Below are 144,179 nucleotides of genomic sequence, written 5' to 3' on the forward strand. Positions count from 1 at the left end.
TCTATTCCACAGCACTACATAGAGCCATGACTACATGGAACTCTATTCCACAGCACTACATAGAGCCATGACTACATGGAACTCTATTCCACAGTACTACATAGAGCCATGACTACATGGAACTCTATTCCACAGTACTACATAGAGCCATGACTACATGGAACTCTATTCCACATCACTACATAGAGCCATGACTACATGGAACTCTAGTCCACAGTACTACATAGTGTCATGTTTTGTCATTTATTATCTTGTCTTGTCCCTGTGCTTCCCATTCTATTCGTTTCCCTCTGCTGGTCTTATTAGGTTCTTTCCCTCTTTCTATCCCTCTCTCTCCCCCTCCCTCTCTCACTCTCTCGCTCTCTCTTCTCTCTATCGTTCCGTTCCTGCTCCCAGCTGTTCCTATTCCCCTAATCAATCATTTAGTCTTCCCACACCTGTTCCCGATCCTTTCCCCTGATTAGAGTCCCTATTTCTTCCTTTGTGTTCCGTTCCTGTCCTGTCGGTTCCTTGTCTAGAATTCACCGTGCTGTGTTTGTGTATCGCCCTGTCGTGTCGTGTTTTCCTCAGATGCTGCGTGGTGAGCAGGTGTCTGAGTCTGTCTGGTTCAAGTGCCTTCCCGAGGCAACCTGCTGTTCACCTGCTGTTCAAGATCGAGTCTCCAGTTTGTCCTCGTCATTTCGAGTGAAAGTTGTGTTTTTTGTTTGTATTTACTTTACTGGATTAAAGACTCTGTTTTCGCCAAGTCGCTTTTGGGTCCTCTTTCACCTGCATGACACATAGAGCCATGACTACATGGAACTCTATTCCACAGTACTACATAGAGCCATGACTACAAGGAAATCTATTCCACATCACTACATAGAGCCATGACTACATGGAACTCTATTCCACAGTACTACATAGAGCCATGACTACATGGAACTCTATTCCACAGCACTACATAGAGCCATGACTACATGGAACTCTATTCCACAGCACTACATAGAGCCATGACTACATGTAACTCTATTCCACAGCACTACATAGAGCCATGACTACATGGAACTCTATTCCACAGCACTACATAGAGCCACTACATGGAACCATCCACAGACTACATGGAACTCTATTCCACAGCACTACATAGAGCCATGACTACATGGAACTCTATTCCACAGCACTACATAGAGCCATGACTACATGGAACTCTATTCCACATCACTACATAGAGCCATGAGAACCATGACATAGAGCCATGACTAACTCTATTCCACAGCACTACATAGAGCCATGACTACATGGAACTCTATTCCACAGCACTACATAGAGCCATGACTACATGGAACTCTATTCCACAGCACTACATAGAGCCATGACTACATGGAACTCTATTCCACATCACTACATAGAGCCATGACTACATGGAACTCTATTCCACAGCACTACATAGAGCCATGACTACATGGAACTCTATTCCACAGCACTACATAGAGCCATGACTACATGGAACTCTATTCCACAGCACTACATAGAGCCATGACTACATGGAACTCTATTCCACAGCACTACATAGAGCCATGACTACATGGAACTCTATTCCACAGCACTACATAGAGCCATGACTACATGGAACTCAAGTAACTCATGGCAGCACTGAAATGATATGTTAAAACCAGATAGTAAAACACCTTATGGAACAGCGGGGACTGTGAAGAGACACACACACAGGTACAGACACATGCATACACACACAATAACATATGCACTATACACACACGTACATGGATTTTGTGTTATAGATATGTGGTCGTAGAGTAGATGTCTGAGGGCACACACTTAATATGTTGTGAAATCTGTTATGAATGTCTTATGTTTTTCAAATGTATAACTGCCTTCATTTTGCTGGACCTTAGCAAAATGATCTGCGGTCAGATTATCCTGCCTTGGCAAATTGTGCTGTTAAGACACTGATGCCCTTTGCAACCACGAACCTATGTGAGAGTGGATTCTCGGCCCTCACTAGCATGAAAACTACACCGGCACAGACTGTGTGTAGAAAATGATTTAAGACTGAGACTCTCTCCAATACAACCCAATATTGCAGAGTTATGTGCATCCTTTCAAGCACACCCTTCTCATTAACCTGTGGGGAGTTATTCACAATTTTCAATGAACAAATAAGGTTTTATATGTAAGAAAGCTAAATAAAGAGTAAAATGATTGATTAGTATTATTATTTGTGCGCTGGTCCTATAAAAGCTCTTTGTCACTTCCCACGAGCTGGGTTACATTTTTTATTTAACCTTCATTTAACTAGACAGGTCTGTTAAGAACAAATTCTTATTTACAATGACAGCCTACTGGGGAACAGTGAGTTAACTGCATTGTTCAGGGGCAGAATGACAGATTTTTACCTTGTCAGCTCAGGGATTCGATCTAGCAACCTTCCAGTTACTAGTCCAACACTCTAACCACTATGTTTCGTATAGTGTGTGTGTGGCAGGTTTACAATGATGACAAAAAAACAAAATTTAAGAGTGTTCTGACCCTGTTGCTAGAGGGGGTACAGCTGACCCTGTTGCTAGAGGGGGTACAGCTGGAGGTTGAATGTTTGATGGGGTACAGCACTATAAACAGTTTGGGAACCAGTGCTCTAGACCTTAAGGAGAAATACTAAGCCAGTCAGTCATTTGTCTCCATCTTGTGGCTGTTTTAGACACCTGGAGTCTTCACTGGGACTTCTGAATTGGTTTAGGATAAAGCTACACATCTATTGTATTTGTCATGATGATTATTATGTATTGTCTGGATTCCTGTAGAATGGTCTTTACCTTTGATTACTTTTGTGTGGTGTTGATAAATATGGTGTAATGGAAATAATTCCTCATAGGCCTATGACCCTGAATCTGTAGTCTAGGAGTTTACCAGTGGAACATTTTATCAATCACACAGTGCATTTGATTACCAGTCAGATCAAATCAAATTGTAATGGTCACATACATGTTTAGCAGATGTTATTATGGTATATCGAAATGCTTGCATTCCTTGCTCCAACAGTGCAGTAATATCTAACTAAAATGCTTGCGTTCCTAGCTCCAATAGTGCAGTAGTATCTAACTAAATGCTTGTGTTCCTGGCTCCAACAGTGCAGTAGTATCTAACTAAATGCTTGCGTTCCTAGCTCCAACAGTGCAGTAGTATCTAACTAAATGCTTGTGTTCCTAGCTCCAACAGTGCAGTAGTATCTAACTAAATGCTTGTGTTCCTGGCTAAAACAGTGCAGTAGTATCTAACTAAATGCTTGCGTTCCTAGCTCCAACAGTGCAGTAGTATCTAACTAAATGCTTGTGTTCCATGCTCCAACAGTGCAGTAGTATCTAACTAAATGCTTGTGTTCCTGGCTCCAACAGTATAGTAATATCTAACTAAATGCTTGTGTTCCTAGCTCCAACAGTGCAGTAGTATCTAACTAAATGCTTGCGTTCCTAGCTCCAACAGTGTAGTAGTATCTAACTAAATGCTTGTGTTCCAGGTTCCAACAGTGCAGTAGTATCTAACTAAATGCTTGTGTTCCTGGCTCCAACAATACAGTAATATCTAACTAAATGCTTGTGTTTCTAGCTCCAACAGTGCAGTAGTATCTAACTAAATGCTTGTGTTTCTAGCTCCAACAGTGCAGTAATATCTAACTAAATGCTTGCGTTCCTGGCTCCAACAGTGCAGTAGTATCTAACTAAATGCTTGTGTTCCTGGCTCCAACAGTGCAGTAGTATCTAACTAAATGCTTGTGTTCCTGGCTCCAACAGTGCAGTAGTATCTAACTAAATGCTTGTGTTCCTGGCTCCAACAGTGCAGTAGTATCTAACTAAATGCTTGTGTTTCTAGCTCCAACAGTGCAGTAGTATCTAACTAAATGTTTGTGTTCCTAGCTCCAACAGTGCAGTAGTATCTAACTAAATGCTTGTGTTCCTAGCTCATACAGTGCAGTAGTATCTAACTAAATCCTTGTGTTCCTAGCTCCAACAGTACAGTAATATCTAACTAAATACTTACGTTCCTGGCTCCAACAGTATAGTAATATCTAACTAAATGCTTGTGTTCCTGGCTCCAACAGTACAGTAATATCTAACTAAATGCTTGTGTTCCTGGCTCCAACAGTACAGTAATATCTAACTAAATGCTTGCGTTCCTGGCTCCAACAGTACAGTAATATCTAACTAAATGCTTGTGTTCCTGGCTCCAACAGTGCAGTAGTATCTAACTAAATGCTTGTGTTCCTGGCTCCAACAGTGCAGTAGTATCTAACTAAATGCTTGTGTTCCTAGCTCCAACAGTGCAGTAGTATCTAACTAAATGCTTGTGTTCCTAGCTCCAACAGTGCAGTAGTATCTAACTTAATGCTTGTGTTCCTAGCTCCAACAGTGCAGTAGTATCTAACTAAATGCTTGTGTTCCAGGCTCCAACAGTGCAGTAGTATCTAACTAAATGCTTGGGTTCCTAGCTCCAACAGTGCAGTAGTATCTAACTAAATGCTTGTGTTCCTGGCTCCAATAGTGCAGTAGTATCTAACTAAATGCTTGTGTTTCTGGCTCCAACAGTGCAGTAGTATCTAACTAAATGCTTGTGTTCCTAGCTCCAACAGTGCAGTAGTATCTAACTAAATGCTTGTGTTCCTAGCTCCAACAGTGCAGTAGTATCTAACTAAATGCTTGCGTTCCTAGCTCCAACAGTGCAGTAGTATCTAACTAAATGCTTGTGTTCCTAGCTCCAACAGTACAGTAATATCTAACTAAATGCTTGTGTTCCTAGCTCCAACAGTGCAGTAGTATCTAACTAAATGCTTGCGTTCCTGGCTCCAACAGTACAGTAATATCTAACTAAATGCTTGTGTTCCTGGCTCCAACAGTGCAGTAATATCTAACTAAATGCTTGCGTTCCTGGCTCCAACAGTACAGTAATATCTAACTAAATGCTTGCGTTCCTGGCTCCAACAGTACAGTAATATCTAACTAAATGCTTGTGTTCCTGGCTCCAACAGTGCAGTAGTATCTAACTAAATGCTTGCGTTCCTAGCTCCAACAGTGCAGTAGTATCTAACTAAATGCTTGTGTTCCTGGCTCCAACAGTGCAGTAGTATCTAACTAAATGCTTGTGTTCCTGGCTCCAACAGTGCAGTAGTATCTAACTAAATGCTTGTGTTCCTGGCTCCAACAGTGCAGTAGTATCTAACTAAATGCTTGTGTTTCTAGCTCCAACAGTGCAGTAGTATCTAACTAAATGTTTGTGTTCCTAGCTCCAACAGTGCAGTAGTATCTAACTAAATGCTTGTGTTCCTAGCTCATACAGTGCAGTAGTATCTAACTAAATGCTTGTGTTCCTAGCTCCAACAGTGCAGTAGTATCTAACTAAATGCTTACGTTCCTGGCTCCAACAGTATAGTAATATCTAACTAAATGCTTGTGTTCCTGGCTCCAACAGTACAGTAATATCTAACTAAATGCTTGTGTTCCTGGCTCCAACAGTACAGTAATATCTAACTAAATGCTTGCGTTCCTGGCTCCAACAGTACAGTAATATCTAACTAAATGCTTGTGTTCCAGGCTCCAACAGTGCAGTAGTATCTAACTAAATGCTTGTGTTCCTGGCTCCTTGTGTTAGGGTTAGGGTTAGGGTTAGATAAACTATAGCCGTGTTAGATGTAGCCGTGTTAGATATACTATAGCCGTGTTAGATATACTATAGCCGTGTTAGATGTAGCCGTGTTAGATGTAGCCGTGTTAGAAATCAAATCAAAATCAAATCAAATTGTATTTGTCACATACACATGGTTAGCAGATGTTAAATGCGAGTGTAGCGAAATGCTTGTGCTTCTAGTTCCGACAATGCAGTGATAACCAACAAGTAATCTAACTAACAATTCCAAAACTACTGTCTTATACACAGTGTAAGGGGATGAGGAACATGTACATAAGGATATATGAATGAGTGATGGTACAGAGCAGCATACAGTAGATGGTATCGAGTACAGTATATACATATGAGATGAGTGTGTAGACAAAGTAAACAAAGTGGCATAGTTAAAGTGGCTAGTGATACATGTGTTACATAAGGATGCAGTCGATGATGTAGAGTACATTATATACATATGCATATGAGATGAATAATGTAGGGTAAGTAACATTATATAAGGTAGCATTGTTTAAAGTGGCTAGTGATATATTTACATCATTTCCCATCAATTCCCATTATTAAAATGGCTGGAGTTGGGTCAGTGTCAATGACAGTGTGTTGGCAGCAGCCACTCAATGTTAGTGGTGGCTGTTTAACAGTCTGATGGCCTTGAGATAGAAGCTGTTTTTCAGTCTCTCGGACCCAGCTTTGATGCACCTGTACTGACCTCGCCTTCTGGATGATAGCGGGGTGAACAGGCAGTGGTTCGGGTGGTTGATGTCCTTGATGATCTTTATGGCCTTCCTGTAACAACGGGTGGTGTAGGTGTCCTGGAGGGCAGGTAGTTTGCCCCCGGTGATGCGTTGTGCAGTCCTCACTACCCTCTGGAGAGCCTTACGGTTGAGGGCGGAGCAGTTGCCGTACCAGGCGGTGATACAGCCCGCCAGGATGCTCTCGATTGTGCATCTGTAGAAGTTTGTGAGTGCTTTTGGTGACAAGCCGAATTTCTTCGCTGCTGCGCCTTCTTCACAACGCTGTCAGTGTGAGTGGACCAATTCAGTTTGTCTGTGATGTGTATGCCGAGGAACTTAAAACTAGCTACCCTCTCCACTACTGTTCCATCGATGTGGATAGGGGGGTGTTCCCTCTGCTGTTTCCTGAAGTCCACAATCATCTCCTTAGTTTTGTTGACGTTGAGTGTGAGGTTATTTTCCTGACACCACACTCCGAGGACCCTCACCTCCTCCCTGTAGGCCGTCTCGTCGTTGTTGGTAATCAAGCCTACCACTGTTGTATCGTCCGCAAACTTGATGTTTGAGTTGGAGGCGTGCGTGGCCACGCAGTCGTGGGTGAACAGGGAGTACAGGAGAGGGCTCAGAACGCACCCTTGTGGGGCCCCCATGTTGAGGATCAGCGGGGAGGAGATGTTGTTATACTATATACTATAGCCGTGTTAGATGTAGCCATGTTAGACATAGCCGTGTTAGACGTAGCCGTTTTAGACGTAGCCGTGTTAGACATAGCCGTGTTAGATGTAGCCGTGTTAGATGTAGCCGTGTTAGACGTAGCAGTGTTAGACATAGCCGTGTTAGATGCAGCCGTGTTAGACGTAGCCGCGTTAGATGTAGCCGTGTTAGATGTAGCCGTGTTAGATGTAGCCATGTTAGATGTAGCCGTGTTAGATGTAGCCATGTTAGATATACTATAGCCATGTTAGATATACTATAGCCGTGTTAGATGTAGCCGTGTTAGATGTAGCCGTGTTAGATATACTATAGCCGTGTTAGACGTAGCCGTGTTAGACGTAGCCATGTTAGACGTAGCCGTGTTAGACGTAGCCGTGTTAGACGTAGCCGTGTTAGACATAGCCGTGTTAGACGTAGCCGAGGTAGACGTAGCCGTGTTAGACATAGCCGTGTTAGACATAGCTGTGTTAGACATAGCCGTGTTAGACGTAGCCGTGTTAGATGTAGCCGTGTTAGATGTAGCTGTGTTAGATGTAGCCGTGTTAGATATACTATAGCCGTTTTAGATGTAGCCGTGTTAGATGCAGCCGTGGTAGATGTAGCCGTGTTAGATATACTATAGCCGTGTTAGATGTAGCCATGCTAGACGTAGCCGTGTTAGACATAGCCGTGTTAGACGTAGCCGTGTTAGATGTAGCCGTGTTAGATGTAGCCGTGTTAGACGTAGCTGTGTTAGATGTAGCCGTGTTAGACGTAGCCGTGTTAGACGTAGCTGTGTTAGATGTAGCCGTGTTAGATATACTATAGCCATGTTAGATGTAGCCATGTTAGACATAGCCGCGTTAGATGCAGCCGTGTTAGACGTAGCCGTGTTAGACGTAGCCGTGTTAGATGTAGCCGTGTTAGATGTAGCCGTGTTAGATGCAGCCGTGTTAGACGTAGCCGTGTTAGATGCAGCCGTGTTAGACGTAGCCGTGTTAGATGTAGCCGTGTTAGATGTAGCCGTGTTAGATGTAGCCGTGTTAGACATAGCCGTGTTAGATGCAGCCGTGTTAGACGTAGCCGTGTTAGATGTAGCCGTGTTAGATGTAGCCGTGTTAGATGTAGCCATGTTAGATGTAGCCGTGTTAGATGTAGCCATGTTAGATATACTATAGCCATGTTAGATATACTATAGCCGTGTTAGATGTAGCCGTGTTAGATGTAGCCGTGTTAGATATACTATAGCCGTGTTAGATGTAGCCATGTTAGACGTAGCCGTGTTAGACGTAGCCGTGTTAGACGTAGCCGTGTTAGACGTAGCCGTGTTAGACGTAGCCGTGTTAGACATAGCCGTGTTAGATATACTATAGCCATGTTAGATATACTATAGCCGTGTTAGACTTAGCCATGTTAGACGTAGCCGTGTTAGATGTAGCCGTGTTAGACGTAGCCGTGTTAGACGTAGCCGTGTTAGATGTAGCCGTGTTAGATATACTATAGCCGTGTTAGATGTAGCCGTGTTAGATGTAGCCGTGTTAGACATAGCCGTGTTAGACGTAGCCGAGTTAGACGTAGCCGTGTTAGACATAGCCGTGTTAGACATAGCTGTGTTAGACATAGCCGTGTTAGACGTAGCCGTGTTAGATGTAGCCGTGTTAGATGTAGCTGTGTTAGATGTAGCCGTGTTAGATATACTATAGCCGTTTTAGATGTAGCCGTGTTAGATGCAGCCGTGTTAGATATACTATAGCCGTTTTAGATGTAGCCGTGTTAGATGCAGCCGTGTTAGATATACTATAGCCGTGTTAGATGTAGCCATGTTAGACGTAGCCGTGTTAGACATAGCCGTGTTAGACGTAGCCGTGTTAGATGTAGCCGTGTTAGATGTAGCCGTGTTAGACGTAGCTGTGTTAGACGTAGCCGTGTTAGACGTAGCCGTGTTAGACGTAGCTGTGTTAGATGTAGCCGTGTTAGATGTAGCCGTGTTAGATATACTATAGCCGTGTTAGATGTAGCCATGTTAGACATAGCCGCGTTAGATGCAGCCGTGTTAGACGTAGCCGTGTTAGATGTAGCCGTGTTATATGTAGCCGTGTTAGACGTAGCCGCATTAGATGCAGCCGTGTTAGACGTAGCCGTGTTAGACGTAGCCGTGTTAGATGTAGCCGTGTTAGACGTAGCCGTGTTAGACGTAGCCGTGTTAGATGTAGCCGTGTTAGATGTAGACGTGTTAGATGTAGCCGTGTTAGATATACTATAGCCGTATTAGATGTAGCCATGTTAGACATAGCCGCGTTAGATGCAGCCGTGTTAGACGTAGCCGTGTTAGACGTAGCCGTGTTAGATGTAGCCGTGTTAGATGCAGCCGTGTTAGATGCAGCCGTGTTAGACGTAGCCGTGTTAGATGCAGCCGTGTTAGATGTAGCCGTGTTAGATGCAGCCGTGTTAGATGCAGCCGTGTTAGATGTAGCCATGTTAGATATACTATAGCCGTGTTAGATGTAGCCATGTTAGACGTAGCCGTGTTAGACGTAGCCGTGTTAGACGTAGCCGTGTTAGATGTAGCCGTGTTAGACGTAGCCGTGTTAGACGTAGCCGTGTTAGACGTAGCTGTGTTAGATATAGCCATGTTAGATATACTATAGCCGTGTTAGATGTAGCCGTGTTAGATGTAGCCGTGTTATATATACTATAGCCGTGTTAGATGTAGTCATGTTAGACATAGCCGTGTTAGACGTAGCCGTGTTAGACGTAGCCGTGTTAGATGTAGCCGTGTTAGATATACTATAGCCGTGTTAGATGTAGCCGTGTTAGATGTAGCCGTGTTAGATATACTATAGCCGTTTTAGATGTAGCCGTGTTAGATGCAGCCGTGTTAGATGTAGCCGTGTTAGATATACTATAGCCGTGTTAGATGTAGCCATGTTATACGTAGCCGTGTTAGACATAGCCGTGTTAGACGTAGCCGTGTTAGATGTAGCCGTGTTAGACGTAGCCGTGTTAGACGTAGCCGTGTTAGACGTAGCTGTGTTAGATGTAGCCGTGTTAGATGTAGCCGTGTTAGACGTAGCCGTGTTAGACGTAGCTGTGTTAGATATAGCCGTGTTAGATATACTATAGCCGTGTTAGATGTAGCCGTGTTAGATGTAGCCGTGTTAGATATACTATAGCCGTGTTAGATGTAGCCATGTTAGACATTGCCGCGTTAGATGCAGCCGTGTTAGACGTAGCCGTGTTAGACGTAGCCGTGTTAGACGTAGCCGTGTTAGATGTAGCCGTGTTAGATGCAGCCGTGTTAGACGTAGCCGTGTTAGATGCAGCCGTGTTAGACGTAGCCGTGTTAGACGTAGCCGTGTTAGATGTAGCCGTGTTAGACGTAGCCGTGTTAGATGTAGCCGTGTTAGATGTAGCTGTGTTAGATATAGCCGTGTTAGATATACTATAGCCGTGTTAGATGTAGCCGTGTTAGATGCAGCCGTGTTAGATGCAGCCGTGTTAGATGTAGCCGTGTTAGATATACTATAGCCGTGTTAGATGTAGCCATGTTAGACGTAGCCGTGTTAGACGTAGCCGTGTTAGACGTAGCCGTGTTAGATGTAGCCGTGTTAGATGTAGCCGTGTTAGACGTAGCCGTGTTAGACGTAGCTGTGTTAGATATAGCCGTGTTAGATATACTATAGCCGTGTTAGATGTAGCCGTGTTAGATGTAGCCGTGTTAGATATACTATAGCCGTGTTAGGTGTAGCCATGTTAGACATAGCCGTGTTAGACGTAGCCGTGTTAGACGTAGCCGTGTTAGATGTAGCCGTGTTAGATGTAGCCGTGTTAGATGTAGCCGTGTTAGACATAGCCGCATTAGATGCAGCCGTGTTAGACGTAGCCGTGTTAGACGTAGCCGTGTTAGATGTAGCCGTGTTAGACGTAGCCATGTTAGACGTAGCCATGTTAGATGTAGCCGTGTTAGATATAGCCGTGTTAGATGTAGCCGTGTTAGATATACTATAGCCGTGTTAGATATAGCCATGTTAGACATAGCCGCGTTAGATGCAGCCGTGTTAGACGTAGCCGTGTTAGATATACTATAGCCGTGTTAGATATACTATAGCCGTGTTAGATGTAGCCATGTTAGACATAGCCGTGTTAGACGTAGCCGTGTTAGACGTAGCCGTGTTAGATGTAGCCGTGTTAGATGTAGCTGTGTTAGATATAGCAGTATTAGATATACTATAGCCGTGTTAGATGCAGCCGTGTTAGATGTAGCCGTGTTCGATGTAGCTGTGTTAGATATAGCCGTGTTAGATGCAGCCATGTTAGATGCAGCCGTGTTAGATGTAGCCGTGTTAGACGTAGCCGTGTTAGACGTAGCCGTGTTAGATGTAGCCGTGTTAGATGTAGCTGTGTTAGATATAGCCGTGTTAGATATACTATAGCCGTGTTAGATGCAGCCGTGTTAGATGCAGCCGTGTTAGATGTAGCCGTGTTAGACGTAGCCGCGTTAGACGTAGCCGTGTCAGACGTAGCCGTGTTAGATGTAGCCGTGTTAGATATGCTATAGCCGTGAAGCGGTGATACAGCCGGACTGGATGCTCTCAATTGTCATCTGTAAAAGTTTATGAGGGGTCTAGATGCCAAGCCAAATTAATTCAGCCTCCTGAGGGTGAAGAGGCGCTGTTGCACTTTCACCACACTGTCTATGTGGGTGGACCATTTCAGTTTGTCAGCGATGTGTACGCCGAGGAACTTGAAGCTTTCCACCTTCTCCACTTTGGTCCCGTCAATGTGGATATGGGGTGCTTCCTCTGCTGTTTCCTGAAGTACACGATCATCTCCTTTGTTTTGTTGACATTGAGTAAGAGGTTATTTTCCTGGCACCGCACTCCCAGGGCTCTCAGCTGCTCCATGTAGGTTGTCTCGTCATTGTTGGTAATCAAGCCCACCACTGTTGTGTTGTCTGCAAACTTGATGATTGAGATGATGATTGAGGGCCCCAGCGAAGTGGAGGTGTTGTTTCCTACCTTCACCACCTGGGGGCGGCCCAGGACTCATTTTCTACAAATGTATGTTTTTAAGAAATGTAACTACACTGGAATAATGTATGTTTTTAAGAAATGTAACTACACTGGAATAATGTATGTTTTTAAGAAATGTAACTACACTGGAATAATGTATGTTTTTAAGAAATGTAACTACACTGGAATAATGTATGTTTTTAAGAAATGTAACTACACTGGAATAATGTATGTTTTTAAGAAATGTAACTACACTGGAATAATGTATGTTTTTAAGAAATGTAACTACACTGGAATAATGTATGTTTTTAACAAATGTAACTACACTGGAATAATGTATGTTTTTAAGAAATGTAACTACACTGGAATAATGTATGTTTTTACTCTGTCTTGTTCTTCAGATTCCATCCAGAAACAACATCTGGAAAGAAAAGATCACATCACATCTTAACAGCTAAATGGTAAATAACATATGGATTGTTTCTGTTAATGTTTAATAAAGGCATTGAGGAAGATTGTTATGGAGGAGATTAAAAACAGCAGATAAATCAAACATGTGTATTAGTTATTAAAAATGATTAAATGAATGATATTGTTTATGGAAGTACATGGTGTTGGAAGTTTGTTAGCATGTTGCAAATGTTTGAAAGGTTATACAGTGCATTCGGAAAGTATTCAGACACCTTGACTTTTTCCCACATTTTGTTACGTTACAGCCTTATTCTAAAATGTATTAAATTGTTGTTTTTTTCTCATCAATCTACACACAATACCCCATAATGACAAAGCAAAAACAGGAATTTAGAAATCACAGAAATAACAAAAATCCCATTTACACAAGTATTCAGACCATTTACTCAGTACTTTGTTGAAGCACCTTTGGCAGTGATTACAGCCTCAAGTCTTCTTGCTTGACACACCTGTATTTGGGGAGTTCCCCCCATTCCATCTCTGTAGATCCACTGTCAGGTTGGATGGGGAGCGATGCTGCACAGCTATTTTTGGGTCCCTCCAGAGCTGTTCGATCGGGTTCAAGTCTGTGCTCTGGCTGGGCCACTCAAGGACATTCAGAGACGAAGCCACTCCTGCATTGTCTTGGTTGTAGGCTTAGGGTCATTGTCCTGTGGGAAGGTGAACTTTCTCCCAAGTCTGAGGTCATGAGCGCTCTGGAGCAGGTTTTCACCAAGGATCTCTCTGTACTTTGCTCTGTTCATCTTTGCCCTGATCCTGACTAGGCTCCCAGTCTCGCTGCTGAAAAAACTCCCCACAGCTTGATGCTGTCACCACCATGCTTCACCGTAGGGATGGTCCCAGGTTTCCTTAAGGCCTGACACTTGGCATTAAGGCCAAAGAGTTAAATTGTAATGACCGTTGGTGTTAGAAGGTGAGGACCAAGATGCAGCGTGGTAAGTGTTCGTCATAATTATTTAATGAACACAGAAAACAAGTGAATAAAGGAAAACCGAAACAGTCCCGAATGGTGAAAACACTGAAATGGAAAATAACCACCCACAAACAAGAGTGGAAAAACAGGCTAGCTAAGTATGGTCTCAATCAGAGACAACGATTGACAGCTGCCTCTGATTGGGAACCATACCAGGCCAAAAGCAGAAATACAAAACATAGAACAAAACATTGAATGCCCACCCCAACTCACGCCCTGACCAAACTAAAACAGAGACATAAAAAAGGAACTAAGGTCAGGACGTGACAGTACCCCCCCCCCCAAAGGTGCGGACTCCGGCTGCAAAACCTAACCCCATAGGGGAGGGTCTGGGTGGGTATCTGTCCGCGGTGGCGGCTCTGGCGCGGGACGTGGGCCCCACTCCACCATAGTCTTGGCCCACTTAAGTGGTGCCCTTGGAGTGGCGAACCTCGCCGCAGACCTCGGACTGGGGACCCTTGCAGCGGGCCCCGAATAGACAGGTGACTCTGGCCGCGCCGGAGTGAAGGGCGACTCTGGCAGCTCCTGACTGACGGGCGGCTCTGGCAGCTTCTGACTGGAGGGAGGCTTTGGAAGCGCTGGACAGGAGGGAGACGCTGGAAGCGCTGGACAGGAGGGAGACGCTGGAAGCGCTGGACAGGAGGGAGATGCTGGAAGCGCTGGACAGGAGGGAGACCCTGGAAGTGCTGGACAGGAGGGACACTCCGAAAGCGCTGGACAGGCGGGAGCACCTGGAGGGAGGAGACGGAGAGACAGCCTGGTGCGTGGGGCTGCCACAGGAGGCCTGGTGCGTGGAGGAGGCACCGGATGGACCGGACCGTGGAGGCGCATTGGAGGTCTCGAGCGCCAAGCCTGCACAACCTGTCCTGGCTGGATAATCCCCGTAGCCTGGCAAATGCGGTGGGGCGGAACAGACCGCACTGGGCTGTGCTGGCGAACCGTGGACACCGTGCGTAGTGCTGGTGCCATATAACCCGGGCCGAGGAGACTCACTGGAGACCAGATGCTTTGAGCCGACTTCATTGCTCCTGGCTCGATGCCCACTCTAGCCCGGCCGATACAAGGAGCTGGGATGTAGCATTGGGGACACCGTGCGCCTCACGGCATAACACGGTGCCTGCCCGGTCCACCTCTCGCCACGGTAAGAACGGGGAGTTGGCTCAGGCCTCGTACCTGACTTAACCACACTCCCCGTGTGCCATCCCCCAAGAAATGTTTGGGGCTGCCTCTCGGCCTTCCTTGCCAGCCGTGTTCCCTCAAAGCGCTGGCTCCCTTTACCTGCTGCCTCCGCTCTCCTGGCTAACTTCTCATAATAACGCCGCTCAGCTTTGGCTGCCTCCAGCTCTTCAGCGATTTTCCCAGCCTGTGCCCAGGGTCCCTTACCGTCCAAAATCCCCTCCCATGTCCAGGAGTCCAGAACCCTCTGCTCCTGGTTACCACACTGCTTGGTCCGGTTGTGGCGGGTGGTATATTATTTAATGAACACAGAAAACAAGCGAATAAAGGAAAACCGAAACAGTCCCATATGGTGAAAAAAAATTAACGGAAAATAACCACCCACAAACAAGAGTGGGAAAACAGGCTACCTAAGTATGGTTCTCAATCAGAGACAACGATTGACAGCTGCCTCTGATTGGGAACCATACCAGGTCAAAAGCAGAAATACAAAACATAGAACAAAAACATTGAATCCCCACCCCAACTCACGCCCTGACCAAACTAAAACAGAGACATAAAAAAGGAACTAAGGTCAGGACGTGACATCAATCTTGGTTTCATCAGACCAAAGAATCTTGTTTCAAATCAAAAATCAAATCAAAATTTGTAAGTCTGGATAAGAGCGTCTGCTAAATGACTTAAATGTAAATGTAAATGTATTTATGTAGCCCTTCGTACATCAGCTGATATCTCAAAGTGCTGTACAGAAACCCAGCCTAAAACCCCAAACAGCAAGCAATGCAGGTGTAGAAGCACGGTGGCTAGGAAAAACTCCCTAGAAAGGCCAAAACCTAGGAAGAAACCTAGAGAGGAACCAGGCTATGTGGGGTGGCCAGTCCTCTTCTGGCTGTGCCGGGTGGAGATTATAACAGAACATGGCCAAGATGTTCAAATGTTCATAAATGACTAGCATGGTCGAATAATAATAAGGCAGAACAGTTGAAACTGGAGCAGCAGCACGGCCAGGTGGACTGGGGACAGCAAGGAGTCATCATGTCAGGTAGTCCTGAGGCATGGTCCTAGGGCTCAGGTCCTCTGAGAGAGAGAAAGAGAGAAAGAGAGAATTAGAGAGAGCACGCTTAAATTCACACGGGACACCGAATAGGACAGGAGAAATACTCCAGATATAACAAACTGACCCTATCTCCCCCGACACATAAACTACTGCAGCATAAATACTGGAGGCTGAGACAGGAGGGGTCAGGAGACACTGTGGCCCCATCCGAGGACACCCCCGGACAGGGCCAAACAGGAAGGATATAACCCCACCCACTTTGCCAAAGCACAGCCCCCACACCACTAGAGGGATATCTTCGACCACCAACTAACCATCCTGAGACAAGGCTGAGTATAGCCCACAAAGATCTCTGCCACGGCACAACCCAAGGGGGGGGGGGGGGGGGGGCGCCAACCCAGACAGGATGACCACATCAGTGCATCAACCCACTCAGGTGACGCACCCCCTCCAGGGATGGTATGGGAGAGCCCCAGTAAGCCAGTGACTCATCCCCTGTAACAGGGTTAGAGGCAGAGAATCCCAGTGGAAAGAGGGGAACTGGACAGGCAGAGACAGCAAGGGCGGTTCGTTGCTCCAGAGCCTTTCCGTTCACCTTCCCACTCCTGGGCCAGACTACATTCAATCCTATGACCCACCGAAGAGACGAGTCTTCAGTAAGGACTTAAAGGTTGAGACCGAGTTTGCGTCTCTGACATGGGTAGGCAGACCGTTCCATAAAAATGGAGCTCTATAGGAGAAAGCCCTGCCTCCAGCTGTTTGGTTAGAAATTCTAGGGACAGTAAGGAGGCCTGCGTCTTGTGACCGTAGCGTATGTTTAGGTATGTAGGGCAGGACCAAATCAGAGAGATAGGTAGGAGCAAGCCCATGTAATGCTTTGTAGGTTAGCAGTAAAACCTTGAAATCAGCCCTTGCTTTGACAGGAAGCCAGTGTAGGGAGGCTAGCACTGGAGTAATATGATCACATTTTTTGGTTCTAGTCAGGATTCTAGCAGCCATATTTAACACTAACTGAAGTTTATTTAGTGCTTTATCCGGGTTTCTCATGGTCAGAGCCTTTTAGTGCCTTTTGGCAAACTCTAAGCGGGCCTTGTGCCTTTTACTGAGGAGTGGTTTCCGTCTGGCCACTACAATAATGGCCTGATTGGTGGATGGTCGTCCTTGTGGAAGGTTCTCCCACCTCTACAGAGGAACTTTAGAATTCTTGTCAGAGTTACCATCGGGTTCTTGGTCACCTCCCTGTCCAAGGCCCTTTTCCCCTGATTGTTCATGTAGAAACATCTCAAGGATGATCAATGGAAACAGGATGCACCTGAGCTTAATTTCGAGTCTAATAGCAAAGGAACTGAATTCTTATGTAAATAAGGTATTTCGTTCTTAAATGTTTTACAAATTTGAATATATTTATAAAAAACTGTTTTCATTTTGTTACAATTGTGTATAGTGTGTAGATTGATGAGGAAAACAAATTATTTAATCAATTTAGAATAAGGCTGTAACGTAAATTAAAATGTGGAAAAAGCCAAGGAGTCTGAATAGTTTTCGAATTCACTGTATACTACTATACTAAACATGATACACATGGTATAATATGATAGTAATGAGGTCATACTTTCCAGGGAACGTGGAAGACATTCCTGAAAATCTGAAGGAGAAACTAAGGTCCTATGAATAACCTGAAACAGGACTAAAACAGAGAAGTTACCTCGTCCCCCAGCCAATCCATGACCATTAACCTTGGACAGATAACACTGGACAGTCTCTGATATGAAGTATCACAGAGCATTATCATGGAGCATCGATGAAACGGAGACAGACTTTGTCCATCCAGGTCTAAACTGAGACAACAGTGAAATACTACTGTGTTGCATATATTATTGTTCTAAACTAGTCATCCACGGAGATCTAGATTGGTGTTCCAATACAACATAATTGAACTCTTAACTGGTAATGTACATTGAAACTACATGGGTTTGTTTCGCTCTCTCAATCAGACTACATTACTGACTACATTACTGACAACATCACTGACTACATTACTGACTACATTACTGACAACATCACTGACTACATCACTGACTACATTACTGACTACATTACTGACTACATCACTGACTACATTACTGACTACATTACTGACAACATCACTGACTACATCACTGACTACATTACTGACTACATTACTGACTACATTACTGACTACATTACTGACTATGATCCTGATCATGACAACATGTCACATGTCAAAGGAGGAAGACAGATGCATCAACAGAGAACATTAAAAACTCATCCTAATTTGATTTATTTTGATTAACTTGAATTTATTCAGGGTAGCCCAATTGAGACCAGGGTCTCAGTCCCAATGGTACCCTGAGTACAAACATTCTCACAGACAGGAAGAACAATTAACATTACAAATAAATGCCCACTTTCCTTGTTCAGAAGATATAATGGATGAATTGTCATTAACACAAAATCATTTATATTATTATTATTAAACTGTTAATGCAGATGTATTTAAATATATGTTCTTGTAGTTTATCTACTATTTATGTTCATAAATAAAAGTCTATACAATAATTAATACTCTGACTTTTTTCTATTGATTTCATTTTTTTTTCTATAGATTTTTTTCTGTTGATTTCAATACTTTTACTTTGGTGAGAAGATATACTTTTTAGTCTATGACTGTTCCATCAGTAAGAGAAGTCTATGACTGTTCCATCAGTAAGAGAAGTCTATGACTGTTCCATCAGTAAGAGAGGTCTATGACTGTTCCATCAGTAAGAGAGGTCTATGACTGTTCCATCAGTAAGAGAAGTCTATGACTGTTCCATCAGTAAGAGAAGTATATGACTGTTCCATCAGTAAGAGAAGTCTATGACTGTTCCATCAGTAAGAGAGGTCTATGACTGTTCCATCAGTAAGAGAGGTCTATGACTGTTCCATCAGTAAGAGAAGTCTATGACTGTTCCATTAGTAAGAGAGGTCTATGACTGTTCCATCAGTAAGAGAGGTCTATGACTGTTCCATCAGTAAGAGAAGTATATGACTGTTCCATCAGTAAGAGAAGTCTATGACTGTTCCATCAGTAAGAGAAGTCTATGACTGTTCCATCAGTAAGATAAGTCTATGACTGTTCCATCAGTAAGATAAGTCTATGACTGTTCCATCAGTAAGAGAAATCTATGACTGTTCCATCAGTAAGAGAAGTCTATGACTGTTCCATCAGTAAGAGAAGTCTATGACTGTTCCATCAGTAAGAGAAGTCTATGACTGTTCCATCAGTAAGAGAGGTCTATGACTGTTCCATCAGTAAGAGAAGTCTATGACTGTTCCATTAGTAAGAGAGGTCTATGACTGTTCCATCAGTAAGAGAAGTCTATGACTGTTCCATCAGTAAGAGAAGTCTATGACTGTTCCATCAGTAAGAGAAGTATATGACTGTTCCATCAGTAAGAGAAGTATATGACTGTTCCATCAGTAAGAGAAGTCTATGACTGTTCCATCAGTAAGAGAAGTCTATGACTGTTCCATCAGTAAGAAATGAGGATGCATTATATTCAATGAAGCAGTCGGAATCCTTGGTAAAAGTAGAAATTCATTATTTGGTCAATTGTATTAAGTGAAGAAGGAAGGATGGATTTGAAAAAGTATGTATTTAAAAAATTTGGATAGCCAAAGATTGTCTATTATATTAACAAGATCGACATGTGACCGCTCTAACAATGGAAATGCATGTCCTTTAAAGATGAAAGGCAGATGGGCGGGGGCAGATAGTGTGTGAACAACCGGCCATAGAGATAGATAGAGGACCCATCTTTGTATTCTGTGCCTTTATGGTGTCTGTGACAGCATTGCCAGCGCCATTGAGGGCATCTCCATTTTAAAGTAGTCCATTTTTCTTCTTCAGCTGATTGCTCCCAACTCATAGGAATCCCCACCCAGTTGACTACTTTAAAATGGCGGAAGCCCTCAATGGCAATGTCCATGATAAAATGGGTTATATGCCATTGTCTCGTATCTTGTAAAGGGTAATGGGATAGATAAAGGTCTGGCTACAATGGGCTGCCATAACATTCTAAAATATTACCCAGGTGACATCTACTGAACCCCATTTCTGCTTCAAAACTGTCTGAATTAATGTAAAACAATAAATGGTAACAATGTTGTAATTTTGGTGAGGAAGTGTTAGTCATCCCATTTTACATCTAGCTAAGGATTATTGTGCTGAGGTACACTACTGTTCGAACGTTTGGGGTCACTTAGTTGTAGTTGAAAGAAAAGCACATTTTTTGTTCATTAAAATAACATCAAATTGATCAGAAATACAGTGTAGACATTGATAATGTTGTAAATGACTATTGTAGCTGGAAACGGCAGATTTTATTATAGAATATCTACATAGGCTTACAGAGGCCCATTATCAGAAACCATCACTCCTGTGTTCCAATGACACGGTGTGTTAGCTAATCCAAGTTTATCATTTTAAAAGGCTAAGTGATCATTAGAAAGCCCTTTTGCAATTACGTTAGCACAGCTGACAACTGTTGTTCTCATTAAAGAAGCAATACAACTTCTTTAGACTAGTTGAGTATCTGCAGCATCAGCATTTGAGGCATCAATTACAGGCTTAAAATGGACAGAAAGAAAGTACTTTCTTCTGAAACTTGTCAGTCTATTCTTGTTCTGAAAAATGAAGACTATTCCATGTGAGAAATTGCCAAGAAACTGAAGATCACGTACAAAGCTGTGTACTACTTCCTTCACTGAACTGCGCAAACTGTCTCTAACCAGAATAGAAAGAGGAGTGGGAGGCTCCGGTGCACAACTGAGCAAGAGGACAAGTACATTAGTGTGTCGAGTTTGAGAAACAGATGCCTCACAAGTCCTCAACTGGCAGCTTCATTAAATAGTACCCACAAAACACCAGTCGCAACATCAACAGTGAAGAGACAACTCCGGGATGCTGGCCTTCTAGGCAGAGTTGCAAAGAAAAAGCCATATCTTAGACTGGCCAATAAAAAGAAAAGATAAAGATGGGCAAAAGAACACAGACACTGGACAGATGAACTCTGCCTAGAAGGCCAGCATCCCGGAGTCTCCTCTTCACTGTTGACGTTGAGACTGGACAGAGGAACTCTGCCTAGAAGGCCAGCATCCCGGAGTCTCCTCTTCACTGTTGACGTTGAGACTGGACAGAGGAACTCTGCCTAGAAGGCCAGCATCCCGGAGTCTCCTCTTCACTGTTGACGTTGAGACTGGACAGAGGAACTCTGCCTAGAAGGCCAGCATCGCAGAGTCGCCTCTTCACTGTTGACGTTGAGACTGGACAGAGGAATTCTGCCTAGAAGGCCAGCATCGCAGAGTCGCCTCTTCACTGTTGACGTTGAGACTGGACAGAGGAACTCTGCCTAGAAGGCCAGCATCGCAGAGTCGCCTCTTCACTGTTGACGTTGAGACTGGACAGAGGAACTCTGCCTAGAAGGACAGCATCGCAGAGTCGCCTCTTCACTGTTGACGTTGAGACTGGACAGAGGAACTCTGCCTAGAAGGCCAGCATCGCAGAGTCGCCTCTTCACTGTTGACGTTGAGACTGGACAGAGGAACTCTGCCTAGAAGGCCAGCATCGCAGAGTCGCCTCTTCACTGTTGACGTTGAGACTGGACAGAGGAACTCTGCCTAGAAGGCCAGCATCCCGGAGTCTCCTCTTCACGGAGTCTCCTCTTCACTGTTGACGTTGAGACTGGACAGAGGAACTCTGCCTAGAAGGACAGCATCCCGGAGTCTCCTCTTCACTGTTGACGTTGAGACTGGACAGAGGAACTCTGCCTAGAAGGCCAGCATCGCAGAGTCTCCTCTTCACTGTTGACGTTGAGACTGGACAGAGGAACTCTGCCTAGAAGGCCAGCATCGCAGAGTCGCCTCTTCACTGTTGACGTTGAGACTGGACAGAGGAACTCTGCCTAGAAGGCCAGCATCCCGGAGTCTCCTCTTCACTGTTAAAGTTGAGACTGGACAGAGGAACTCTGCCTAGAAGGCCAGCATCGCAGAGTCTCCTCTTCACTGTTGACGTTGAGACTGGACAGAGGAACTCTGCCTAGAAGGCCAGCATCCCAGAGTCTCCTCTTCACTGTTAAAGTTGAGACTGGACAGAGGAACTCTGCCTAGAAGGCCAGCATCGCAGAGTCTCCTCTTCACTGTTGACGTTGAGACTGGACAGAGGAACTCTGCCTAGAAGGCCAGCATCCCGGAGTCTCCTCTTCACTGTTGACGTTGAGACTGGACAGAGGAACTCTGCCTAGAAGGCCAGCATCGCAGAGTCTCCTCTTCACTGTTGACGTTGAGACTGGACAGAGGAACTCTGCCTAGAAGGCCAGCATCGCAGAGTCGCCTCTTCACTGTTGACGTTGAGACTGGACAGAGGAACTCTGCCTAGAAGGCCAGCATCGCAGAGTCGCCTCTTCACTGTTGACGTTGAGACTGGACAGAGGAACTCTGCCTAGAAGGCCAGCATCGCAGAGTCGCCTCTTCACTGTTGACGTTGAGACTGGACAGAGGAACTCTGCCTAGAAGGCCAGCATCGCAGACTCGCCTCTTCACTGTTGACGTTGAGACTGGACAGAGGAACTCTGCCTAGAAGGCCAGCATCGCAGAGTCGCCTCTTCACTGTTGACGTTGAGACTGGACAGAGGAACTCTGCCTAGAAGGTCAGCATCGCAGAGTCGCCTCTTCACTGTTGACCTTGAGACTGGACAGAGGAACTCTGCCTAGAAGGCCAGCATCCCGGAGTCTCCTCTTCGCTGTTGACGTTGAGACTGGACAGAGGAACTCTGCCTAGAAGGCCAGCATCGCAGAGTCGCCTCTTCACTGTTGACGTTGAGACTGGACAGAGGAACTCTGCCTAGAAGGCCAGCATCCCGGAGTCTCCTCTTCACTGTTGACGTTGAGACTGGACAGAGGAACTCTGCCTAGAAGGCCAGCATCGCAGAGTCGCCTCTTCACTGTTGACGTTGAGACTGGACAGAGGAACTCTGCCTAGAAGGCCAGCATCGCAGAGTCGCCTCTTCACTGTTGACGTTGAGACTGGACAGAGGAACTCTGCCTAGAAGGCCAGCATCGCAGAGTCGCCTCTTCACTGTTGACGTTGAGACTGGACAGAGGAACTCTGCCTAGAAGGCCAGCATCGCAGAGTCGCCTCTTCACTGTTGACGTTGAGACTGGACAGAGGAACTCTGCCTAGAAGGCCAGCATCGCAGAGTCGCCTCTTCACTGTTGACGTTGAGACTGGACAGAGGAACTCTGCCTAGAAGGCCAGCATCGCAGAGTCGCCTCTTCACTGTTGACGTTGAGACTGGACAGAGGAACTCTGCCTAGAAGGCCAGCATCGCAGAGTCGCCTCTTCACTGTTGACGTTGAGACTGGACAGAGGAACTCTGCCTAGAAGGCCAGCATCGCAGAGTCGCCTCTTCACTGTTGACGTTGAGACTGGACAGAGGAACTCTGCCTAGAAGGCCAGCATCGCAGAGTCTCCTCTTCACTGTTGACGTTGAGACTGGACAGAGGAACTCTGCCTAGAAGGCCAGCATCGCAGAGTCGCCTCTTCACTGTTGACGTTGAGACTGGACAGAGGAACTCTGCCTAGAAGGCCAGCATCGCAGAGTCGCCTCTTCACTGTTGACGTTGAGACTGGACAGAGGAACTCTGCCTAGAAGGCCAGCATCGCAGAGTCGCCTCTTCACTGTTGACGTTGAGACTGGACAGAGGAACTCTGCCTAGAAGGCCAGCATCGCAGAGTCGCCTCTTCACTGTTGACGTTGAGACTGGACAGAGGAACTCTGCCTAGAAGGCCAGCATCGCAGAGTCGCCTCTTCACTGTTGACGTTGAGACTGGACAGAGGAACTCTGCCTAGAAGGCCAGCATCGCAGAGTCTCCTCTTCACTGTTGACGTTGAGACTGGACAGAGGAACTCTGCCTAGAAGGCCAGCATCGCAGAGTCGCCTCTTCACTGTTGACGTTGAGACTGGACAGAGGAACTCTGCCTAGAAGGCCAGCATCGCAGAGTCTCCTCTTCACTGTTGACGTTGAGACTGGACAGAGGAACTCTGCCTAGAAGGCCAGCATCGCAGAGTCGCCTCTTCACTGTTGACGTTGAGACTGGACAGAGGAACTCTGCCTAGAAGGCCAGCATCGCAGAGTCGCCTCTTCACTGTTGACGTTGAGACTGGACAGAGGAACTCTGCCTAGAAGGCCAGCATCGCAGAGTCGCCTCTTCACTGTTGACGTTGAGACTGGACAGAGGAACTCTGCCTAGAAGGCCAGCATCGCAGAGTCGCCTCTTCACTGTTGACGTTGAGACTGGACAGAGGAACTCTGCCTAGAAGGCCAGCATCGCAGAGTCGCCTCTTCACTGTTGACGTTGAGACTGGACAGAGGAACTCTGCCTAGAAGGCCAGCATCGCAGAGTCGCCTCTTCACTGTTGACGTTGAGACTGGACAGAGGAACTCTGCCTAGAAGGCCAGCATCGCAGAGTCGCCTCTTCACTGTTGACGTTGAGACTGGACAGAGGAACTCTGCCTAGAAGGCCAGCATCGCAGAGTCGCCTCTTCACTGTTGACGTTGAGACTGGACAGAGGAACTCTGCCTAGAAGGCCAGCATCGCAGAGTCGCCTCTTCACTGTTGACGTTGAGACTGGACAGAGGAACTCTGCCTAGAAGGCCAGCATCGCAGAGTCGCCTCTTCACTGTTGACGTTGAGACTGGACAGAGGAACTCTGCCTAGAAGGCCAGCATCGCAGAGTCGCCTCTTCACTGTTGACGTTGAGACTGGACAGAGGAACTCTGCCTAGAAGGCCAGCATCGCAGAGTCGCCTCTTCACTGTTGACGTTGAGACTGGACAGAGGAACTCTGCCTAGAAGGCCAGCATCGCAGAGTCGCCTCTTCACTGTTGACGTTGAGACTGGACAGAGGAACTCTGCCTAGAAGGCCAGCATCGCAGAGTCGCCTCTTCACTGTTGACATTGAGACTGGACAGAGGAACTCTGCCTAGAAGGCCAGCATCGCAGAGTCGCCACTTCACTGTTGACGTTGAGACTGGACAGAGGAACTCTGCCTAGAAGGCCAGCATCGCAGAGTCTCCTCTTCACTGTTGACGTTGAGACTGGACAGAGGAACTCTGCCTAGAAGGCCAGCATCCCGGAGTCTCCTCTTCACTGTTGACGTTGAGACTGGACAGAGGAACTCTGCCTAGAAGGCCAGCATCGCAGAGTCTCCTCTTCACTGTTGACGTTGAGATTGGACAGAGGAACTCTGCCTAGAAGGCCAGCATCGCAGAGTCGCCTCTTCACTGTTGACGTTGAGACTGGACAGAGGAACTCTGCCTAGAAGGCCAGCATCCCGGAGTCTCCTCTTCACTGTTGACGTTGAGACTGGACAGAGGAACTCTGCCTAGAAGGCCAGCATCGCAGAGTCGCCTCTTCACTGTCGGAAAGTCGTCGCTCTAGAAAGATGCTTGAGTTTCCAACTTGGAATTAGGATCACATTCAAAAAAAGTTTTTTTCTCCCAGTTAGGTGTTTATTTCTGTCGGCGCAATGCATGGAGAAATGCATCGGCTGTACCGATTCCAACAACATATCCAGAGAGAGCCATGTTTCAGTGAAACAGAGAATGTTCCAACGTCTGATGTCTCTCTGGAAGGCAACCCTCCGATTTCATCTACTTTGTTGTCAAGAGGCTGGACATTGGCGAGTAGTATACTAGGGAGCGGAGGGCGGTGTGCACGTCTACGGAACCTGACCAGGAGGCTGCTCTATCTGCCCCGCCGTTGTCTTGGGTCGGCTTCTGGGATTAGATCCATTGTCCTGGGTGGTGGTCCAAACAGAGGATCCGCTTCGGGAAAGTAGTATTCCTGGTCGTAATATTGGTAAATTGACGTTGCTCTTATATCCAATAGTTCTTCCCGGCTGTATGTAATAAGACTTCATATTTTCTGGGGTAACAATGTAAGAAATAATACATTAAAAAAACTAAATACTGCACAGTTTCCTGAGGACTTGAAGCGAGACGACCATCTCTGTCAGCGCCATAGTTATATAACAGAAAGGTTGACTTCTTATTTTAAAAGGCCTTGAGTAAAATAACTAGTAAGATAGTTAACTATTTAAGGTTAGGATTTGAAACCATCCAGTCCTATGATTAAACAAGGTGTTATTTGTTTCTGGCAACAACGTTACCTGATATTACAGTTAATTGTATTTATTTTTCTAGATCAAGAATATCTGTTCTTTAATCTGCCAACACATTTGAACATACAGTACAACCCCAATCAAAGTAAGAAAGGATAACTACTTTTTTGGTACATTTACCCAATATATATTTCTCAATATTGTAATATTGTAATAACATGATGTTGTATGGGAAACCTGCCTTTATCTATGTACGTGGGTGAGTGTACCAATGTGTACATCTCCTGCCAATGCGACACCCCCAGGCGCGTTCCCGCTTGGAGAAGGTTCTGGAAGAGGTGACCCGTTACCCCCTTACTACATGGAGGAGATGGACTCTATCTTTGACCAATCACAGGAGTGTCACACCTTGATCTGTTTCACCTGTCTTCCCCATTATCCCCAGTGTATTAGTACCTGTGTTCTCTGTTTGTCTGTCTCCAGTTTGTTTTGTTCGTCAAGCCTACCAGCAGTTTTCCCTTGGAGGAGTATCACCAACAATGAGGTAGGCTGCACCTGCAGTCACTGATAATTTCTGTCATGCCCTGATCTCTCATTCCCCCTCTCTCTCCTTCTCTCCTCCATTTCTCCTTCTCTCTCCCAATGTGAAGGCTGTTTATACTGAGTTCCACAAACCTCTCAAATAAAATGTTATTAGTCATATGCCCCGAATATAACAGGTGAAATGGTTACTTAAATGCTTACCCTAACCAAAAATGCAGTTAAAAAAAATCTATAAATATATATATACACAGTTGAAGTCGGAAGTTTGCATACACCTTAGCCAAATACATTTAAACTAAGTTTTTCACAATTCCTGACATTTAATCCTAGTAAAAAATCCCTGTCTTAGGTCGGTTAGGATCACCACTTTATTTTAAGAATGTGAAATGTCAGAATAATAGTAGAGAATGATTTTCAGCTTTTATTTATTTCATCACATTGAAGTTTACATACACTCAATTAGTATTTGGTAGCATTGCCTTTAAATTGTTTAACTTGGGTCAAACGTTTCAGGTAGGCTTCCACAAGCTTCCCACAATAAATTGGGTGAATTTTGGCCCATTCCTCCTGACAGAGCTGGTGTAACTGAGTTAGGTTTGTAGGCTCCTTGCTCGCAAAGGCTTTTTCAGTTCTACCCACACATTTTCTATAGGATTGAGGTCAGGGCTCTGTGATGGCCACTCCAACACCTTGACTTTGTTGTCCTTAAGCCATTTTGCTACAACTTTGGAAGTATGATTGGGGTCATTGTCCATTTGGAAGACCCATTTGTAACCAAGCTTCAACTTCCTGACTGATATCTTGAGATTTTTCTTCAATATATCCACATCATTTTCCCACTTCATGATGCCATCTATTTTGTGAAGTGCACCAGTCCCTCCTGCAGCAAAGCACCCCCACAACATGATGCTGCCATCCCCGTGCTTCACGGTTGGGATGGTGTTCTTCGGCTTGCAAGCCTCCCCCTTTTGCCTCCAAACATAATGATGGTCATTATGGCCAAACAGTTCTATTTTTGTTTCATCAGACAAGAGGACATTTCTCCAAAAAGTATGATCACATTTGTCCCCATGTGCAGTTGCAAACTGTAGTCTGGCTTCTTTTATGGTGGTTTTGGAGCAGTGGCTTCTTCCTTGCTGAGTGGCCTTTCAGGTTATGTCGATCTAGGACTCGTTTTACTGTGGATATAGATACTTTTGTACCTGTTTCCTCCAGTATCTTCACAAGGTCCTTTGCTGTTGTTCTGGGATTGATTTGCACTTTTTGCACCAAAGTACGTTAATCTCTAGGTGGCAGAACACGTCTCCTTCCTGAGCGGTATGACGGCTGTGCATAGTCCCATGGTGTTTATACTTGCGTACTATTGTTTGTACAGACGAACGTGGTACCTTCAGGCGTTTGGAAATTGCTCCTAAGGATGAACCAGACTTGTGAAGGTCTATTGTTTTTTCTGATGTCTTGGCTGATTTCTTATGATTTTCCCATGATGTCAAGCAAAGAGGCACCGAGTTTGAAGGTTGGCCTTGAAATACATCCACAGGTACACCTCCAATTCAAATCAAATCAATTGTATTTATATAACCCTTCTTACATCCGCTGATTGAAAAACACATTCATCAATGGCAAAAAGGACAGTGAAAAAATTCATCCTAAGAAACAAGGTTTTGAAGGGTCTGTCCTATATCTAAGAGGTATAAAAACTCAGGAAATACTTTGTATTTTTTTTACACATACAAAAAAATCACAGTGTGTGGACACCCTTCAAACTCTATTTCAGCCACACTGTAGCTGACAGGTGTATAACAGGCATTAATATGGAGCATTAACACTTCCCAGAAGAGTGGAGGCTGTTATAGCAGCAAATGCAGGACCAACTCCATATTAATGCCCATGATTTTGGAATGAGATGTTCGACTAGCAGGTGTCCATATACTTTTAGTCACGTAGTGTATTTAAACTGTTGGGTTCTGAGAATATGAAATCTACTTATTAATGTCACCGATAGAGTGCTGAGGTTTAGAGGGTCTACACCAGAAGGTAATAGTTATAGGAGAAAGGTATACAGTGTGGAAGTGATTACATGTGGCAGGCATTGATAAGGGGAGAGAGCCATGGATTAGTGATGGAGGGTGGTTGAGGTCAGGTCATCTTAAGGGAGAAATAAAAGTTTATGGCCCGTATCACTAGTGTCCTGCCTAGCAGTAAAGAACGATGTTTGTACAGATGGGTAGGAGGAGACTCAGTCTATGAGGAACAGTTAAATATCACTGCTTGTGTGAAAATGTTTTTGACTGAATGCAGCTGTATTGAGCCTCTGGGCAGAATAAACTTGGTTAAGCTTTCATAGTGTCCGTGGAGTTTTTTACTCTGAGGATTAGAACCTAACAAGGCATAGCAGATTGGAAACTTTGTCCTCTGTTACATTGCACAGCTCAAAAATGTGTGATACCTTTGCTATGGTAAAAGTTGTTAATGAACAATTGGCCATAGTGTTCAGAGCAGATGGGTTCTTCTTAACCAGAGATGAGGCTACAGTGGTAAAACATGTGATAAATAATTTACAACCTTTGCCTGGTCATAACATGAAACAGCATCAATATCCAGGCCAATACTACAGTATTTTACCTTATGGGGAGTTTGTCAGCCAATGTCCTTTAACATTTCACAGTTTACGAAGCTGATGTAGGTTGTCATTAACAGTGTCTATATAATGTTGGAATTTTGCCTAAATCCATTTGGTATCTTGCCTGGTTTCGCCAGTTAATATAACCGTTATAATCTTGTAGATTTGTCCCTCTGAATCTGGCCAGGTCGCGATCCATTTTCCTTATGAGGTCTACGATCTCGGAAGTGATCCATTTCCCTGACCGCTGTTTGATTTGAATTTGTTTCATCTGAGCCAGATTCAGATCAACATCATCAAAGTTTAGTACATGAGACCAATCCAAAATTCCAAGGACCTCTACAAAACATTATTTTGAGTATTTTGTCATAGACAGTACCTTCATGTATATATTACCTGGCTCTAGAAGCATTTTGGATTTCTTACGGGTACAGTAGGTTACCATATGATCACTAAAACCAATATTTAAGTCTCCTGACTGACATATGTTCGCTTAGTCTGATACAATAATCAAATACAAAGTTGATTTGCTGTCATTACACACCCGGGTTGGCTCAACAATCAGTTGTTTTAGTCCAAATAACTGATTAAAGTCATACAGGGCATTTACTAGTGTACTTCTCTGCGGTGGTAAATGCATATCTTTATTAAAATCGCCAAGCAGAATACATTCTCTATAAACAAATACATTGTGATCACAGCAATTCGATTCAAGTAAATTATGGAAATGCTTATGTTTAGGAGGCCGATAGCCGACACCAACAAGGACGATATTCAGGAAGAGGTGTTTCTACCCATGCGACCTCAAGACCATCCATTTTCAGATCTGAACGAGGGTTAAATTGCACATCATTCCTTGTACAAACACACATGTATTTTATTTTGTATATATATATTTTATTAATAACAAATCAATACATAAAGCACATGAGGGAACACAAGCATACATAGCTTACACACAATAGAAAATCTACTAGGGGGTACAATATCACATTACAATTACACAAGGACCTTAAGGGACATGCATATACTTACAGCTTTTTTGTTAGTAGAGCATTTAACCTTCTTAAAATACAGTTCAATTTCTTTTTGTAGGGTACAAAAATGTGGTTTTCTGTTTGTAAATTTACATTTGTGTATATGAAGTTTGGCCAAAAGAATAATGAAATTAATTACATAAAAATGATTCCGCTTATTTCTATTGTATGTAAAGAATCCAAACAGTACATCTCTCCACAATAGTGTAAAATCTTCATAAATGTGTTCAATTATAAACCTACTGATGTCTTGCCACAGTTTTCTTACATGCATACAATGCCCAAAAAGATGCACAACTGTTTCTGGGTGGTCATTACAAAAGGAGCAATTTGAGTTGATGTTTTCCTTAAACTTCTTCATATAGAGGTTGGCAGGATAATATTTATGAATACTTTTAAAGGAAACTTCCTTAATTTTGTTAACAAGTAGGTATGTGTGTGGCAACATCCAAACTTTTTTCCAACAGATATTATCAATAAATCCATTCCAATAAGGCATGACATAAGGTATAGATACAACATCCTGCTGAAACAAGGATCGTATCGCTCTGTTGTTGAATGGACCAAAAGAGAAACAAATCTTTCCGACTGATGAGTCAACAGGGTCAATAGAAGGTAGACTCTGAGGGTCAGGCCTTTCCTACTGATGAGTCAACAGGGTCAATAGAAGGTAGGCTCTGAGGGTCAGGTCTTTCCTACTGATGAGTCAACAGGGTCAATAGAAGGTAGGCTCTGAGGGTCAGGTCTTTCCTACTGATGGGTCAACAGGGTCAGTAGAAGGTAGGCTCTGAGGGTCAGGTCTTTCCTACTGATGAGTCAACAGGGTCAATAGAAGGTAGGCTCTGAGGGTCAGGTCTTTCCTACTGATGAGTCAACAGGGTCAATAGAAGGTAGGCTCTGAGGGTCAGGTCTTTCCTACTGATGAGTCAACAGGGTCAATAGAAGGTAGGCTCTGAGGGTCAGGTCTTTCCTACTGATGAGTCAACAGGGTCAATAGAAGGTAGGCTCTGAGGGTCAGGTCTTTCCTACTGATGAGTCAACAGGGTCAATAGAAGGTAGGCTCTGAGGGTCAGGTCTTTCCTACTGATGAGTCAACAGAAGGTAGGCTCTGAGGGTCAGGTCTGTCCTACTGATGAGTCAACAGGGTCAATAGAAGGTAGGCTCTGAGGGTCAGGTCTGTCCTACTGATGAGTCAACAGGGTCAATAGAAGGTAGGCTCTGAGGGTCAGGTCTTTCCTACTGATGAGTCAACAGGGTCAACAGAAGGTAGGCTCTGAGGGTCAGGTCTGTCCTACTGATGAGTCAACAGGGTCAATAGAAGGTAGGCTCTGAGGGTCAGGTCTTTCCTACTGATGGGTCAACAGGGTCAATAGAAGGTAGGCTCTGAGGGTCAGGTCTTTCCTACTGATGGGTCAACAGGGTCAGTAGAAGGTAGGCTCTGAGGGTCAGGTCTTTCCTACTGATGAGTCAACAGGGTCAATAGAAGGTAGGCTCTGAGGGTCAGGTCTTTCCTACTGATGAGTCAACAGGGTCAATAGAAGGTAGGCTCTGAGGGTCAGGTCTTTCCTACTGATGAGTCAACAGGGTCAATAGAAGGTAGGCTCTGAGGGTCAGGTCTTTCCTACTGATGAGTCAACAGGGTCAATAGAAGGTAGGCTCTGAGGGTCAGGTCTTTCCTACTGATGAGTCAACAGGGTCAATAGAAGGTAGGCTCTGAGGGTCAGGTCTTTCCTACTGATGAGTCAACAGAAGGTAGGCTCTGAGGGTCAGGTCTGTCCTACTGATGAGTCAACAGGGTCAATAGAAGGTAGGCTCTGAGGGTCAGGTCTGTCCTACTGATGAGTCAACAGGGTCAATAGAAGGTAGGCTCTGAGGGTCAGGTCTTTCCTACTGATGAGTCAACAGGGTCAACAGAAGGTAGGCTCTGAGGGTCAGGTCTGTCCTACTGATGAGTCAACAGGGTCAATAGAAGGTAGGCTCTGAGGGTCAGGTCTTTCCTACTGATGGGTCAACAGGGTCAATAGAAGGTAGGCTCTGAGGGTCAGGTCTGTCCTACTGATGAGTCAACAGGGTCAATAGAAGGTAGGCTCTGAGGGTCAGGTCTTTCCTACGGATGAGTCAACAGGGTCAATAGAAGGTAGGCTCTGAGGGTCAGGTCTTTCCTACTGATGAGTCAACAGGGTCAATAGAAGGTAGGCTCTGAGGGTCAGGTCTTTCCTACTGATGAGTCAACAGAAGGTAGGCTCTGAGGGTCAGGTCTGTCCTACTGATGAGTCAACAGGGTCAATAGAAGGTAGGCTCTGAGGGTCAGGTCTGTCCTACTGATGAGTCAACAGGGTCAATAGAAGGTAGGCTCTGAGGGTCAGGTCTTTCCTACTGATGAGTCAACAGGGTCAACAGAAGGTAGGCTCTGAGGGTCAGGTCTTTCCTACTGATGAGTCAACAGGGTCAATAGAAGGTAGGCTCTGAGGGTCAGGTCTTTCCTACTGATGAGTCAACAGGGTCAATAGAAGGTAGGCTCTGAGGGTCAGGTCTTTCCTACTGATGAGTCAACAGGGTCAATAGAAGGTAGGCTCTGAGGGTCAGGTCTTGACATGTTCCTGAATAACAGAGTAACACCTGAGGGAATGGCATCTAAAACAATTGCAAAATCATTAGGTGTTACAGGGACCTTGTAAAGTGATAAGAATTCTTTATAACTGAGTAAAAGACCCTCTGCATTTACCAGCTGGCTCACCAATAGGATATTATTTTGGAACCAATATTCTAAAAACAGAGAGGTATTTTTATACAATATATCCCAATTATTCCATATATAATATCTGTGTGGAGAAAATTGTGTTTATAAATTAAGGACCATGACAAGAAAACCTGCCGATGAAAAGCAGAAAGTTTCACTGGAACTTTGTCAATATTATAATTGCAAAACAACACGAAGTTAAGGCCACCAGAAGTAGAGAAGATATGATGAGGAATACAATTCCAAATAGAAGTGGGTCTTCTTAGGAATTGTTTTATCCAATTGATCTTAAAAGTATTATTTAAAGTAGTAAAGTCCAGAAAATTCAGTCCACCATTCTCATAAGTGTTCATTACAACAGTTTTCCTAATGTAATGGGTACGGTTTCTCCAAAGAAAGTTGAAAAGCATCTGGTCTATCTCCTTGCTTATTTTACAGTCAAGATATAAAGATGGAGCACCATATGTTAGTCTAGAGATACCTTCAGCCTTGGTTATTAGGACTCTACCTTTTAAAGATAAGTCCCTCTGTAGCCATTGATTTAGTTTCTTCTGGTTTTTTTTAATAAGAGGGTTAAAATTGAGTAAGCCTCTAGACTTTGTACAAACACACACGCCGCCACGGTTTCGGTCAATTCTATGAATGCTATAACCCGGTAGCTAATCTGTTCCATATAACCCTTTAAATTAGTAATGGATAATAGGAGAATAACAAGTGGGCGTGATGGTGATTTATTCATCTTCCCCATTAGAAGATTATTATCATTCGTTTTTTATTTTTATTGTTTTGTTATTATTATACAGAAATAATAAAACACGAATGACAGCCTCTCGTTGACCAAACGTAATTGAAACAGGCAGTTTGACAGGCGGCTAAAATATCCAGTCAACTCGAAGGACCGCAGAATATAGACGTCAGAGTTGACGTTCAGTCAGCGGTGGGCGGAAGCTACGGAACTTCATACCGCACAGCCTGCGGTTTCCAAGTACTGGAGTTTTGGTATTTCTTTACACACTACCTTATGTATCATTCTTAAACATTACATTGATAGAAACTACGGCAACTATCAAACAACACTAGTAGTAGCTAGGTCTTTCCCCAACAGGCTAGTTATGTTTGCTAGTTAGCCTGTATCGTTGGTCTGTTTGCTCACCCTGTTGCAGCTCTGACTTCTCTTCAGCTTTGCTTTAGACACGTTGGCAACCAGAATAAAGCCTACCGTTGATTGAGCTACTATATTCATTTCCTAGTTTTCTTAATTATACAGAGAACCTTTATCCAAATAAGGCCTATGTACGATGATTATACACACCCCCATCATCCCCGTGTTTTCCTAGCTTTACCCTGCCACCACTACGTTAGTTACACAAAGCCCCTTCATGGAGCGCAAACAGCTGTGTCATCCCCTATTATTTAGAGATGTGGATTGTATATTGCTCTGTGTGTGTGTGTGTGTGTGTGTGTGTGTGTGTGTGTGTGTGTGTGTGTGTGTGTGTGTGTGTGTGTGTGTGTGTGTGTGTGTGTGTGTGTGTGTGTGTGTATATATACACAGAGAACCTTTATATATACACACAGTGCTTTGTCCTTGAGCATTCTTTTGCGGCACAGTCGATAGCGCGCCTCGGGCTAGAAGGTCGAGGGTTCGAGACCTGCTCCCTGCTGTTTCATTACATTGGTGTCAGAAGTGGGATCGGACCTCGCATCCACGACAGTGCGTGTGCTTTGCCGGTGAGCGCGTTCCTGTGAGACGTAGAGTCGCAAGCTAGCGCGAGGACGCGCTCTTTGAATTTTAATTTAGCCCCGTTTGGTTTAATCCACTACGGTAGTTTTGAACTTCCGTTCAAAAGTTTGGGGTCACTTAGAAATGTCATTAAAAAAAAAGAAAATCAACATTTTGTCCATTAAAATAATATCAAATTGATCAGAAATTCAGTGTAGACATTGTTAATGTTGTAAATGACTATTGTAGCTGGAAAATGCAGATTTTATTATGGAATATCTACATAGGCGTACAGAAGCCCATTATCAGCAACCATCACTCCTGTCTTCCAATGGCACATCGTGTTAGCTAATCCAAGTTTATCATTTTAAAAGGCTAATTGATCATTAGAAAACCCTTTTGCAATTATGTTAGCACAGCTGAAAACTTGTTATGATTAAAGAAGCAATAAAACGGGCCTTTAGACTAGTTGAGTATCTGGAGCATCAGCATTTGTGGGTTCGATTACTACAAATGCTGATGCTCCAAATACTCAACTAATTTAATAGGATCTCTATGTGCATGGATTTATCTCTATCAATAATGGTGTATGTATACAGTACATAGGTACCTGGTATCATGGCGACCAGACGGGCTCTGAAGGCAGTGCTGATTGATCTGAGTGGAACCCTCCATGTAGAAGACACAGCCGTGCCTGGAGCACAGGACGCCCTCCACAGGTCAGTCTGCCCAGAGCCCTGTTATCCTTGTTATTCAGTACTCACCCAGCCACTTTGTCCTAAGTTGCTCACACACCCCTCTGTTTACATCTGAAAGTAAGAAGTCACAAATACGTCTAAGATTTTCTTTCTGCAGCATGCCTCAGTCCCCATATTCAGTACTCACCCAGTCCTCAATTCTGTGAGTTTCTTCTGAAGTCACACGGTCTCTATGTTTGGGGTTTATACACTAGGTTGCGTCAGTCCTCTGTAGCGGTGAAGTTTGTGACCAACACCACTAAGGAGTGTAAGAGGAACCTTGTGGAGCGTCTCCACAGTCTGAACTTTGACATCCAGGAGCAGGAGATCTTCACATCCCTGACAGCAGCCAGGAGCCTCGTGGAGCAGAGACAACTACGCCCCCTACTGCTGGTGGCGGACAGTGCACTGGAGGACTTCTCAGGTGAGAGCCAGGGCTAGATGAGGCAGAGCAGATTGCAAACTAACTTACATTTAGCATCCCAATGGAGCTGTATGGACCCTGGTCAGAAGTAGTGCACTGTATAGGGCATATGGTGCCATTTGAGATGCGGGTGTAGCTTTAACTCTATAAAGCGTCTTCTATCCATGTTGTGCTGCAGGTATGGAGACATCCGAACCCAACGCTGTGGTGATAGGCTTAGCTCCAGACCATTTCAACTACCAGACGCTAAACAAAGCATTCAGGTAAACCGCTGAGTCAGTCCTCATACTGTAACCCCCCTGTTATTGTAATGGTGAGAGGTCGACCGATTATGATTTTTCAACGCTGATTCTGATTATTGGAGGACAAAAATAGCCGAATACCGAATAATCGGCCGATTTTAAAAATAAATAAATAATAATAATAATACATTTATAAAACATAAGAATAAAAAAGTATTTATATACATACACACACACATTTTTGTAATAATGACAATTGCAACAATACTCAATGAACACTTTTATTTTAACTTAATATAATACAGTTTTTGGATGTTTGTTCTTAAGGTGATTCCACAGGTTGGTGGTATGTTTTGATTTAGCCGTTGCTGACCCCATGCTTACATCTTTATCACAAATAAGACACCTTGCTTTCCCTGGTGCCAATTCCATGTAATAGTCTGGTGCTCTGCTATTCTCTGCCATCTGTAAAACACACAGCTCTGAAGTGACAATGATACTGAAGAGTCTGCTTAGGAGACAAATACTCTCAACTGTTTGAATACAAATAGAGTTTAATTTACCTGTGATGAATGTTGAAAACATAATTTCTATATGCAGGAAATCCTATTTTAATAATGGGCATGGTAAGAATTGACTACCAAAGTGCGAGTCATAATTCCCATGACACCTTCTAGCAACATCTGAAAAGCGGTTCCTTCATTCATTTATTCCATAGGATATTTTTATATTCACTTAAAATAAGGTCTGTGTTTCGTGTAGGCTTACACCACCTTGCCAATTGTATAACTGTGTAGATAGCCATAGGACAAGGTAACTCTCATCAATATTGTCTAAATATAAGCGAAGATTTAAAAAAATTGTAGAGTGGATTTATGAAAATATGTTGACAAACGTTACCTTATCCTAGTGAGATTTACACGGGTATCAAAATGCCGAGGCGGTTTAAACACGAAACACAGACCTTATCTGAAGAGATAAAGACATTCTCTTTGGAAGACATGAACAGAGGCGGTTTAAACCTGCACCCTAACCTGCACGAAACAGACCTTATTGGAAGTAGATCAAGACATTCTCTATGGAAGACATGAACGGTAAAATAATGAAGGAACCCCTTTCAAGTTCAGCCTCAAGTTATTACAGGAATTATAACGCGTCGACTATTTCTCTCTAAACCATATACCTTTGACTATTACAAGCCTGCTGCTGCCTACCACCCCTCAATCAGACTGCTCTATCAAATATCAAATCATAGACTTAACTATAAACACACAGAAATACAAGCCTTAGGTCAAATCCGGAAACTATCACCTCAAACAAAACGTTTATTCCGTTCCGTATTTTATCTAACGGGTGGCATCCATGAGTCTAAATATTCCTGTTACATTGCACAACCTTCAATGTCATAATTACGTAAAATTCTGGCAAATTAGTTCGCAAAGAGCCAGGCGGCCCAAACTGTTGCATATACCCTGACTCTGCGTGCAATGAACGCAAGAGAAGTGACACAATTTCACCTGGTTAATATTGCCTGCTAACCTGGACTTCTTTTAGCTAAATATGCAGGTTTAAAAATATATACTTGTGTATTGATTTTAAGAAAGGCATTGATGTTTATGGTTAAGTACACGTTGGAGCAACGACAGTCTTTGATTGATTGTTTTTTATAAGATAAGTTTAATGCTAGCTAGCAACTTACCTTGGCTTAATGCATTCGTGTAACAGGCCGTCTCCTCGTGGAATGCAATGTAATCAGGTGGTTATAGCGTTGGACTAGTTAATAATAATAATAATATATGGTAGCAGACGCTGCAAGATTGGATCCCCCGAGCTGACAAGGTAAAAATCTGTCGTTCAGAATGCTCCTAGGCCGTCATTGAAAATAATAAAGGTGTAAAAAAAAAAAAAAAAAATTTGCCGCCCAAAATACCGATTTCCGATTGGTATGAAAACTTGAAATCGGCCCCAATTAATCGGCCATTCCGATTAATCGGTCCACCTCTAGTTAGCATGTCTTGGGACTATGATCTTATCTAGATAATGTGTGAAATGAATGAGTCCAACGCTTTGTTGAGACAAATCCCCGTCATCAGCATGAAGAAAAGATGGTGAAAAGGGGGAGGAGGGTGGGGTGCCTTGTAAGAATTTGCCGAGTAGGTAAAACACTGCTACCCTCGGTTTTATTGGCCACCATGCAATCATTGTAAAACCCACTGGACAATCTACAATTAAGACTATCCTACCAACAGGACATTAATCTGAAATATCTTACTTTTCACCGAGACTTGGCTGACCGACGACACGGATAATATAGAGCTGGCTGGCTTCTCTGTGTTTCGGCAGGACAGAGCAGCTACGTCTGGTAAGACGAGGGGCGGGTTGCGTGTCTATTTGTCAATAACTGTTGGCGATATCTAATATTAAAAAGCTTCAAGCTTTGAACACACCAACAGCGTCATTGCATTTTGCTACACTAGAATGACATTCATTTCCAATGAAATGCTGCGTTTGCCTTGCAGCATTGTGTTGCAGAGGCATTTGCGGTGCGTTCGGTGTGGTGCGTTCGGTGTGGTGCGTTCGGTGTGGTGCGTTCGGTGTGGTGCGTACTTTGGATGTTCAAATGTATGCGTCAAACTGTATGTGTAGACGTCTTGACAGAAATGGTAGCAGAAGGTGACTGTTGAACTTTTGTTGCAGACATATCCAGATGATGCTGCATACTATTTTGCGCAATGACACTGTCGGTGTGTTAGAAGCATCAAGTTATTGATTGCCTGAGGTATAATACCTCATGATAAGCTGTAGACCAGACTATCTCCAAGAGAGTTCTCATCTATATTATTTGTAGCCTTCTATTTCCACCACAAACCGATGCTGGCACTAAGACTGCACTCAAGGCCATAAGCAAACAAGAGATGCTCATCCAGAAGCGTCGCTCCTCGTGGGACTTTAGCAGGCAAACACTGGGGAAGCACCGATTTGATTTCTTTTACCGATGTCCAATATTTTCCTTGCCAAAAAACCTGATGCCGATATTTAAAATTTGAGCGACCTTTTAAGTTCTAGTTCAGTTAAACAGTTGAAACACTCATGCTCTGACCAACAGTTATTTTGTTGTCATTTACCTCCCCATTACCAGTAAAACATACCATTTTTTATTTATTTCACTTACTTGCTGTGCTGTTTCGTTGTTCAGTCGTTTCATTCTCAACCAGGATTTCATCATACATGTTAAGCGTTGAAGTTTCAGCTCTGTTTGTGGCCTCTTCTGTCGTGGGTCCTCTTCTTCGGTGTGCACTGTAACTGTCCATTTCCATCCATTTCACGTAAACCTTGTTTCTTGTCTGCATCGAAGTAGTGATCTTTGTACCGAGCATCGAGCATGGTGGCGACACAGTACAGAGGCTCAGAGAGAATGCCTGTTAAAGAAGTAGTGATCTTTGTACCTAGCATCGAGCATGGTGGCGACACAGTACAGAGGCTCAGAGAGAATGCCTGTTAAAGAAGTAGTGATCTTTGTACCTAGCATCGAGCATGGTGGAGACACAGTACAGAGGCTCAGAGAGAATGCCTGTTAAAGAAGTAGCGGTCCTTGTACCTAGCATCGAGCATGGTGGAGACACAGTACAGAGGCTCAGAGAGAATGCCTGTTAAAGAAGTAGCGGTCCTTGTACCTAGCATCGAGCATGGTGGCGACACAGTAAAGAGAGAATGCCTGTTAAAGAAGTAGCGGTCCTTGTACCTAGCATCGAGCATGGTGGAGACACAGTAAAATGGCTCAGAGAGAAGGCCACCGAATCACTAGTTCACAGCCTCTAGAAGAGTACTTTTCCAAGTTAACCCCACGGTCTGTTGGCAGATTAGTTGAGCAGGTGTTTCAATGCCATGACAGAGGGTATCACGTCTGCTGCAGACACAGTTGATGAGCTTATTTCTCCAGTCAGTTGTTCGAATGGACCTAGGAGTGTGTTCATGTTTCCAAGTTTTATACATGTTCTCAAATTACATTTACATTTAAGTCATTTAGCAGACGTTCTTATCCAGAGCGACTTACAAATTGGTGCATTCACCTTATGACATCCAGTGGAACAGTCACTTTACAATAGTGCATCTAAATCTTAAAGGGGGGGGGTGAGAAGGATTACTTATCCTATCCTAGGTATTCCTTAAAGAGGTGGGGTTTCAGGTGTCTCCGGAAGGTGATTGACTCCGCTGTCCTGGCGTCGTGAGGGAGTTTGTTCCACCATTGGGGTGCCAGAGCAGCGAACAGTTTAGACTGGGCTGAGCGGGAACTGTACTTCCTCAGTGGTAGGGAGGCGAGCAGGCCAGAGGTGGATGAACGCAGTGCCCTTGTTTGGTTGTAGGGCCTGATCAGAGCCTGGAGGTACTGAGGTGCCGTTCCCCTCAGGAGACTGGAAGGCCCAAAAAATAGTCAATGACTATTTATTTACCTTAGACTGTAGTCTTTGCTGCAGGAGGGACTGGTGCGCTTCACAAATAGATGGCATAATGAGGAAGTAAAATGATGTGGATATATTGACGCAACATCACAAGACATCAGTCAGGAAGTTAAAGCTTGGTCGCAAATGGATCTTCCAAATGGACAATAACCCCAAACATACTTCCAAAGTTGTGGCAAAATGGCTTCAGGCAAAGTCAAGGTATTGGAGTTGTCATCACAAAGCCCTGACCTCAATCCTATAGAAAATGTGTATAGAATTATTTTTGGCAGAACTGAAAAAGCATGTGCGAGCAAGGAGGCCTACAAACCTGACTCAGTTACACCGGCTCTGTCAAGAGGAAACGGCCAAAATTCACCCAACTTATTGTGGGAAGCTTGTGGAAGGCTACCCGAAACGGTTGCCCCAAGTTAAACAATTTAAAGGAAATCCTAATTGAGTGTATGTAAACTTCTGATCCACTGGGAATGTGATGGAAGAAATTAAAGGTGAAATAAATAATTCTCTCTACTATTATTCTGACATTTCACGTTCTTAAAATAAAGTGGTGATCCTAACTGACGTAAAACAGGGAATATTTACTCGGATTAAATGTCAAGAATTGTGAAAAACTGATTTTAAATGTAGTTGGCTAAGGTGTATGTAAACTTCTGACTTCAACTGTATATATATTTTTTATAATCCCTGTCCCCGCAGGAGGTCTTTTGCCTTTTGGTTAGTTATCCCACTGTTCCTAGGCCGTCATTGTAAATAAGAATTTGTTCTTAACTGACTTCACTGGTTAAATAAAAAAAATAAGTAAATAAAAATAAATTGGTGCTAGTGCGCTGCGGGTTTGCAGCTACGAACCCATAGTCTTGGCTCTCTCATTCCTACCAGGCTTCTGGGAGGGAGGCTTTTTGTTCATTTTAAAAGATCCTTCACGTGTGATAGAGAGACACCACTGTCCTCAACAATACTCCCACTGGCGTTAGTCTTTGTCATGGTAGCAACGTAGGCTACGCTGTTACTCCTCACCGTTGTCATGGTAGCAACGTAGGCTACGCGGTTACTCCTCACCGTTGTCATGGTAGCAACATAGGCTACGCGGTTACTCCTCAACGTTGTCATGGTAGCAACGTAGGCTACGCGGTTACTCCTCACCGTTGTCATGGTAGCAACGTAGGCTACGCGGTTACTCCTCACCGTTGTCATGGTAGCAACGTAGGCTACGCTGTTAATCCTCACCGTTGTCATGGTAGCAACGTAGGCTACGCTGTTAATCCTCACCGTTGTCATGGTAGCAACGTAGGCTACGCTGTTAATCCTCACCGTTGTCATGGTAGCAACGTAGGCTAGGCTGTTACCCCTCACCGTTGTCATGGTAGCAACGTAGGCTACGCTGTTACTCCTCACCGTTGTCATGGTAGCAACGTAGGCTACGCTGTTAATCCTCACCGTTGTCATGGTAGCAACGTAGGCTACGCTGTTACTCCTCACCGTTGTCATGGTAGCAACGTAGGCTACGCTGTTACCCCTCACCGTTGTCATGGTAGCAACGTAGGCTACGCTGTTACTCCTCACTGTTGTCATGGTAGCAACGTAGGCTACGCTGTTACTCCTCACCGTTGTCATGGTAGCAACGTAAGCTACGCTGTTACTCCTCACCGTTGTCATGGTAGCAACGTAGGCTACGCTGTTACTCCTCGCAGTTCCAGACAGGGCAGGTCACAGGGAGGGTTGAACACAACAAACAGCAGGGATCTACCCGGGACAACACCGGGACAAACCACAGTCCTGGGAGTAAAGTCAATGTGTCTATGTATGTGGAAATCTCAACACTATACACGTCAGCTACTACAGCGACTGAAATGACTGCAACACTTAACAAAGAGCTGTACTTAGTTTCAGAGTGGGTGGCAAGGGAGAAGTTAGTCACAATACTTTTAGTTTTTTAAATATTTATAATTGGGACACATCATTGACTAAACCTCAACAAAATAATGTGGAAACTGTAGAAGTTGAAGTGACTAAACTGCTTGGAGTAACCCTGAATTGTAAACTCATGTTCAAATCATATTGATACAACAGAGGGACTTGGGAAAATTGCAATTGTCTCAGAACAAGGCAGACACCCATGCAAACCCCACAACACATGCCACCAGAGATCTGTTTAAACTACTAACACACAGCTCAGACACCCATGCAAACCCCACAACACATGCCACCAGAGGTCTGTTTAAACTACTAACACACAGCTCAGACACCCATGCAAACCCCACAACACATGCCACCAGAGGTCTGTTTAAACTACTAACACACAGCTCAGACACCCATGCAAACCCCACAAGACATGCCACCAGAGGTCTGTTTAAACTACTAACACACAGCTCAGACACTCATGCAAACCCCACAACACATGCCACCAGAGGTCTGTTTAAACTACTAACACACAGCTCAGACACCCATGCAAACCCCACAACACATGCCACCAGAGGTCTGTTTAAACTACTAACACACAGCTCAGACACCCATGCAAACCCCACAAGACATGCCACCAGAGGTCTGTTTAAACTACTAACACACAGCTCAGACACCCATGCAAACCCCACAAGACATACCACCAGAGGTCTCTTCACAGTCCCCAAGTCCAGAACAGACTATGGGAGGCGCACAGTACTACATAGAGCCATGACTACATGGAACTCTATTCAACATCAGGTAACTGATGCAAGCAGATTTAAAAAACAAAACCAGATAGAAAAACACCTTGTGGAACAGCGTGAACTGTGACGAGACACACATAGGCACAGACACATGCATACACACACATGATAACATGTTATGAATGTATTGTAATGTTTTTAAAATTCTATAACTGCCTTCATTTTTCCAGACCCCAAGAAGCGTAGCTGCTGGCTTGACAGCAGCTGATGGGGATCGATAATAAATACTAATCTTTGATCATCTGTACATTTCTCACTCATTCAGGATTATCCGTAGTCATGGTAGCATCCACATGAATGTAGAAATGTTTAGAAATATATTATATTGTTATTTACAGTAAAAGTGACAAATGACAATACAATACATGCTTTTTTCTCTGTTGAATTTCTATTTGGGCACAACAAAACAAACTGCAAATGCATCCAAGGTTGTTCAAGTTGAGTCTCTAGCTTGGTGTAGTCACTGCATGCTATGAATATGGGACCAAAAACTAAACTTTTTACTACTTTATTTATAAGAATCTCTACACGTCGATACATTTACTCCTACCTGTTTGAGGAATATAGCTCAGTATTTGATCTATTTTATACAGTCATTATTGCTCACCTTTATCATGGGTATTAATAATTTCAGACCCCACTGTGTATGTCACATCTCAATGTATTGCTTTACATGTGTTTTCTTGTATGTGAGCCTCAGCTGCCTTAGTACACATCAAATAAAACTATTTTCCTCTATCTACCAGGCTGGTTCTAGACGGGGCCCCCCTCATAGCCATCCATAAGGCCAGGTATTATAAGAGGAAGGATGGTCTGGCGCTGGGCCCCGGAGCCTTTGTGACAGGGTTAGAGTACGCTACAGACTGTCAAGCCACCGTTGTGGGGAAGCCTGAGGGGACATTCTTCCTGGAGGCTCTGAGGGACATTGGCTGTTGTCCTGAAGAGGCCATCATGATTGGAGACGTGAGTCACACTGGAGGACTCCCAAATAGTACCCTGTTCCCTATATAGTTGGGTTAGGGTTATCTACAATTAACAGAAATATAAATGCAACACGCAACAATTTCAAATATTTTACTGAGTTACAGTTTATATGAGGAAATCAGTCATTTGAAATACATTTATTAGGCCCTAATCTATGGATTTCACATGACTGGGAATACAGATGCACAACATGACCAAAAGTATGTGGACACCTGCTCGTCAAACATCTCACTCCAAAATCATGGGCATTAATATGGTGTTGGTCCCCTCTTTGCTGCTATAACAGCCTCTTCTGGGAAGGCATTAATATGGTGTTGGTCCCCTCTTTGCTGCTATAACAGCCTCCACTCTTCTGGGAAGGCCTTCCACTAGATGTTGGAACATTGCTGAGGGGACTTGCTTCCATTCAGCCACAATAGTATTAGTGAGGTCGGGCACTGATGTTGGGCGATTAGGCCTGGCTTAGTCAGCGTTCCAATTCATCGTGTTAGGTTCTGAGCAAACATAGTAAAAACTCAAACGGACGAATAGGAAGTGGTCAAACCAAGTTCATTCACCCATTGGGTCATACATCTACAAAGACAAGGTCTGATTTCACAAGCACATATTTATAACATCCTAATAGTCACCTCCTTACAGATCTAGAAAGCCAATACATCTCTGTTGCTAAGTGGGAACTACATTTTTCATCTCACTGGTGTAGTCATGGTCCTGCCTGATGCTTGAACCTTCATGGGCGTAGAGGTGTATGTGTGAGATAGGACTGTAGTAGGAGGGTTGTTGTGGTGGGCCCCTCTGGACCCCCTCCCCGAGGTTTCTTCTCACTTCAGCTATTGACTTGACCTCCAGCTGAATTTCTTGCTCCTCCATAGTTCCACAGCTGGTCTGCCTTATCAGAGACTAACTTCCCCATGTCTGACTCAGTAACTTTCCATACAGCCAGTTCTCTATCCACCCTTCCCCTTGTCTGACCCAGTAACTTTCCATACAGCCAGTTCTCTATCCACCCTTCCCCTTGTCTGACTCAGTAACTTTCCATACAGCCAGTTCTCTATCCACCCTTCCCCTTGTCTGACTCAGTAACTTTCCATACAGCCAGTTCTCTATCCACCCTTCCCCTTGTCTGACCCAGTAACTTTCCATACAGCCAGTTCTCTATCCACCCTTCCCCTTGTCTGACTCAGTAACTTTCCATACAGCCAGTTCTCTATCCACCCCTTGTCTGACTCAGCCAGTTCTCTATCTACCCTTCCCCTTGTCTGACTTAGCCAGTTCTCTATCTACCCTTCCCCTTGTCTGACTCAGTAACTTTCCATACAGCCAGTTCTCTATCCACCCTTCCCCTTGTCTGACTCAGTAACTTTCCATACAGCCAGTTCTCTATCCACCCCTTGTCTGACTCAGCCAGTTCTCTATCCACCCTTCCCCTTGTCTGACCCAGTAACTTTCCATACAGCCAGTTCTCTATCCACCCTTCCCCTTGTCTGACTCAGTAACTTTCCATACAGCCAGTTCTCTATCTACCCTTCCCCTTGTCTGACTCAGTAACTTTCCATACAGCCAGTTCTCTATCCACCCTTCACCTTGTCTGACCCAGTAACTTTCCATACAGCCAGTTCTCTATCCACCCTTCCCCTTGTCTGACTCAGTAACTTTCCATACAGCCAGTTCTCTATCCACCCCTTGTCTGACTCAGCCAGTTATCTATCTACCCTTCCCCTTGTCTGACTTAGCCAGTTCTCTATCTACCCTTCCCCATGTCTGACTCAGTAACTTTCCATACAGCCAGTTCTCTATCTACCCTTCCCCTTGTCTGACTTAGCCAGTTCTCTATCTACCCTTCCCCATGTCTGACTCAGTAACTTTCCATACAGCCAGTTCTCTATCTACCCTCCTTGTCTGACTCAGCCAGTTCTCTATCCACCCTTCCCCTTGTCTGACTCAGTAACTTTCCAAACAGCCAGTTCTCTATCCACCCTTCCCCTTGTCTGACTCAGTAACTTTCCATACAGCCAGTTCTCTATCCACCCTTCCCCTTGTCTGACTCAGTAACTTTCCATACAGCCAGTTCTCTATCCACCCTTCTCCTTGTCTGACTCAGTAACTTTCCATACAGCCAGTTCTCTATCCACCCCTTGTCTGACTCAGTAACTTTCCATACAGCCAGTTCTCTATCCACCCTTCTCCTTGTCTGACTCAGCCAGTTCTCTATCCACCATTCCCCTTGTCTAACTCAGTAACTTTCCATACAGCCAGTTCTCTATCCACCCTTCCCCTTGTCTGACTCAGTAACTTTCCATACAGCCAGTTCTCTATCCACCCTTCCCCTTGTCTGACTCAGCCAGTTCTCTATCCACCCTTCCCCTTGTCTGACTCAGTAACTTTCCATACAGCCAGTTCTCTATCCACCCCTTGTCTGACTCAGTAACTTTCCATACAGCCAGTTCTCTATCCACCCTTCTCCTTGTCTGACTCAGCCAGTTCTCTATCCACCATTCCCCTTGTCTAACTCAGTAACTTTCCATACAGCCAGTTCTCTATCCACCCTTCCCCTTGTCTGACTCAGTAACTTTCCATACAGCCAGTTCTCTATCCACCTTTCCCCTTGTCTGACCCAGTAACTTTCCATACAGCCAGTTCTCTATCCACCTTTCCCCTTGTCTGACCCAGTAACTTTCCATACAGCCAGTTCTCTATTCACCTTTCCCCTTGTCTGACTCAGTAACTTTCCATACAGCCAGTTCTCTATCCACCCCTTGTCTGACTCAGTAACTTTCCATACAGCCAGTTCTCTATCCACCCCTTGTCTGACTCAGTAACTTTCCATACAGCCAGTTCTCTATCCACCCCTTGTCTGACTCAGTAACTTTCCACACAGCCAGTTCTCTATCCACCTTTCCCCTTGTCTGACCCAGTAACTTTCCATACAGCCAGTTCTCTATCCACCCCTTGTCTGACCCAGTAACTTTCCATACAGCCAGTTCTCTATCCACCTTTCCCCTTGTCTGACTCAGTAACTTTCCATACAGCCAGTTCTCTATCCACCCTTCCCCTTGTCTGACTCAGTAACTTTCCATACAGCCAGTTCTCTATCCACCCCTTGTCTGACCCAGTAACTTTCCATATAGCCAGTTCTCTATCCACCCCTTGTCTGACTCAGTAACTTTCCATACAGCCAGTTCTCTATCCACCCCTTGTCTGACTCAGTAACTTTCCATACAGCCAGTTCTCTATCCACCCCTTGTCTGACTCAGCCAGTTCTCTATCCACCCTTCCCCTTGTCTGACCCTGTAACTTTCTAAACAGCCAGTTCTCTATCCACCCTTCCCCTTGTCTGACTCAGTAACTTTCCACACAGCCAGTTCTCTATCTACCCTTCCCCTTGTCTGACCCAGTAACTTTACATACGGCAAGTTCTCTATCCACCTTTCCCCTTGTCTGACCCAGTAACTTTCCATACAGCCAGTTCTCTATCTACCCTTCCCCTTGTCTGACTCAGTAACTTTCCACACAGCCAGTTCTCTATCTAACCTTCCCTTGTCTGACCCAGTAACTTTACATACGGCAAGTTCTCTATCCACCCTTCCCCTTGTCTGACCCAGTAACTTTCCATACAGCCAGTTCTCTATCCACCTTTCCCCTTGTCTGACTCAGTAACTTTCCATACAGCCAGTTCTCTATCCACCTTTCCCCTTGTCTGACCCAGTAACTTTCCATACAGACAGTTCTCTATCCACCCCTGTCTGACTCAGCCAGTTCTCTATCCACCTTTCCCCTTGTCTGACCCAGTAACTTTCCATACAGACAGTTCTCTATCCACCCCTGTCTGAGTCAGTCAGTTCTCTATCCACCCTTCCCCTTGTCTGACTCAGTAACTTTCCACACAGCCAGTTCTCTATCTACCCTTCCCCTTGTCTGACTCAGTAACTTTCAAAACAGCCAGTTCTCTATCCACCCTTCCCCTTGTCTGACTCAGTAACTTTCCACACAGCCAGTTCTCTATCTACCCTTCCCCTTGTCTGACCCAGTAACTTTACATACAGCCAGTTCTCTATCTACCCTTCCCCTTGTCTGACCCAGTAACTTTACTGGGTCAGTGTCTGACTCAGCCAGTTCTCTATCCACCCTTCCCCTTGTCTGACCCTGTAACTTTCAAAACAGCCAGTTCTCTATCTACCCTTCCCCTTGTCTGACTTAGCCAGTTCTCTATCTACCCTTCCCCTTGTCTGACTCAGTAACTTTCCATACAGCCAGTTCTCTATCCACCCTTCCCCTTGTCTGACTCAGTAACTTTCCATACAGCCAGTTCTCTATCCACCCCTTGTCTGACTCAGCCAGTTCTCTATCCACCCTTCCCCTTGTCTGACTCAGTAACTTTCCATACAGCCAGTTCTCTATCCACCCTTCCCCTTGTCTGACTCAGTAACTTTCCATACAGCCAGTTCTCTATCCACCCTTCCCCTTGTCTGACCCAGTAACTTTCCATACAGCCAGTTCTCTATCCACCCTTCCCCTTGTCTGACTCAGTAACTTTCCATACAGCCAGTTCTCTATCCACCCTTCCCCTTGTCTGACTCAGTAACTTTCCATACAGCCAGTTCTCTATCCACCCTTCCCCTTGTCTGACTCAGCCAGTTCTCTATCTACCCTTCCCCTTGTCTGACTCAGTAACTTTCCATACAGCCAGTTCTCTATCCACCCTTCACCTTGTCTGACCCAGTAACTTTCCATACAGCCAGTTCTCTATCCACCCTTCCCCTTGTCTGACTCAGTAACTTTCCATACAGCCAGTTCTCTATCCACCCCTTGTCTGACTCAGCCAGTTATCTATCTACCCTTCCCCTTGTCTGACTTAGCCAGTTCTCTATCTACCCTTCCCCATGTCTGACTCAGTAACTTTCCATACAGCCAGTTCTCTATCTACCCTTCCCCTTGTCTGACTTAGCCAGTTCTCTATCTACCCTTCCCCATGTCTGACTCAGTAACTTTCCATATAGCCAGTTCTCTATCTACCCTTCCCCTTGTCTGACTCAGCCAGTTCTCTATCCACCCTTCCCCTTGTCTGACTCAGTAACTTTCCAAACAGCCAGTTCTCTATCCACCCTTCCCCTTGTCTGACTCAGTAACTTTCCATACAGCCAGTTCTCTATCCACCCTTCCCCTTGTCTGACTCAGTAACTTTCCATACAGCCAGTTCTCTATCCACCCTTCTCCTTGTCTGACTCAGTAACTTTCCATACAGCCAGTTCTCTATCCACCCCTTGTCTGACTCAGTAACTTTCCATACAGCCAGTTCTCTATCCACCCTTCTCCTTGTCTGACTCAGCCAGTTCTCTATCCACCATTCCCCTTGTCTAACTCAGTAACTTTCCATACAGCCAGTTCTCTATCCACCCTTCCCCTTGTCTGACTCAGTAACTTTCCATACAGCCAGTTCTCTATCCACCCTTCCCCTTGTCTGACTCAGCCAGTTCTCTATCCACCCTTCCCCTTGTCTGACTCAGTAACTTTCCATACAGCCAGTTCTCTATCCACCCCTTGTCTGACTCAGTAACTTTCCATACAGCCAGTTCTCTATCCACCCTTCTCCTTGTCTGACTCAGCCAGTTCTCTATCCACCATTCCCCTTGTCTAACTCAGTAACTTTCCATACAGCCAGTTCTCTATCCACCCTTCCCCTTGTCTGACTCAGTAACTTTCCATACAGCCAGTTCTCTATCCACCTTTCCCCTTGTCTGACCCAGTAACTTTCCATACAGCCAGTTCTCTATCCACCTTTCCCCTTGTCTGACCCAGTAACTTTCCATACAGCCAGTTCTCTATTCACCTTTCCCCTTGTCTGACTCAGTAACTTTCCATACAGCCAGTTCTCTATCCACCCCTTGTCTGACTCAGTAACTTTCCATACAGCCAGTTCTCTATCCACCCCTTGTCTGACTCAGTAACTTTCCATACAGCCAGTTCTCTATCCACCCCTTGTCTGACTCAGTAACTTTCCACACAGCCAGTTCTCTATCCACCTTTCCCCTTGTCTGACCCAGTAACTTTCCATACAGCCAGTTCTCTATCCACCTTTCCCCTTGTCTGACCCAGTAACTTTCCATACAGCCAGTTCTCTATCCACCTTTCCCCTTGTCTGACTCAGTAACTTTCCATACAGCCAGTTCTCTATCCACCCTTCCCCTTGTCTGACTCAGTAACTTTCCATACAGCCAGTTCTCTATCCACCCCTTGTCTGACCCAGTAACTTTCCATATAGCCAGTTCTCTATCCACCCCTTGTCTGACTCAGTAACTTTCCATACAGCCAGTTCTCTATCCACCCCTTGTCTGACTCAGTAACTTTCCATACAGCCAGTTCTCTATCCACCCCTTGTCTGACTCAGCCAGTTCTCTATCCACCCTTCCCCTTGTCTGACCCTGTAACTTTCTAAACAGCCAGTTCTCTATCCACCCTTCCCCTTGTCTGACTCAGTAACTTTCCACACAGCCAGTTCTCTATCTACCCTTCCCCTTGTCTGACCCAGTAACTTTACATACGGCAAGTTCTCTATCCACCTTTCCCCTTGTCTGACCCAGTAACTTTCCATACAGCCAGTTCTCTATCTACCCTTCCCCTTGTCTGACTCAGTAACTTTCCACACAGCCAGTTCTCTATCTAACCTTCCCCTTGTCTGACCCAGTAACTTTACATACGGCAAGTTCTCTATCCACCCTTCCCCTTGTCTGACCCAGTAACTTTCCATACAGCCAGTTCTCTATCCACCTTTCCCCTTGTCTGACCCAGTAACTTTCCATACAGCCAGTTCTCTATCCACCTTTCCCCTTGTCTGACCCAGTAACTTTCCATACAGCCAGTTCTCTATCCACCTTTCCCCTTGTCTGACTCAGTAACTTTCCATACAGCCAGTTCTCTATCCACCCTTCCCCTTGTCTGACTCAGTAACTTTCCATACAGCCAGTTCTCTATCCACCCCTTGTCTGACCCAGTAACTTTCCATATAGCCAGTTCTCTATCCACCCCTTGTCTGACTCAGTAACTTTCCATACAGCCAGTTCTCTATCCACCCCTTGTCTGACTCAGTAACTTTCCATACAGCCAGTTCTCTATCCACCCCTTGTCTGACTCAGCCAGTTCTCTATCCACCCTTCCCCTTGTCTGACCCTGTAACTTTCTAAACAGCCAGTTCTCTATCCACCCTTCCCCTTGTCTGACTCAGTAACTTTCCACACAGCCAGTTCTCTATCTACCCTTCCCCTTGTCTGACCCAGTAACTTTACATACGGCAAGTTCTCTATCCACCTTTCCCCTTGTCTGACCCAGTAACTTTCCATACAGCCAGTTCTCTATCTACCCTTCCCCTTGTCTGACTCAGTAACTTTCCACACAGCCAGTTCTCTATCTAACCTTCCCCTTGTCTGACCCAGTAACTTTACATACGGCAAGTTCTCTATCCACCCTTCCCCTTGTCTGACCCAGTAACTTTCCATACAGCCAGTTCTCTATCCACCTTTCCCCTTGTCTGACTCAGTAACTTTCCATACAGCCAGTTCTCTATCCACCTTTCCCCTTGTCTGACCCAGTAACTTTCCATACAGACAGTTCTCTATCCACCCCTGTCTGACTCAGCCAGTTCTCTATCCACCTTTCCCCTTGTCTGACCCAGTAACTTTCCATACAGACAGTTCTCTATCCACCCCTGTCTGAGTCAGTCAGTTCTCTATCCACCCTTCCCCTTGTCTGACTCAGTAACTTTCCACACAGCCAGTTCTCTATCTACCCTTCCCCTTGTCTGACTCAGTAACTTTCAAAACAGCCAGTTCTCTATCCACCCTTCCCCTTGTCTGACTCAGTAACTTTCCACACAGCCAGTTCTCTATCTACCCTTCCCCTTGTCTGACCCAGTAACTTTACATACAGCCAGTTCTCTATCTACCCTTCCCCTTGTCTGACCCAGTAACTTTACTGGGTCAGTGTCTGACTCAGCCAGTTCTCTATCCACCCTTCCCCTTGTCTGACCCTGTAACTTTCAAAACAGCCAGTTCTCTATCTACCCTTCCCCTTGTCTGACTTAGCCAGTTCTCTATCTACCCTTCCCCTTGTCTGACTCAGTAACTTTCCATACAGCCAGTTCTCTATCCACCCTTCCCCTTGTCTGACTCAGTAACTTTCCATACAGCCAGTTCTCTATCCACCCCTTGTCTGACTCAGCCAGTTCTCTATCCACCCTTCCCCTTGTCTGACTCAGTAACTTTCCATACAGCCAGTTCTCTATCCACCCTTCCCCTTGTCTGACTCAGTAACTTTCCATACAGCCAGTTCTCTATCCACCCTTCCCCTTGTCTGACCCAGTAACTTTCCATACAGCCAGTTCTCTATCCACCCTTCCCCTTGTCTGACTCAGTAACTTTCCATACAGCCAGTTCTCTATCCACCCTTCCCCTTGTCTGACTCAGTAACTTTCCATACAGCCAGTTCTCTATCCACCCTTCCCCTTGTCTGACTCAGCCAGTTCTCTATCTACCCTTCCCCTTGTCTGACTCAGTAACTTTCCATACAGCCAGTTCTCTATCCACCCTTCACCTTGTCTGACCCAGTAACTTTCCATACAGCCAGTTCTCTATCCACCCTTCCCCTTGTCTGACTCAGTAACTTTCCATACAGCCAGTTCTCTATCCACCCCTTGTCTGACTCAGCCAGTTATCTATCTACCCTTCCCCTTGTCTGACTTAGCCAGTTCTCTATCTACCCTTCCCCATGTCTGACTCAGTAACTTTCCATACAGCCAGTTCTCTATCTACCCTTCCCCTTGTCTGACTTAGCCAGTTCTCTATCTACCCTTCCCCATGTCTGACTCAGTAACTTTCCATACAGCCAGTTCTCTATCTACCCTTCCCCTTGTCTGACTCAGCCAGTTCTCTATCCACCCTTCCCCTTGTCTGACTCAGTAACTTTCCAAACAGCCAGTTCTCTATCCACCCTTCCCCTTGTCTGACTCAGTAACTTTCCATACAGCCAGTTCTCTATCCACCCTTCCCCTTGTCTGACTCAGTAACTTTCCATACAGCCAGTTCTCTATCCACCCTTCTCCTTGTCTGACTCAGTAACTTTCCATACAGCCAGTTCTCTATCCACCCCTTGTCTGACTCAGTAACTTTCCATACAGCCAGTTCTCTATCCACCCTTCTCCTTGTCTGACTCAGCCAGTTCTCTATCCACCATTCCCCTTGTCTAACTCAGTAACTTTCCATACAGCCAGTTCTCTATCCACCCTTCCCCTTGTCTGACTCAGTAACTTTCCATACAGCCAGTTCTCTATCCACCCTTCCCCTTGTCTGACTCAGCCAGTTCTCTATCCACCCTTCCCCTTGTCTGACTCAGTAACTTTCCATACAGCCAGTTCTCTATCCACCCCTTGTCTGACTCAGTAACTTTCCATACAGCCAGTTCTCTATCCACCCTTCTCCTTGTCTGACTCAGCCAGTTCTCTATCCACCATTCCCCTTGTCTAACTCAGTAACTTTCCATACAGCCAGTTCTCTATCCACCCTTCCCCTTGTCTGACTCAGTAACTTTCCATACAGCCAGTTCTCTATCCACCTTTCCCCTTGTCTGACCCAGTAACTTTCCATACAGCCAGTTCTCTATCCACCTTTCCCCTTGTCTGACCCAGTAACTTTCCATACAGCCAGTTCTCTATTCACCTTTCCCCTTGTCTGACTCAGTAACTTTCCATACAGCCAGTTCTCTATCCACCCTTGTCTGACTCAGTAACTTTCCATACAGCCAGTTCTCTATCCACCCCTTGTCTGACTCAGTAACTTTCCATACAGCCAGTTCTCTATCCACCCCTTGTCTGACTCAGTAACTTTCCACACAGCCAGTTCTCTATCCACCTTTCCCCTTGTCTGACCCAGTAACTTTCCATACAGCCAGTTCTCTATCCACCTTTCCCCTTGTCTGACCCAGTAACTTTCCATACAGCCAGTTCTCTATCCACCTTTCCCCTTGTCTGACTCAGTAACTTTCCATACAGCCAGTTCTCTATCCACCCTTCCCCTTGTCTGACTCAGTAACTTTCCATACAGCCAGTTCTCTATCCACCCCTTGTCTGACCCAGTAACTTTCCATATAGCCAGTTCTCTATCCACCCCTTGTCTGACTCAGTAACTTTCCATACAGCCAGTTCTCTATCCACCCCTTGTCTGACTCAGTAACTTTCCATACAGCCAGTTCTCTATCCACCCCTTGTCTGACTCAGCCAGTTCTCTATCCACCCTTCCCCTTGTCTGACCCTGTAACTTTCTAAACAGCCAGTTCTCTATCCACCCTTCCCCTTGTCTGACTCAGTAACTTTCCACACAGCCAGTTCTCTATCTACCCTTCCCCTTGTCTGACCCAGTAACTTTACATACGGCAAGTTCTCTATCCACCTTTCCCCTTGTCTGACCCAGTAACTTTCCATACAGCCAGTTCTCTATCTACCCTTCCCCTTGTCTGACTCAGTAACTTTCCACACAGCCAGTTCTCTATCTAACCTTCCCCTTGTCTGACCCAGTAACTTTACATACGGCAAGTTCTCTATCCACCCTTCCCCTTGTCTGACCCAGTAACTTTCCATACAGCCAGTTCTCTATCCACCTTTCCCCTTGTCTGACTCAGTAACTTTCCATACAGCCAGTTCTCTATCCACCTTTCCCCTTGTCTGACCCAGTAACTTTCCATACAGACAGTTCTCTATCCACCCCTGTCTGACTCAGCCAGTTCTCTATCCACCTTTCCCCTTGTCTGACCCAGTAACTTTCCATACAGACAGTTCTCTATCCACCCCTGTCTGAGTCAGTCAGTTCTCTATCCACCCTTCCCCTTGTCTGACTCAGTAACTTTCCACACAGCCAGTTCTCTATCTACCCTTCCCCTTGTCTGACTCAGTAACTTTCAAAACAGCCAGTTCTCTATCCACCCTTCCCCTTGTCTGACTCAGTAACTTTCCACACAGCCAGTTCTCTATCTACCCTTCCCCTTGTCTGACCCAGTAACTTTACATACAGCCAGTTCTCTATCCACCCTTCCCCTTGTCTGACCCAGTAACTTTCCATACAGCCAGTTCTCTATCTACCCTTCCCCTTGTCTGACCCAGTAACTTTACTGGGTCAGTGTCTGACTCAGCCAGTTCTCTATCCACCCTTCCCCTTGTCTGACCCTGTAACTTTCAAAACAGCCAGTTCTCTATCCAGCCTTCCCCTTGTCTGACTCAGTAACTTTCCACACAGCCAGTTCTCTATCTACCCTTCCCCTTGTCTGACCCAGTAACTTTACATACAGCCAGTTCTCTATCCACCCTTCCCCTTGTCTGACCCAGTAACTTTCCATACAGCCAGTTCTCTATCTACCCTTCCCCTTGTCTGACTCAGTAACTTTCCACACAGCCAGTTCTCTATCTACCCTTCCCCTTGTCTGACCCAGTAACTTTACATACGGCAAGTTCTCTATCCACCCTTCCCCTTGTCTGACCCAGTAACTTTCCATACAGCCAGTTCTCTATCCACCTTTCCCCTTGTCTGACTCAGTAACTTTCCATACAGCCAGTTCTCTATCCACCTTTCCCCTTGTCTGACCCAGTAACTTTCCATACAGACAGTTCTCTATCCACCCTTCCCCTTGTCTGACTCAGTAACTTTCCACACAGCCAGTTCTCTATCTACCCTTCCCCTTGTCTGACTCAGCCAGTTCTCTATCTACCCTTCCCCTTGTCTGACTCAGTAACTTTCCATACAGCCAGTTCTCTATCCACCCCTTGTCTGACTCAGCCAGTTCTCTATCTACCCTTCCCCTTGTCTGACTTAGCCAGTTCTCTATCTACCCTTCCCCATGTCTGACTCAGTAACTTTCCATACAGCCAGTTCTCTATCCACCCTTCCCCTTGTCTGACTCAGTAACTTTCCATACAGCCAGTTCTCTATCCACCCCTTGTCTGACTCAGCCAGTTCTCTATCTACCCTTCCCCTTGTCTGACTTAGCCAGTTATCTATCTACCCTTCCCCTTGTCTGACTCAGTAACTTTCCATACAGCCAGTTCTCTATCTACCCTTCCCCTTGTCTGACTTAGCCAGTTCTCTATCTACCCTTCCCCATGTCTGACTCAGTAACTTTCCATACAGCCAGTTCTCTATCTACCCTTCCCCTTGTCTGACTCAGCCAGTTCTCTATCCACCCTTCCCCTTGTCTGACTCAGTAACTTTCCAAACAGCCAGTTCTCTATCCACCCTTCCCCTTGTCTGACTCAGTAACTTTCCATACAGCCAGTTCTCTATCCACCCCTTGTCTGACTCAGTAACTTTCCATACAGCCAGTTCTCTATCCACCCTTCTCCTTGTCTGACTCAGCCAGTTCTCTATCTACCCTTCCCCTTGTCTGACTTAGCCAGTTCTCTATCTACCCTTCCCCTTGTCTGACTCAGTAACTTTCCATACAGCCAGTTCTCTATCTACCCTTCCCCTTGTCTGACTTAGCCAGTTCTCTATCTACCCTTCCCCATGTCTGACTCAGTAACTTTCCATACAGCCAGTTCTCTATCCACCCTTCCCCTTGTCTGACTCAGTAACTTTCCATACAGCCAGTTCTCTATCCACCCCTTGTCTGACTCAGCCAGTTCTCTATCTACCCTTCCCCTTGTCTGACTTAGCCAGTTATCTATCTACCCTTCCCCTTGTCTGACTCAGTAACTTTCCATACAGCCAGTTCTCTATCTACCCTTCCCTTGTCTGACTTAGCCAGTTCTCTATCTACCCTTCCCCATGTCTGACTCAGTAACTTTCCATACAGCCAGTTCTCTATCTACCCTTCCCCTTGTCTGACTCAGCCAGTTCTCTATCCACCCTTCCCCTTGTCTGACTCAGTAACTTTCCAAACAGCCAGTTCTCTATCCACCCTTCCCCTTGTCTGACCCAGTAACTTTCCATACAGACAGTTCTCTATCCACCCCTGTCTGACTCAGCCAGTTCTCTATCCACCCTTCCCCTTGTCTGACTCAGTAACTTTCCACACAGCCAGTTCTCTATCTACCCTTCCCCTTGTCTGACCCAGTAACTTTCCACACGGCCAATTCTCTATCTACCCTTCCCCTTGTCTGACCCAGTAACTTTCCACACGGCCAGTTCTCTATCCACCCTTCCCCTTGTCTGACTCAGTAACTTTCCAAACAGCCAGTTCTCTATCCACCCTTCCCCTTGTCTGACTCAGTAACTTTCCAAACAGCCAGTTCTCTATCCACCCTTTATTTTCCCCATCATGTACATTCCTTTTACATGTAATGTAATCAATAAGTATACAGTACCAGTCAGTATACAGTACCAATAAGTATACAGTACCAATCAGTATACAGTACCAGTCAGTATACAGTACCCGTCAGTATACAGTACCCGTCAGTATACAGTACCCGTCAGTATACAGTACCAGTCAGTATACAGTACCCGTCAGTATACAGTACCCGTCAGTATCAGTACCCGTCAGTATACAGTACCAGTCAGTATACAGTACCAGTCAGTATATACAGTACCAGTCAGTATATATCAGTACCAGTCAGTATATATACAGTACCAGTCAGTATATATACAGTACCAGTCAGTATACAGTACCAGTCAGTATACAGTACCAGTCAGTATACAGTACCAGTCAGTATACGGTACCAGTCAAGTTTGGACACCTTCTCATTAAATTTTTTTTCTTCATTTTTACTATTTTCTACATTGTAGAATAATAGTGAAGACATCAAAACTATGAAATAAAACATGGAATCATGTAGTTACCAAAAAAGCGCAAACCAGATGGGGTGGGGTATCGCTGCAGAATGCTGTGGTAGCCGTGCTGGTTTATGTGACAGTGTCACCAGCAATGCACCCCACACCACCACCTCCATGCTTCACGGTGGGAACCACACATGCAGAGATCATCCGTTCACCTACTCCGCGTCTCACAAAGACACAGCAGTTGGATCCAAAAATCTCAAATTTGGATTCGTCAAACCAAAGGACAAATAACATTTCCACCGTACTAATGTCCATTGCTCAAGTCTCTTTTTCTTATTGTTGTCCTTTAGTGGTTTTAGTAGATGGCCTCATGAGAGCTCCTCAGTAGAGGTAACTCTAATGAACTTATCCTCTGCAGCAGAGGGAACTCTGGGTCTTCCTTTCCTGTGGCGGTCCTCATTAGAGTTTGTTCCATCATAGCGCTTGATGTTTTTTGCGACTGCACTTGAAGAAACTTTCTAAGTTCTTGACATTTTCCATATTGACTGACCTTCATGTCTTCAAGTAATGATGGATTGTTGTCTCTCTTTGCTTATTTGAGATGTTCTTGGCATTATATGGACTTGGTCTTTTACCAAATAGGGCTGTCATCTGTATACCAACCCTACCTTGTCACAACACAACTGAATGGCTCAAACGCATTAAGAAGGAAAGAAATTCCACAAATTAACTTTTGCAAAAGCCACACCTGTTAATTGAAATGCATTCCAGGTGACTACCTCAAGAAGATGGTTGAGAGAATGCCAAGAGTGTGCAAAGCTGTCAAGGCAAACAGTGGCTACTTTGAAGAATCTCAAATATAACATATATTTAGATTTGTTTAACACTTTTTTGGTTACTACAATATTCCATGTGTTATTTCATAAGTGTTGAGGTCTTCACTATTATTCTACAATTGAGAAAATAGTAAAAATAGTAAAAATTAAGAAAAACCCTTGAATGAGAAGGTGTCCAAACGTTTGACTGGTACTGTATTTAAATAAGGTAAACTCAGCAAAAAAGGAAACGTCCTCTCACTGTCAACTGCGTTTATTTTCAGCAAACTTAACATGTGTAAATATTTGTATGAACATAAGATTCAACAACTGAGATATAAACTGAACAAGTTCCACAGACATGTGACTAACAGAAATTAAATAATATGTCCTTGAACAAAGGGGAGGTCAAAATCAAAAGTAACAGTCAGTATCTGGTGTGGCCACCAGCTGCATTAAGTACTGCAGTGCATCTCCTCCTCATGAGCTGCACCAGATTTACCAGTTCTTGCTGTGAGATGTTTCCCCACTCTTCCACCAAGACACCTGCAAGTTCCCGGACATTTCTGGGGGGAATGGCCCTAGCCCTCACCCTCCGATTCAAGAGGTCCCAGACGTGCTCAATGGGATTGAGATCCGGGCTCTTCGCTGGCCATGGAAGAACACTGAAAATCACGCACAGAACGAGCAGTATGGCTGGTGGCATTGTCATGCTGGAGGGTCATGGCAGGATGAGCCTGCAGGAAGGGTACCACATGAGGGAGGAGGATGTCTTCCCTTTTTATTTATTTATTTATTTTGTATTTTTGATTTCACCTTTATTTAACCAGGTAGGCCAGTTGAGAACAAGTTGTCATTTACAACTGCGACCTGGCCAAGATAAAGCCAAGCAGTGCAACACAAACAACAACACAGAGTATCACATAAACGTACAGTCAATAACACAACAGAAAAATCTATGTGTGCAAATGTAGGGGGTTAGGCAACAAATAAACCATAGAGGCGAAATAATTACAATTTAGCATTGACACTGGAGTGATAGATGTGCAAGTAGAGATACTGGGGAGCAAAAGAGCAAGAGTGTGAGTAATAATATGGGGATGAGGTAGTTGGGTGTGCTGTTTACAGATGGGCTGTGTACAGGTACAGTGATCGGTAAGCTGCTCTGACAGCTGATGCTTAAAGTTAGAGAGGGATATATAAGACTCCAGCTTCAGTGATTTTTGCAATTCATTCCAGTCATTGGCAGCAGAGAACTGGAAGGAAAGGCAGTCAAAGGACCTGCTGGAGCGCGTGCTACGGGTGGGTGTTGCTATGGTGACCAGTGAGCTGAGATAAGGCGGGGCTTTACCTAGCAAAGACTTATAGCTGACCTGGAGCCAGTGGGTTTGGCAACACATTTTTAGTGAGGGCCAGCCAACGAGAGCATACAGGTAGCAGTAGTGGGTAGTATATGGGGCTTTGGTGACAAAACGGATGGCACGGTGATAGACTACATCTGGTTTGCTGAGTAGAATGTTGGAGGCTATTTTGTAAATGACATCGCCGAAGTCAAAGATGGGTAGGATAGTCAGTTTTACGAGGGTATGTTTGGCAGCATGAGTGAAGGAGGCTTTGTTGTGAAATAGAAATCCGATTTCTAGATTTCATTTTGTATTGGAGATGCTTAATGTGAGTCTGGAAGGAGAGTCTACAGTCTAACCAGACACCTAGGTATTTGTAGTTGTCCACATATTCTAGGTCAGAACCGTCCCGAGTAGTGATGCTATTCGGGCGGGAGGGTGCGGGCAGCAATCGGTTGAAGAGCATGCACTTAGTTTTACTAGCATTTAAAAGCAGTTGGAGGCCACGGAAGGAGTGTTGTATGGCGATGAAGCTCGTTTGGAGGTTTGTTAGGAGGGCCAGAAGTATACAGAATGGTGTCGTCTGCATAGAGGTGGATCAGCAAGAGCGACATCATTGACATATACAGAGAAAAGCGTCGGCCCGAGAATTGAACCCTGTTGCACCCCCATAGACACTGCCAGAGGTCCGGACAACAGGCCCTCCAATTTGACACACTGAACTCTGTCTGAGAAGTAGTTGGTGAACCAGGCGAGGCAATAATTTGAGAAGCCAAGGCTAATGAGTCTGCCGATAAGAATGTGGTGATTGACAGAGTCGAAGCATTGGCCAGGTCGATGAAGACGGCTGCACAGTACCGTCTTTCATCGATGGCAGGTTATGATATCGTTTAGGACCTTGAGCGTGGCTGAGGTGCACCCATGACCAGCTCGGAACCCAGATTGCTTAGTGGAGAAGGTATGGTGGGATTCGAAATGGTCGGTGATCTGTTTGTTCACTTGGCTTTCGAAGACCTTAGAAAGGCAGTGCAGGATGGATATAGGTCTATAACAGTTTGGGTCTAAAGTTGCATATCGCAGGGGTTATTCGATACTAATGCAGAACGCCACAGGAAGTTTTTGTGCTGTTCAAGGGCAGTCAAGTCTGGGGTGAACCAAAGGCTATATCTGTTCTTAGTTCTACATTTTTTGAATGGGACATGCTTATTTAAGATGGTGAGGAAGGCACTTTTGAAGAGCAACCTGGCATCCTCTACTGACGGGATGAGGTCAAAATCCAGGACGACTAGAAAGGCCTGCTCGCTGAAGTGTTTTATGGAGCATTTAACAGTGATGAGGGGTGGTCGTTTGACCGTGGACCCATTGCGCATGAAGGCAATGAGGCAGTGATTGCTGAGATTCCCTGTAACGCACAGTGTTGAGATTGCCTGCAATGACAACAAGGTCAGTCCGATGATGCTGTGATACATCACCCCAGACCATGACGGACCCTCCACCTCCAAATTGATCCCGCTCCAGAGTACAGGCCTCGGTGTAACGCTTATTCCTTCGACGATAAACGTGAATCTGACCATCACCCCTGGTGAGACAAAACCGCAACTCATCAGTGAAGATCACTTTTTACCAGTCCTGTCTGTTCCAGCGACGATGGGTTTGTGCCCATAGGTGACGTTGTTGCCGGTGATGTCTGGTGAGGACCTGCCTTACAACAGGCCTCAGTCCAGCCTCTCTCAGCCTATTGCGGACAGTCTGAGCACTGATGGAGGGATTGTGCATTCCTGGTGTAACTCGGGCAGTTGTTGTTGCCATCCTGTACCTGTCCCGCAGGTGTGATGTTCGGATGTACCGATCCTGTGCAGGTGTTGTTACACGTGGTCTGCCACTGCGAGGACGATCAGCTGTCTGTCCTGTCTCCCTGTAGCGCTGTCTTAGGCATCTCACAGTATGGACATTACAATTTATTGCCCTGGCCACATCTGCAGTCCTCATGCCTCCTTGCAGCATGTTCACGCAGATGAGCAGGGACCCTGGGCATCTTTCCTTTGGTGTTTTCAGAGTCAGTAGAAAGGCCTCTTTAGTGTCCTAAGTTTTTATAACTGTGACCTTAATTGCCTACCATCTGTAAGCTGTTAGTGTCTTAACGACCGTTCCACAGGTGCATGTTCATTAATTGTTTATGGTTCATTGAACAAGCATGGGAAACAGTGTTTAAACCCTTTACAATGAAGATCCGTGAAGTAATTTGGATGTTTATGAATTATCTTTGAAAGACAGGGTCCTGAAAAGTGGACGTTTCTTTTATTTCTGATACATTTGCAAATATTTCTAAAAACCTGACAGCTCTGTTCGATGAGCATTCAACTCTTAGTGATGGTTGATTGCTTCATTTTTGCAAATCTTGTAATAGATATGTTGTTTGAAAAAATCTGCAGTCTCTCTTATAGAATTGATCTGACACCATGGAGCTCGGAGACAGGATTGCGTCAAGAAACACATCTGGGGAAGGGTACAAACAACATTCTGCAGTATTGAAGCTTCCCAAGAACACATTGGCCTCCATCAGTCTTAAATGGAAGAAATTTGGAAACACCAAGCCTCTTCCTAGAGCTGGCCTCCCAGCCAAACTGCGCAATCGGGGGAGAAGGACCTTGGTCAGGGAGGTGACCAAGAACCCGACAGAGCTCTAGAGTTCCTCTGTGGAGAAGGGAGAACCTTCCAGAAGGACAACCATCTCTGTAGCACTCCACTAATCAGGCCTTTATTGATTGGCCAGACGGAAGCCACTCCTCAGTAAAAGGCACATGACAGCCCACTTGGAGTTTGCCAAAATGCACCTAAAGACTCTCAGACCATGAGAAACAAGCTTCAAATCACATTTTATTGGTCACATACACATGGTTAGCAGATGTTAATGCGAGTGTAACAAAATGCTTGTGCTTCTAGTTTTGACCGTGCCCTCACCACCTCCCTGTAGGCCGTCTCGTCGTTGTTGGTAATCAAGCCTACCACTGTAGTGTCGTCTGCAAACTTGATGATTGAGTTGGAGGCGTGCGTGGCCACGCAGTGTTGTGGAAATTTCCTCTATTTACCAAATCATGGGAGCAAACAACACACACACGTCAGAGTTAGTTATAAAAGTCCATCTTTAATTATACGAGCTCTTATCACAATCCTGTGACTCTCAGATGAATTCAGTGTCTCCCAGTGAATTCTCTGAGAGTCCCCTTACAATGCAACTCAGTTCCTTTTAATAGCAAAGACACACATAGTCAGACAGCATAGACATAACTCATCGTTCAGCTTTGTCTCCTTTCCCAGAACCATAAACCAAATCCTCCATATCACCAGGCATATATCAAATTGTCATTTATATACAACCCACTCTAAATACAAACTCCTGGACAAACTCACGGAGAGGAGGGTGAGGCTATAGGTTAAGATAGAAACAACATAAGAGGGAGCATAGAATGATTCCAGACACTGCAACCCTTCTTTCCCCACTAGAATAGGTAGGGAGTAAAAGATATGTTTACACATGATGACACTTTGACCTCTCCCCTCTCAGCGGCCCATGCAACTTAGTCTTGACATAGAACAGATAACTGCAACCTCACCACAGAATTACACAAAAATACCATTCTGATGAGAAGTAACTTACACACATTTGATGAATATTAAACAGCTTACAAATGTTACCAACATATTCTGATCCTTCCACGACATTCCCCTCTCAAGGGACTAAGTCCCTTTTGAAGAATCAGAATATTAATTACATACTCAATATTTTAAAATTCAAATCCCCTTAATGTCAAATACCTTAGCTTATATGTAAGCTTTCTCCCTTCTGAAACTAAGATTACTACCTTTATTCTACAAGACAACCTTGCACATGTTTAATAACACAGAATAATCCATTTGAGGAAAATAAAAACATAACATATTTATGCTCTTTCAGTTACATGAGAAACAGTGTCTAAACACAGGCCTCCTCACAACATATAGGACAGACATCCCTCTAAATACTCATGCTCAGAAATATACTCAGGAATAGCGAATAGGTCAGGGAAATCATTCATATTCCAAATCATAAGTAACAACCCAACTGTTTATCCAACATTCCTCAGTGATTCAAATGGGTCATTATCACTTAAAAGTAAAAACCTCAATTTAACACACATCAATATTAGCAGATTTACATACAGTATAATTATCCCATAATTCTACTATTAACTTTTTTAATCATGATTTTAATACAGATCAGTATCTCAATGCATTCTTAATCTAAATGACTACAATTTACATGGTGTAGACCTCTTCAATCAATCTGATACCACAAAAGTATAAACCATTTTAATGGAACAGTTTGATTAAACCCCCCCTACACAGGCACGGCATCTTCTGGCATCTTCGTTTTTCTTCAGATAGCTTTACAGTTCAAAGTGGACGGCCCATGATAATGTCCCAATTTCAATGTCTCATCTTTACCACTCATGTCTTGTCCATTCGTCAACCAATATACCAGCATCATAAGAAAATGTTAGAACAGATCTTTCTCCATGATCACTCCAAGTGGACTCATCACATTGACAGAACCATGAAAGAAAAGCAGTTGATAGCTTAGATCTGATACTGTACACCAATTTCTGGCTTGGTTCTTTTCTCTCGGTAGAAGTGGTTAGGAAAGCCTCCTCAGCCAGGTAGAGGGGGTTTTGAGGTACACACACCATTCGGTCCAAATTATCTCTTCCATGCATTAAGATACCGTCTGATGTCACTTTTATTATTACTTTTCATGATAACCTTGAAAGAACAGATCAGGGCTAAGAACGCATCCTTGTGTGGCCCCAGTGTTGAGGATCAGCGGGGTGGAGATGTTGTTTCCTACCCTCACCACCTGGGGGCGGCCCGTCAAAGTCCAGGACCCAGTTGCAAAGGGCAGGTTTGAGACCCAGGGTCTCGAGCTTAATGACAAGTTTGGAGGGTACTATGGTGTTAAATGCTGAGCTTTAATCGATTAACAGCATTCTTACATAGGTATTCCTCTTGTCCAGATGGAGTGGGAGTGGGTCTAGAGTGTTTTAATTTTACCTTTATTTAACCAGGCAAGTCAGTTAAGAACATATTCTTATTTTCAATGACAGCCTGGGAACAGTGGGTTGACTGCCTGTTCAGGGGCAGAACGACAGATTTGTACCTTGTCAGCTCGGGGGTTTGAACTCTCAACCTTCCGGTTACTAATCCAACGCTCTAACCACTAGGCTACGCTGCCCCCTCAGTGTCAGGTAGGGTGGAGGTGATATGGTCCTTGACTAGCCTCTCAAAGCACTTCATGATGACGGAAGTGAGTGCTACTGGGTGGTAGTAATTTAGCTCAGTTACCTTCGCTTTCTTGGGAACAGGAACAATGGTGGCCCTCAAGCATGTGGGAACAGCAGACTGGGATAGGGATTGATTGAATATGTCCGTAAACACACCAGCCAGCTGGTCTGCGCATGCTCTGAAGACTTGGCTAGGAATGCCGTCTGGGCCAGCAGCCTTGCGAGAATTAACACGTGTAAATGTTTTACTCACGTTGGCTGCGGTGAAGGAGAGCCCGCAGGTTTTGGTAGCAGGCCGTGTCAGTGGCACTGTATTGTCCTCAAAGAGAGCAAAGAAGTTGTTTAGTTTGTTTGAGCGCAAGACGTCGGTGTCTGCAACGGGCTGGTTTTCTTTTTGTAGTCTGTGATTGACTGTAGACCCTGCCACATACGTCTCCTGTTTGAGCCATTGAATTGCGACTCTACTTTGTCTCTATACTGACGCTTAGGTTGTTTGATTGCCTTGCGGAGGGAATAGCTACAATGTTTGTATCCAGTCATGTTTACGGTCGCCTTGCCATGATTTAAAGCAGTGGTTCGCGCTTTCAGTTTTGCTCGAATGCTGCCATCAATCCACGGTTTCTGGTTGGGGAAGATTTTAATAGTCACCGTGGGTACATCATCACCGATGCACTTGCTAATAAACTCGCTCACCGAGTCAACGTTCGGATCAATGTTGTTGTCTGAGGCTATCCGGATGAACTAGATTGAACTCCTTGGCCTAAATGCCAAGTGTCACGTCTGGAGGAAACCTGGCACCATCCCTACGGTGAAGCACGGTGATGGCAGAATCATGCTGTGGGGTTGTTTTTCAGTGGAAGGGACTGGGGGACTAATGTCGTGGGAAATTGCAAGATTATGTTATAATGCTTGTAAGATTGTTATAATGCTTGTATTACATTATAATAGTTGTTACATTCGACAGAATAGAGTATTGTGTGTGTGTTCCACTGAGGATGGACCTCTATGAGATAACACGGACAGAGGAGATTTACGATGTCTTTGGGGTGATAAAGCCTAAAGAGCATTCCAGATAACATGAGCTAATGGTTCTGTTCTATGCCGTACCAGGGAGAGACAGGTTCCCTATTGCAGTGAGGGGGCCAGACACTGGTCTTTACAATGAAAACTGTTGACACAGCAGTAACTGTCTGCTATGTTTTATAGATATCTGTCATACAAATCTTAACACACATGACTGTAAGTCGCTTTGGATAAAAGCGTCTGCTAAATGGCATATATTATTATATATTATTAACCTTTGTGCACTGTTCCTAAGATCTGTGGTTCGTCAGTGTAAGTTGAGAGGGGTGTATCTTGGCTATAAAAGATCTTTGTACTTTTCTGTAGTCACTTCTCAATGGTTCATTAGAAATAGTGAATTGCTGAAAGTCAAATGCTATTGCAAAGCTTATCATTATTATTAAAGATGTAGTTTAAGTATAACTCTGGTGTGTAGTTTGTAACTCTCCTTATTTGATAAAGCAGAAATATGCCACCACACTAGTAAGGATCGAGTACTGAGCAAAGTACAGAGAGATCCTTGATGATGAAAACCTGCTCCAGAGCGCTCAGGACCTCAGACTGGGGTGAAGGTTCACCTTCCAACAGAACAACTACCCTAAGCACACAGCCAAGACAACGCAGGGGTGGCTTCAGTACAAGTCTCTGAATGTCCTTGAGTGGCCAAGCCAGAGCCCGGACTTGAAACCAATCAAACATTCTGGAGAGACCTGAAAATAGCTGTGCAGCGACGCTCCCCATCCATCCTGACAGACCTTGAGAGGATCTGTAGAGAAGAATGGGAGAAACTCCCCAAATACAGATGTGCCAAGCTTGTAGCATCATACCCAACAAGACTCGAGGCTGTAATCCCTGCCAAAGGTGCTTCAACAAAGTACTGAGTAAAGGGTGTGAATATTATTTTTTTGTAATACATTTGTAAAAATAATATCTAATAAACTGTTTTTGCTTTGTCATTATGGGGTATTGTGTGTAGATTGATGAGGGGTAAAAAACAATTTAATACAATTTAGAAGAATGCTGTAACCTATCAAAATGTGGAAAAATTCAAGGGGTCTGAATACTTCCCAAAGACACTGTAGGTTCAGAACTTTTGTGAAACAGCACAGGTGAAAAATATTTAGCAAATAGAACTCGAACCTGGATGGTGTTCAGAGATAGATGGGAGGGGTTGAGGGGAGCTGAAGAATGGGACTAAACTAAAAATATATAATTATTGTAAAATGTACAAGCATGAACTGTTGTTGTCCATTAGTTTACTCCAATTAGGTGAGGGATGGTAGGGTTAGCGGAAAATATATAAAAACGAAATATTTAAAATAATATATATTTATACATACACACACAGTGGCAAGAAAAAGATACGTTTAATGCTAGCTAGCAACTTACCTTGGCTCCTTGCTGCACTCGCGTAACAAGTGGTCAGCCTGCCACGCAGTCTCCTCGTGGAGTAACAGGTAGTCAGCCTGCCACGCAGTCTCCTCGTGGAGTAACAGGTAGTCAGCCTGCCACGCAGTCTCCTCGTGGAGTAACAGGTAGTCAGCCTGCCACGCAGTCTCCTCGTGGAGTAACAGGTAGTCAGCCTGCCACGCAGTCTCCTTGTGGAGTGCAATTTAATCGGCTTCCAAAAATGCAGATTACCGATTTGTTACGAAAACTTGAAATTGTCCCTAATTAAACGGCCATGCCTCTATTCTGGAGGTCAGAGTCCTGACCTCAACCCGATTGAGATGCTGTGGCATGACCTCAAGAGACCAGTTCACACCAGACATCCCAAGAATATTGCTGAACTGAAACAGTTTTGTAAAGAGGAATGGTCCAACATTCCTCCTGACCATTTTGCAGGTCTGATTCACAACTACAGAAAACATTTGGTTGAGGTTATTGTTGCCACTGTATGGGGGATTGGAAAAGATGCAGACATTACATTGATAGAATCCACAATCTAACTGCAATATTACATCCAACGTCAATCTGTTTAACAGTATTGTTCAATATCTACCCCCCCTTTACAGGACGCCAGAGACGACGTGGGCGGGGCTCAAAACATTGGCATGCTGGGAATTGTAGTCAGAACCGGTAAGAGACATGACATCGCTTCATAACTCATAGAAAACCTCTTTAAAAGCATTCTAAAAGCAACTAATGCCAAGCATTTCTATTGATTCATAGCATGTTGTCTTCTATAGGTAAATACAGAGTGGGAGATGAGGGTAAAATTAATCCTCCACCATACCTGACCTGTGACAGCTTCCCTCAAGCTGTGGACCACATCCTCCAACACATCCTTTAACTATGACTCTCTCACTATTAGATCATTTAGACATGGGTATATCTCATCATGTTGCAGTCCCACACCTCCTCTAGTCCCACACCAGACTAACACCTCCTCTAGTCCCACACCAGACTAACACCTCTAGTCCCACACCAGACTGTAACACCTCCTCTAGTCCCACACCAGACTGTAACACCTCCTCTAGTCCCACACCAGACTGTAACACCTCCTCTAGTCCCACACCAGACTGTAACACCTCCTCTAGTCCCACACCAGACTAACACCTCCTCTAGTCCCACACCAGACTAACACCTCCTCTAGTCCCACACCAGACTAACACCTCCTCTAGTCCCACACCAGACTAACACCTCCTCTAGTCCCACACCAGACTAACACCTCCTCTAGTCCCACACCAGACTAACACCTCCTCTAGTCCCACACCAGACTAACACCTCCTAGTCCCACACCAGACTGTAACACCTCCTCTAGTCCCACACCAGACTGTAACACCTCCTCTAGTCCCACACCAGACTGTAACACCTCCTCTAGTCCCACACCAGACTAACACCTCCTCTAGTCCCACACCAGACTAAATGAATAGGTAGTGTTAGGTTTCTGTGTTGATGAATAGGTAGTGTTAGGTTTCTGTGTTGATGAATAGGTAGTGTTAGGTTTATGTGTTGATGAATAGGTAGTGTTAGGTTTATGTGTTGATGAATAGATACTGGGATAACAAGACTGCATCAAACCTTTGCACTTGTGAAGAGTGTTTAAAATGGCATTTTCTGAAAAATGTCTTGTGTGTAATCATGTTTATAAAAAGTGATCATGACTAGTACTACCAATGAATCATATGGTCTTTAATTGAACATAGAGAATCCATTCAGCTGTATAAAACATAGGTCAGCAACCTTCCATTTCTTCAGTGAAGTTACAGAAACCGTTTTTACCAAAGGTTCTATCTCAGACAAGCCCTATGTACAGACACACTGGGTTCTGTCTCAGACAAGCCCTATGTACAGACACACTGGGTTCTATCTCAAACAAGCCCTATGTACAGACACACTGGGTTCTGTCTCAGACTATGTAAGACACACCTATGTACAGACACACTGGGTTCTGTCTCAGACAAGCCCTATGTACAGACACACTGGGTTCTGTCTCAGACAAGCCCTATGTACAGACACACTGGGTTCTGTCTCAGACAAGCCCTATGTACAGACACACTGGGTTCTGTCTCAGACAAGCCCTATGTACAGACACACTGGGTTCTGTCTCAGACAAGCCCTATGTACAGACACACTGACCTAGGTTCTGTCTCAGACAAGCCCTATGTACAGACACACTGACCTAGGTTCTGTCTCAGACAAGCCCTATGTACAGACACACTGACCTAGGTTCTGTCTCAGACAAGCCCTATGTACAGACACACTGACCTAGGTTCTGTCTCAGACAAGCCCTATGTACAGACACACTGAGGTTCTGTCTCAGACAAGGTTCTGTCTCAGACAAGCCCTATGTACAGACACACTGACAGACAAGCCCTATGTACAGACACACTGACCTAGGTTCTGTCTCAGACAAGCCCTATGTACAGACACACTGACCTAGGTTCTGTCTCAGACAAGCCCTATGTACAGACACACTGACCTAGGTTCTGTCTCAGACAAGCCCTATGTACAGACACACTGACCTAGGTTCTGTCTCAGACAAGCCCTATGTACAGACACACTGACCTAGGTTCTGTCTCAGACAAGCCCTATGTACAGACACACTGGGTTCTGTCTCAGACAAGCCCTATGTACAGACACACTGGGTTCTGTCTCAGACAAGCCCTATGTACAGACACACTGACCTAGGTTCTGTCTCAGACAAGCCCTATGTACAGACACACTGACCTATTACATTGTATTGCTAATCTAAGATGCTCATTGCTACAGATATGTACAGTGCATTCGGAAAGTATTCAGACCCCTTGATCTTTTCCACATTTTGTCACGTTACTGCCTTATTCTCATTTTAAAAAATACCATATCAATCTACACACAATACCCAATAATGACATCACAATACCCAATAATGACAAAGCAAAAACTGTTTTTTTACATGAAAGAAATTCTGACCCTTTACTCAGTACTTTGTTGAAACACCTTTGGCAGGGATTACAGCCTTGAGTCTTCTTGGGTTTGACGGCACAAGCTTGGCACACCTGTATTTGGGGAGTTCCTTCCATTCTTCTCTGCAGATCCTCTCAAGCTCTGTCAGATTGGATGGGGAGTGTCGCTGCACAGCTATTTTCAAGTTTCTCCAGAGATGTTAGAGTATGGGCTGGACCACTCAAGGACATTCAGAGACTTGTCCTGAAGCTACTCCTGATTGTCTTGGCTGTGTGATTAGGGTCGTAGTCCTATTGGAAGGTGAACCTCCACCCCAGAGGTCCTGAGTGCTCTGGACCAGGTTTTCGTCAATGATCTTTCTGTACTTTGACCGTTCATCTTTCTCTCAATCCTGACTAGTCTCCCAGTCACTGCCACTGAAAAACATACCCTCATGCTACCACCATGCTTCACCGTAGAGATGGTGTCAGGTTTCCTCCAGACTTGACACTTGGCATTCAGGCTAAAGAGTTCAATCTTGGTTTCATAAGACCAGAGAATCTTGTTTCTCATGGTCTGAGAGTCTAGGTGCCTTTTGGCAAATTCCAAGTGGGCTGTCATGTGCCTTTTACTGAGGAGTGGCAACTCTACCATAAAGGCCTACTTGGTGGGATGCTGCAGAGATGGTTGTCCTTCTGGAAGGTTGTCCCATCTCAACAGAAGAACTAGGGATGTCTGTCAGAGTGACCATTGGGATCTTGGTCACCTCCCTGACCAAGGCCCTTCTCCCCTGATTGATCAGTTTGGCTGGGAGGCCAAATTTCTTCCATTTCAGAATGATGGAGGGCGCTGTGTTCTTGGGGATCTTCAATGCTGCAGACATTTTTTGGTACACTTCCCAAATCTGTTTCTTGACACAATCCTGTCTCAGAGCTCTACGGACAATTCCTTAGACGTCATAGCTTGGTTTTTGCTCTGACATGCACTGTCAACTGTGGGACCTCATATAGACAGGTGTGTGTCTTTCCAAATCATGTCCAATCAATTGAATTTATCACAGATGGACTCTAATCAAGTTGTAGAAACATCTCAAGGATGATCAACGAAAACAGGATGTCCCTGAGCACAATTTCGAGCCTCATAGCAAAGGGTCGGAATACTTACGTAATTAAGATATTTCTGTTTATTTATTTTTTTAACTGTTTTCGCTTTGTCATTAAGGGTTATTGTGTGTAGATTAGATTTGCAGCGCCAGCTGTGCCACCAGAGACTCTGGGTTCGTGTCCAGGCTCTGTCGCAACCGGCCGCACCCGGTAGGTCCATGGGGTCGACGCACAATTGGCCCAGCATCGTCCGGGTTAGGGAGTGCTTAGCCGGTAGGGATATCCTTGTCTCATCGCGCACCAGCGATTCCTGTAGCGGGCCGGGCGCAGTGCACGCTAACCAAGGTTACCAGGTGCATGAAGTTTCCTCCGACACATTGGTGCGGCTGGCTTCTGGGTTGGATGCGCCCGCTGTGTTAAGAAGGGTTAGTGCGGCTTGGTTGGGTTGTGTATCGGAGGACACATGACTTTCAACCGTCGTCTCTCCGAGCCCGTATGGGAGTTGTACCAGAGAAAAGATAGTAGCTACTAAACAATTGGATACCACGAAATTGGGGAGAAAAAGGGGTAAAATTTTAAAAATAAAAAGTAAAAAAATAAATATTTTTAATACATTTTAAATTAAGGTTGTAAAATAACAAAATGTGGAAAAAGTCAAGGGGTCTGAATACTTTCTGAAGGCACTGTATATACATGTGTATATTGCTATGTTGAGTGTGTCACACAGACTCGTACTCAGTCTCCCAGGCAGTGTATTTGTCTATAAGGTTCCTGGCCGAGGGTTTGGTGTGAGCGATCACCTCCAGGAAGTCGTCTGTTGTCACAGTTTCCAGGTGAATGACAGGCATGTTGCAGCTCCCTGTAAGGGGAGGAGTGGTATTATTAATAACGGATAGCCGTCCTATCACCACCGCCGTCATTTTCTACTAATTTCCAGATGATTCTACATGCTAAATCTACTGCACACAGCCAAGTGCTACTGAAAAACGAGATCCTCCATTTTTTGTCAATACCGGAGTTTTCAGCTGAGTAAATATTACAATGTAACCCTGCTGGTGGCTCTCTAGAGCATCAAATATCTTCCTGACTGGTCTCACGGCTGTTTCCTTACCCTGCTGTTGGCTCTCTAGAGCATCAAATATCTTCCTGACTGGTCTCACGGCTGTTTCCTTACCCTGCTGTTGGCTCTCTAGAGCATCAAATATCTTCCTGACTGGTCTCACGGCTGTTTCCTTACCCTGCTGTTGGCTCTCTAGAGCATTAAATATCTTCCTGACTGGTCTCATGGCTGTTTCCTTACCCTGCTGGTGGCTCTCTAGAGCATTAAATATCTTCCTGACTGGTCTCATGGCTGTTTCCTTACCCTGCTGTTGGCTCTCTAGAGCATCAAATATCTTCCTGACTGGTCTCACGGCTGTTTCCTTACCCTGCTGGTGGCTCTCTAGAGCATTAAATATCTTCCTGACTGGTCTCATGGCTGTTTCCTTACCCTGCTGGTGGCTCTCTAGAGCATCAAATATCTTCCTGACTGGTCTCATGGCTGCTTCTTTACACACCAGCCTGATATCAGACCCAGAGTAGCCTTCCGTCGCCTAGAATATATAGATATTAGTATTAATATATCAAAACAACACCATCTATTACTACTACAACTAGCTAACTTACTATGATACAAGAAAACATCTATTACTAAACTACTATAACATTTCAATTAACAGGTGTGCCTTGTTAGAAGTTCTTAATGCGTTTGAGCCAATCAGTTGTGTTGTGACAAGGTAGGGGTGGTGTACAGAAGATGGTCTTTTACCAAACAAGCTAAGTCCATATTATGGCAAGAACAGCTTTTTAGTAGTCAATCTTTTGTTCAACAGAGATGTGCGATCCCACTGTTCCTCCCCCCTACCTGTGCAATCATCTCATAGGCCAGCTCGGTGCGTAGCTCCACCCCTCCAGTGCAGCTGAGTGGAGGCAGCCAATGAGCGACCATGGCCTGTCGGGCATTGCCAGAGGGAAGGCCAACCAGAATCCTTTTCTCCAGACGTCTCAGCATGGCATGATCCAGCTCCCTGAGAAGACGAAGAGGGAGAAACCCCTTCTGTTACCGAGACCACCGGTCATACCTGTAACCCTCCTGCCCCTGTAGGTGTTGAACCCTGACTATATCTCTACCTGCTCCTAGATCAACACCCTGAGCAGCTTGATGAATACGATTCCAGTTCTTCTGAGCTTACCAGGGCAGGTTAGAGGCTGCCAGGACATACGCCACGTCTTACCAGGGTAGGTTAGAGGCTGCCAGGACATACGCCAGGACTTACCAGGGCAGGTTAGAGGCTGCCAGGACATACGCCAGGACTTACCAGGGCAGGTTAGGGTTAGACCTACCAGGGAAGGTTATGGTTAGACCAGGGAAGGTTATGGTTAGACCTACCAGGGAAGGTTATGGTTAGACCTACCAGGGAAGGTTAGGGCTGGACCTACCAGGGAAGGTTATGGTTAGACCTACCAGGGAAGGTTATGGTTAGACCTACCAGGGAAGGTTATGGTTAGACCTACCAGGGAAGGTTAGGGTTGGACCTACCAGGGAAGGTTAGGGTTGGACCTACCAGGGAAGGTTAGGGTTGGACCTACCAGGGAAGGTTAGGGTTGGACCTACCAGGGAAGGTTAGGGTTGGACCTACCAGGGAAGGTTAGGGTTGGACCTACCAGGGAAGGTTAGGGTTGGACCTACCAGGGAAGGTTAGGGTTGGACCTACCAGGGAAGGTTAGGGTTAGACCTACCAGGTAAGGTTAGGGTTAGACCTACCAGGGAAGGTTATGGTTAGACCTACCAGGGAAGGTTAGAGGCTGCCAGGACATACGCCAGGACTTACCAGGGCAGGTTAGAGGCTACCAGGACATACGCCAGGTCTTACCAGGGCAGGTTAGAGGCTACCAGGACATACGCCAGGTCTAACCAGGGCAGGTTAGAGGCTGCCAGGACTTACCAGGGCAGGTTAGAGGATGCCAGGACTTACCAGGGCAGGTTAGAGGCTGCCAGGACATACGCCAGGTCTTACCAGGACAGGTTAGAGGCTGCCAGGACATACGCCAGGTCTAACCAGGGCAGGTTAGAGGCTGCCAGGACTTACCAGGGCAGGTTAGAGGCTGCCAGGACTTACCAGGGCAGGTTAGAGGATGCCAGGACTTACCAGGGCAGGTTAGAGGCTGCCAGGACTTACCAGGGCAGGTTAGAGGATGCCAGGACTTACCAGGGCAGGTTAGAGGATGCCAGGACTTACCAGGGCAGGTTAGAGGCTGCCAGGACTTACCAGGGCAGGTTAGAGGATGCCAGGACTTACCAGGGCAGGTTAGAGGCTGCCAGGTCTCACCAGGGTAGGTTAGAGGCTGCCAGGACAAACGCCAGGTCTCATCAGGGTAGGTTAGGGTCTGCCAGGTCTCACCAGGGTAGAGTAGAGGCTGCCAGGACTTACCATGGTAGGTTAGACTGCCAGGACATACCATGGTAGGTTAGAGACTGCCAGGACTTACCATGGTAGGTTAGAGACTGCCAGGACAAACGGCAGGTCTTACCAGGTTAGGTTAGTGTTAGAGAGGTTAGGGTTAGTCCTACCAGGGAAGGTTATGGTTAGACCTACCAGGGAATGTTAGGGTTAGACCTACAAGGGAAGGTTAGGGTTAGACCTACCAGGGAAGGTTAGCGTTAGACCTACCAGGGAAGGTTATGGTTAGACCTACCAGGGAAGGTTATGGTTAGACCTACCAGGGAAGGTTAGGGTTAGACCTACCAGGGAAGGTTATGGTTAGACCAACCAGGGAAGGTTATGGTTAGACCAACCAGGGAAGGTTATGGTTAGACCTACCAGGGAAGGTTATGGTTAGACCTACCAGGGAAGGTTATGGTTAGACCTACCAGGGAAGGTTAGGGTTAGACCTACCAGGGAAGGTTAGGGTTAGACCTACCAGGGAAGGTTGTGGTTAGACCTACCAGGGAAGGTAGTGGTTAGACCTACCAGGGAAGGTAGTGGTTAGACCTACCAGGGAAGGTTATGGTTAGACCTACCAGGGAAGGTTAGGGTTAGACCTACCAGGGAAGGTTAGGGTTAGACCTACCAGGGAAGGTTAGGGTTAGACCTACCAGGGAAGGTTAGGGTTAGACCTACCAGGGAAGGTTAGGGTTAGACCTACCAGGGAAGGTTAGGGTTAGACCTACCAGGGAAGGTTAGGGTTAGACCTACCAGGGAAGGTTAGGGTTAGACCTACCAGGGAAGGTTATGGTTAGACCTACCAGGGAAGGTAGTGGTTAGACCTACCAGGGAAGGTTAGGGTTAGACCTACCAGGGAAGGTTAGATGCTGCCAGGACAAAAACCAGATCATCAGATCGGGCCAGTCCATCCATCTGGACCAAAAGCTCTGTCTTCATCCTTCTGCTGCCCTCGTGCTCTCCTCTGGACCAGGACAGCAACACAGAGGACAAAGAGCAGCATTAATAACACATAAATGCATTAGTAAACACAGAGAGCAGCATTAAAAAGACAAAGAGCCGCATTAAAAACACAGAGAGCAGCATTAATAACACATAAATGCATTAGTAAACACAGAGAGCAGCATTAAAAACACAGAGAGCAGCATTAATAACACATAAATGCATTAGTAAACACAGAGAGCAGCATTAATAACACATAAATGCATTAAAAACACAGAGAGCAGCATTAAAAACACAGAGAGCAGCATTAAAAACACAGAGAGCAGCATTTACTGCCCCATTATAACTCCCATTTACATTTACGTCATTTAGCAGACGCTCTTATCCAGAGCGACTTACACTCCCCACCTCTTCTATAACTCCCCCTCCCCCACTATAACACCCCCAGTATAACTCACCCCCACTATAACTCCCCCTCCCCCACTCCTTCTCCAACTCCCCCTCCCCCACTCCTTCTCCAACTCCCCCTCCCCCACTCCTTCTCTATAACTCCCCTCCCCTTCTCCAACTCCCCTCCCCCACTCCTTTTCTAACTCCCCTCCCCCACTCCTTCTATAACTCACCCTCCCCTCCCTCTATAACTCCCCTCCCCTTCTCCAACTCCCCCTCCCCCACTCCTTTTCTAACTCCCCTCCCCCACTCCTTCTATAACTCACCCTCCCCTCCCTCTGTAACTCCCCCTCCCCTCTCTACGTAACTCACCCTCCCCTCTCTACGTAACTCACCCTCCCCTCTCTACGTAACTCACCCTCCCCTCTCTACGTAACTCACCCTCCCCTCTCTACGTAACTCACCCTCCCCTCTCTACGTAACTCACCCTCCCTCTCTACGTAACTCACCCTCCGTAACTCACCCTCCCCTCTCTCTGTAACTCACCCTCCCCTCTCTCTGTAACTCACCCTCCCCTCTCTCTGTAACTCACCCTCCCCTCTCTCTGTAACTCACCCTCCCCTCTCTCCGTAACTCACCCTCCCTCTCTCTCCCCTCTCTCTGTAACTCACCCTCCCCTCTCTCCGTAACTCACCCTCCCTCTCTCCGTAACTCACCCTCCCTCTCTCCGTAACTCACCTTCCCCTCTCTCCGTAACTCCCCTCACCTTCCCCTCTCTCCGTAACTCACCTTCCCCTCTCTCCGTAACTCACCTTCCCCTCTCTCCGTAACTCACCCTCACCTCTCTCCGTAACTCCCCCTCCCCTCTCTCCGTAACTCACTCTACGTAACTCACCCTCCCCTCTCCCCGTAACTCACCCTCCCCTCTCTCCGTAACTCACCCTCCGTAACTCACCCTCGCCTCTCTCCGTAACTCACCCTCCCCTCTCTCCGTAACTCACCCTCCCCTCTCTCCGTAACTCACCCTCCCCTCTCTCCGTAACTCACCCTCCCCTCTCTCCGTAACTCACCCTCCCCTCTCTCCGTAACTCACCCTCCCCTCTCTCCGTAACTCACCCTCCCTCTCTCCGTAACTCACCCTCCCCTCTCTCCGTAACTCACCCTCCCCTCTCTCCGTAACTCACCCTCCCCTCTCTCCGTAACTCACCCCTCCCCTCTCTCCGTAACTCACCCTCCCCTCTCTCCGTAACTCACCCTCCCCTCTCTCCGTAACTCACCCTCCCCTCTCTCCGTAACTCACCCTCCCCTCTCTCCGTAACTCACCCTCCCCTCTCTCCGTAACTCACCCTCCCCTCTCTCCGTAACTCACCCTCCCCTCTCTCCGTAACTCACCCTCCCCTCTCTCCGTAACTCCCCTCCCCTCTCTCTGTAACTGCCCCTCCCCTCTCTCTGTAACTGCCCCTCCCCTCCGTAACTGCCCCTCCCCTCTCTCCGTAACTGCCCCTCCCCTTTCTCCGTAACTCCTTCTCTCCGTAACTCCTTCTCTCCGTAACTCACCCTCCTCCAGTCCCTCTCTGGCTCATAACTGACTCCAGTTCATCCAGGAAAATGGTGGAAGGGGCGTGGTAGCGAGCCAGCTCAAACAACACCTGGAGAGAGGAGTGCATTATGTCAACTAATAAACATCAGTCTTTAACATTCATACAGGGACATCAGACAGCCACGTACCCTGACCAGCTTCTCAGAGTCTCCTCTCCACTTGCTGACGATGCTGGAGGCTGAGATGTTGAAGAAGGTGGTGTTACACTCTGTGGCTACAGCCTTGGCCAGCAGTGTCTTACCTGTACCTGAGAGGAGAGGTCAGGAGTGTGTGTGGATGTGTCTGTAGGTGTGTGCGTGTGTAGGTGAGTAGGTGTGTGTGTGTGTGTGTGTAGGTGAGCGTGCGTGTGGAGGTGTGTGTGAAGGTGTTACCTGAAGGTGTGTGTGAAGGTGTTACCTGGAGGTCCGTATAACAGCAGACCTTTCCATGGAGACAGGATGCCAGTGAATAGCTGTGGATACTAAGGACAGAATGAAGGAATGTTAGTTCTATAGAGTCAGATCAAATTACAATTTCGAGCAGCAACCCTACTGTAAGATGGACCCTACTGTAAGATGGGCCATACTGTAAGATGGACCCTACTGTAAGATGGACCCTACTGTAAGATGGACCCTACTGTACGATGGACCCTACTGTAAGATGGACCGTACTGTAAGATGGACCCTACTGTAAGATGGACCCTACTGTAAGATGGACCCTACTGTAAGATGGGCCGTACTGTAAGATGGACCCTACTGTAAGATGGGCCATACTGTAAGATGGGCCATACTGTAAGATGGACCCTACTGTAAGATGGACCCTACTGTAAGATGGACCCTACTGTACGATGGACCCTACTGTACGATGGACCCTACTGTAAGATGGACCCTACTGTAAGATGGGCCATACTGTAAGATGGACCCTACTGTAAGATGGACCCTACTGTAAGATGGGCCGTACTGTAAGATGGGCCGTACTGTAAGATGGACCCTACTGTAAGATGGGCCGTACTGTAAGATGGGCCGTACTGTAAGATGGACCCTACTGTAAGATGGGCCGTACTGTAAGATGGGCCGTACTGTAAGATGGGCCGTACTGTAAGATGGGCCGTACTGTAAGATGGGCCGTACTGTAAGATGGGCCGTACTGTAAGATGGACCGTACTGTAAGATGGGCCGTACTGTAAGATGGACCATACTGTAAGATGGGCCATACTCTAAGATGGGCCGTACTCTAAGATGGGCCGTACTCTAAGATGGGCCATACTGTAAGATGGCCTGTACTCTAAGATGGGCCGTACTCTAAGATGGGCCGTACTCTAAGATGGACCGTACCTTCACGAATAACAGCACCTTGTTTCCTACTGCTTTTAGTGTAGACATATTCAGAAGTAGAATGGAAGTGGTACTGCAGCAGAGAAGGAGCATGGTGCTTACGGCCTGTACCTTAATAGGGTAGACGACAGCCTCTTTGACTAATCGCTTGGCAGCCTGCAGGCCTATAATGTCATCCCAGCGCACAGCGGGGTTCTGTAAATAGATGTCCTTTAGAGAGAGGAGAGGGGTGGAGCTCAGACCTTCATTAATAAACACACACATTCCATACAATGGTAGCACTTCAGTCCTCTAGTGTTTCACCTGAGTATTACAGATGAAAAGAACGTCTTCAACGACTTCCCAAAATAACTAAAAAGGATCCTGCTCATAACAGCTCTTACCCTGCTCATAACAGCTCTTACCCTGCTCATAACAGCTCTTACCCTGCTCATAACAGCTCTTACCCTGCTCATAACAGCTCTTACCCTGCTCATAACAGCTCTTACCCTGCTAACAACAGCTCTTACCCTGCTAACAACAGCTCTTACCCTGCTAACAACAGCTCTTATCCTGCTAACAACAGCTCTTACCCTGCTCATAACAGCTCTTACCCTGCTCATAACAGCTCTTACCCTGCTCATAACAGCTCTTACCCTGCTCATAACAGCTCTTACCCTGCTCATAACAGCTCAGCTCTTACCCTGCTCATAACAGCTCTTACCCTGCTCATAACAGCTCTTACCCTGCTCATAACAGCTCTTACCCTGCTCATAACAGCTCTTACCCTGCTCATAACAGCTCTTACCCTGCTCATAACAGCTCTTACCCTGCTCATAACAGCTCTTACCCTGCTCATAACAGCTCTTACCCTGCTCATAACAGCTCTTACCCTGCTCATAACAGCTCTTACCCTGCTCATAACAGCTCTTACCCTGCTCATAACAGCTCTTACCCTGCTCATAACAGCTCTTACCCTGCTCATAACAGCTCTTACCCTGCTCATAACAGCTCTTACCCTGCTCATAACAGCTCTTACCCTGCTCATAACAGCTCTTACCCTGCTAACAACAGCTCTTACCCTGCTAACAACAGCTCTTACCCTGCTCATTACAGCTCTTACCCTGCTAACAGCTCTTACCCTGCTAATAACAGCAGCCAGATCTCTCATCTCACTGTTCATCCCAATGAAGGCGCTGAGGGGTTTCAGAAGAGGCTCCTGGAGAGAAGAGAACACCATTTTGTGGTTTGAGGTTTGAAATGAGCTCTACACACACAGACCATAGCTCTTCCATGGTCTGTGTGCATATGTTCAGACTGTATACGTTACCATGGGTTAACTGGGGTACCGTGCCATGGGGTCTGGACGTTAGGGGTCAGAGTACAGTACCATGGGGTCTGGACGGTAGGGTTATGGGTCAGAGTACAGTATCATGGGGTCTGGACATTAGGGTTAGGGGTCAGAGTACAGTACCATAGGGTCTGGACGGTAGGGTTAGAGGTCAGAGTACAGTACTATGGGATCTGGACATTAGGGTTAGGGGTTAGAGTACAGTATCATGGGGTCTGGACGGTAGGGTTAGGGGTCAGAGTACAGTATCATGGGGTCTGGATGGTGGGGTTAGGGGTCAGAGTACAGTACTATGGGGTCTGGACGGTAGGATTAGAGGTCAGAGTACAGTATCATGGGGTCTGGACGGTAGGGTTAGGGGTCAGAGTACAGTATCATGGGGTCTGGAAATTAAGGTTAGGGGTCAGAGTACAGTACCATATGGTCTGGACGGTAGGGTTAGAGGTCAGAGTACAGTACTATGGGATCTGGACATTAGGGTTAGGGGTCAGAGTACAGTATCATGGGGTCTGTACGGTAGGGTTATTGGTCAGAGTACAGTACCATGGGGTCTGGACGGTAGGGTTAGGGGTCAGAGTACAGTATCATGGGGTCTGTACGGTAGGGTTATTGGTCAGAGTACAGTACCATGGGGTCTGTATGGTAGGGTTATGGGTCAGAGTACAGTATCATGGGGTCTGGACATTAGGGTTAGGGGTCAGAGTACAGTACCATAGGGTCTGGACGGTAGGGTTAGGGGTCAGAGTACAGTACTATGGGATCTGGACATTAGGGTTAGGGGTCAGAGTACAGTATCATGGGGTCTGGAGGGTAGGGTTAGGGGTCAGAGTACAGTATCATGGGGTCTGGATGGTAGGGTTAGGGGTCAGAGTACAGTATCATGGGGTCTGGATGGTAGGGTTAGAGGTCAGAGTACAGTACCATGGGGTCTGGACATTAGGGTTAGGGGTCAGAGTACAGTACCATGGGGTCTGTACGGTAGGGTTAGGGGTCAGAGTACAATACCATGGGTTCTGACAGACTGTTGGATGCATCCTGGATAAGGCCTCTGCAGTCAATCAGCTGACCCTAATAGAGAAAAGCAACACAACCACAGTGTGTTAACCCTAACCCAACCACAGTGTGTTAACCCTAACCCAACCACAGGACTATCAACATAGAAAAATACCAGGAGCTAAAATGAAACACTTTGACACTGTGTGTCTGTGGACGTGTTTAACTATACCTGTGAGGACCAGAAGTTCCCACTAGAATAGTGAACAAACAAAAAGTGGACCAACTGGGGACATTTGGTTTGTCCCCACAAGATGAAATGTTATTTCTAGGGGGGTTAGGATTAGGTTTAGGAGCTAGGGTTACGGTTAGGATTAGGCGTTAGGATTAGGAGCTAGGGTTAAGGTTAGGATTAGGTTTAGGTTTAGGAGCTAGGGTTAGGGTTATGATTAGGTTTAGGAGCTAGGGTTACGGTTAGGATCTAGGGTTACGGTTAGGATTAGTTTTAGGGGTTAGGGTTACGGTTAGGATTATGGTTAGGTTTAGGAGCTAGGGTTACGGTTAGGATTATGATTAGGTTTAGGAGCTAGGGTTACGGTTAGGATCTAGGGTTACGGTTAGGATTAGTTTTAGGAGCTAGGGTTACGGTTAGGTTTAGGGGTTAGGGTTAGGATTAGGAACTAGGGTTAGGATTAGGAGCTAGGGTTACGGTTAGGATTAGGAGCTAGGGTTACGGTTAGGATTAGGTTTAGGAGCTAGGGTTACGGTTAGGGTTAGGATTAGGAGCTAGGGTTACGGTTAGGGTTAGGATTAGGAGCTAGGGTTACGGTTAGGATTAGGAGCTAGGGTTACGGTTAGGGTTAGGATTAGGAGCTAGGGTTACGGTTAGGATTATGATTAGGTTTAGGAGCTAGGGTTACGGTTAGGATCTAGGGTTACGGTTAGGATTAGTTTTAGGAGCTAGGGTTACGGTTAGGATTAGGTTTAGGGGTTAGGGTTAGGATTAGGTTTAGGAGCTAGGGTTAGGATTAGGAGCTAGGGTTACGGTTAGGATTAGGTTTAGGAGCTAGGGTTACGGTTAGGATCTAGGGTTACGGTTAGGATTAGTTTTAGGAGCTAGGGTTAGGATTAGGTTTAGGGGTTAGGGTTAGGATTAGGTTTAGGAGCTAGGGTTAGGATTAGGAGCTAGGGTTACGGTTAGGATTAGGTTTAGGAGCTAGGGTTACGGTTAGGAGCTAGGGTTAGGATTAGGTTTAGGAGCTAGGGTTAGGATTAGGTTTAGGAGCTAGGTTAGAATTAGGTTTAGAATTAGGTTAGAATTAGGAGCTAGGGTTACGGTTAGGATTAGGAAAAATAGGATTTAGAATGGGACTGAATTGTGTGTCCCCTCTCGAGGTTAGTTGTAGGGTTAGGGTTAGGATTAGGAGCTAGGGTTACGGTTAGGATTAGGAGCTAGGGTTAGGATTAGGAGCTAGGGTTACGGTTAGGATTAGTTTTAGGAGCTAGGGTTGCGGTTAGGTTTAGGGGTTAGGATTAGGTTTAGGAGCTAGGGTTAGGATTAGGAGCTAGGGTTACGGTTAGGATTAGGTTTAGGAGCTAGGGTTACGGTTAGGATCTAGGGTTACGGTTAGGATTAGTTTTAGGAGCTAGGGTTAGGATTAGGTTTAGGGGTTAGGGTTAGGATTAGGTTTAGGAGCTAGGGTTAGGATTAGGAGCTAGGGTTACGGTTAGGATTAGGTTTAGGAGCTAGGGTTACGGTTAGGAGCTAGGGTTAGGATTAGGTTTAGGAGCTAGGGTTAGGATTAGGTTTAGGAGCTAGGGTTAGAATTAGGTTTAGGAGCTAGGGTTACGGTTAGGATTAGGAAAAATAGGATTTAGAATGGGACTGAATTGTGTGTCCCCTCTCGAGGTTAGTTGTAGGGTTAGGGTTAGGATTAGGAGCTAGGGTTACGGTTAGGATTAGGAGCTAGGGTTAGGATTAGGAGCTAGGGTTACGGTTAGGATTAGTTTTAGGAGCTAGGGTTACGGTTAGGTTTAGGGGTTAGGATTAGGTTTAGGAGCTAGGGTTAGGATTAGGAGCTAGGGTTACGGTTAGGATTAGGTTTAGGAGCTAGGGTTACGGTTAGGATCTAGGGTTACGGTTAGGATTAGTTTTAGGAGCTAGGGTTAGGATTAGGTTTAGGGGTTAGGGTTAGGATTAGGTTTAGGAGCTAGGGTTAGGATTAGGAGCTAGGGTTACGGTTAGGATTAGGTTTAGGAGCTAGGGTTACGGTTAGGAGCTAAGGTTAGGATTAGGTTTAGGAGCTAGGGTTAGGATTAGGTTTAGGAGCTAGGGTTAGAATTAGGTTTAGGAGCTAGGGTTACGGTTAGGATTAGGAAAAATAGGATTTAGAATGGGACTGAATTGTGTGTCCCCTCTCGAGGTTAGTTGTAGGGTTAGGGTTAGGATTAGGAGCTAGGGTTACGGTTAGGATTAGGAAAAATAGGATTTAGAATGGGACTGAATTGTGTGTCCCCTCTCGAGGTTAGTTGTAGGGTTAGGGTTAGGATTAGGAGCTAGGGTTACGGTTAGGATTAGGAAAAATAGGATTTAGAATGGGACTGAATTGTGTCCCCTCTCGAGGTTAGTTGGGTTAGGGTTAGGACTGAATGGGACTGAATTGTGTGTCCCCTCTCGAGGTTAGTTGGGTTAGGGTTAGGACTGAATTGTGTGTCCCCTCTCGAGGTTAGTTGGGTTAGGGTTAGGACTGAATGGGACTGAATTGTGTGTCCCCTCTCGAGGTTAGTTGGGTTAGGGTTAGGACTGAATGGGACTGAATTGTGTGTCCCCTCTCGAGGTTAGTTGGGTTAGGGTTAGGGTTAGGACTGAATGGGACTGAATTGTGTGTCCCCTCTCGAGGTTAGTTGGGTTAGGGTTACGACTGAATGGGACTGAATTGTGTGTCCCCTCTCGAGGTTTAGTTAGGGTTAGGGTTAGGGTTAGGGGTTAGGGTTAGGGGGTTAGGGTTAGGGGTTAGGGTTAGGGTTAGGGGTTAGGGTTAGGGGTTAGGGTTAGGGGGTTAGGGTTAGGGGTTAGGGTTAGGGTTAGGGGGTTAGGGTTAGGGTTAGGGGGTTAGGGTTAGGGTTAGGATTAGGAGCTAGGGTTACGGTTAGGATTAGGAGCTAGGGTTACGGTTAGGGTTAGGATTAGGAGCTAGGGTTACGGTTAGGATTATGATTAGGTTTAGGAGCTAGGGTTACGGTTAGGATCTAGGGTTACGGTTAGGATTAGTTTTAGGAGCTAGGGTTACGGTTAGGATTAGGTTTAGGGGTTAGGGTTAGGATTAGGTTTAGGAGCTAGGGTTAGGATTAGGAGCTAGGGTTACGGTTAGGATTAGGTTTAGGAGCTAGGGTTACGGTTAGGATCTAGGGTTACGGTTAGGATTAGTTTTAGGAGCTAGGGTTAGGATTAGGTTTAGGGGTTAGGGTTAGGATTAGGTTTAGGAGCTAGGGTTAGGATTAGGAGCTAGGGTTACGGTTAGGATTAGGTTTAGGAGCTAGGGTTACGGTTAGGAGCTAGGGTTAGGATTAGGTTTAGGAGCTAGGGTTAGGATTAGGTTTAGGAGCTAGGGTTAGAATTAGGAGCTAGGGTTACGGTTAGGATTAGTTTTAGGAGCTAGGGTTACGGTTAGGTTTAGGGGTTAGGATTAGGTTTAGGAGCTAGGGTTAGGATTAGGAGCTAGGGTTACGGTTAGGATTAGGTTTAGGAGCTAGGGTTACGGTTAGGATCTAGGGTTACGGTTAGGATTAGTTTTAGGAGCTAGGGTTAGGATTAGGTTTAGGGGTTAGGGTTAGGATTAGGTTTAGGAGCTAGGGTTAGGATTAGGAGCTAGGGTTACGGTTAGGATTAGGTTTAGGAGCTAGGGTTACGGTTAGGAGCTAGGGTTAGGATTAGGTTTAGGAGCTAGGGTTAGGATTAGGTTTAGGAGCTAGGGTTAGAATTAGGTTTAGGAGCTAGGGTTACGGTTAGGATTAGGAAAAATAGGATTTAGAATGGGACTGAATTGTGTGTCCCCTCTCGAGGTTAGTTGTAGGGTTAGGGTTAGGATTAGGAGCTAGGGTTACGGTTAGGATTAGGAGCTAGGGTTAGGATTAGGAGCTAGGGTTACGGTTAGGATTAGTTTTAGGAGCTAGGGTTACGGTTAGGTTTAGGGGTTAGGATTAGGTTTAGGAGCTAGGGTTAGGATTAGGAGCTAGGGTTACGGTTAGGATTAGGTTTAGGAGCTAGGGTTACGGTTAGGATCTAGGGTTACGGTTAGGATTAGTTTTAGGAGCTAGGGTTAGGATTAGGTTTAGGGGTTAGGGTTAGGATTAGGATTAGGTTTAGGAGCTAGGGTTAGGATTAGGAGCTAGGGTTACGGTTAGGATTAGGTTTAGGAGCTAGGGTTACGGTTAGGAGCTAGGGTTAGGATTAGGTTTAGGAGCTAGGGTTAGGATTAGGTTTAGGAGCTAGGGTTAGAATTAGGTTTAGGAGCTAGGGTTACGGTTAGGATTAGGAAAAATAGGATTTAGAATGGGACTGAATTGTGTGTCCCCTCTCGAGGTTAGTTGTAGGGTTAGGGTTAGGATTAGGAGCTAGGGTTACGGTTAGGATTAGGAAAAATAGGATTTAGAATGGGACTGAATTGTGTGTCCCCTCTCGAGGTTAGTTGTAGGGTTAGGGTTAGGATTAGGAGCTAGGGTTACGGTTAGGATTAGGAAAAATAGGATTTAGAATGGGACTGAATTGTGTGTCCCCTCTCGAGGTTAGTTGGGTTAGGGTTAGGACTGAATGGGACTGAATTGTGTGTCCCCTCTCGAGGTTAGTTGGGTTAGGGTTAGGACTGAATTGTGTGTCCCCTCTCGAGGTTAGTTGGGTTAGGGTTAGGACTGAATGGGACTGAATTGTGTGTCCCCTCTCGAGGTTAGTTGGGTTAGGGTTAGGACTGAATGGGACTGAATTGTGTGTCCCCTCTCGAGGTTAGTTGGGTTAGGGTTAGGGTTAGGACTGAATGGGACTGAATTGTGTGTCCCCTCTCGAGGTTAGTTGGGTTAGGGTTAGGGTTAGGACTGAATGGGACTGAATTGTGTGTCCCCTCTCGAGGTTTAGTTAGGGTTAGGGTTAGGGGGGTTAGGGGGTTAGGGTTAGGGGTTAGGGTTAGGGGTTAGGGTTAGGGGTTAGGGTTAGGGGGGTTAGGGGGTTAGGGGTTAGGGTTAGGGGTTAGGGTTAGGGTTAGGGTGTTAGGGTTAGGGGGGGGTTAGGGTTAGGGGGTTAGGGTTAGGGTTAGGGGGTTAGGGTTAGGGTTAGGGGGTTAGGGTTAGTGTGTGTTTCCTGTGTGTGTTTCCGTTCCCTACCTTCTTCATCTGTCCTTCTCCTGCTCCGTTCCTGATGATGGGGGAAACATTCAGGCCGAACTCTGTCGGCTCTGGAGGAGAGGAGCGCCCACCGTTCTCCTGCAACCATCAACAATATCTGCCAATCATAGTGATCAGCAGGAACAAATGGCATCCTATTCCCCGTATTAGAGGTCGAGGTTTCATTGCCAATACCGATACCGATTATTGGAGGACCAAAAAAAGCCGATACTCAAATCAAATAAAATTTTATTTGTCACATACACATGGTTAGCAGATGTTAATGCGAGTGTAGCGAAATGCTTGTGCTTCTAGTTCCGACAATGCAGTAATAACCAACAAGTAATCTAACTAACAATTCCAAAACTACTGTCTAATACACAGTGTAAGGGGATAAAGAATATATACATAAGGATATATGAATGAGTGATGGTACAGAGCAGCATAGGCAAGTTACAGTAGATGGTATCGAGTACAGTATATACATATGAGATGAGTATGTAAACAAAGTGGCATAGTTAAAGTGGCTAGTGATAATTGTATTACATAAGGATGCAGTCGATGATATAGAGTACAATATATACGTATGCATATGAGATGAATAATGTAGGGTAAGTAACATTATATAAGGTAGCATTGTTTAAAGTGGCTAGTGATATATTTACATCATTTCCCATCAATTCCCATTATTAAAGTGGCTGGAGTTGAGTCAGTGTCAGTGTGTTGGCAGCAGCCACTCAATGTTAGTGGTGGCTGTTTAACAGCCTGATGGCCTTGAGATAGAAGTTGTTTTTCAGTCTCTTGGTCCCAGCTTTGATGCACCTGTACTGTGTTTCCTGAAGTCCACAATCATCTCCTTAGTTTTGTTGACGTTGAGTGTGAGGTTATTTTCCTGACACCACACTCCGAGGGCCCTCACCTCCTCCCTGTAGGCCGTCTCGTCGTTGTTGGTAATCAAGCCTACCACTGTTGTGTCGTCCGCAAACTTGATGATTGAGTTGGAGGCGTGCGTGGCCACACAGTCGTGGGTGAACAGGGAGTACAGGAGAGGGCTCAGAACGCACCCTTGTGGGGCCCCCGTGTTGAGGATCAGCGGGGAGGAGATGTTGCCTACCCTCACCACCTGGGGGCGGCCCGTCAGGAAGTCCAGTACCCAGTTGCACAGGGCGGGGTCGAGACCCAGGGTCTCGAGCTTGATGACGAGCTTGGAGGGTACTATGGTGTTGAATGCCGAGCTGTAGTCGATGACCAGCATTCTCACATAGTTATTTATCTTGTCCAGATGGGTTAGGGCAGTGTGCAGTGTGGTTGAGATTGCATCGTCTGTGGACCTATTTGGGCGGTAAGCAAATTGGAGTGGGTCTAGGGTGTCAGGTAGGGTGGAGGTGATATGGTCCTTGTCTAGTCTCTCAAAGCACTTCATGATGACGGAAGTGAGTGCTACGGGGCGGTAGTCGTTTAGCTCAGTTACCTTAGCTTTCTTGGGAACAGGAACAATGGTGGCCCTCTTGAAGCATGTGGGAACAGCAGACTGGTATAGGGATTGATTGAATATGTCCGTAAACACACCGGCCAGCTGGTCTGCGCATGCTCTGAGGGCGCGGCTGGGGATGCTGTCGAGGCCTGCAGCCTTGTGAGGGTTAACACGTTTAAATGTCTTACTCACCTCGGCTGCAGTGAAGGAGAGTCCGCACGTTTCCATTGCAGGCCGTGTCAGTGGCACTGTATTGTCCTCAAAGCGGGCAAAAAAGTTATTTAGTCTGCCTGGGAGCAAGACATCCTGGTCCGTGACTGGGCTGGATTTCTTCTTGTAGTCCATCATTGACTGTAGACCCTGCCACATGCCTCTTGTGTCTGAGCCGTTGAATTGAGATTCTACTTTGTCTCTGTACTGACGCTTAGCTTGTTTGATAGCCTTGCGGAGGGAATAGCTGCACTGTTTGTATTCGGTCATGTTACCAGACACCTTGCCCTGATTAAAAGCAGTGGTTCGCGCTTTCAGTTTCACGCGAATGCTGCCATCAATCCACGGTTTCTGTTTTTATCGTTGCTATGGGAACGACATCTTCGACGCACGTTCTAATGAACTCGCACACCGAATCAGCGTATTCGTCAATATTTCCATCTGACGCAATTCGAAACATGTCCCAGTCCACGTGATGGAAGCGGTCTTGGAGTGTAGAGTCAGCTTGGTCTGACCAGCGTTGGACAGACCTCAGCGTGGGAGCATCTTGTTTTAGTTTCTGTCTGTAGGCAGGGATCAACAAAATGGAGTCGTGGTCAGCTTTTCCGAAAGGGGGGCGGGGCAGGGCCTTATATGCGTTGCGGAAGTTAGAGTAACAATGATCCAAGGTTTTTCCACCCCTGGTTGCGCAATCGATATGCTGATAAAATTTAGGGAGTCTTGTTTTCAGATTAGCCTTGTTAAAATCCCCAGCTACAATGAATGCAGCCTCAGGATAAATGGATTCCAGTTTGCAAAGAGTTAAATAAAGTTAGTTCAGAGCCATCGATGTGTCTGCTTGGGGGGGGGGGATATATACGGCTGTGATTATAATCAAAGAGAATTCTCTTGGTAGATAATGCGGTCTACATTTGATTGTGAGGAATTCTAAATCAGGTGAACAGAAGGATTTGAGTTCCTGTATGTTAATACTGATTAATCTGACAATTTGTTGTTGTTGTTGTTATATTAATGACAATTACAACAATACTGAATGGCTACTTTTCTTTTCCCTTAATATAATACATCAATAAAATCAATTTAGCCTCAAATAAATAATTAAACATGTTCAATTTGGTTTAAATAATGCAAAAACAAAGTGTTGGAGAAGAAAGTGAAAGTGCAATATGTGCAATTTCAGTCCCTTGCTCAGAACATGAGAACATATGAAAGCTGGTGGTTCCTTTTAACATGAGTCTTCAATATTCCCAGTTAAGTTTTAGGTTGTAATTATTATAGGAATTATAGGACTATTTCTCTTTATACCATTTGTATTTCATATACCTTTGACTATTGGATGTTCTTATAGGCACTTTAGTATTGCCAGTGTAACAGTATAGCTTCCGTCCCCCTCCTCGCCCCTACCTGGGCTCGAACCAGCAACACATCGACAACAGTCACCCTCGAAGCATCGTTACCCATCGCTCCACAAAAGCCGCGGCCCTTGCAGAGCCAAGTCTCAGAGCGAGTGACCGATTGAAAAGCTATTAGCGCGCACCACACTAACTAGCTAGCCATTTCACATCGGTTTTACCAGCATAAACTCTGGAGTTGATAGGCTTGAAATCATAAACAGCTCAATGCTTGAAGCACAGCGAAGAGCTGCTGTCAAACGTACGGAAGTGCTGTTTGAATGAATGCTTACGAGTCTGCTGCCTACCAGTCAGACTGCTCTATCAAATATCAAATCATAGACTTAATTATAACATAATAACACACAGAAATACGAGCCTTTGGTCATTAATATAGTCAAATCCGGAAACTAATTTAGAAAACAAAAGGTTTATTCTTTCAGTGAAATACGAAACCGTTCCGTATTTTATCTAACGGGTGGCATCCCGAAGTCTAAATATTTCTGTTACATTGCACAACCTTCAATGTTATGTCATAATTATGTGCAATTCTGGCAAATGAATTAAGGTCTTTGTTAGGAATAAATGGACTTCACACAGTTCACAACGAGCCAGGCGGCCCAAACGGCTGCATATACCCTGACTGCTTGCACGGAACGCAAGAGACGTGACACAATTTCCCATGTTATAAGAAATTCATGTTAGCAGGCAATATTAACTAAATATGCAGGTTTAAAAATATATACTTGTGTATTGATTTTAAAGAAAGGCATTGATGTTTATGGTTAGGTTTGGGGCAACGACAGTGTAAATCATCACCCGTTTGGCGAAGTAGGCTGTGATTCGATAAGAAATTAACGGGCACCGCATCGATTATATGCAATGCAGGACACTAGATAAACTAGTATTATCATCAACCATGTGTAGTTAACTAGTGATTATGTTAAGATTGATTGTTTTTTATAAGATAAGTTTAATGCTAGCTAGTAACATACCTTGGCTTCTTGCTTCCCTCACGTAACAGGTTAGGGTTAGCTTGCCATGCAGGCTCCTCGTGGAGTGCAGTGTAAGGCAGGTGGTTAGAGCGTTGGACTAGTAACCGGAAGGTTGCAAAAACGAATCCCTGAGCTGACAAGGTAAACATCTGTCGTTCTGCCCCTGAACAGGCAGATAACCCACCGTTCCCAGGCCGTCATTGAAAATAAGAATGTGTTCTTAACTGACTTGCCTTGATAAATAAAGGTGTAATAGTGTCCAAAAATACCGATTTCCAATTGTTATGAAAACTTGAAATCGGCCCTAATTAACCAGCCATTCCGATTAATCGGTCGACCTCTACCCCATATAGTGCACTATATTTGACCAGGTCCCATAGGGTTCTAACTAGGGAATAGAGTGCCATTTGGGATGTCACATGGTACAAACAGCCTGTTCCATCTGGTGTGTCTATAGTGAAATGTAAGCACATTCAGTAAACTCATTTGATTGTTTGAAACAGAGTGGTGTGAAAACGTACACCAACAGCTTTACTGGCGTCCTTGACCACCATCTTGGGTTCTGTCTTCTTGACTCCACCCCTGGAGGGGGGTCTGTGGGAGGAGTTTATTCTGGGCAGGGGCTGACCTCCAGTGCAGGGGATCCTGAAGGACACAGACAGGTAGACGGACAGACAGACAGACAGAACACAGCTAAGAGCTACACAGAACACTGATATTGAGCCATTCCAGAAATCCAACACCATACTCTGAAGCTTGTTTTAACAGAGAAAAAAGGCTCACCTCTTTTTTCCACAACTTCTTGCATGTCGACTTTCAACTAGATTGAAAAGAGATGAACAGGAGAAAACACATAGCAATTAATTATATGATATATTACCACAACATAACCTATATCTCTGAAACGGCAGGTTCTTTTTCAATAGGTTGTCATTGAAATTGTGTATTTGTGTACATTATTATTTTGTGAAAATGCAGTGTGTTATGAGCCCACGTGGGCTGGGCATCTTTGAAGATGCATGGCACTATAATAATACAAACATCTAAATGATTCAAGTGAGATTCTGTCGCCACGCCAACCTGGTTCTGGCAGTTTCTTGGTTAGTTTGGGATATCTCTGGAACTTGATGAAGTAGTAACTCTCATACTCCATCAACACAGTGTCCAGGTCTATATTGTCACACACTTCAAACCGCCGGAAGCAGACATTGGTATCCTGTTCCAGAGCACTGGCAGCATCCATGTACCTGTCAACAACATAGTCATGTTCAAGTCGAGCCCTCTGTAGACCTAGGCTACTTTACAGGAATCAGACTAGATATGCAGTATATCACACGGACTTACCCTGCCTCCATTAAATGATGAAAGATTAATATGAGTAGATTTCTTCTTCTGGACTCTGTTCTCATTTCATCCTAATGTAAGAAACGAGTTAATCCGTGTAATATAATGACAAGCCAGGTAACAACCAGACATCTGCAACATGATCAGCTTTCTGTTCCAGCACCATATTCACGACACAGCACCAAGACAGACTGCCTAGGCAACAGTGGACGCTGAATGACTCATGCACCTAGCTAACTAACTGGTAAGCTTGTGAAAGTTAACTTACTTAATACAAACACGATGCGAAAAATATAGTGATTCCTTTGTATATTAAGCCATATTGATCTAAACAATACTCACCGCCTCTCTTGCTTGATTCGCGGTTCTGATAGATTGATAAGAAAGTTCCATTGTGGATGTTGCGATCTGTCGGCGTGACACTTTGTGGTTTCTGGTTTGGGCAAAATGCCGTGTTCAAGACAACTGGGAACTCGGAACATACGAAACCAAATCATGACGTCAGTGATCTTCAGGTCGGCATGTCGGAGCTCTAGAAAGACATCCGGGTTGAAATTCCGTTAAAATGGATTTTTCCCCGTCGGAGCTCGTTTTTTCCCCGAGTGCCCATTTGTTTTGAACGCACTGAAGTCTGAGATTTCCGAGTTCCCAGGTGTTGTGAACGCGGCATTACTGACCATAGCGACGAACAAACAAAACGTTTTGGAAGCTGATTCGGGTCTCTCCCATAACTCCGCCCCATAGGTACTGTTGCTACTTGCTGCCACCTAACCGAACCAGACGACCAAGTCTCATATCAACTATGGGTGCGTTCGTAAATTCACTCCGGGGTGCCGGAGTGTGCTCTGGGCCTTCGTAAATTCACGCTGGAGTGTGCTCTGGGCGTTCGTAAATATACGCCGGAGTGTGCTCTGGGCTTTTGTAAATTCACGCCGGAGTGTGCTCTGGGCGTTCGTAAATTCACACCGGAGTGTACTCTGGGCGTTTGTAAATTTACGCCGGAGTGTGCTCTGGGCGTTCGTAAATTCACGCCGGAGTGTGCTCTGGGCGTTCGTAAATTCACGCCGGAGTGTGCTCTGGGCGTTCGTAAATTCACGCCGGAGTGTGCTCTGGGCGTTTGTAAATTTACGCCGGAGTGTGCTCTGGGCGTTTGTAAATTTACGCCGGAGTGTGCTCTGGGCGTTCGTCTGGGCGTTCGTAAATTCGTAAAGTGTGCTCTGTCAGATTGTCAGCTGCTAAATCCCGAGCGTTTCGGCTGTTGGAGCGTCCAGATCGCACACTGCTAGCTACTTCCAGACACAAATGAGAGAACGTAAACTTTTATTTTGATCAAAATGTGTTTTTAGGCAGAAATGCCTTCTGGAACATGTGAACTTTCATGTGCCTTAATAACAAACGTGCATGCCATCTGTAAATACGAATACAATTCTTAAATTACAAGCCTAGTTGTTTTAGCCACAGAAAAAGATGATTGGCTGAGATAATGAGTGGGCTGGACATGCCGAGAGACATCGGTTCAAATCGGTCTGCCATGTAGCACGCTTCTGTCTATTTGAACTGGTCAGTATGTATAGGTAATCCTGTCTAACACGGATTAAAAAAATATATAAAAATATATATATATATATATATATATATATCACGTAATAGAACTGCATAAGTGTTGCTCTCCACTTTCTGGAGGACTGAGTTTTGAAATCAGTGGAATTGGTGTATGATAGCTAAGGAGTTTGAGAAAACACCTGTCTCCGGATCACATCTTCAAACTAAGGGCAACCATGGCATCTTCAGGGAGACGCATCCATTCCATGTATACGGGTAAGATAGTGTGGCTAGCTACATTTTCAGATATTACTCGATTCTAATTTTGACAGAAAGTATTTTCATTTCAAGATAAACTCTACTGTTAGCTTGCCAGCTAACGTTAGCTGGCTGGCTCGCTAGCTAACAGTACGTGTATGATCTTTGTAGTAATATCATTCATATCTCAGAGCCGTTGTATTGATCAGATGGAGGACGTGTTGCACTATCAACTCTGTAGGAGTTGTATATAGGAAGTCGATTACCCTCACTTTCAGTGCGATAATTGCCTGCTTGCGAAGGGCTACAGAGAAGAAGTGGCTACGCTGGGCATACAAATAGCTCATTTGCACAGGCTTCTAGGAAAGCCAAGACCTGTGATTTTCTCGTTTTTCTCCACTCTGAGGGCCGTGCATTGCTCTGGACTGATGGGAGTCTCACCTTTGGGCAGGCTATCTTTGGTGGACTGGCCGCTGCTACGAAGTGATCGCTCACTAACAGAGAATGGAGTCGGCGGGACCTTTGTTGCTGAATTGCGGGATGATCCTTTCCTGGACCTGGCTGGCTGGACAGGCAGACACATCACCGTTTATTGCGGAAGTGGAGGGCGGCATCCTCCACTTTCTGAGCCCTCTGCGGTGACGGGATTCATGAATGGGCTGCCAACATCGAATAGCTTCGCTCTGGGGCATGATGTTCTGGCACCATCTTGTCATGCAGCGTAGGATGTTCCTTCCGTGTCGGCCAACATTGTGATGGCATCGCCGGGGTCTAAGGTGGGTTCTGCTTCACCGGGGTCTAGTGTGGGCCCTGCTATTCCTGTCATTTGTGGGGGGCGAGTTAGAGGAGCCCCTGATGGGGTTAGGGTTGGGCTGAGGGCACCGGCTCGAAATGGACAACAGCCATCAACCATTATTATGGGAAGCTCCGTTGTTAGATTGGTGGAAGTCAGAAATACACGTACAATTTGTTTTTCTGGAGCTAAGGTATTGGATTTATCAGAGGTCATGCCCACCATCAAGGAAACAGATTCCTGCTCTGAAAACAGTTGTGTTGCATATTGGGTCTGATAATATGATGTGGAAACTCTAAAGCTAAGAGACAATTTCTTACAACTCTGAGAATGCTCAGAAATGAGAAGAATAAATAATTGTCTCGGGCCCAAATACATGTCCTCGCCTTGTGGGACTGAGTGTTTTAGCCATCTTTGGTCTCTTCACCAGTGGTTAATCAGTCTGACCAAGGACTTGGGAAAGTCCTTCGTCAACAATTTTGACTCCTTCTGGAATATGCCTGGCTACTTTGTGGAAGACGGAATTCACCTGGGTGAAAATGGCTCCCGGCTGTATCATCAAACATTGGAAAGGTTGTTGGTCAACTGAATTGATATGAGGACAATATTATCATTACATGTAAGTCAGTTTTTACCATCTCCTTTTTGGTCTCTGAGAGTTCCACATGTTGTATCTGAAAGTGGTGACATACGAAACGCTTCAGTCTGGTTTTAGATCCCATCGTAGCACTGAGACTGCACTCGTGAAGGTGGTAAATTACCTTAATGGATTCAGACCGAGGCTCTGCATCTGTCCTCGTGCTCCTAGACCTCGTAGTGCTGTTTTTGATACCATCGATCACGACATTCTTTTGGCGAGATTGGAAACCCAAATTGGTCTACACGGACAAGTTCTGGCCTGGTTTAGATCTTATCTGTCGGAAAGATATCAGTTTGTCTCTGTGGATGGCTTGTCTTCTGAAAAATCAACTGTACACTTCGGTGTTCCTCAAGTTTACGTTTTAGGACCACTACTGTTTTCACTATATATTGGTGATGTCATCCGGAAAAATAATGCTAACTTTCACTGCTATGCGGATGACACACAGCTGTACATTTCGATGAAACATGGTGAAGCCCCAAAATTGCCCTCCCTGGAAGCCTGTTTCAGACATAAGGAAGTGGATGGCGGCAAATGTTTTACTTTTAAACTCGGACAAAACAGAGATGCTTGTTCTAGGTCCCAAGAAACAAAGAGATCTTCTGTTGAATCTGACAATTAATCTTAATGGTTGTACAGTCGTCTCAAATAAAACTGTGAAGGACCTCGGCGTTACTCTGGACCCTGATCTCTCTTTTGAAGAACATATCAAGACCATTTCAAGGACAGCTTTTTTCCATCTACGTAACATTGCAAAAATCAGAAACTTTCTGTCCAAAAATGATGCAATCCATGCTTTTGTCACTTCTAGGTTAGACTACTGCAATGCTCTACTTTCCGGCTACCCGGATAAAGCACTAAAGCACTTCCTGTCAAAGCAAGGGCTGATTTCAAGGTTTTACTGCTAACCTACAAAGCATTACATGGGCTTGCTCCTACCTATAATAATAATAATAATAATATGCCATTTAGCAGATGCTTTTATCCAAAGCGACTTACAGTCATGTGTGCATACATTCTACGTATGGGTGGTCCCGGGAATCGAACCCACTACCCTGGCATTACAAGCGCCATGCTCTACCAACTGAGCTACAAAAGGACCTATCTCTCTGATTTGTTCCTGCCGTACATACCTACACGTACACTACGGTCACAAGACGCAGGCCTCCTAATTGTCCCTAGAATTTCTAAGCAAACAGGCAAACAGCTGGAGGCAGGGCTTTCTCCTATAGAGCTCCATTTTTATGGAACGGTCTGCCTACCCATGTCAGAGACGCAAACTCGGTCTCAACCTTTAAGTCTTTACTGAAGACTCATCTCTTCAGTGGGTCATATGATTGAGTGTAGTCTGGCCCAGGAGTGGGAAGGTGAACGGAAAGGCTCTGGAGCAACGAACCGCCCTTGCTGTCTCTGCCTGGCCGGTTCCCCTCTTTCCACTGGGATTCTCTGCCTCTAACCCTGTTACGGGAGTCACTGGCTTACTGGGGCTCTCTCATGCCGTCCCTGGAAGGGGTGCGTCAACTGAGTGGGTTGATTCACTGATGTGGTCATCCTGTCTGGGTTGGCGCCCCCCTTGGGTTGTGCCATGGCGGAGATCTTTGTGGGCTATACTCAGCCTTGTCTCAGGATGGTATGTTGGTGGTTGAAAATATCCCTCTAGTGGTGTGGGGGCTGTGCTTTGGCAAAGTGGGTGGGGTTATATCCTTATTTGGCCCTGTCCGGGGGTGTCCTCGGATGGGGCCACAGTGTCTCCTGACCCCTCCTGTCTCAGCCTCCATTATTTATGCTGCAGTAGTTTATGTTTCGGGGGGCTAGGGTCAGTTTGTTATATCTGGAGTACTTCTCCTGTCCTATTCGGTGTCCTGTGTGAATCTAAGTGTGCGTTCTCTAATTCTCTCCTTCTCTCTTTCTTTCTCTCTCTTGGAGGACCTGAGCCCTAGGACCATGCTCCAGGACTACCTGACATGAATACTCCTTGCTGTCCCCAGTCCACCTGGCCGTGCTGCTGCTCCAGTTTCAACTGTTCTGCCTTATTATTATTCGACCATTATTCGATCATGCTGTAAACAGACTATACTGTCTCTAACTGTAAACAGACCTGTAAACAGACTATAATGTATCTAACTGTAAACAGACTATAATGTATCTAACTGTAAACAGACTATAATGTATCTAACTGTAAACAGACTATACTGTATCTAACTGTAAACAGACTATACTGTATCTAGACCTGTAAACAGACTATACTGTATCTAACTGTAAACAGACTATACTGTATCTAACTGTATCTAGACCTGTAAACAGACTATAATGTATCTAACTGTAAACAGACTATACTGTATCTAACTGTAAACAGACTATACTGTATCTAACTGTAAACAGACTATACTGTATCTAACTGTAAACAGACTATACTGTATCTAACTGTAAACAGACTATACTGTATCTAACTGTAAACAGACTATACTGTATCTAACTGTAAACAGACTATACTGTATCTAACTGTAAACAGACTATACTGTATCTAACTGTAAACAGACTATACTGTATCTAACTGTAAACAGACTGTATCTAACTGTATCTAGACCTGTCAACAGACTATACTGTATCTAGACCTGTAAACAGACTATACTGTATCTAGACCTGTAAATGGACTATAATGTATCTAACTGTAAACAGACTATACTGTATCTAGACCTGTAAACAGACTATACTGTATCTAGACCTGTCAACAGACTATACTGTATCTAGACCTGTAAACAGACTATACTGTATCTAGACCTGTAAACAGACTATACTGTATCTAGACCTGTAAACAGACTATAATGTATCTAGACCTGTAAACAGACTATACTGTATCTAACTGTATCTAGACCTGTAAACAGACTATACTGTATCTAGACCTGTAAACAGACTATACTGTATCTAGACCTGTCAACAGACTATACTGTATCTAGACCTGTAAACAGACTATACTGTATCTAGACCTGTAAACAGACTATACTGTATCTAGACCTGTAAACAGACTATACTGTATCTAACTGTATCTAGACCTGTCAACAGACTATAACTGTATCTAGACCTGTAAACAGACTATACTGTATCTAGACCTGTAAAAACAGACTATACTATGTATCTAGATCTAGACCTGTAAACAGACTATACTGTATCTAACTGTAAACAGACTATACTGTATCTAGACCTGTAGAACTGTATCTAGACTGTCTAGAAACAGACTATACTGTATCTAGACCTGTAAACAGACTATACTGTATCTAGACCTGTAAACAGACTATACTGTATCTAGACCTGTAAACAGACTATACTGTATCTAGACCTGTAAACAGACTATACTGTATCTAGACCTGTAAACAGACTATACTGTATCTAGACCTGTAAACAGACTATACTGTATCTAGACCTGTAAACAGACTATACTGTATCTAGACCTGTAAACAGACTATACTGTATCTAGACCTGTAAACAGACTATACTGTATCTAGACCTGTAAAATCTAGACCTGTCAACAGACTATACTGTATCTAGACCTGTAAACAGACTATACTGTATCTAGACCTGTAAACAGACTATACTGTATCTAACTGTATCTAGACCTGTAAACAGACTATACTGTATCTAGACCTGTCAACAGACTATACTGTATCTAGACCTGTAAACAGACTATACTGTATCTAGACCTGTCAACAGACTATACTGTATCTAGACCTGTCAACAGACTATACTGTATCTAGACCTGTAAACAGACTATACTGTATCTAGACCTGTAAACAGACTATACTGTATCTAGACCTGTAAACAGACTATACTGTATCTAGACCTGTAAACAGACTATACTGTATCTAGACCTGTAAACAGACTATACTGTATCTAGACCTGTAAACAGACTATACTGTATCTAGACCTGTCAACAGACTATACTGTATCTAGAAACAGACTATACTGTATCTAGACCTGTCAACAGACTATACTGTATCTAACCTGTAAACAGACTGTATGTAAACAGACTATAATGTATCTAGACCTGTAAACAGACTATACTGTATCTAGACCTGTCAACAGACTATACTGTATCTAGACCTGTAAACAGACTATACTGTATCTAGACCTGTAAATGGACTATAATGTATCTAGACCTGTAAACAGACTATACTGTATCTAGACCTGTAAACAGACTATACTGTATCTAGACCTGTAAACAGACTATACTGTATCTAGACCTGTCAGACTAGACTGTATCTACTGTAAACAGACTACCTGTCTCTAGACCTGTAAACAGACTATACTGTATCTAGATCCTGTAAACAACAGACTGTATCTAACTGTATCTAGACCTGTAAACAGACTATACTGTATCTAGACCTGTAAACAGACTATACTGTATCTAGACCTGTAAACAGACTGTATACTGTATCCTGTAAACAGACTATAACTGTATCTAGACCTGTAAACAGACTATACTGTATCTAGACCTGTAAACAGACTATACTGTATCTAGACCTGTAAACAGACTATACTGTATCTAGACCTGTAAACAGACTATACTGTATCTCTAGACTGTATCTAGACCTGTAAACAGACTATACTGTAGACTATACTGTAACTAGACCTGTAAACAGACTATACTGTATCTAGACCTGTCAACAGACTATCTGTATCTAGACCTGTAAACAGACTATACTGTATCTAGACCTGTATAATCTAGACTAAACAGACTACTGTATCTAGACCTGTAAACAGACTATACTGTATCTAGACCTGTAAACAGACTATACTGTATCTAGACCTGTAAACAGACTATACTACCTGTAAACAGACTATACTGTATCTAGACCTGTCAACAGACTATACTGTATCTAGACCTGTAAACAGACTATACTGTATCTAGACCTGTAAACAGACTATACTGTATCTAGACTGGAAACAGACTATACTGTATCTAACTGTAACAGACTATAATGTATCTAGACCTGTAAACAGACTATAATGTATCTAGACCTGTCAACAGACTATAATGTATCTAACTGGAAACAGACTATACTGTATCTAGACCTGTAAATGGACTATAATGTATCTAGACCTGTAAACGGACTATAATGTATCTAACTGTAAACAGACTATACTGTATCTAGACCTGTCAGACTATAATGTATCTAGACCTGTCAGACTATACTGTATCTAACTGTATCTAGACCTGTAAACAGACTATAATGTATCTAACTGTATCTGTAAACAGACTATACTGTATCTAGACCTGTAAACAGACTATACTGTATCTAGACCTGTAAACAGACTATACTGTATCTAGACCTGTAAACAGACTATACTGTATCTAGACCTGTAAACAGACTATACTGTATCTAGACCTGTAAACAGACTATACTGTATCTAACTGTAAACAGACTATACTGTATCTAGACCTGTAAACAGACTATACTGTATCTAGACCTGTAAACAGACTATACTGTATCTAGACCTGTAAACAGACTATACTGTATCTAGACCTGTAAAACAGACTATAAACAGACTATACTGTATCTAGACCTGTAAACAGACTAACAGACTAAACAGACTATACTGTATCTAGACCTGTAAACAGACTATACTGTATCTAGACCTGTCAACAGACTATACTGTATCTAGACCTGTCAACAGACTATACTGTATCTAGACCTGTAAACAGACTATACTGTATCTAGACCTGTAAACAGACTATACTGTATCTAGACCTGTAAACAGACTATACTGTATCTAGACCTGTAAACAGACTATACTGTATCTAGACCTGTAAACAGACTATACTGTATCTAGACCTGTAAACAGACTATACTGTATCTAACTGTAAACAGACTATACTGTATCTAGACCTGTAAACAGACTATACTGTATCTAGACCTGTAAACAGACTATACTGTATCTAGACCTGTAAACAGACTATACTGTATCTAGACCTGTAAACAGACTATACTGTATCTAGACCTGTAAACAGACTATACTGTATCTAACTGTAAACAGACTATACTGTATCTAGACCTGTAAACAGACTATAATGTATCTAACTGTAAACAGACTATACTGTATCTAGACCTGTAAACAGACTATACTGTATCTAGACCTGTCAACAGACTATACTGTATCTAGACCTGTCAACAGACTATACTGTATCTAGACCTGTAAACAGACTATAATGTATCTAACTGTAAACAGACTATACTGTATCTAACTGTATCTAGACCTGTAAATGGACTATAATGTATCTAGACCTGTAAACAGACTATAATGTATCTAGACCTGTAAACAGACTATAATGTATCTAACTGTCTAACAGACTATAATGTATCTAGACCTGTAAAACAGACTATACTGTATCTAGACCTGTAAAGACCTGTATCTAACTGTAAACAGACTATACTGTATCTAGACCTGTAAACAGACTATACTGTATCTAGACCTGTCAACAGACTATAATGTATCTAGACCAGTAAACAGACTATACTGTATCTAGATCTGTCAACAGACTATTCTGTATCTAGACCTGTAAACAGACTATACTGTATCTAGACCTGTCAACAGACTATACTGTATCTAGACCTGTAAACAGACTATAACTGACTATAATGTATCTACTGTAAACAGACTATATGTATCTAGACCTGTAAACAGACTATACTGTATCTAGACCTGTAAACAGACTATAATGTATCTAGACTATACTGTATCTAGACCTGTAAACAGACTATAATGTATCTAGACCTGTAAACAGACTATAATGTAAACAGATAACTGTAAACAGACTATACTGTATCTAGACCTGTAAACAGACTATACTGTATCTAGACCTGTAAACAGACTATACTGTATCTAGACCTGTAAACAGATCTAGACCTGTAAACAGACTATACTGTATCTAACTGTATCTAGACCTGTAAACAGACTATACTGTATCTAGACCTGTAAACAGACTATACTGTATCTAGACCTGTAAACAGACTATACTGTATCTAGACCTGTAAACAGACTATACTGTATCTAACTGTAAACAGACTATACTGTATCTAGACCTGTAAACAGACTATACTGTATCTAGACCTGTAAACAGACTATACTGTATCTAGACCTGTAAACAGACTATACTGTATCTAGACCTGTAAACAGACTATACTGTATCTAGACCTGTCAACAGACTATACTGTATCTAGACCTGTAAACAGACTATACTGTATCTAGACCTGTAAACAGACTATACTGTATCTAGATCAACAGACTATACTGTATCTAACCTGTCAACAGACTATACTGTATCTAGACTCAACAGACTATACTGTATCTAGACCTGTAAATGGACTATAACAGACTGTAAACAGACTATACTGTATCTAGACCTGTAAACAGACTATACTGTATCTAGACCTGTAAACAGACTATAATGTATCTAGACCTGTAAACAGACTATAATGTATCTAGACCTGTAAACAGACTATAATGTATCTAGACCTGTAAACAGACTATAATGTATCTAGACCTGTAAACAGACTATACTGTATCTAGACCTGTAAATGGACTATAATGTATCTAGACCTGTAAACAGACTATACTGTATCTAGACCTGTAAACAGACTATACTGTATCTAGACCTGTAAACAGACTATACTGTATCTAGACCTGTAAACAGACTATAATGTATCTAGACCTGTAAACAGACTATACTGTATCTAACTGTAAACAGACTATACTGTATCTAGACCTGTAAACAGACTATACTGTATCTAGACCTGTCAACAGACTATACTGTATCTAGACCTGTAAACAGACTATACTGTATCTAGACCTGTCAACAGACTATACTGTATCTAACTGTATCTAGACCTGTAAACAGACTATACTGTATCTAGACCTGTAAACAGACTATAATGTATCTAACTGTAAACAGACTATACTGTATCTAGACCTGTAAACAGACTATACTGTATCTAGACCTGTAAACGGACTATAATGTATCTAACTGTAAACAGACTATACTGTATCTAGACCTGTCAGACTATAATGTATCTAGACCTGTCAGACTATACTGTATCTAACTGTATCTAGAGCTGTAAACAGACTATAATGTATCTAGACCTGTAAATGGACTATAATGTATCTAGACCTGTAAACAGACTATACTGTATCTAGAGCTGTAAACAGACTATACTGTATCTAGACCTGTAAACAGACTATACTGTATCTAGACCTGTAAACAGACTATAATGTATCTAGACCTGTAAACAGACTATACTGTAAATCTAGATCTAACTGTAAACAACATGACTAAACAGACTATACTGTATCTAGACCTGTAAACAGACTATACTGTATCTAGACCTGTAAACAGACAACAGACTATACTGTATCTAGACCTGTAAACAGACTATACTGTATCTAGACTGTAAACAGACTATATCTAGTATCTAGACCTGTAAACAGACTATACTGTATCTAGACCTGTAAACAGACTATACTGTATCTAGACCTGTAAACAGACTATACTGTATCTAGACCTGTAAACAGACTATACTGTATCTAGACCTGTAAACGGACTATAATGTATCTAGACCTGTAAACAGACTATACTGTATCTAGACCTGTCAACAGACTATACTGTATCTAGACCTGTAAACAGACTATACTGTATCTAGACCTGTAAACAGACTATACTGTATCTAGACCTGTAAACAGACTATACTGTATCTAGACCTGTCAACAGACTATACTGTATCTAGACCTGTCAACAGACTATACTGTATCTAGACCTGTAAAAGGACTATAATGTATCTAACTGTAAACAGACTATACTGTATCTAGACCTGTAAACAGACTATACTGTATCTAGACCTGTCAACAGACTATAATGTATCTAGACCTGTAAACAGACTATAATGTATCTAGACCTGTAAACAGACTATACTGTATCTAGACCTGTAAATGGACTATAATGTATCTAACTGTAAACAGACTATAATGTATCTAACTGTAAACAGACTATAGTGTATCTAGACCTGTAAACAGACTATACTGTATCTAGACCTGTAAACAGACTATACTGTATCTAGACCTGTCAACAGACTATACTGTATCTAGACCTGTCAACAGACTATAATGTATCTAACTGGAAACAGACTATACTGTATCTAGACCTGTAAATGGACTATAATGTATCTAGAGCTGTAAACAGACTATAATGTATCTAGACCTGTCAACAGACTATAATGTATCTAACTGGAAACAGACTATACTGTATCTAGACCTGTAAATGGACTATAATGTATCTAGACCTGTAAACGGACTATAATGTATCTAACTGTAAACAGACTATACTGTATCTAGACCTGTCAGACTATAATGTATCTAGACCTGACAGACTATACTGTATCTAGACCTGTAAACAGACTATAATGTATCTAACTGTAAACAGACTATAATGTATCTAGACCTGTAAACAGACTGTATCTAACTGTATCTAGACCTGTAAACAGACTATACTGTATCTAGACCTGTAAACAGACTATACTGTATCTAGTAAACAGACTATACTGTATCTAGACCTGTAAACAGACTATACTGTATCTAGACCTGTAAACAGACTATACTGTATCTAGACCTGTAAACAGACTATAATGTATCTAGACCTGTAAACAGACTATACTGTATCTAGACCTGTAAACAGACTATACTGTATCTAGACCTAAACAGACTATACTGTATCTAGACTATACTGTATCTAGACCTGTAAACAGACTATACTGTATCTAGACCTGTAAACAGACTATACTGTATCTAGACCTGTAAACAGACTATACTGTATCTAGACCTGTAAACAGACTATACTGTATCTAGACCTGTAAACAGACTATACTGTATCTAGACCTGTAAACAGACTATACTGTATCTAGACCTGTAAACAGACTATACTGTATCTAGACCTAAACAGACTATACTGTATCTAACAGACTATACTGTATCTCTGTAAACAGACTATACTGTATCTAGACCTGTAAACAGACTATACTGTATCTAGACCTGTCAACAGACTATACTGTATCTAGACCTGTAAACAGACTATACTGTATCTAGACCTGTAAACAGACTATACTGTATCTAGACCTGTAAACAGACTATACTGTATCTAGACCTGTAAACAGACTATACTGTATCTAGACCTGTAAACAGACTATACTGTATCTAGACCTGTAAACAGACTATACTGTATCTAGACCTGTAAACAGACTATACTGTATCTAGACCTGTCAACAGACATGTATCTACTGGAAACAGACTATACTGTATCTAACTGTATCTAGACCTGTAAATGGACTATAATGTATCTAGAGCTGTAAACAGACTATAATGTATCTAGACCTGTAAACAGACTATAATGTATCTAGACCTGTAAACAGACTATACTGTATCTAGACCTGTAAATGGACTATAATGTATCTAGACCTGTAAACAGACTATACTGTATCTAGACCTGTAAACAGACTATACTGTATCTAGACCTGTCAACTATAGACTATACTGTATCTAGACTGTAAACAGACTATACTGTATCTAGACTGTAAACAGACTATACTGTATCTATACTGTATCTAGACCTGTAAACAGACTATACTGTATCTAGACCTGTCAACAGACTATACTGTATCTAGACCTGTAAACAGACTATACTGTATCTAACTGTAAACAGACTATACTGTATCTAGACCTGTAAACAGACTATACTGTATCTAGACCTGTAAACAGACTATACTGTATCTAGACCTGTAAACAGACTATACTGTATCTAGACCTGTAAACAGACTATACTGTATCTAGACCTGTAAACAGACTATACTGTATCTAGACCTGTAAACAGACTATAATGTATCTAGACCTGTAAACAGACTATACTGTATGTATCTAGACCTGTAAACAGACTATACTGTATCTAGACCTGTAAACAGACTATACTGTATCTAGACCTGTAAACAGACTATACTGTATCTAGACCTGTAAACAGACTATAATGTATCTAACTGTAAACAGATCTAGACCTGTATCTAACTGTAAACAGACTATACTGTATCTAGACCTGTAAACAGACTATACTGTATCTAGACCTGTAAACAGACTATACTGTATCTAGACCTAAACAGACTATCTAGACCTGTAAACAGACTATACTGTATCTAGACCTGTAAACAGACTATACTGTATCTAGACCTGTAAACAGACTATACTGTATCTAGACCTGTAAACAGACTATACTGTATCTAGACCTGTAAACAGACTATACTGTATCTAGACCTGTAAACAGACTATACTGTATCTAGACCTGTAAACAGACTATACTGTATCTAGACCTGTCAACAGACTATACTGTATCTAACTGTATCTAGACCTGTAAACAGACTATACTGTATCTAGACCTGTAAACAGACTATACTGTATCTAGACCTGTAAACAGACTATACTGTATCTAGACCTGTAAACAGACTATACTGTATCTAGATACTGTATCTAGAAACAGACTATACTGTATCTAGACCTGTAAACAGACTATACTGTATCTAGACCTGTAAACAGACTATACTGTATCTAACTGTAAACAGACTATACTGTATCTAACTGTAAACAGACTATACTGTATCTAGACCTGTAAACAGACTATACTGTATCTAGACCTGTAAACAGACTATAATGTATCTAGACCTGTAAACAGACTATACTGTATCTAGACCTGTAAACAGACTATAATGTATCTAACTGTAAACAGACTATACTGTATCTAGACCTGTAAACAGACTATACTGTATCTAGACCTGTAAACAGACTATACTGTATCTAGACCTGTAAATGGACTATAATGTATCTAGACCTGTAAACAGACTATACTGTATCTAGACCTGTCAACAGACTATACTGTATCTAGACCTAAACAGACTATACTGTATCTCTAGACCTGTCTAAACAGACTATACTGTATCTAGACCTGTAAACAGACTATACTGTATCTAGACCTGTAAACAGACTATAATGTATCTAGACCTGTAAACAGACTATACTGTATCTAACTCTGTAAACAGACTATACTGTATCTAACTGTATCTAACAGACTATAATGTATCTAACTGTAAACAGACTATAATGTATCTAGACCTGTAAACAGACTATACTGTATCTAGACCTGTAAAACTATAAGTATCTATACTGTATCTAGACCTGTAAACAGACTATAATGTATCTAGACCTGTAAACAGACTATACTGTATCTAGACCTGTAAACAGACTATAATGTATCTAACTGTAAACAGACTATACTGTATCTACCTGTAAACAGACTATACTGTATCTAGACCTGTAAACAGACTATACTGTATCTAGACCTGTCAACAGACTATACTGTATCTAGACCTGTCAACAGACTATACTGTATCTAGACCTGTAAACAGACTATACTGTATCTAGACCTGTAAACAGACTATACTGACCTGTAAACAGACTATACTGTATCTAGACCTGTAAACAGACTATACTGTATCTAGACCTGTAAACAGACTATACTGTATCTAGACCTGTAAACAGACTATACTGTATCTAGACCTGTAAACAGACTATACTGTATCTAGACCTGTAAACAGACTATACTGTATCTAGACCTGTAAACAGACTATACTGTATCTAGACCTGTAAACAGACTATACTGTATCTAGACCTGTAAACAGACTATAATGTATCTAGACCTGTAAACAGACTATACTGTATCTAGACCTGTCAACAGACTATACTGTATCTAGACCTGTAAACAGACTATACTGTATCTAGACCTGTAAACAGACTATACTGTATCTAGACCTGTCAACAGACTATACTGTATCTAGACCTGTAAATGGACATGACTGTAAACAGACTATACTGTATCTAGACCTGTAAACAGACTATACTGTATCTAGACCTGTAAACAGACTATACTGTATCTAGACCTGTAAACAGACTATACTGTATCTAACAGACTATACCTGTAAACAGACTATAATGTATCTAGACCTGTAAACAGACTATAATGTATCTAGACCTGTAAACAGACTATACTGTATCTAGACCTGTCAACAGACTATACTGTATCTAGACCTGTAAACAGACTATAATGTATCTAACTGTAAACAGACTATACTGTATCTAGACCTGTAAACAGACTATACTGTATCTAGACCTGTAAACAGACTATACTGTATCTAGACCTGTCAACAGACTATACTGTATCTAGACCTGTAAACAGACTATAATGTATCTAACTGTAAACAGACTATAACTGTATCTAGACCTGTAAACAGACTATAATGTATCTAGACCTGTAAATGGACTATAATGTATCTAACTGTATCTAGAGCTGTAAATGGACTATAATGTATCTAACTGGAAACAGACTATACTATATCTAGACCTGTAAATGGACTATAAGGTATCTACTGTAAACAGACTATACTGTATCTAGACCTGTAAACAGACTATACTGTATCTAGACCTGTCAACAGACTATAATGTATCTAGACCAGTAAACAGACTATACTGTATCTAGACCTGTCAACAGACTATACTGTATCTAGACCTGTAAACAGACTATACTGTATCTAGACCTGTAAACAGACTATAATGTATCTAGACCTGTAAACAGACTATAATGTATCTAGACCTGTAAACAGACTATAATGTATCTAGACCTGTAAACAGACTATACTAGACCTGTAAAATGTATCTAGACCTGTAAACAGACTATACTGTATCTAGAGCTGTAAACAGACTATAATGTATCTAGACCTGTAAATGGACTATAATGTATCTAGACCTGTAAACAGACTATACTGTATCTAGAGCTGTAAACAGACTATACTGTATCTAGACCTGTAAACAGACTACTGTATCTAGACTGTATCTAGACCTGTAAACAGAGACTAGACCTGTAAACAGACTATACTGTATCTAGACCTGTAAACAGACTATACTGTATCTAGACCTGTAAACAGACTATACTGTATCTAGACCTGTAAACAGACTATACTGTATCTAGACCTGTAAACAGACTATACTGTATCTAACTGTAAACAGACTATACTGTATCTAGACCTGTAAACAGACTATACTGTATCTAACTGTAAACAGACTATACTGTATCTAGACCTGTAAACAGACTATACTGTATCTAGACCTGTCAACAGACTATACTGTATCTAGACCTGTCAACAGACTATACTGTATCTAGACCTGTAAACAGACTATACTGTATCTAGACCTGTAAACAGACTATACTGTATCTAGACCTGTAAACAGACTATAATGTATCTAACTGTAAACAGACTATACTGTATCTATCTACCTGTAAACAGACTGTATCTAGACCTGTCAACAGACTATACTGTATCTAGACTCAACAGACTATACTGTATCTAGACCTGTAAACAGACTATAATGTATCTGGAAACAGATACTGTATCTAACTGACTAGATAAATGGACTATAATGTATCTAGAGCTGTAAACAGACTATAAATCTAGACCTGTACTAATGTATCTAGACTGTAAACAGACTATATGTATCTACTGACCTGTAAAATGTATCTAACTGGAAACAGACTATACTGTATCTAGACCTGTAAATGGACTATAATGTATCTAACTGTAAACAGACTATACTGTATCTAGACCTGTAAACAGACTATACTGTATCTAGACCTGTCAACAGACTATAATGTATCTAGACCTGTAAACAGACTATACTGTATCTAGATCTGTCAACAGACTATACTGTATCTAGACCTGTAAACAGACTATACTGTACTATCTAGACTATACTGTATCTAATGGACTAATCTAACTGTAAACAGACTATAATGTATCTAGACCTGTAAACAGACTATAATGTATCTAGACCTGTAAACAGACTATAATGTAACTAGACCTGTAAACAGACTATACTGTATCTAGAGCTGTAAACAGACTATAATGTATCTAGACCTGTAAATGGACTATAATGTATCTAGACCTGTAAACAGACTATACTGTATCTAGACCTGTAAACAGACTATACTGTATCTAGAGACAGACTGTATCTAACTGTAAACAGACTATACTGTATCTAACTGTATCTAGACCTGTAAACAGACTATACTGTATCTAACTGTATCTAGACCTGTAAACAGACTATACTGTATCTAGACCTGTAAACAGACTATACTGTATCTAGACCTGTAAACAGACTATACTGTATCTAGACCTGTAAACAGACTATAATGTATCTAACTGTAAACAGACTATACTGTAAACAGACTATCTGTATCTAGACCTGTAAACAGACTATACTGTATCTAGACCTGTAAACAGAAACTGTATCTAGACCAGTCAACAGACTATACTGTATCTAGACCTGTAAACAGACTATACTGTATCTAGACCTGTAAACAGACTATACTGTATCTAGACCTGTAAACAGACTATACTGTATCTAGACCTGTAAACAGACTATACTGTATCTAGACCTGTCAACAGACTATCTAGACTGTCAACAGACTATACTGTATCTAGACCTGTAAACAAACTGTATCTATAATGTATCTAGACTATATGTATCTAGACTGTATCTAGACCTGTAAACAGACTATACTGTATCTAGACCTGTAAACAGACTATACTGTATCTAGACCTGTAAACAGACTATACTGTATCTAGACCTGTAAACAGACTATACTGTATCTAGACCTGTAAACAGACTATACTGTATCTAGACCTGTCAACAGACTATACTGTATCTAACTGTAAACAGACTATACTGTATCTAGACCTGTAAATGGACTATAATGTATCTAGACCTGTAAACGGACTATAATGTATCTAACTGTAAACAGACTATACTGTATCTAGACCTGTCAGACTATACTGTATCTAGACCTGTAAACAGACTATACTGTATCTAACTGTAAACAGACTATACTGTATCTAACTGTATCTAGACCTGTAAACAGACTATAACTGTATCTAGACCTGTAAACAGACTATACTGTATCTAGACCTGTAAACAGACTATACTGTATCTAGACCTGTAAACAGACTATACTGTATCTAGACCTGTAAACAGACTATACTGTATCTAGACCTGTAAACAGACTATACTGTATCTAGACCTGTAAACAGACTATACTGTATCTAGACCTGTCAACAGACTATACTGTATCTAGACCTGTAAACAGACTATAATGTATCTAGACCTGTAAACAGACTATACTGTATCTAGACCTGTAAACAGACTATAATGTATCTAACTGTAAACAGACTATACTGTATCTAGACCTGTAAACAGACTATACTGATCTAGACCTGTAAACAGATCTACTGTATCTGTAAACAGACTATACTGTATCTAGACCTGTAAACAGACTATACTGTATCTAGACCTGTAAACAGACTATACTGTATCTAGACCTGTAAACAGACTATACTGTATCTAGACCTGTAAACAGACTATACTGTATCTAGACCTGTAAACAGACTATACTGTATCTAGACCTGTAAACAGACTATACTGTATCTAGACCTGTAAACAGACTATACTGTATCTAGACCTGTCAACAGACTATACTGTATCTAGACCTGTCAACAGACTATACTGTATCTAGACCTGTAAACAGACTATACTGTATCTAGACCTGTAAACAGAAACTATAAACAGACTGTATCTAGACCTGTAAACAGACTATACTGTATCTAGACCTGTAAACAGACTATACTGTATCTAGACCTGTAAACAGACTATACTGTATCTAGACCTGTCAACAGACTATACTGTATCTAGACCTGTAAACAGACTATACTGTATCTAGACTGTCAACAGACTATACTGTATCTAGACCTGTAAACAGACTATATCTAACTGTAAACAGATCTAGAACTGTAAACAGACTATACTGTATCTAGACCTGTAAACAGACTATACTGTATCTAGACCTAACAGACTATAATGTATCTAACTGTAAACAGACTATACTGTATCTAGACCTGTAAACAGACTATAATGTATCTAGACCTGTAAACAGACTATACTGTATCTAGACCTGTAAACAGACTATACTGTATCTAGAGCTGTAAACAGACTATACTGTATCTAGACCTGTAAATGGACTATAATGTATCTAGACCTGTAAACAGACTATACTGTATCTAGACCTGTCAACAGACTATACTGTATCTAGACCTGTCAACAGACTATACTGTATCTAGACCTGTCAACAGACTATACTGTATCTAGACCTGTCAACAGACTATACTGTATCTAGACCTGTAAACAGACTATAATGTATCTAACTGTAAACAGACTACCTGTCAACAGACTAACTGTATCTAGACCTGTAAACAGACTATAATGTATCTAGACTGTAAACAGACTAAACAGACTATACTGTATCTAGACCTGTAAATGGACTATAATGTATCTAGACCTGTAAATGGACTATAATGTATCTAGACCTGTAAACAGACTATAATGTATCTAGACCTGTAAACAGACTATACTGTATCTAGACCTGTAAACAGACTATAATGTATCTAACTGTAAACAGACTATACTGTATCTAGACCTGTAAACAGACTATACTGTATCTAGACCTGTAAACAGACTATACTGTAAATCTAGATCCTGTAAACAGACTATACTGTATCTAGACCTGTCAACAGACTATACTGTATCTAGACCTGTAAACAGACTATACTGTATCTAGACTGTAAACAGACTATACTGTATCTACCTGTAAACAGACTATACTGTAAACAGACTATACTGTATCTAGACCTGTAAACAGACTATACTGTATCTAGACCTGTAAACAGACTATACTGTATCTAGACCTGTAAACAGACTATAATGTATCTAGACTAGTAAATGGACTATAATGTATCTAGACTGTAAACAGACTATACTGTATCTAGACCTGTAAACAGACTATACTGTATCTAGACCTGTAAACAGACTATAGACTGTATCTAGACCTGTAAACAGACTATACTGTATCTAGACTGTCAACAGATGTATCTAGACCTGTAAACAGACTATACTGTATCTAGACCTGTAAACAGACTATACTGTATCTAGACCTGTAAACAGACTATACTGTATCTGTAAACAGACTATAATGTATCTAACTGTAAACAGACTATACTGTATCTAGACCTGTCAACAGACTATACTGTATCTAGACCTGTAAATGGACTATAATGTATCTAACTGTAAACAGACTATAATGTATCTAGACCTGTAAACAGACTATACTGTATCTAGACCTGTAAATGGACTATAATGTATCTAGACCTGTAAATGGACTATAATGTATCTAGACCTGTAAACAGACTACAATGTATCTAGACCTGTAAACAGACTATACTGTATGTAGACCTGTAAACAGACTATAATGTATCTAACTGTAAACAGACTATACTGTATCTAGACCTGTAACAGGCTATACTGTATCTAGACCTGTCAACAGACTATACTGTATCTAGACCTGTCAACAGACTATACTGTATCTAGACCTTTAAACAGACTATAATGTATCTAACTGGAAACAGACTATACTGTATCTAACTGTATCTAGACCTGTAAATGGACTATAATGTATCTAGAGCTGTAAACAGACTATAATGTATCTAGACCTGTAAACAGACTATAATGTATCTAGACCTGTAAATGGACTATAATGTATCTAACTGGAAACAGACTATACTGTATCTAGACCTGTAAATGGACTATAATGTATCTAACTGTAAACAGACTATACTGTATCTAGACCTGTAAACAGACTATACTGTATCTAGACCTGTAAACAGACTATAATGTATCTAGACCTGTAAACAGACTATACTGTATCTAGACCTGTCAACAGACTATTCTGTATCTAGACCTGTAAACAGACTATACTGTATCTAGACCTGTAAATGGACTATAATGTATCTAACTGTAAACAGACTATAATGTATCTAGACCTGTAAACAGACTATAATGTATCTAGACCTGTAAACAGACTATAATGTAACTAGACCTGTAAACAGACTATACTGTATCTAGAGCTGTAAACAGACTATAATGTATCTAGACCTGTAAACAGACTATAATGTATCTAGACCTGTAAACAGACTATACTGTATCTAGATCTGTAAACAGACTATACTGTATCTAGACCTGTAAACAGACTATAATGTATCTAGACCTGTCAGACTATACTGTATCTAACTGTATCTAGACCTGTAAACAGACTATACTGTATCTAACTGTATCTAGACCTGTAAACAGACTATACTGTATCTAGACCTGTAAACAGACTATACTGTATCTAGACCTGTAAACAGACTATACTGTATCTAGACCCTGTATCTAACCTGTAAACAGACTATACTGTATCTAGACCTGTAAACAGACTATAATGTATCTACTGTAAACAGACTATACTGTATCTAGACCTGTAAACAGACTATACTGTATCTAGACCTGTAAACAGACTATACTGTATCTAGACCTGTAAACAGACTATAATGTATCTAACTGTTAGATCTAACTGTAAACAGAGCTGTAAAATGGACTATAATGTATCTAACTGTAAACAGACTATACTGTATCTAGACCTGTAAATGGACTATAACTGTATCTAGACTGTAAACAGACTATACTGTATCTAGACCTGTAAACAGACTATACTGTATCTAGACCTGTAAACAGACTATCTGTATCTAGACCTGTAAACAGACTATACTGTATCTAGACCTGTAAACAGACTATAATGTATCTAACTGTAAACAGACTATACTGTATCTAGACCTGTAAACAGACTATAATGTATCTAGACCTGTAAACAGACTATAATGTATCTAGACCTGTAAACAGACTATACTGTATCTAGACCTGTAAACAGACTATAATGTATCTACTGTAAATGGACTATAATGTATCTAGACCTGTAAACAGACTATACTGTATCTAGACCTGTCAGACTATACTGTATCTAACTGTATCTAGACCTGTAAACAGACTATACTGTATCTAGACCTGTAAACAGACTATACTGTATCTAACTGTATCTAGACCTGTAAACAGACTATACTGTATCTAGACCTGTAAACAGACTATACTGTATCTAGACCTGTAAACAGACTATACTGTATCTAGACCTGTAAACAGACTATACTGTATCTAGACCTGTCAACAGACTATACTGTATCTAGACCTGTAAACAGACTGTATCTAATGATCTAACTGTAAACAGACTATACTGTATCTAGACCTGTAAACAGACTATAATGTATCTAGACCTGTAAACAGACTATACTGTATCTAACCTGTAAACAGACTATACTGTATCTAGACCTGTCAACAGACTATACTGTATCTAGACCTGTCAACAGACTATACTGTATCTAGACCTGTAAACAGACTATACTGTATCTAGACCTGTAAACAGACTATACTGTATCTAGACCTGTCAACAGACTATACTGTATCTAGACCTGTCAACAGACTATACTGTATCTAGACCTGTCAACAGACTATACTGTATCTAGACCTGTAAAAGGACTATAATGTATCTAACTGTAAACAGACTATACTGTATCTAGACCTGTAAACAGACTATACTGTATCTAGACCTGTAAACAGACTATACTGTATCTAGACCTGTAGACCTGTATCTAGACCTGTAAACAGACTATAATGTATCTAGACCTGTAAACAGACTATAATGTATCTAGACCTGTAAACAGACTATAATGTATCTAGACCTGTAAACAGACTATAATGTATCTAGACCTATAATGTATCTACCTGTAAACAGACTATACTGTATCTAGACCTGTAACAGACTATACTGTATCTAGACCTGTAAACAGACTATACTGTATCTAGACCTGTAAACAGACTATAATGTATCTAGACCTGTAAACAGACTATAATGTATCTAGACTGTAAACAGACTATACTGTATCTAGACCTGTAAACAGACTATACTGTATCTAGACCTGTAAACAGACTATACTGTATCTAGACCTGTCAACAGACTATACTGTATCTAGACCTGTCAACAGACTATAATGTATCTAACTGGAAACAGACTATACTGTATCTAACTGTATCTAGACCTGTAAATGGACTATAATGTATCTAGAGCTGTAAACAGACTATAATGTATCTAGACCTGTCAACAGACTATAATGTATCTAACTGGAAACAGACTATACTGTATCTAGACCTGTAACTGTAAACAGACTATAATGTATCTAGACCTGTAAACAGACTATAATGTATCTAGACTGTAAACAGACTATACTGTATCTAGACTGTATCTAGACAGACTATACTGTATCTAACTGTATCTAGACCTGTAAACAGACTATCTAGACCTGTATCTATAATGTATCTAGACCTGTAAACAGACTATACTGTATCTAGACCTGTAAACAGACTATACTGTATCTAGACCTGTAAACAGACTATACTGTATCTAGACCTGTAAACAGACTATAATGTATCTAGACCTGTAAACAGACTATACTGTATCTAGACCTGTAAATGGACTATAATGTATCTAACTGTAAACAGACTATAATGTATCTAACTGTAAACAGACTATACTGTATCTAGACCTGTAAACAGACTATACTGTATCTAGACCTGTCAACAGACTATACTGTATCTAGACCTGTAAACAGACTATACTGTATCTAACTGTAAACAGACTATACTGTATCTAACTGTAAACAGACTATACTGTATCTAACTGTAAACAGACTATACTGTATCTAGACCTGTAAACAGACTATACTGTATCTAGACCTGTAAACAGACTATACTGTATCTAGACCTGTAAAACAGACTATACTGTATCTAGACCTAGACCTGTATCTAACTGTATAACAGACTATACTGTATCTAGACCTGTAAACAGACTATAATGTATCTAGACCTGTAAACAGACTATACTGTATCTAGACCTGTAAATGGACTATAATGTATCTAACTGTAAACAGACTATAGTGTATCTAGACATGTAAACAGACTATACTGTATCTAGACCTGTAAACAGACTATACTGTATCTAGACCTGTCAACAGACTATACTGTATCTAGACCTGTCAACAGACTATAATGTATCTAACTGGAAACAGACTATACTGTATCTAACTGTATCTAGACCTGTAAATGGACTATAATGTATCTAGAGCTGTAAACAGACTATACTGTATCTAGACCTGTAAACAGACTATACTGTATCTAGAGCTGTAAACAGACTATACTGTATCTAGACCTGTAAATGGACTATAATGTATCTAGACCTGTAAACAGACTATACTGTATCTGTCAACAGACTATACTGTATCTAGACAGACTATAATGTATCTAACTGTAAACAGACTATACTGTATCTAGACCTGTCAACAGACTATACTGTATCTAGACCTGTAAATGGACTATAATGTATCTAACTGTAAACAGACTATAATGTATCTAGACCTGTAAACAGACTATACTGTATCTAGACCTGTAAATGGACTATAATGTATCTAGACCTGTAAACAGACTATAATGTATCTAGACCTGTAAACAGACATGTATCTAGACCTGTAAACAGACTATAATGTATGTAGACCTGTAAACAGACTATAATGTATCTAACTGTAAACAGACTATACTGTATCTAGACCTGTAACAGGCTATACTGTATCTAGACCTGTCAACAGACTATACTGTATCTAGACCTGTCAACAGACTATACTGTATCTAGACCTGTAAACAGACTATAATGTATCTAACTGGAAACAGACTATACTGTATCTAACTGTATCTAGACCTGTAAATGGACTATAATGTATCTAGACCTGTAAACAGACTATAATGTATCTAGACCTGTAAATGGACTATAATGTATCTAACTATATCTAGACCTGTAAATGGACTATAATGTATCTACTGTAAACAGACTATACTGTATCTAGACCTGTAAACAGACTATACTGTATCTAGACCTGTCAACAGACTATAATGTATCTAGACCAGTAAACAGACTATACTGTATCTAGATCTGTCAACAGACTATTCTGTATCTAGACCTGTAAACAGACTATACTGTATCTAGACCTGTCAACAGACTATACTGTATCTAGACCTGTAAACAGACTATAATGTATCTAGACCTGTAAACAGACTATAATGTATCTAGACCTGTAAACAGACTATAATGTATCTAGACCTGTAAACAGACTATAATGTAACTAGACCTGTAAACAGACTATACTGTATCTAGAGCTGTAAACAGACTATAATGTATCTAGACCTGTAAATGGACTATAATGTATCTAGACCTGTAAACAGACTATACTGTATCTAGATCTGTAAACAGACTATACTGTATCTAGACCTGTCAGACTATAATGTATCTAGACCTGTCAGACTATACTGTATCTAACTGTATCTAGACCTGTAAACAGACTATACTGTATCTAACTGTATCTAGACCTGTAAACAGACTATACTGTATCTAGACCTGTAAACAGACTATACTGTATCTAGACCTGTCAACAGACTATACTGTATCTAGACCTGTAAACAGACTATACTGTATCTAACTGTAAACAGACTATACTGTATCTAGACCTGTAAACAGACTATACTGTATCTAACTGTAAACAGACTATACTGTATCTAGACCTGTAAACAGACTATACTGTATCTAGACCTGTCAACAGACTATACTGTATCTAGACCTGTAAACAGACTATACTGTATCTAGACCTGTAAACAGACTGTAAACAGACTATACTGTATCTAGACCTGTAAACAGACTATACTGTATCTAGACCTGTCAACAGACTATACTGTATCTAGACCTGTCAACAGACTATACTGTATCTAGACCTGTAAACAGACTATACTGTATCTAACTGTAAACAGACTATACTGTATCTAGACCTGTAAACAGACTATACTGTATCTAGACCTGTAAACAGACTATAATGTATCTAGACCTGTAAACAGACTATAATGTATCTAGACCTGTAAACAGACTATAATGTATCTAGACTGTAAAACTATAGACTATACTGTATCTAGACCTGTAAACAGACTATAATGTATCTAACTGTAAACAGACTATACTGTATCTAGACCTGTAAACAGACTATACTGTATCTAGACCTGTAAACAGACTATACTGTATCTAGACCTGTCAACAGACTATACTGTATCTAGACCTGTCAACAGACTATACTGTATCTAGACTTGTCAACAGACAGAGGGAAAAGGGTGCTGTTGACACACACTACCGTTTAAAAGTTTGGGGTCACATAGAAATGTCCTTGTTTTTGAAAGAAAAGCACATATTTTGTCCATTAAAAAAACATCAAATTGATCAGAAATACAGTGTAGACATTGTTAATGTTGTAAATGACTATTGTAGCTGGAAAAGTCAGATTTTATTATGGAATATCTACATAGGTGTACAGAGGACCATTATCAGCAACCATCACTCTTGTGTTCCAATGGCACATTGTGTTAGCTAATCCAAGTTTATCATTTTAAAAGGCTAAGTGATCATTAGAAAACCCTTTTGCAATTATGTTAGCACAGCTGACAACTGTTGTTCTCATTAAAGAAGCAATACAACTTCTTTAAACTAGTTGAGTATCTGGAGCGTCAGCATTTGAGGGTTTGATTACAGGCTCAAAATGGACAGAAACAAAGACCTTTGTTTGTGAATAAGGAGTGGGTGTCATCAACCTTCTTTTCAAAGTGGTTGACAAGGTCGTCTGCGGAGGAGGAGGCAGGTGTGGAGGATTAAAGAGGGAGGAGGTGCAAAAGTGTTTCCTAGGGTTAGTGGTAGAGAGTGGCTTTAGTAGCGGATACAGAGGAAGAGAGGGTAGAGAGGAGGGAATGGAAGGATGATAGGTTCTCCAGAAGTGTAGTTTTCCTTCATTTATGCTCAGCTGCCCAGAGGCCTGTTCTGTAAGCTCTCAATGAGTCACTCAGCCAAGGAGCAGGAGGCCAGGGCCGAGCTGGCCGGGAGGAAAGGGGACAGTCCCGATTCTCTTCCCTCCTCCCAAGGTGTGCACTTATATAATATATCCCATGGATTTAGCAATGAAAACTCCCTCCTTCCAATGCTACACCACAGGTGTCAAACTCATTCCACGAAGGGCCGAGTGTCTGCGGGTTTTCGCTTGTCCCTTGATTTATGAGTTAAGCTCACTAATTAGCAAGGAACTCCCCTCACCTGGTTGTGGGTGGGCTTTCTATCTCCTGAAATGACAACCAGCAGTATTTGTAAAGAATCTCACCAAGAACAAACTAAAAAGCTGTAAAGGTCACACACACTACCCAAAATAGTATTTTAATGTGACCAGAATGATTACAGTAGGTTATGTCCATCTACTCATTCCTTAAAATGTTGACAAATACATACAATTTGCTACAGTACTTGCCATACATGTGTAGCCATTGATGTGTTTAGAGAAGGTTGGACATTGCTTTTGTTGCACTGTAGCCATCTAGCTAAATGACCACACAACTTACTAGCTACCTTATTAGCCTGATAGCTAACAGAGCAAGGAACTGTAGACATTAGTTGATAGGAAGCAATCACCATGTACAGTACCAGTCAAAAGTTTGAACACACCTCTTCTTCAAAGGTTTTTCTTTATTTTTACTATTTTCTACATTGTAGAATACTAGTGAAGACATCAACAACTATGAAATAACATATGGAATCATGTAGTAACCCCCAAAAATATTGGAGATTCTTCAAAGTAGCCACCATTTGCCTTGATGACAGCTTTGCACACTCTTGACATTCTCTCAACCAGCTTCTTGAGGTAGTCGCCTGGAATGCATTTCTATTAACAGGTGTGCCTTGTTAATAGTTCATGTGTGGAATTTCTTTCCTTCTTAATGCATTTGAGCCAATCAGTTGTGTTGTGACAAGGTCGGGGTGGTGTACAGAAGATAGCCATATTTGGTAAAAGACCAAGTCCATATTATGACAAGAACTCAAATAAGCAAAGAGAAACCACAGTCCATCATTACTCTATTAAGAAAAGGTAGGTCAGTCAATCCAGAAAATGTCAAAAACTTTGAAGGTTTCTTCAAGTGCAGTCGCAAAAACCATCCAGCGCTCCATATGCTCAGCATATGTGGGAACTCATTCAAGACAGTTGGAAAAGCACTCCAGGTGAAGCTGGTTGAGAGAAAGAGAATGCCAAGAGTGTGCAAAGCTGTCATTAAGGCAAAGGGTGGCTACTTTGAAGAATCTAAAATAAAAAATAGATTTTGATTTGTTTAAAACTTTTTGGTTACTACATTATTTCATAGTTTCTCTTCACTATTGTTCTCTAATGTAGAAAGTAGTAAAAATAAAGAAAAATCCTTGAATGAGTAAGTCTCCAAACTTTTGATTGCTACTGTATATCTAACTCAATACGTTTCAGGGTTTAGAGGTCAGGTTCCTCAGAAGACTCCAGTCTCCGAGAGGGTTAGGGGTCAGGTTCCTCAGAAGACGCCAGCCCCAGAGAGGGTTAGGGGTCAGGTTCCTCAGAAGACACCAGCCGCAGAGAGGGTTAGGGGTCAGGTTCCTCAGAAGACACCAGCCGCAGAAGGGTTAGGGGTCAGGTTCCTCAGAAGACGTCAGCCGCAGAGAGGGTTAGGGGTCAGGTTCCTCAGAAGACACCAGCCTCAGTGAGTAGTGTATTGGCCTCCAGCAGCATTCCCTTGGCGTAGACCCGTATGGTGTAGAACATAGTGAGGAAGTCCTGTGTGCTGAACAGAGTGTCTGCCAGGGCGAAGCCCAGTGTGGAGGGGATGAATCCTCTGCCGTACTCCACCATCCACGTCCCAGCACTCCACTGGACCGACGTCGCCTCGCCTACCGTGTGGACTATCGTGTCACCTGTCAACACACACACACCTGTCAACACACACCTGATACAGTAGATGCTACAATGTAGGCCCACTCCACCTAACTAGTAGGTAGGCTAGTTTACTTTGACATGTTAGTAATTTAGAGCCACTTACAGTAGTGAGTAATTTAGCAGACTCGCTGATCCAGAGCCACTACAGTAGGGAGTCATTTAACAGACTCTCTGATCCAGAGACACTTACACTAGTGAGTCATTTAACAGACTCGTCTCCAGAGCCACTTACAAGAGCAATTAGGATTAAGTGCCTTGCTCAAGGGAACATCGACAGATTTTTCACCTAGTCGGCTCAGAGACTTTTAGTTACTGACCATACATTGCCAGCAGCATACCACCCTGCATACCACTGCTGGCTTGCTTCTGAAGATAAGCAGGGTTGGTCCTGGTCAGTCCCTGGATGGGAGACCAGATGCTGCTGGAAGTGGTGTTGGAGGGCCAGTAGGAGGCACTCTTTCTCTGGTCTAAATAATATCCCAATGCCCCAGGGCAGTGAGGGTTCATTGCTCTGTGTGGGGTGCTGTCTTTCAGATGGGATGTTAAACAGGTGTCCTGACACTGGTCATTAAAGATCCCATGGCACTGATCATAAGAGTAGGCGTGTTAACCCCGGTGTCCTGGCTAAATTCCCAAATCTGGCCCTCAAACCATCACAGTCACCTAATAATCCCCAGTTTACAATTGGCTCATTCATCCTGTAACTATTCCCCAGGTCGTTGATGCAAATGAGAACGTGTTCTCAGTCAACTTACCTGGTAAAATAACAGATAAATAAATACGCTCTTAACCGCGAGGCTACCCACCTCATTGACCTGGGTAGAACAGCTGTAGTGTCTAAATGTATACATTTAAATATAGAATTTAATAGGATCTCTGTGGTCTTACCTGGATAGTACATTTCACTCTTAGTTGATCCCTCCTTCCACTGCCTGAAGGTCCCAGAGATGATGGTGTCTGATATTTCAGCCCAGTAACGACCTTAAGAGAATTTCAACAAGTTAAAAACAAAACAGGAGGCACAGAGTGATACGATGGAGGATAGAAGACGTTAAGAATGAGGAAAGACTGATGATGTGACTCAAATGGCACCCTATTCCCCTCATAGGGCACTACTTATACGGTGACAGGTAGACTAGTGGTTAGAGAGTTGGGTAGGTAACCAGCAGGTAGCCTAGTGGTTAGAGTTGGGTCAGTAACCAGCAGGTAGCCTAGTGGTTAGAGAGTTGGGCCAGTAACCAGCAGGTAGACTAGTGGATAGAGTTGGGCCAGTAACCAGCAGGTAGACTAGTGGTTAGAGAGTTGGGCCAGTAACCAGCAGGTAGACTAGTGGATAGAGTTGGGCCAGTAACCAGCAGGTAGACTAGTGGTTAGAGAGTTGGGCCAGTAACCAGCAGGTAGACTAGTGGATAGAGTTGGGCCAGTAACCAGCAGGTAGACTAGTGGATAGAGTTGGGCCAGTAACCAGCAGGTAGACTAGTGGTTAGAGTTGGGCCAGTAACCAGCAGGTAGACTAGTGGTTAGAGAGTTGGGCCAGTAACCAGCAGGTAGACTAGTGGTTAGAGAGTTGGGCCAGTAACCAGCAGGTAGACTAGTGGTTAGAGTTGGGTCAGTAACCAGCAGGTAGACTAGTGGTTAGAGTTGGGTAGGTAACCAGCAGGTAGACTAGTGGTTAGAGCGTTGGGTAGGTAACCAGCAGGTAGACTAGTGGTTAGAGCGTTGGTTAGGTAACCAGCAGGTAGCCTAGTGGTTAGAGAGTTGGGCAGGTAACCAGCAGGTAGACTAGTGGTTAGAGAGTTGGGCAGGTAACCAGCAGGTAGACTAGTGGTTAGAGAGTTGGGCCAGTAACCAGCAGGTAGACTAGTGGTTAGAGAGTTGGGCCAGTAACCAGCAGGTAGCCTAGTGGTTAGAGAGTTGGGCCAGTAACCAGCAGGTAGACTAGTGGTTAGAGAGTTGGGCCAGTAACCAGCAGGTAGACTAGTGGTTAGAGAGTTGGGCCAGTAACCAGCAGGTAGACTAGTGGTTAGAGAGTTGGGCCAGTAACCAGCAGGTAGACTAGTGGTTAGAGAGTTGGGCCAGTAACCAGCAGGTAGACTAGTGGTTAGAGAGTTGGGCCAGTAACCAGCAGGTAGACTAGTGGTTACAGAGTTGGGTAGGTAACCAGCAGGTAGCCTAGTGGTTACAGAGTTGGGTAGGTAACCAGCAGGTAGCCTAGTGGTTAGAGAGTTGGGCCAGTAACCAGCAGGTAGACTAGTGGTTAGAGAGTTGGGTAGGTAACCAGCAGGTAGCCTAGTGGTTAGAGTTGGGTCAGTAACCAACAGGTAGACTAGTGGTTAGAGAGTTGGGTAGGTAACCAGCAGGTAGCCTAGTGGTTAGTGTTGGGTCAGTAACCAGCAGGTAGACTAGTGGATAGAGTTGGGCCAGTAACCAGCAGGTAGACTAGTGGATAGAGTTGGGCCAGTAACCAGCAGGTAGACTAGTGGATAGAGTTGGGCCAGTAACCAGCAGGTATACTAGTGGTTAGAGAGTTGGGCCAGTAACCAGCAGGTAGACTAGTGGATAGAGTTGGGCCAGTAACCAGCAGGTAGACTAGTGGATAGAGTTGGGCCAGTAACCAGCAGGTAGACTAGTGGATAGAGTTGGGCCAGTAACCAGCAGGTAGACTAGTGGATAGAGTTGGGCCAGTAACCAGCAGGTAGACTAGTGGTTAGAGTTGGGCCAGTAACCAGCAGGTAGACTAGTGGATAGAGTTGGGCCAGTAACCAGCAGGTATACTAGTGGTTAGAGAGTTGGGCCAGTAACCAGCAGGTAGACTAGTGGATAGAGTTGGGCCAGTAACCAGCAGGTAGACTAGTGGTTAGAGAGTTGGGCCAGTAACCAGCAGGTAGACTAGTGGTTAGAGAGTTGGGCCAGTAACCAGCAGGTAGACTAGTGGTTAGAGAGTTGGGCCAGTAACCAGCAGGTAGACTAGTGGTTAGAGTTGGGTCAGTAACCAGCAGGTAGACTAGTGGTTAGAGTTGGGTAGGTAACCAGCAGGTAGACTAGTGGTTAGAGCGTTGGGTAGGTAACCAGCAGGTAGACTAGTGGTTAGAGCGTTGGTTAGGTAACCAGCAGGTAGCCTAGTGGTTAGAGCGTTGGGTAGGTAACCAGCAGGTAGACTAGTGGTTAGAGAGTTGGGTAGGTAACCAGCAGGTAGACTAGTGGTTAGAGAGTTGGGCCAGTAACCAGCAGGTAGACTAGTGGTTAGAGAGTTGGGCCAGTAACCAGCAGGTAGCCTAGTGGTTAGAGAGTTGGGCCAGTAACCAGCAGGTAGACTAGTGGTTAGAGAGTTGGGCCAGTAACCAGCAGGTAGACTAGTGGTTAGAGAGTTGGGCCAGTAACCAGCAGGTAGACTAGTGGTTAGAGAGTTGGGCCAGTAACCAGCAGGTAGACTAGTGGTTAGAGAGTTGGGCCAGTAACCAGCAGGTAGACTAGTGGTTAGAGAGTTGGGCCAGTAACCAGCAGGTAGACTAGTGGTTACAGAGTTGGGTAGGTAACCAGCAGGTAGCCTAGTGGTTAGAGTTGGGTCAGTAACCAGCAGGTAGCCTAGTGGTTAGAGAGTTGGGCCAGTAACCAGCAGGTAGACTAGTGGTTAGAGAGTTGGGTAGGTAACCAGCAGGTAGCCTAGTGGTTAGAGTTGGGTCAGTAACCAACAGGTAGACTAGTGGTTAGAGAGTTGGGTAGGTAACCAGCAGGTAGCCTAGTGGTTAGAGTTGGGTCAGTAACCAGCAGGTAGCCTAGTGGTTAGAGAGTTGGGCCAGTAACCAGCAGGTAGACTAGTGGTTAGAGAGTTGGGTAGGTAACCAGCAGGTAGCCTAGTGGTTAGAGTTGGGTCAGTAACCAGCAGGTAGCCTAGTGGTTAGAGAGTTGGGCCAGTAACCAGCAGGTAGCCTAGTGGTTAGAGAGTTGGGCCAGTCTAGACTAATTTCTCTGTATACATCAACAATATTGCTCTTGCTGCGTGTGATTCTCTGATCCACCTCTACGCAGATGACACCATTCTGCATACTTCCGGCCCTTCTTTAGACACTTTGTTAACAAACCTCCAAACAAGCTTCAATGCAATACAACTCTCCTTCTGTGGCATCCAACTGCTCTTAAATTCTAGTAAAACTGAATGCATGCTTTTCAACCGTTTGCTGCCTAAACCTGCCCGCCCGAATAGCATTTAGCATCCGTTTTGTCACCAAAGCCCCATATACTACCCACCACTGCGACCTGTATGCTCTCGTTGGCTGGCCCTCGCTACATATTCATCGCCAGACCCACTGGCTGCAGGTCATCTATAAGTCTATGCTAGGTAAAGCCCCGCCTTATCTCAGCTCACTGGTCACCATAGCAGCACCCACCCATAGCACATGCTCCAGCAGGTATATTTCACTGGTCCTCCCCAAAGCCAACACCTCCTTTGGCCACCTTTCCTTCCAGTTCTCTGCTGCCAGTGACTGGAACGAATTGCAAAAACAAATTGTCGAAGCTGGAGATTTATATTTCCCTCACTAACTTTAAACATCAACTATCTGAGCAGCTAACCAATCACTGCAGCTGTACATAGTCCATCTGTAAATAGCCCATCCAATCTATCTACCTCATCCCCATATTGTTTTATTTACTTTTCTGCTCTTTTGCACACCAGTACCTCTACTTGCACATCATCATCTGATCATCTGTCACTCCAGTGTTAATCTGCTAAATTGTAATTATTCCCTACTATGGCCTATTTATTGCCTACCTCCTCATGTATTTTGCACACACTCTATATAGACTTTATTTTATTCTACTGTGTCATTGACTTGTTTATTGTGTTATTGGCTTGTTTATTGTTTATTCCATGTTATTCTATGTGTAACTCTGTGTTGTCTGTTCACACTGCTTTGCTTTATCTTGGCCAGGTTGCAGATGTAAATGAGAACTTGTTCTCAACTAGCCTACCTGGTTAAATAAAGGTGTTCTCAACTAGCCTACCTGGTTAAATAAAGGTGACATAAAAATAACAAAAGAATAACTGAAAGGTTGCAAAATCAAACCCCCGAGCTGACAAGGTACAAATCTGTCGTTCTGCCCCTGAACAGGCAGTTAACTCACAGTTCCCAGGCCGTCATTGAAAATAAGAATTTGTTCTTAACCGACTTGCCTGGTTGAACAAAGGTTGCATAAACATGACAATACATGTTTTACTTATGACCAGGGCCCATAGAGGCCGTGTGTGAACCCAGAGTGATCCTGACCTGAGTGTCCTCCGGTGTCCACGGCGGTGCCGAACAGCAGGACGTACTCGGTGAGGGAGGCGTGGAGCAGACACATGGACCCCATCCAGCCGCCTGCGTTGACAAACACCCACTGCAGGTCCTCATCCGGCAGGATGTGACCCGGGTACTTCCTCCGCAGCTCCACCACCACCTTGGAGAACGCCTGGTCGTGGTCCTGGCCTGGAGGAGACAACATCAATCAACACAGTTGTTTTGTCCTGGCCTCAAAACCACATGTAGAGCAGTGATAAATCAGTATTACCAGACATTAGAAAAAAAACAACTATGGAATGGGTAGAGGTTTCTTGTCAACAGCAATAAACTATACCTCATGTCTAGCATGTCCCTGACCTCACTCTTATCATCGATGAACCCTCCCATTTTAAAAAGATAGCATGCTGATGTTAGCTTGCACGAGCTCTCACTCACCTCTCTCAACTGCTAATCCACCTCCTAGTCAAAACCATTTGGCTAGCAGGGTCATGTGGCTAACTACATCTAGAAGGCCAGCATAATACAATTACAGCTAGCTACATGCTTGGGTCTAATCCTACAGCCAGTTGCTGACCTGGCATAGCCAAGCAACTAAGCTAGCTAGTTAACTTCTGTGTTATTGAAGCAATAAGACATCAGGGGGGTGTGGTAAATGGCCAATATACCACGGCTAAGGGCTATTCTTACGCACAAGGAGTGCCTGGACACAGCCCTTACCTGTGGTATATTGGCCATATACCACAAACCCGAGGTGCCTTATTGCTATTTTAAACTGGTTACCAACATAATTAGAACAGTAAAAATACATGTTTTGTCATACCTGTGGTATATGGTCTGATATACCACAGGCTTTCAGCCATTCAGCATGCAGGGCTCAAACCACCCTGTTTATAATATTTAAATTGCTACGGGCTCTATACAGGCACTCTGTATTGCATCGTGGAAAGAACAGCCATTACATTTACATTTACATTTAAGTCATTTAGCAGACGCTCTTATCCAGAGCGACTTACAAATTGGTGCATTCACCTTATGACATCCAGTGGGACAGTCACTTAACAATAGTGCATCTAAAACTTAGGGGGGGGGTGGGGTGAGAGGGATTACTTAACCTATCCTAGGTATTCCTTAAAGAGGTGGGGTTTCAGGTGTCTCCGGAAGGTGGTGATTGACTCCGCTGTCCTGGCGTCGTGAGGGAGTTTGTTCCACCATTGGGGGGCCAGGGCAGCGAACAGTTTTGACTGGGCTGAGCGGGAGCTGTACTTCCTCAGTGGTAGGGAGGCGAGCAGGCCAGAGGTGGATGAACGCAGTGCCCTTGTTTGGGTGTAGGGCCTGATCAGAGCCTGGAGGTACTGAGGTGCCGTTCCCCTCACAGCTCCGTAGGCAAGCACCATGGTCTTGTAGCGGATGCGAGCTTCAACTGGAAGCCAGTGGAGAGAACGGAGGAGCGGGGTGACGTGAGAGAACTTGGGAAGGCTGAACACCAGACGGGCTGCGGCGTTCTGGATGAGTTGAAGGGGTTTAATGGCACAGGCAGGGAGCCCAGCCAACAGCGAGTTGCAGTAGTCATGGTATATTGGCCATATACCACACCTCCTCATGCCTTAATGTTTAATTACACAAGGGTTGGGTCTAATCCTGAATGCTGATTGGTTAAAACCACATTACAGGCAGAGTCTATTCCACAAGTTACCACCGGCTAAATCTATGACGTTAAAATGCCTATTTACTCTGTTCCATACGACTGCACAATCCACTGTCTCATCAGCCCAGCCAGGCAATGTATAAACTTGATCTCCACTATAAAAAGCATCTAGACATTATCTCACATTAAGCTTTCAACCACAGATGTGTATAAACCTGTCTGTCTCTCCGATATTTGCAACTTTGTTTCAATATTCAAATTTAATCTCCAGCTCCAAATTTGATCTCCCATTAATGAATGTGGCTGTGGTGGACGAAACAGAGGCAGCCGGAATCATGAATCAGCTGGCATCATTTGTATGGATGTGGATGCATACAAATGAATTTGTATTGAAAAAAGGTTAAACGAAACAAAATGCAGTTAGTTTGCAGTCTTTCCAGCTTCAGTTTAAAGTGATTGTGTTGACGGTGTTGACGGCTAGCTCCTCTGAACAACAGTGTCCTGAGGAGTGAGCACATTTTCTATCCCAGGTCGAAATAGCGCCTCATTGGCTCATTGTTATGGATGTATCCAAATACATGTAACTTGAAAACAGCTTAAACAAATGCAGCTACTTCACTGTTATTCTGGCTTGTTGACGTGACTAAGTTAGCCGTAGTTGGCTAGCTAGCGATAAGAACGTTGCCAGCCAGTATGGCAATGGAATATTTAGAACGAATGACTGGGTCGTGTCCATAGATACAGAACCAATAGACTGAACGACTGGGTCGTGTCCATAGATACAGAACCAATAGACTGAACGACTGGGACACGTCCATAGATACAGAACCAATAGACTGAACGACTGGGACACGTCCATAGATACAGAACCAATAGACTGAACGACTGGGACACGTCCATAGATACAGAACCAATAGACTGAACGACAGGGACACGTCCATAGATACAGAACCAATAGACTGAACGACTGGGACACGTCCATAGATACAGAACCAATAGACTGAACGACTGGATCGTGTCCATAGATACAGAACCAATAGACTGAACGACTGGGTCGTGTCCATAGATACAGAACCAATAGACTGAACGACTGGGTCGTGTCCATAGGTACAGCACCAATAGACTGAACGACTGGGTCGGGTCCATAGGTACAGCACCAATAGACTGAACGACTGGGACATGTCCATAGATACAGAACCAATAGACTGAACGACAGGGACACGTCCATAGATACAGAACCAATAGACTGAACGACAGGGACACGTCCATAGATACAGAACCAATAGACTGAACGACTGGGACACGTCCATAGATACAGAACCAATAGACTGAACGACTGGATCGTGTCCATAGATACAGAACCAATAGACTGAACGACTGGGTCGTGTCCATAGATACAGAACCAATAGACTGAACGACTGGGTCGTGTCCATAGATACAGAAGGTCGTGTCCATAGATACAGAACCAATAGACTGAACGACTGGGACATGTCCATAGATACAGAACCAATAGACTGAATGACTGGGACATGTCCATAGATACAGAACCAATAGACTGAACGACTGGGACATGTCCATAGATACAGAACCAATAGACTGAACGACTGGGTCGGGTCCATAGATACAGAACCAATAGACTGAATGACTGGGACATGTCCATAGATACAGAACCAATAGACTGAACGACTGGGACATGTCCATAAGAACCAATAGACTGAACGACTGGGTCGGGTCCATAGATACAGAACCAATAGACTGAACGACTGGGTCGGGTCCATAGATACAGAACCAATAGACTGAACGACTGGGACATGTCCATAAGAACCAATAGACTGAACGACTGGGTCGGGTCCATAGATACAGAACCAATAGACTGAACGACTGGGTCGGGTCCATAGATACAGAACCAATAGACTGAACGACTGGGTCGTCTTTTTCACCCGAACCGATTGAACTTTCGACCAGCCGGGTTTGGTAACAACCTTAGCATTGTGTCGGGATTATATCTTGTGGAAGGATGAAATAGTATGAATGAATTCATCAAGCTAAAGTTGAATGAAAATATGTATTTGAATATGTTGGTAACCCGGTTTAGATGGCATCATCACTTAATTGCACTAGTATTTTGTCGTGATGTTAAGCTAACCATCACACATATCCATTTAATGATTATCTGGAGCGTATTCATTACGCAGATTATGTTGTAAAACGTTTCTTAAACGGAGAGAACTATCTGAATTTGTCCAATAGAAACTATCGTGTGCTGTTTGCTTCCGTGTAGTTCTTCCGTAATGAATGCTCCCCTGACTAGCCAACTATCCATTTACCTGCGTATCGCTTGGCCAGTACAGCAACATCTTCCTTCGTGAAGACATAGTGTTTGTTGGCCATCCACTGCCGCAGGTACATCACTATCAACACAGACACTCCAGCCAGCACGATTAACTTTAACACTTTAGTTGTCCAAGACATGACTGAGATTGAGTGGTAAAACACCACGACCAGAGAAACAGACAAGAGTTGCAGCGAAGACAGACGGAAGTTATGCGAAGGCGCCCATAGAGATATAGATACATGACTCGTCTGTGTCATTATCGCGTCTGAGACAGCATGGGCAGTTTGAAGTCGTCCATTTTCTCCCAAATAATTGGCTGATCCCTCATGATGACCCTATTGGACATGACTTCAACCGGGTCACCAGGAGGGATCAGCCAATGAAGTTGGAAGTCCCACCCAGTTGCCGACATGAAACCGGTGAAAGCCCTGAATGGCGCTGCCCATGATATATCAGGCTTTTGTCCACTAGAGACCTCTATCATTCTCAATGGGGGAGGCGCCTTAACTTTCACCTCTGTACTCCCCCCAACCAGGAACGGGTTTTATCAACGAGCAGAACAGAAGAGGAATATATGTACATTGTTACAACACTGTGTGTGTGTATATATATATGACATTTGTAATGTCTTTATTGTTTTGAAACTTCTGTATGTGTAATGTTTACTGTTCATTTTTATTGTTTATTTCACTTTTGTATATTATCTACCTCACTTGCTTTGGCAATGTTAACACATGTTTCCCATGCCAATAAAGCCCTTTGAATTGAATTGGAATAGTCACATGCAAACCAGCATACATACAAACTATTTACATTGCCAGGAATCAGAAACAAACAAATCATAATCATTATTAATACAAGTTTTAATTGCCTTTTTGTTTTTCACTTCAGTTAAAGTGGTACCAAACTACATTTACATTACATTTAAGTCATTTAGCAGACGCTCTTATCCAGAGCGACTTACAAATTGGTGCATTCACCTTATGACATCCAGTGGAACAGTCACTTTACAATAGTGCATCTAAATCTTAAGAGGGGGGGGGGGGGGGGGGAGGGATTACTTATCCTATCCTAGGTATTCCTTAAAGAGGTGGGGTTTCAGGTGTCTCCGGAAGGTGGTGATTGACTCCGCTGTCCTGGCGTCGTGAGGGAGTTTGTTCCACCATTGGGGGGGCCAGAGCAGCGAACAGTTTTGACTGGGCTGAGCGGGAGATGTACTTCCTCAGTGGTAGGGAGGCGAGCAGGCCAGAGGTGGATGAACGCAGTGCCCTTGTTTGGGTGTAGGGCCTGATCAGAGCCTGGAGGTACTGAGGTGCCGTTCCCCTCACAGCTCCGTAGGCAAGCACCATGGTCTTGTAGCGGATGCGAGCTTCAACTGGAAGCCAGTGGAGAGAACGGAGGAGCGGGGTGACGTGAGAGAACTTGGGAAGGTTGAACACCAGACGGGCTGCGGCGTTCTGGATAAGTTGAAGGGGTTTAATGGCACAGGCAGGGAGCCCAGCCAACAGCGAGTTGCAGTAATCCAGACGGGAGATGACAAGTACCATATTGTTTAAATTCATTTATAAAGTGAAAAAAGTTAGGTTTTGAATTAGTCCATTTGCATTTTTGAATATGAAATGTACCTAATATTATTAGCAGTTGAATTAAATATACTACATCTTTATCAATGTTAGAATTTCTGAAATAAATCATTATATAAAAACCATTGAATTGTACAACCGGCCCTATTTTTTTGTAGTGAAATTCTGTATGTCAATCCAAAACATTCTGCTATAAAAACAGGCAAAATGGTCTCCTACATTCCACAGAAATCACATTTATCGTCAATTTCAGCTTGAAACTTTCCAAAACATGTTTCACAGGATACATTCTATGTAACATTTTAAATGAAACGTCCTTTACCCTGTTACTGATATAATATTTGTTAGCAATTTTCCATGCTTTCCCCCATTGTTTATCACCATAGATTTCTGTCCAAAAGAATCTTGCTGAGGGAATTGTAGTATCACAAAACAATCCTAATCTGTTTATTACTACATTTATCTTCAATGTTAATTTGGCCAATTAATACATTTTCATGTAAATCTATGTTACTTACATAAACCCCAGAGGAATTTAAAAATATACAACCCCCCCATCATAAACAATTGCATATTATTTCAGGGTTATTGGAATTTTAAATGGATCAAGAAATTCCCCATATGAAAGAATGTATCCATCCTCATTCAGTAACTGACCAACCTAGAACGAATGACGAGTTGAAATGATATCCAATCAGAATGGTGAAAAAATGTCACGCAGGCAAGGTGGCGGTGTCAATATTTTTGTCGTTGAGCTTGCTTTTGTTGCCATGAAGTCACTGGTGTTGTTCTAGTTATCAGAAAGTCACTATATGTAAGATTGTCTCCCACCAAGACAAACATTTAACAACACATATCTATCTGAATGTTCCGCATGATTCTGAACGCGTCCACTAGTATACCAATTTGTAAGTCGCTCTGGATAAGAGCGTCTGCTAAATGACTTAAATGTAAATGTAAATGTATACCGTTACGTCTGGAATCCTGCGTTCATCTGCGCAGCTTTCATTCTCTCCACTGGTTCTATTCCGACAGTAGTTAGCGGCAGAGCACTTTCCAAACAGCACTAACTCAAAACAGGGTTAGGGTTGATCTTATAGATGTCAGACTGAAGACAGTCCGAGCCACCACTGGTACTGACACAGAGATAGGTTTAGTAAAGTAGGGCTGGACACAGGTGGACTTTCACGTCGTCGGCGTTGTGACAACAACATAGACCAACGCAATGAGCAGCAATAATGAACTCCGCTTTGATCCAAAGGGTAATATATATTTCCTGGAACATGATTTGCAAGAACACACTACTAAAACACGATTACAGACTATTAGTGCATCTGGTATTTTAGGAGTTATTGATTAAAGGAGCATAATGTTACTCTTTATAGTCCAATGACTTTACATGTTCAGTCAGCAAGACTTTTGTTACCACAGAACCCGTGATTCAGTTCCTGTTTTGGTATATAAAGTACATGGATGCATCTCTGGTGCCACCTGCAGGCCATGTTATAGAGCGCAGTCCAGATATACTTTAATTGGTATAACTTTCACCTGTGACTGAACCTCTACCGATTATAAAAAATGAGGCTGCACTACAACAGAATCCGTGGTTAGTTCTTGAGATGACCTAATTAGCTAACTGTGTGTATGTGCATCTCTCTCTCTGTGTCTGTCTGTCTGTCTGTCTGTCTGTCTGTCTGTCTGTCTGTCTGTCTGTCTGTCTCTCTGTCTCTCTGTCTCTCTGTCTCTCTGTCTCTTTCTCTCTCTCTCACTCTCTCTTTCAAATCAATTCAACGGGCTTTATTGGCATGGGAAACATGTGTTAACATTGCCAAAGCAAGTGAGGTAGATAATATACAAAAGTGAGATAAAAACATCTCTCTCTCTCTGTGTCTGTCTCAGAGCACCAGCACCTGCGCTACAACCCTCTCCGGGACACATGGGTTCTGGTGTCGGCCCACAGGATGAAGAGACCTTGGAGTGGCCAGGTGGAGAAGGAAGAGGAGGACCAAGTACCTCAACACGACCCAAACAATCCCCTCTGTCCTGGGAACACCAGGGCCAACGGAGAGGTGAGAACCTTGACCTCTAACCCTGACACAACCCAAACAACCCCCTCTGTCCTGGGAACACCAGGGCCAACGGAGAGGTGAGAACCTTGACCTCTAACCCTGACACAGCCCAAACAATCCCCTCTGTCCTGGGAACACCAGGGCCAACGGAGAGGTGAGAACCTTGACCTCTAACCCTGACACAACCCAAACAACCCCCTCTGTCCTGGGAACACCAGGGCCAATGGAGAGGTGAGAACCTTGACCTCTAACCCTATAACCCTGACACAACCCAAACAACCCCCTCTGTCCTGGGAACACCAACAGAAAGGACACACACCATAATTGAGAATTTCAATAAGCATTTTTCTACGGCTGGCCATGCTTTCCACCTGGCTACTCCTACCCCGGTCAACAGCACTGCACCCCCAACAGCAACTCGCCCATGCCTTCTCCATTTCTCCTTCTCCCAAATCCGTTCAGCTGATGGTCTGAAAGAGCTGCAAAATCTGGACCCCTACAAATCAGCCGTGCTAGACAATCTGGACCCTTTCTTTCTAAAATTATCTGCTGAAATTGTTGCCACCCCTATTACTAGCCTGTTCAACCTCTCTTTCGTGTCGTCTGAGATTCCCAAAGATTGGAAAGCAGCTGCGGTCATCCCCCTCTTCAAATGGGGGGGGACACTCTTGACCCAAACTGCTACAGACCTATATCTATCCTACCATGCCTTTCTAAGGTCTTCGAAAGCCAAGTCAACAAACAGATTACCGACCATTTCGAATCTCACCATACCTTCTCTGCTATGCAATCTGGTTTCAGAGCTGGTCATGGGTGCACCTCAGCCACGCTCAAGGTCCTAAACGATATCTTAACCGCCATCGATAAGAAACATTACTGTGCAGCCGTATTCATTGATCTGGCCAAGGCTTTCGACTCTGTCAATCACCACATCCTCTTCGGCAGACTCGACAGCCTTGGTTTCTCAAATGATTGCCTCGCCTGGTTCACCAATGGTCCTTCTGTAGCTCAGTTGGTAGAGCATGGCGCTTGTAACGCCAGGGTAGTGGGTTCGATCCCCGGGATCACCCATATGTAGAATGTATGCACACATGACTGTAAGTCGTTTTGGATAAAAGCGTCTGCTAAATGGCATATATTATTGTTATTATTATATTATATTATAACTACTTCTCTGATAGAGTTCAGTGTGTCAAATCGGAGGGTCTGCTGTCCGGACCTCTGGCAGTCTCTATGGGGGTGCCACAGGGTTCAATTCTTGGACCGACTCTCTTCTCTGTATAAATCAATGAGGTCACTCTTGCTGCTGGTGAGTCTCTGATCCACCTCTACGCAGACGACACCATTCTGTATACTTCTGGCCCTTATTTGGACACTGTGTTAACAACCCTCCAGGCAAGCTTCAATGCCATACAACTCTCCTTCCGTGGCCTCCAATTGCTCTTAAATACAAGTAAAACTAAATGCATGTTCTTCAACCGATCGCTACCTGCACCTACCCGCCTGTCCAACATCACTACTCTGGACGGCTCTGACTTAGAATACGTGGACAACTACAAATACTTAGATGTCTGGTTAGACCGTAAACTCTCGTTCCAGACCCATATCAAACATCTCCAATCCAAAGTTAAATCTAGAATTGGCTTCCTATTTCGCAACAAAGCATCCTTCACTCATGCTGCCAAACATACCCTTGTAAAACTGACCATCCTACCAATCCTCGACTTTGGCGATGTAATTTACAAAATAGCCTCCAATACCCTACTCAACAAATTGGATGCAGTCTATCACAGTGCAATCCGTTTTGTCACCAAAGCCCCATATACTACCCACCATTGTGACCTGTACGCTCTCGTTGGCTGGCCCTCGCTTCATACTCGTCGCCAAACCCACTGGCTCCATGTCATCTACAAGACCCTGCTAGGTAAAGTCCCCCCTTATCTCAGCTCGCTGGTCACCATAGCATCTCCCACCTGTAGCACACACTCCAGCAGGTATATCTCTCTGGTCACCCCCAAAACCAATTCTTTCTTTGGCCGCCTCTCCTTCCAGTTCTCTGCTGCCAATGACTGGAACGAACTACAAAAATCTCTGAAACTGGAAACACTTATCTCTCTCACTAGCATTAAGCACCAACTGTCAGAGCAGCTCACAGATTACTGCACCTGTACATAGCCCACCTATAATTTAGCCCAAACAACTCCCTCTTTCCCAACTGTATTTAATTTATTTATTTATTTTGCTCCTTTGCACCCCATTATTTTTATTTCTACTTTGCACATTCTTCCATTTCAAAACTACCATTCCAGTGTTTTACTTGCTATATTGTATTTACTTTGCCACCATGGCCTTTTTTGCCTTTTCCTCCCTTATCTCACCTCATTTGCTCACATCGTATATAGACTTGTTTATACTGTATTATTGACTGTATGTTTGTTTTACTCCATGTGTAACTCTGTGTCGTTGTATCTGTCGAACTGCTTTGCTTTATCTTGGCCAGGTCGCAATTGTAAATGAGAACTTGTTCTCAACTTGCCTATCTGGTTAAATAAAGGTGTTCTCAACTAGCCTACCTGGTTAAATAAAGGTGTTCTCAACTAGCCTACCAGGTTAAATAAAGGTGTTCTCAACTAGCCTACCTGGTTAAATAAAGGTGTTCTCAACTAGCCTACCTGGTTAAATAAAGGTGTTCTCAACTAGCCTACCTGGTTAAATAAAGGTGTTCTCAACTTGCCTACCTGGTTAAATAAAGGTGAAATACATTTTTTGTTTTAACACACAGAGATAGATTTTATTAAGTATTTTTTTATTAACCTTTATTTAACAAGGCACGATGGTTAAGAACACATTTTTATTTACAATGACAGCCTAGGAACAGTGGGTTAACTGCCTGTTCAGGGGCAAAACGACACATTTTTACCTTGTCAGCTCAGGGATTCAATCAAATCAAATCAAATCAGCTGATATCTCAAAGTGCTGTACAGAAACCCAGCCTAAAACCCCAAACAGCAAGCGATGCAGGTGTAGAAGCACGGTGGCTAGGAAAAACCTAGGAAGAAACCTAGAGAGGAACCAGGCTATGTGGGGTGGCCAGTCCTCTTCTGGCTGTGCCGGGTGGAGATTATAACAGAACATGGCCAAGATGTTCAAATGTTCATAAATGACCAGCATGGTCGAATAATAATAAGGCAGAACAGTTGAAACTGGAGCAGCAGCACGGCCAAGTGGACTGGGGACAGCAAGGAGTCATCATGTCACGTAGTCCTGGGGCACGGTCCTAGGGCTCAGGTCCTCCGAGAGTGAGAAAGAAAGAGAGAATTAGAGAGAGCATATGTGGGGTGGCCAGTCCTCTTCTGGCTGTGCCAGGTGGAGATTATAGCAGAACATGGCCAAGATGTTCAAATGTTCATAAATGACCAGCATGGTCGAATAATAATAAGGCAGAACAGTTGAAACTGGCGACCTTTCTGTTACTGGCCTAATTCTCTAACCACTAGACTACCTACTGCCCCAAAGATAAAATAGGTAGATACAGTGTAGATAGGTAGATGCCATAGATAGAGTAGAGATAGATAGATACAGTAGATAGGTAGAGATAAAGTAGGTAGATGCAGTAGATAGATATAGTAGATAGATACTGTAGATAGGTAGAGATAAAGTAGGTAGATGCCATAGATACAGTAGATAGATACTGTAGATAGGTAGAGATAAAGTAGGTAGATGCAGTAGATAGATACTGTAGATAGAGATAAAGTAGGTAGGTAGAGATAAGTAGAGTAGGTAGATAGATACTGTAGATAGGTAGAGAATACCTAGGATAGGATGCCATTTAGATACAGTAGATAGATACTGTAGATAGGTAGAGATAAATTAGGTAGATGCCATAGATACATTAGATAGGTAGAGATAAAGTAGGTAGATGCCATAGATACAGTAGATAGATACTGTAGATAGGTAGAGATAAAGTAGGTAGATGCAGTAGATAGATACAGTAGATAGGTAGAGATAAAGTAGGTAGATGCAGTAGATAGATACAGTAGATAGATACTGTAGATAGGTAGATATAAAGTAGGTAGATGCCATAGATACAGTAGATAGGTAGAGATAAAGTAGGTAGATGCAGTAGATAGATACTGTAGATAGGTAGAGAATACCTAGGATAGGATAAGTAATCCTTCTCACCCCCCCCCCTTTAAGATTTAGATGCACTATTGTAAAGTGACTGTTCTACTGGATGTCATAAGGTGAATGCACCAATTTGTAAGTCGCTCTGGATAAGAGCGTCTGCTAAATGACTTAAATGTAATGTAAAATAAAGTAGGTAGATGCCATAGATACAGTAGATAGATACAGTAGATGCCATAGATACAGTAGATAGATACAGTAGATAGGTAGAGATAAAGTAGGTAGATGCAGTAGATAGATACTGTAGATAGGGAGAGATAAAGTAGGTAGATGCCATAGATACAGTAGACAGATACTGTAGATAGGTAGAGATAAAGTAGGTAGATGCAGTAGATAGATACAGTAGATAGATACTGTAGATAGGTAGAGATAAATTAGGTAGATGCCATAGATACAGTAGATAGGTAGAGATAAAGTAGGTAGATGCCATAGATACAGTAGATAGATACAGTAGATAGGTAGAGATAAAGTAGTTAGATGCCATAGATACAGTAGATAGATACAGTAGATAGGTAGAGATAAAGTAGGTAGATGCCATAGATACAGTAGATAGATACAGTAGATGCCATAGATACAGTAGATAGATACAGTAGATAGGTAGAGATAAAGTAGGTAGATGCCATAGATACAGTAGATAGGTAGAGATAAAGTAGGTAGATGCCATAGATACAGTAGATAGATAGGTAGAGATAAAGTAGGTAGATGCAGTAGATAGATACTGTAGATAGGTAGAGATAAAGTAGGTAGATGCAGTAGATAGATACTGTAGATAGGTAGAGATAAAGTAGGTAGATGCCATAGATACAGTAGATAGATACAGTAGATGCCATAGATACAGTAGATAGATACAGTAGATAGGTAGAGATAAAGTAGGTAGATGCAGTAGATAGATACTGTAGATAGGTAGAGATAAAGTAGGTAGATGCCATAGATACAGTAGATAGATACTGTAGATAGGTAGAGATAAAGTAGGTAGATGCCATAGATACAGTAGATAGGTAGAGATAAAGTAGGTAGATGCCATAGATACAGTAGATAGATACAGTAGATATGTAGAGATAAAGTAGGTAGATGCAGTAGATAGATACAGTAGATAGGTAGAGATAAAGTAGGTAGATGCAGTAGATAGATACAGTAGATAGATACTGTAGATAGGTAGAGATAAAGTAGGTAGATGCCATAGATACAGTAGATATATACTGTAGATAGGTAGAGATAAAGTAGGTAGATGCAGTAGATAGATACAGTAGAGATAGATAGGTAGATAGGTAGAGATAAAGTAGGTAGATGCAGTAGATAGATACAGTAGATAGATACTGTAGATAGGTAGAGATAAAGTAGGTAGATGCAGTAGATAGATACAGTAGAGATAGATAGGTAGATAGGTAGAGATAAAGTAGGTAGATGCAGTAGATAGATACAGTAGATAGATACTGTAGATAGGTAGAGATAAAGTAGGTAGATGCAGTAGATAGATACTGTAGATAGGTAGAGATGAAGTAGGTAGATGCCATAGATACAGTAGATGCCATAGATACAGTAGATAGGTAGAGATAAAGTAGGTAGATGCAGTAGATAGATACAGTAGATAGATACTGTAGATAGGTAGAGATAAAGTAGGTAGATGCAGTAGATAGATACAGTAGAGATAGATAGGTAGATAGGTAGAGATAAAGTAGGTAGATGCAGTAGATAGATACAGTAGATAGATACTGTAGATAGGTAGAGATAAAGTAGGTAGATGCCATAGATACAGTAGATAGATACAGTAGATAGGTAGAGATAAAGTAGGTAGATGCAGTAGATAGATACTGTAGATAGGTAGAGATAAAGTAGGTCGATGCAGTAGATAGATACTGTAGATAGGTAGAGATAAAGTAGGTAGATGCAGTAGATACAGTAGATGCCATAGATACAGTAGATAGGTAGAGATAAAGTAGGTAGATGCAGTAGATATATACAGTAGATAGATACTGTAGATAGGTAGAGATAAAGTAGGTAGATGCAGTAGATAGATACTGTAGATAGGTAGAGATGAAGTAGGTAGATGCCATAGATACAGTAGATGCCATAGATACAGTAGATAGGTAGAGATAAAGTAGGTAGATGCAGTAGATAGATACAGTAGATAGATACTGTAGATAGGTAGAGATAAAGTAGGTAGATGCAGTAGATAGATACTGTAGATAGGTAGAGATGAAGTAGGTAGATGCCATAGATACAGTAGATAGATACTGTATATAGGTAGAGATAAATTAGGTAGATGCCATTTATACAGTAGATAGGTAGAGATAAAGTAGGTAGATGCCATATATACAGTAGATAGGTACAGTAGATAGGTAGAGATAAAGTAGGTAGATGCCATAGATACAGTAGATAGATACTGTAGATAGGTAGAGATAAAGTAGGTAGATGCCATAGATACAGTTGATAGATACAGTAGATAGGTAGAGATAAAGTAGGTAGATGCCATAGATACAGTAGATAGATACAGTAGATAGGTAGAGATAAAGTAGGTAGATGCCATAGATACAGTAGATAGATACTGTAGATAGGTAGAGATAAAGTAGGTAGATGCCATAGATAAAGTAGATAGATACAGTAGATAGGTAGAGATAAAGTAGGTAGATGCAGTAGATAGATACAGTAGATAGATACTGTAGATAGGTAGAGATAAAGTAGGTAGATGCCATAGATACAGTAGATAGATACTGTAGATAGGTAGAGATAAAGTAGGTAGATGCAGTAGATAGATACAGTAGATAGGTAGAGATAAAGTAGGTAGATGCAGTAGATAGATACAGTAGATAGATACTGTAGATAGGTAGAGATAAAGTAGGTAGATGCAGTAGATAGATACAGTAGATAGATACTGTAGATAGGTAGAGATAAAGTAGGTAGATGCCATAGATACAGTAGATAGATACTGTAGATAGGTAGAGATAAAGTAGGTAGATGCAGTAGATAGATACAGTAGATAGGTAGAGATAAAGTAGGTAGATGCAGTAGATAGATACAGTAGATAGATACTGTAGATAGGTAGAGATAAAGTAGGTAGATGCAGTAGATAGATACAGTAGATAGATACTGTAGATAGGTAGAGATAAAGTAGGTAGATGCCATAGATACAGTAGATAGATACTGTAGATAGGTAGAGATAAAGTAGGTAGATGCCATAGATACAGTTGATAGATACAGTAGATAGGTAGAGATAAAGTAGGTAGATGCCATAGATACAGTAGATAGGTAGAGATAAAGTAGGTAGATGCCATAGATACAGTAGATAGATACTGTAGATAGGTAGAGATAAAGTAGGTAGATGCCATAGATAAAGTAGATAGATACAGTAGATAGGTAGAGATAAAGTAGGTAGATGCAGTAGATAGATACAGTAGATAGATACTGTAGATAGGTAGAGATAAAGTAGGTAGATGCCATAGATACAGTAGATAGATACTGTAGATAGGTAGAGATAAAGTAGGTAGATGCAGTAGATAGATACAGTAGATAGGTAGAGATAAAGTAGGTAGATGCAGTAGATAGATACAGTAGATAGATACTGTAGATAGGTAGAGATAAAGTAGGTAGATGCAGTAGATAGATACAGTAGATATATACTGTAGATAGGTAGAGATAAAGTAGGTAGATGCCATAGATACAGTAGATAGATACTGTAGATAGGTAGAGATAAAGTAGGTAGATGCAGTAGATAGATACAGTAGATAGGTAGAGATAAAGTAGGTAGATGCAGTAGATAGATACAGTAGATAGATACTGTAGATAGGTAGAGATAAAGTAGGTAGATGCAGTAGATAGATACAGTAGATAGATACTGTAGATAGGTAGAGATAAAGTAGGTAGATGCCATAGATACAGTAGATAGATACTGTAGATAGGTAGAGATAAATTAGGTAGATGCCATAGATACAGTAGATAGGTAGAGATGCAGTAGATATATACAGTAGAGATATATAGATACTGTAGATAGGTAGAGATAAAGTAGGTAGATGCATTAGATAGATACAGTAGAGATAGATAGGTAGATAG

General features: G+C 43.3%; 4 protein-coding genes and 1 long non-coding RNA gene across 6 annotated transcripts in view; 2 read left to right on the plus strand and 3 right to left on the minus strand.

Moving 5' to 3' along the window:
* The first annotated feature begins 33,766 nt into the window (after nt 1-33,766).
* hdhd2 (haloacid dehalogenase-like hydrolase domain containing 2) lies at nt 33,767-69,591 on the plus strand. Of its 2 annotated transcripts, none has more exons than XM_046306053.1 (7): nt 33,767-33,902; nt 35,237-35,356; nt 35,590-35,798; nt 35,977-36,061; nt 43,952-44,168; nt 68,491-68,554; nt 68,665-69,591. In XM_046306053.1, exons 2-7 carry the CDS (start codon nt 35,256-35,258, stop codon nt 68,766-68,768), a joined length of 780 nt encoding a protein of 259 aa, XP_046162009.1. In that variant the 5' UTR covers nt 33,767-33,902; nt 35,237-35,255; the 3' UTR covers nt 68,769-69,591. The 2 variants fall into 2 exon arrangements, with proteins under 2 accessions (XP_046162009.1, XP_046162007.1); XM_046306051.1 differs by having other exon boundaries at nt 33,779-33,916.
* A 4-nt stretch (nt 69,592-69,595) lies between these two features.
* LOC123999988 lies at nt 69,596-70,773 on the minus strand. The gene is made up of 2 exons (XR_006832528.1): nt 70,315-70,773; nt 69,596-70,186 (listed from the first exon to the last, which is right to left on the minus strand). It is a non-coding gene; the product is annotated as an uncharacterized LOC123999988 (long non-coding RNA).
* A 1,756-nt stretch (nt 70,774-72,529) lies between these two features.
* On the minus strand, nt 72,530-93,246 carry katnal2 (katanin p60 subunit A-like 2). Its single transcript, XM_046306421.1, has 16 exons — nt 93,129-93,246; nt 92,787-92,857; nt 92,523-92,689; nt 92,226-92,262; nt 91,964-92,087; nt 87,373-87,471; nt 82,012-82,074; nt 80,797-80,874; nt 79,788-79,886; nt 78,760-78,823; nt 78,492-78,610; nt 78,321-78,412; nt 76,285-76,395; nt 73,853-74,015; nt 73,439-73,541; nt 72,530-72,808 (listed from the first exon to the last, which is right to left on the minus strand). Exons 1-16 carry the CDS (start codon nt 93,177-93,179, stop codon nt 72,669-72,671), a joined length of 1,581 nt encoding a protein of 526 aa, XP_046162377.1. The 5' UTR covers nt 93,180-93,246; the 3' UTR covers nt 72,530-72,668.
* Nucleotides 93,247-122,394: 29,148 nt separating this feature from the next.
* On the minus strand, nt 122,395-132,579 carry sigmar1 (sigma non-opioid intracellular receptor 1). Its single transcript, XM_046305642.1, has 4 exons — nt 132,288-132,579; nt 128,301-128,501; nt 123,922-124,014; nt 122,395-123,011 (listed from the first exon to the last, which is right to left on the minus strand). Exons 1-4 carry the CDS (start codon nt 132,550-132,552, stop codon nt 122,782-122,784), a joined length of 789 nt encoding a protein of 262 aa, XP_046161598.1. The 5' UTR covers nt 132,553-132,579; the 3' UTR covers nt 122,395-122,781.
* A 2,269-nt stretch (nt 132,580-134,848) lies between these two features.
* Nucleotides 134,849-144,179, plus strand: part of galt (galactose-1-phosphate uridylyltransferase) — a 200,408-nt gene continuing 191,077 nt past the window's right edge. The window contains 2 exon segments of the mRNA XM_046306810.1: nt 134,849-135,140; nt 135,778-135,947. Of these exon segments, the coding sequence (XP_046162766.1) occupies nt 135,104-135,140; nt 135,778-135,947 (207 nt within the window). The 5' untranslated portion in view covers nt 134,849-135,103.

Source organism: Oncorhynchus gorbuscha, linkage group LG16 (genome assembly GCF_021184085.1).
Source record: "Oncorhynchus gorbuscha isolate QuinsamMale2020 ecotype Even-year linkage group LG16, OgorEven_v1.0, whole genome shotgun sequence".
NCBI lineage: Eukaryota > Metazoa > Chordata > Actinopteri > Salmoniformes > Salmonidae > Oncorhynchus > Oncorhynchus gorbuscha.

Coding starts and splice junctions, on each gene's coding strand:
- hdhd2 (XM_046306053.1), top strand. CDS start 35,256: ATGGCGACCAGACGGGCTCTGAAGGCAGTGCTGATTGATCTGAGTGGA. Junction 36,062..43,951: donor ACGCTAAACAAAGCATTCAG/GTAAACCGCTGA, acceptor TCTATCTACCAG/GCTGGTTCTAGACGGGGCCC. Junction 68,555..68,664: donor GGGAATTGTAGTCAGAACCG/GTAAGAGACATG, acceptor TGTCTTCTATAG/GTAAATACAGAGTGGGAGAT.
- katnal2 (XM_046306421.1), bottom strand. CDS start 93,179: ATGGAACTTTCTTATCAATCTATCAGAACCGCGAATCAAGCAAGAGAG. Junction 78,611..78,759: donor GCTGTTATACGGACCTCCAG/GTAACACCTTCA, acceptor CTCTCCTCTCAG/GTACAGGTAAGACACTGCTG. Junction 72,809..73,438: donor TCTAGAGAGCCACCAGCAGG/GTAAGGAAACAG, acceptor CTCCCCTTACAG/GGAGCTGCAACATGCCTGTC.
- sigmar1 (XM_046305642.1), bottom strand. CDS start 132,552: ATGACACAGACGAGTCATGTATCTATATCTCTATGGGCGCCTTCGCAT. Junction 124,015..128,300: donor GGACACCGGAGGACACTCAG/GTCAGGATCACT, acceptor AATTCTCTTAAG/GTCGTTACTGGGCTGAAATA. Junction 123,012..123,921: donor GAGTGAAATGTACTATCCAG/GTAAGACCACAG, acceptor GTGTGTTGACAG/GTGACACGATAGTCCACACG.